The sequence below is a fragment of the Ptychodera flava genome, chromosome 16, assembly GCF_041260155.1.
Source record: "Ptychodera flava strain L36383 chromosome 16, AS_Pfla_20210202, whole genome shotgun sequence".
Classification (NCBI taxonomy): domain Eukaryota; kingdom Metazoa; phylum Hemichordata; class Enteropneusta; family Ptychoderidae; genus Ptychodera; species Ptychodera flava.
This window is the reverse complement of record NC_091943.1, coordinates 6544341-6688519: the sequence shown is the minus strand read 5'-3', so window position 1 is coordinate 6688519 and position 144179 is coordinate 6544341. Positions and strand designations below refer to the sequence as shown.

The following is a 144179-nucleotide window of genomic DNA, read 5'->3' as shown; positions in this document are numbered from 1 at the left end:
AATAACGTACATTTATTTAACTTTCCGACTTGCCGTAGTTGATACATATCGGTGTTGCTATTTTTTTACAAGAGCTGGCCAAGTTTGGCTGTTTTCATGTATTGCATGTTTTCGCAGCTTTCAGGTGTGGTTACATTGCCTTCTGTGACAGTTGTGGTACCTTTTGTCTATTTTCCATTTTAGTTCATTTTTTGTCAGATTGGCAATAACCGACTTTCTGCGGAAGTTGGTGATATCACGATAGGTGATGGTTTCTACAATGACAATGAATGTGTTTATTTCTTGAAAAAACCCAATCGCTTCCATCGCTGAGACTGTTGATTCCAGACAAAATCAGTTGAGAGAGACATTGCAGCTGGTCTAGAGAGAGAGATTGCAGCTGGTCTAGAGAGAGACAATGACAAAGGGGGCGCGCACAGACGGAAGGTCAAATAAGGCAACGATGGTGAATCATTTGGACATTGTATAATGAGAGAGAGAGAGAGAGAGAGAGAGAGAGAGAGAGAGAGAGAGAGAGAGAGAGAGAGAGAGGATTGGAACTAATTTGGGATACACTGATGGTGAAGTAATGTCGGTTTAATCTACAAATGTAAGCTCATCTGCTTTTCTTTTCAAGTTATACACTTTTTAATGAGTAATTTATAATATTGCAACATACAATTTTAGGGCACCTAACACTTTTGAGAAATTTGAAAAATATGAAAATCCAATTATCCTAAATTAGTTCAAATCGTGTTCCCAGTTCCCAGCATAACCACGCCGTCTTTGCCTTCTGCAAAAGGTGTCATCCAACGTAAACTTCACAAGGATTTCTTAAAAAGGAGCGTGTATGCTTTTGTGACTTCATCTCGTGAAAGATCATCAAGGCGATATATTTCAGTTGTTACTTTTATGAAAGAATTTTCGGAGTGAATTGTTTAGCGGCTTCCCGTCGAAATCCTTAAAGTTTCTTCAAGTATAGCCATCAAAGATTAACCGCCCTGTTTTGCGTTTAATGGCTTCTAAAGTCAGTCTTATGATATTCAGTTTTGTTCAAGTTGTCCTCATTATCATGAAATGTTTAACGAACACTCCTCAAAAGCTCGAACCCTTGAATATCGAAAATTTAAAGAGAAAAGAGAAGGTCCATTTGTTGATCGCAGAATACTTGATCACAATCAGCCAATCACAGTCCAGATTGCTTACACGCACTCGGCTAGTGCATTCGACAAAGGGAGCAATCCACAAAGTGCGGTGAATATACAGTTAATTAGAGCCTAAAAACGTATAAGTACACATCCAGGAAAGACTACGTAACATTTTATTCATTTCAGGGCTTTGCAGAGTTAAACTCTAAGTCACCGAAAAATGGCACCGCAAATGCGAATATAGAAAATCCAAATGGAGGAATTTAGGAAAACAATACGTGATTTGAACCAAGAAAAGGGTCTTTCATAGACACCGCTGCGATTCTGAATGTCGGTAATGTTTTCGAAAAGGTTTAAAATGGTTTTCCATTGAACGACTCACGCGCGGGGATTTCTCATAAAATGCAGAGAGCTTCGTTAAGTGCAGTATTTACCCTCTCCTGGTCTTTTCTTTTTCAGTTTCATTCGACTCCTTAAATTGCTAATCTAGTCTGTGATGTAATTATGCTTCGTGTTTGCAGGTTCACTCTGAGTAAATGGAAAAGACATTTTATGCTAGAGGGAATACCGCTAAAGTATTCACTGAGAAAACCCTGAAAACTTGCCGGGTCGGTGTATGGCACTTTACGTTACAGAAAGTCAAAATAGATTTTCCATTTTGAAGAGAGACCGGTATGTGATGGAGTTTAGGAGAGATACAATTATATCTTTGGCCTTCGTTTACGAGTCAAAATCCTTCAAATCTGTGATCTATAAAAGCTACAGTATTTTGTACTTGACGTGGTCTGGACATGTCACAGTGAAGACGGCTTGTCTCAAAAGTTTTCGCGATCACAGAGATCACTCGTTTTCAGTACTGTAGAAAACAGAATGTAAACATGACATGACTACGATTACAACCTAAATATCGCACGCGGAATAATCGAAATCGTGAGGATTAACGAAACTGATATTATAGAAAATCTCCCCAAACAAAAACGTCAATCTAAATACTTTAGCAAAGCAAATGAAGGTTGTTTCCATAATTAAATATTCATGTGTCAATCAATTAAACAAAGAGTGTCAATTGATCAAAAGACTTTTTATGAACGCACAAAATCGACCATTAGGTTTGTATAGGCTTCGAACAACCTACTAGGAAATATTGTCGAGACTTAGCCATCACGTTTTGTTAAATTTTTCAACAAGTTCAAAAGAATGACTCTGCCTCGGGCAATGACAAGGTTGCATCATATTTGGCAATGTTAATTTGAACGGGCGAAGTTCGCTCTTTGCAATCTTTTTTTTAGGGGGTAAGAGTGGGGGCGGTGTCACTGTTCCATTACACGAGGAGGCACGATGAAAAGATCGCCGACAAAATTACTATATTTTCGATGAAAATTACCATTTCAGTAACTCGGCCGCTCAGTAAAAGTGTAAATATAAATAAAAATCACACCTTCAAGCTGGTTCACTGATAGAGCAAACAAAAGAAACGATGGAATGATTATGATATTACCATACACACCTGCTTCAGTAACCAATGGAGTTTCATGGTACAGTAAGTTTTGGTATCGGAGGACGTAATGTGTCCAATGACATTGTTATTGGACGCTATTTGACCTTTGACGTCAAAGGAGTTTGAGAACAGTTCTGTTGCATATTTATGCAAATGTACAATCTTTATTAAATAGGTGTTTTCTTTTTCCCAAATAACAAGGTGCGGAGAATGGCAGTGATATGTACATTTATGACCTAATATCGAAAGTTATAACTGTCCATCGATTATGCTGCCAATTTCAGAGGTTATGGGAACTTTTTTTGTCATGATGGGGAGATCCCTATTAATATTTAAGAAACTAAGCAGGAATAAAGTATGAAAAATGTACTCGTTAACCTTTTGATAACCTAAATCATGGTGATCTGCGCATGCGTCAAAATCACTATTTCGAATCCCGTGTGAGATGAGACTTTTGTTACGAGACTCTGTGAAAAATCAGTTCCGACTTGAACAATAAGCGAAAACAAGATAAACAGTAAATAGACACATGTGGACGGATTGTAGTCAATGAAAACAGCAACACAAATATGCGTGTTATTTATTTCTACAGCGGAAAACTTCATTTCTAACCAACCGTTTACATGTTTTGTCATAAAAATTTCCCACTGTAAATAGGTATTCTTGGCATGAGTGGAAAACGACGGCTTTCACACACAGACTCGCCGTCAAGGCAGATTGTAATTTCCATAATTGCCCCACCTCGCCCAACAAAAGGGGCTTACAAGCGGCGACTCTCACAGCTCGATTTAAGTGGTTGAAACCATTGGAGCGATCGACAAAGGAGTGTTCGTAGGTAAGATAATCCGCTGAGTAAAAAGATCAGCTATGAAGTGAATGGCTAGGGCCATTGAGGACTGTGTTCCTAATTTCAAGTGCCAGCTCGCCATTGTGAAGATGAATAGCAAAACGAAATAAGTTATACGGACTTAGTTGTTAGAGACCTAGTTAATTTAATACACTTGCATGGCAAGCTAAGAGTTCATTATTAACTGGTTATGCTTCACAATCATACAGCAAATTGGTATTTATCAAGAATGACCGGTCATTTGTTTTGCTTGGCATTTGTGCTCGATTCGGCGTCCTCGTGCCTTAATATCAAAATTACCGACAAAATACGTCATCAATGGCATATCTGAATCAGCAGTTCGCTTCTTTTCAGCTGTCCCGGATGAAGGTTTTCAAAAGATTTAAACGCAGAAGTGAGAAAGCGTGATCACTTTTTTTCAAACGCGACGTACTATACACAATACTGTTTCTCGTTGGGGTGAATATGGGCAAGTGGCCGCCTTTGGATGTACCCTCACTAATTGAGACTTTCTTATGTAAACTACCAAAGCGGGATATAATAAATTTGTATACGGAACTTTAAAATAGCAAGCCAAGTGTGAGCGATATCATTGTCTTTGAGAATAAATAACCATGTTTTTGCTTTGGGGGAAATTAAACTTTTACGTACAGGTCTTGTTTGCCTAGCCTTTACATCGGGAAAGAAGTTAAAACCGAATCCTGTGTGTGACGACTAAGCTTTCAAAATCTACAGCACTCGTCTCTGTCATCGCCAGTTTGCCACTCTTAACGGCGGAATACCGGAGTGAATATTATATACATCATGTTTATCGAAACAACGTACTCAAGGTTTAAAATTATAGGGTTTTTATATCGATTTTCAATGTCATCATCTGTGGTAACTTTATGGAGAAAGCAAGACTCTTTACCTCTTTGCGAAATCAGATGAACATTTTATTTACTTTATCATTTTTAAATTATGAATCCAGCCCTATAGCAAAGTAAAGAACTGGAGGACTATGATTATATCCATTTTTAAAATTCCCTGAATTATTCTTCGTTACTTTTTGACAGATGCTACCGATCTAACCTTACAACGCTGCCGTATTCTTCAGATCTCGTCTCTTAAACTAATAAAACAGTATTTTCTCATTATGCATTGCGTAGGCGGCCGAGACGAGTTCCCGGCGCGGCCCGTCCTCTGCGTAGCTATATACACCACAACTGTATGAATAGTTTTGGTTGTCGCACCCTATCCGTTGAGTTTTGCGAAGTATGGCTGTGCCAGTGCAAGGTAACCCTCATGCTTTCAGTTTATAACCTGCCTGATAACTCCTCGAACATAATCAAAGATTGCATTTTGCGATGAAGCACCTGAACGCCTCAGCACGTGTTCAATGAAAGTTTTTAGGAACGTTGTTTGTTTGTGTGCTGTTTCAACAAGGGAGTTAGAAGCGAAACTCTTCTGTACCTCCATGTTTCTAACTATACCTATTGTCGTTGCCAAGGTGACATGGCATTTTGGTTGTATTTTGGTCCACAGTTGCTATTGCAACTACTTAAAATTGTGCAACAATGTTATTAATGGCGATGACGTCAGTGGTAGTAACATCCAGAGAACAAATAACACCGTTTGGCTTCCTTGCCGTTTGATCAACAGACGCAATCAACGTTTTGCATCATTCACAGCAGTTCCTGCATTGGTCGACCTAATAGCCAAGAGAGATATATGTCGATCAAGACACCGCTTTTGTCAGTGTCCCTTGGGTGTGTGTTACAATGGTGATACCAGACTGCTATCGTATTTTCCACCATTTTACTTCTGTCCATTTCTCAAATACAGCGTTAGATTCTAGCTCGTGTTTCAACACTTAAAACCGTATCTCCAATCCCGCACTTTAAGATCAAATCACACTATGACCGATTTCACAACACTGAAAATATGCGATCGAGTGGTTGGTTATCCCACGGTCGTAATGTCATCCCCAAGACGGCGAGAGGTTAATTTCTACGCCGGTACTCCACATACACACACATGCGACAAGTCGTTAACATTTTTCGCAGTCTGCTAATGAAGGTTTTAATCTGCTTACAAGGGAGTGAGTTACGACGTCTATTGTCCAGCAAAGTCCACTCCTTTAATCTAATTAATATGTTCGGTTTCAAGTCTTTTGTTCAGCCGCTTTTCTATAATAGCTGTTTGTTCATTTGGTGCAAGGTGAACGCGATGCCTGTATCAGTAGAAGAAACGAACACGAAATCGATCACATTGATCGACCTGTGTCTAGTGATTCCCTTTGAAGTTGCCGCATGTGTGAGGCGACACTTTGTAGCTATTTCCTGCAACCAACCGAATAAGCGCGAACGATTTGAAAGCGGGTTGACACGAACCAAGCAACACAAGCAGTCAGCGTTGGTCTGTCCTACCTTGGTCGCAGAAAGTGTCACTCTCACATCTTTAATCGACGAACAAACGGCTTACGTAAGGTTTTGATACAGTTCTTCCTCGAACTTCACCGAACGTTTTTCTTTTTATTCCTTGATCGTAAGATGAGTAATTAAATAATTCACCAAAAACAAATGTCCCTTAATAAAGTTAACCCAATCAACGAAATGTGTTGCTATGGTGCAGTAAGTCTGCAACATGCACGAGACGGACAACGGGAAAGTCCTGCATGTTTGGAGTATAAACACATAAGCAACCTCGTGTTGAAGACGTGGGCTTCTGTCTGCATTCAAGATTACGGAGAAAGGACAAAGAAATGTTAAACTTTGTTCAATCGCCATTTTATTCGGCGGATCGTATTCGCCAAGGGAGGGAAAGTTTGGTGAAGTCATGTGCATTTCATGAAAGTAGGTTTACTGTTGAAGTATACCTCCGTATATTTGATAAACTAAGACTGGTAGCATAATGAAATCAGCAGTGGGTAGTTATATAGCATGAGCTTCCAAAGACATACTGTCGGTTTCACCAGATACCATCCAATTGATTTCATCGTGCTACCGATCTTTTAGTTTATCTTACACTGAAGATCAAAAAGTCTAAACTTCGCGGTATGTAGTAATTTTTTAAGGCACAATAGCTCCAACATTTGATAACATTTTCATTATTTGTATTCTAGAGAAAGAGCGCGTTTTCTTCTACCCGAGGTGTGTGGAAATACGAGGTATTTGCCTAGTAAACACAACACATTGTGACTAGATATGACACTAAGCAGTGTTATTGTTGACAAATATATTCCGGTTGAAACTAAAATCAAGTCACCATTAATAAGTTTGGACATTTGCGAACAGACAGAGAGTGCTGAATAGTTGAGCACTGTGCATTTGGACACGATTTTAGGAGTAAAATAACAAAGTGTGTTTCGCAAACCGAACAAAAGAAAGGAAAGCGCGTCAAAGTTACAGCTTACGCAGCTTCTATGTCGTTTCTTCGGCTTCGGTAACGATCAAAGGCAGGTAGATGAGTTTTTATTTTCCAACGTCTAGACGGTGATAATTACAGTAATCTTGGATTCTCGTCTGATACGTATACTATATATATATGCGACGACAAAACAACTGAATCGATTCGAGTCTGGTCGGGCTATCGTCGTGACGATGCAAAGATTTATAATTGTGAACAACAGTGACATTGCTTTTTGTTACCATGTTTCTTTAGTGTCATCTTTAAAATTGAGTACTTCACGATAAACATGACTTTGCCAATGAATTGCCCGGCTACATGCAACATTAAATTCTTTCAAAGGCTCGGTGGAACTTTAATTCCCGAGCCTAAGTAGCGCTAACTGTCTTTGGTCTAAGACATGCGACCATCAGCTTTTTAAAGAACCTTTTTAAAAACGTCACAGCAAATTGAATGCCCTTTTATTAAAGAAGGGTCGTTTTTAACGATATCTAGTCTATATAGTGAAGATTTCAATGAAAAAAGTTGTGTTGGAGAAGATGGCCGTCATAAAATAACCCCTCAAGGTAATCAACACAATTAAAGTTTTCTTGTAAGAGTTCCGGAGATGTTAAACCGACCAAGTTTGTATGTACCATTTAGCGGACAATCGACGCGGATCAGAAGAAACAAAACCCCCATAAAAACGCCGAGAAAGGTTGTTGTTGTTACCTATCGCCGGTTTAATGCACCAAAACAGTCTTTTAATTGTTCGACTCTTAAGTCAGCGGAGAAAACAACCCGCGTTTCCTAACCCCCTAGGGTGACATAAAAAAGACAAAACAGGCTTTTCTGGACGCACTTGAACACATTTTTCGACGTATATGTGATAACTACCTTGTATTGGAGCCGTTGCCGAGCCATTGGCGATTGTTTGAGGTGCGGCGTTATGCCGCCTTGCAAAGGCAAATGCTCAGAGTTGTAAATCCCCAACTGTAGCCTTCGCCAAAGGCTCTTGCACTGTTGCAACTGTCGTTCACTGTAAACATGCCTTCAAGCGAACAAACAAATACGTTTGAAATCCATACACAGCTTAATGGTTATGATGTTATTTTATTTACAGTGTAGCATTCATATTACACTTCTCTCAAGGTGACAACGTCATTGACGCCAGATAATGTGGTCGAAAACATTAACCCTTTGAGCGCTGTAATTTTTTCCCGCCAAAATTTTAGTCCAACATTTTACCAATTTTACCAATTTATGAATTTTTCTGTACTTTTTTCATAATTTTGGGCCAAATGGACATCACCTTTAATTGGCTACAATTTTTTTTCTCAAAATTTTGGCAAAAGTCTGAGAAAAATTGACTGCGGTTTATTTTATAAAGGGGACAAAACAGACTTTGACGCTCAAAGGGTTAACATCATGAGAACATGGTCACTTGTGTTTTGTAAAAACGATAACACTTTCAGTGTCGATATGTCATCAAGTCGGAGATAAAAATTAACTTAAATACAGTCTTAAAAGTTTCGGTTCTTTTATCATCAGAAACGTGCATGTTGATATGTCTAAGGGAAGGCCTCTTGTCAAAAAACCGTGAGGAAATTCAGGGGTAGTTTGATTTGCCTTGTTTCACATGGGAATAGAAATTCACAAAAATTGTCACGCCAGTTGTCCATTGACTGTCTCTAATGCTTGACTTAAGTATAATGAAATATCTTTTAATAGCTCAACGGAAATGGAATCGTAAATGGTGCTTTTCTTGCCAAATTCGTGAAAATACTCGTAACATCGACGTAAAATGCACGTCACTCAAAACAAATAAACATGTACGAAGAAACAGGGTGTCACTTCTGAACCAAACTGGTAAAAAGCGTGGTCTAGTTGATGAAATAAAAACATCAGGATATCATAGGAAACTGTTCATAGCATCCGTATTTGTACATAGATCATGTTACAATACCGCTTTCAAGATAACCTTATTTGACGTCGATTGTCGCTTGGCTGTTTTCAGAGGTGGTGCGTTTTGCGGATGACCATCCTAGATGCGTCCGGTCCTGCAAGTGTCTTTGGGCGAGCTTTTTTCGCCAATGTGATCGTGCACGCGGAATATCTTTTTCTGAAAGACAATTTTAAATTAGTATTTAAAAGTTATTTTGTTGTGTCTCTCTCTCAACATTTACTGTTTTTCTAAAACAGTAAAATTATGGAATTTAGACTGGAATCAAATGGGGAATCCTTCAAGTTGATCTGTAGCTTCTACAGACAAGAATGAAGAACTTGCTTTTTTGTATAAAACGCACTTAGCTTTTCCATCAGCATAACAGTAACACACAGTTTACCTAATTTCGATGTTCAATTGCATTAATCGGGTTTGCAGACATATTTTGATTTTCAACGTATACACGATAAGGGTGCTTTTTCCCTCCGTTTAACTCCTGCATATTGTTTTTCCGAAGTTTGATGTTATCAATGTTCAGTGGCGGGAGGTTACTGAACCATGCATTTTAGTTTCACTTGGAATGTTGGACTGCAATATTATCGATTTTCGTCTAATTTGCATGTCTTACCTGTAGTCCATGCAACGGTGACGTCATCTGTTCTTGTACGGTGTCAACGGTTTTCCTTTAAAATTTATGTTGTTGTTGCTATAGTTCTGTGATAAGTACATAGTTGTCTTCTAGCTGTCTGGTAGGTGCGGTCCGCAGATATGAAAGTCTTGAGTAGTTGTTCATACCCAATACCCTGGTTGCTTGGTTTCAAGTGATCCGTTTCTTTCGTGTCCTCTAAAGCCAGTTCGATAGTCATGTTTGCATGATTTTCACTTACAGTTCCGCGTCAGTTCCGATTTTAGTATTTGTCAAGGAAACGAGACAGAACATTCGACAAAATCGACTGATTATTTCATCGACGAATGTCTCTTTAAACGACGAAAGGCATCTTGGGCAGACGTCATCTTCAGCGACAGTTTTCCATCTCATCGTTGCAGATATCGCCATGACGTCAGGCCTTGAAGTTGTCAAAAATAGGAAACCAACTCAAACGTAGTGGCAGCGTGTAGTAGTGGTCTACCTTCTTCCAAGTATTTCCGCTGAGGTTTATCGTTTAGTTTTTGAATTATCAAAAAATGTTGCACTATATTCAGTCAAGCTTTGTTGAGTAATGTCAGTTGAGTGGACAGGCAGTGCAAGTGAACGCCTGGCACTACGAACATCACTCATAACTAGTTTTTTGTTCCATGTTTATCTCCGCGATCTTTGATATTCAACAGGCATATGTGAGTCCCCCCTTTTCAGTTATTGATAATCGTGACTTTTTACAGAAAGTTTCAAGTAAAGATTTCCCATTTCTGCATAGTGATGAGTATATCCTCTTTTCTCAATGCGGTAGCGGCTGCCCCGGATGTAGAGGTCGAGGCGCTACCGGAAGGTGATTCAAATGTTGTTGGAGTCCGTGCAGAAACATTCTGGGAAACATCGGTCTCTGTCCGTGAAGATTGTACAAACTGTCCATGTTGGAAATTATGGTTTGGTTCGGGTGGTAGAAATACGGCGACGGCCTTGGCAGGATGCTGTGAAGCGGACTGAAGCTCCCAGTCTCAAGGAATTCAAAGCCCACTTGCATCTGTCGTTTCCACTTTGTCCTAAAGAATAGACGAACAGAATTTCGTTTCTTTAGAATTCATTAAAGTCTGCTGTGATATGCAAGGGAGGTCAACTGTTGTGCGCAATCTAGATTTAGCATTGTGCTGTTTAGCAGTCCGCAGTGAGGTCACGTATAGCACAACTTTTGAAAAGTGTGGAGTGTGAAGAGTTCACCTAATGACATAAAATGAAGATGTTTTTTGTTTTTCCTAAGAAATACAGAGTTGCCAAGAAGCTTTTGCTCCTGTGAGAGAGGGAAAATAATTATTAAAAAAACACGTATGAGGAAAAAGTAAGGGTAAGGCGTTATATGGTTTCTCCTCAGAGCTGACAAAGAGTTAAAAAGTAAAACCAGTCGAATATGAATGCTATTAAATTGAATTCGGTGCAGAGAGAGAGAGAGAGAGAGAGAGAGAGAGAGAGAGAGAGAGAGAGAGGAGAGAGAGAGAGAGAGAGAGGAGAGAGAGAGAGAGAGAGAGAAGAGAGAGAGAGAGAGAGAGAGAGAGAGAGAGAGAGAGAGAGAGAGAGAGAGAGAGAGTTCTTGTACGAATAAAAATGAGCGTTTTGTTGCTATCCAGTGCACCGCCGCATTTTATTTGTTTATTTATTTTCTAAACATTAACAAAACAACCAAACACGCCATCTAAGATTTTTTCAATATTTCTTTAGTTTCTGTATAAACCTTTCTGTGATAACATGGGCAGTTCACCAATCTTTCTATTTGTCAAAGAGTCTACCGATATTACTTTGATCTTCTTTTAAACAATTTATTTTTCACCGTGACTGTTAGGGGAAAAAAAGTCAGGATAAGTAAACATTCACAGAAATCGGGAAAAAACGCGTTCACAGTTGAAAAGGAAACGCTGATATTTGAAGCCTAAACCACAATTTAAGCAACGTAATGAACCTCAACTTTGCTCTAATGTAATAAACTTGAACACGAAAAAAATTCAGTGCGTGAAAGCTTATGTCACGTAACGGCTTGTGTACTTTTCCAATAAATTTTGAGTTTTTTTCAGTCACTCATTACTGTCGGAAAATAGGTATCGGCGGTCCGTAATTTTCTCGGGCCCGTTATGACTACAGCCGATCGCTCAAAAACCATTATGGCGTAATTACGTGTAACGAGTTAAATACACAAACAGAACTGGCGAATCAATGCCTGGATAGAACTTTCATTTAGTATAATAGCGTAGCGACACAAACAACTAGTGATTTAGGAAATTGTGCGGAGCAGTCTGTCGACACAAGGCAAATTAACGCAATTAGATATATTCGTTACATCTAGCGAGCTGAGGTCGTCTGCATTGGCGTCGCTAAGTAAAGTGCGTTTTGTTGGAAAAATCTCTATTGGCCGAGGCTGTTTGTCAGTAATCATCACGACTCCAACACCTCGGCAACTATCTAATCACACCGGGGAAAATTATACTGATAAAGAGAGCGTTTTTTTTCTTTTTTTCTGACAGATAAGTGTCTATTTCCTCTTTATTTTGCCTATGAATGATCGCATTATCTCTGAAACTGTCGTAACACTCGAGAGAAAATTAGTCGCCGACCTAAATGAAGTCGCCCGATAAAAGCGACTCTTCTAGTGATCGACACATTGCAATTACACAGAACAAAACGGTTTCACTCCGTTCCGCCAAATAATTTGATAGACAAACACAGTTTCTATGTTTGGAAAAATGTTTTAACTCGGCACAATTTAATTATAACGGCAACGGCAAAGTGGGCGCTCAGATATATACAGATTATGTCGTGTTGGATTCGGAATATTGATTAAGCTGCGGCCGGTGCGACTTCGTCAATGAGCCGACTGGGTCGGAAATAATTAATCTCGAAATACTACGATTGCTGTCGAAATTGTGCTCGAAAATTATAATTTAAGATATCGAGTGAAATTCATAAGAGAATTAATAATGTCCAGGATTTAGGGAAAATTAAGCCTGAAAGGCCGGGCAATTAAATAAATTTGAAACATTTTCTTTTATTGCTGAAAGTAGTGATTTCTTTAGGCATACCATTTCACGGAATCGCGTTTCAGACAGATTTGGCTTTTGTATTAAAAACGGAAATATAGTGTATTTTATGGTATTACGAAAAATAGGCATATATCAGTAACTTGTATATATCACATTTTTCTCGCAATTTTTGTTCTTATTATTTTCAACTCTACCTCCTGTTCTGGTACCACGTCTTGACTTGTGTGTCGGTAAGATTGAGGCTTGCTGCTAGATCCATTCGTTCCTGCACTGACAGGTACTTCTGTCTTTCGAAGCTTCTTTCCAGCGTGTTGAGTTGGTGGTCAGAGAAGGCCGTGCGAGCTTTGCGTGGTTTCTTGGCCTTCGACGTCGGACTGTCGTCGTGACTTGAACTGATTTCGTTATCTTTACCTGCAAGAGGAAACAACGGGTCAAAGGTTATGGTTTTTTTTTCTGTGCGATGCATCAATTTTAACATCCCTCGTGCAATGGTTGCATTTGTTTTCTCCAATGGAGTAATTTCTGTGCCATACGGATGTCCCTTTCTGACATTTTCTTTCATTTTTTTCGCCCATGTCCAACGAAATTACTGTCAAAAAAATCATGTGATATGCTTTGTTGTGAAAGAAATCGTCTGGGTTGTAAACTGCCTTGTAATTCAAATGGAAGAGTAAAAAATATTGACCAGGCACGCATTCTCTTTAAAAGTTGTTACCATAGATGTGTAACCCCTGTACTGTCACACACCGATCACAAATCTTATCATGCGAAAATAAAATATTTATGTCGCTCATGCTCTCTGCTCTCATTAATCGCATGTAAAACTCTTGGATGACATTTGAGATGTAGCCCAGTGATATAAAATTTAATTTCTGATGAGGTTCATGACTTAGATAAAATACTTATATACCATCCCTACTCCTCCATACATCTTTATCAGTATTTCGATCTCATGTCTCGAGTTAACGTGTTTAAGCCCATGCATACGTGTTGTAGTGAGTAGGACGATACTACAGTTAAAAATAGGTCGTTTCAGATTAATTTTGGAAATTTCTATTGCCAGTAGACAAGGGTCACTGAATAAGTATTATCAAAAAAGAAACCTTCATCTCTTGGTAACTGTAACATTTCCCATGAAGGTGATGTTAATTGGTCAGTGTGCAGAGAGAGACGTGGAAAGACAGTATCAAAACAGTGACATTTTGAGAGAGAGAGAGAGAGAGAGAGAGAGAGAGAGAGAGAGAGAGAGAGAGAGAGAGAGAGAGAGAGAGAGAGAGAGAGAGAGAGAGAGAGAGAGAGAGAGAGAGAGAGAGAGAGGATATTGAACTACGCATAAATCATAATCATCAACGACCTTTAGCTGCTAAAAGAAAAGAACCAGTTTAGCACTTGTTTCATCAATGACAATAATATTTGACACAACTAATGCTCACAAAAGCGAAACAAAAGTGCAGTTTCATGTGTGGCAAAGTTGACTCAACCAGCACTGCAAACCATATTGAGAATATGATTGACAAACAACAGTATGGGCACAATGTTGAAAGTAACCTGTCTAATATGTCGCGCTCGAGGTGAAGTGTGAAAGCACAACATATTGTGAAGGGAGTGTCACGGATTTCTGAGTTTTAAGCTGACATATTTCAGTGTTTAAAAAATTCATCAGGTTCGCATTTGTCAGTTCTACAGGGCGTTATGATTGCTATAAGCCATGTACATTCTGTTACTTTGAAATCTTCGGATCCTTGTGCCATCGCCAACAAGAAATTATAAAAACTCGGACACAACAGCGCATGCCAGAAGAGACTTCCCCAGATGATAGACTTTTGTGAAATTTGCGTTACAAGTTTAGCAACTAGCTTGGCCTATTGAGCGGTCAGGGAAATTCGGGCGGGTGAAAATCATTTCAACGAAGACTGTATGAAAACTCAATTGTCATACGTACGACTGTGACGCGCACTTACACACATTGTATTAGATGCTTTAATGGATTGAAACGTATGAATAAAATAATGACGCAACGTATTGTTTTCATCATTCCATTACATGATTTTATAAGTGAATTATGACAGGCACAGAGCATATCATCTACGTTTACTGGATGAACATTAATGAATCGTCGACTACAGAGGTCATAAGGTAACAGTACAACAACTCAGTTACAGTTTGTAGGGTTAAAATAATCAAATTCAGAATATAACAGGAAGGGCAGAACTCCAATAACAACATTTCGTTTAGATTCGTATGACTTATGTCCAAGTTTACTCAAAAAACAGGAAAATTTGAGTAATGTTTTTTACGAAGAGTCAAGGATCTCTGTAGGAGGTTGGACAATGTTATTCTGAGTCCTGACAGACCACAAAGCGTGGGTACTTCTCCTGTACTTTGATCGATCGAAACATTTGGGAAAATACGCTAAGGTAGAATGTCATAGATGTGTTATATTTGACTGACTTCAACTTGTTATCTTGAACGTATTGTACGCCAAAAATTTCCCTTCTCCAAATTAGCAGTTTTAAATCTGTTGCTACTAGCATTGGTTTGTCGGTAAGTCCGTCAATACAATACAGGGGCGTCATACTTCCAATCCAAAACTGTAAATTTCATCAAGTGGACAGCAAAAAATGTACAAAAATAATACTTGTCCAACTCTGCTAATTAATGCCATATAAGTAAGAATAAGGACGGTTCCCTGCGTGATTTATCAACTGAACGGGGTCCCCCTTCCTTTCCTGGACTAAAATTTGCTCTCTATAAAATCTAAATCAAAATTACACACCTATATTTATGTTTTCTGAAACCTTTTCCATGAATGGAGAAAACCTGAGAAAGTCTTTGATCAGAATTTTATAACAGTCTGAGTGTTCCACACTTTTTAGATTCTTGCAAATTCAAAATCATTTGCAGTTACAGCCCGACAAGGGAAACAGATCGTGGCGTGTGTACATGCTGATCCAAATAAAGCGTCATGATCATTGTGATATTTTCACATCCACAGATAATATCTCTGATCGAAACGACAATACTTGTTTGGAAAATTTAAGATCAAAAACAAGATCTTCCTTTTCATGAAAAGGGAGTCTCCCTTTTCATGAAAAGGGAGAATTTCTTCTCGTCGGGAGCGACGTCTAAGAATTGATCTTCAACTGTTACAGTATTGTGATGTTCGACATGAATTTGTATGTGTTTTCAATGTAAGAATCTTCAAACCAATACTTATGATTCTTTCGAGACAATTATTCTCATGCTGGACATGATAGCAAAATTTACTGATTTATTTATTTGTGCTCCGCTTACATTGTCGAATGATTCATGGGACGTGAAAAGTAAACGGTCATGCAACTGACTGTATCGTTTAAAATTGTGCTCCGTCAGGGATACTTTACCACTCAGCCACGACAGCTCAGAATCGAGTGTAAACAAAGTTGTTGTTTTTTGTAAGTTTAATTGTGTATTTGAAATTGATTACAAGTCACTAAACACAAGATTGGCCGTTATTTTGTGGTCTACCCGGATCCGTACGCACAATGTATATTTCATGGTCTTGTAGTCACAACTGTTGTGTCGTCAATTTCACGCTCGTTCTGTAATCACACGTTACATCGAGAAAATACTTTCACCCGGATTATCTTTTGAACACGAAAGAAAAATTATTTTTTCGTACATTTTTACCTCTTGTGGCCAATTCTTCGACCAATAAACACGGACGAGACATCGGTGCGTTTTGTACTAAATTAACGCGCCGTTTAGGTGAAATATTGTATGACCAACCCGCAATTGCCTTCCCGTGACCGTATGTTTCTAACACCACTATAAAAAAGACGCGAGGATTAAGTATCTTTTTATCTACCCACAGACATATTTCGTGTTTGTAATCGCAGTTGTTTTGATTTCACTAGAAACTTACAATTGTCAGGATGCAGCTCTGTCGGTTTTATTGTCGGTATGAAGGGACAAAATTTCAGTGATACGACGTTCGATGCAAAGCCATCTGCAATCGGCAGGATAGCGAGAATGACAGGCAGATAGCGAGAAAGATCGACCATTGTGATTACATCCGTTCAAACCTTTGCACGTACGTTAAAACAATTTCCACAATACAAGCTTTATTTTCCTCCCCAGACCAGGGTGGTTGCGTTAAGTGATGCTGTTGTGCACGTTTTAGCAAGTCTGGTGTTCAGCTGGTCGTGCTATATGTGGGCCAAGTATACCTGCCGAAGTCAAGTTACCCGTACTCGACTGGCCACGCAGTCGTGCCGAACAACTGACCTTTACCGTCAATATCTAATTCACCGACAACAAGAAGAAAGAATCGCACTTCGGTTCGTATTTTTCTTGCCTCCATTTTTACTCAGAGATGTAAAACAAGCTGACGAAAGATTCCGCCTGATGCTTTAATTTGAAATTAAGATGAGCTCAAATGCACCTGCGGCGTGAGGTTTTGTGACAGAGGGAGTTACCAGGTAATAGATCTTTCACAGGACGATTGATGGCTTACACGATTTCTTGATGTACGGTATTCAACAAGATTAAAGTGAACCGAAGATAGCCTATTATCCGCGGCAAAACAAGACAGTGTATTGACATTACTATTTACGATCTCAATTTTTGGCTTATTTGTTTAGAAAAACGAGGGGCCGTAAAAATGACAATGGCATTTCCCTTTTGGTATGACAATAGTCTCTGCCGGGATGGGACCGCAACAGGCAAGGTGCTGCCTCGGCATGGTTGAGTCAACGACGGGGAAAATGATCACGCTTCTGTGCTTGTTGGGGAAACCGCTTATGAGAGACGATTTAAACAACATGGTGTCGAGTTTAGAAACGGCAGGTGAGTGCCGACGTTTTTCACTGTGACCTCGAATACAAAGCTGTTCAACGGACAGACGGCGATGTAGATAAACGGTCAGCCGGTCCTTTTGATATCGTCATCGTAGAGCCAACAGCGAGAAAGACCTGCTGATTTGATGGACAAATCTTGTCCAAACTACCCCAGTGCAGTCTTGTGTCTGTGTACGAGAGCGCCACTAAATGTGGGTTATTGTTTGGTGATCGAAATGTCCGCTCACATTAAATATCTCACTCCAGCTTCTACACGTATTTAAACTGTGCTTCACACCCGTCCATTAAATGGGTTGTGTGTTTTCACAAAGCGGCAAGGCAGCACTGAGAGAAGGCATGTTTGGATGCGTGCGGAAATGCGCCTTTGATCAAAAACATTCTACGATTTTGTCCTTTAAAAAAATGGATACGTCGTCGAATTCTTCTTCATTGTGGTGACGAGGAAGGGAAAGAAAAAAACTTGCTTTACTTTCATTCAACAGCTTCATGTTCAGTGATGGCGCAAATTTCGATATGGGGACAGTAGAACGGAGTGACATGGTTAGCCAAACAGATAACAGAGATGGACGCGATTGTGAGGGCCAGCGACAACCCCGAAATCATAATAAATCAAAAATAGATATTGTGATTGTCTATTTTGGTGTTTCTACAGCCATTCTCATAAACGTTTTGTAAAATTTCGTTTTCCACCTTCACTGGAAGTATAATCGTTGGTGTAAAATGGCTGATTGTTTGATACAGTTCACAGACAACACACAGTCATGTCCCCGTCTGTAGAAGCATAGACACTCCGAAGTCCCGTTTTCATACTGTTAACGTTTTTATTGGATTGTAGCTCTAAGCGTTTGTATAACAGATTTTTATGCCTAAAAAAATCTTTCAGACGATTCAGTAAGACACTTATAATGATAATAATAACAATAACAATAAATATTTTAAAAACCACATCAAAGAAACCTGTTTTCTCAACGAGTTGACTTGGAATGTCGAGATATTGCATCTCTGTAAAAAAGACTCACCTTGTTCTGAATTATCATCGTCTTCTTCTTCGTCGTCATCTTCATCAATTATTCTTTTGTTGGTGTTCGTCGAATTGCCGTTTAAATATTCTTGTTCGACCATACTCGGTGATAAGGCGAGGCTCTGTCCTGTGTGGTCGAGTGTTTCGTTGTTCGCGTTCGGCAATATTTCTGGAATTGAGATTGGGTGGATCGAGCCATTACAGTTCTCAGATTCCGTTTGTTTGACGTCGCCGAGAATGTCTCTGATCAGAAACGACGACGCTGCTGTCCGCGGGGCCTCGGCCGGAATGTTTTGCCGTCGTAAAGCTTCAATGTTGTCGTGGATCTTGCCCTGATTAGAAGCCGCTCCCAGTGGATACCCGACCGTGACGTGATTCGGCCGAGTCGCGTCGCAGTACTCGTCGGACGCGGTGCTCAGCTCACTGTCTCTCTCGCTGTCACTTTCACCGTAAGCGTGGTGGCCGCCAGCTACCGGCGTTATCACTGTCTTCATCTCGTCTGCTTGGCTCGCGGACGACATCACTAAATATCGTGATTCTCGAGTGACCCGATCGCGTTCTACTTTGATTATTTTATCTCTCCTGTAAATTCGACCGCCCGTCAAACTGATCCACTTCGCACGTCAATAACAATTTGTAAATTCTTCGGTACCGATTCCTACGTACCGCCCGCTAGAAATGAGTCATGGACCTAAGTACTTAAAACACTGCGAGTCTCTGCATACCTGGAAATAATGGACAATAAAAATAGAAAAAAACATTAATTCGAACGATAACATATTACAGAAATGTATGTTGACCAGAGGTTAACCCCTGCTTAAAATGTCAGACATTTTAAAAATGGAAAATTGTAGTTCTAAGAAGTTTACAAACTCACAGGTGTTCATAAAAAGACAACGCCAATACTCTGCTATTGCCTCGCCGGCGGAAATTTGTTTACTGTATTTCACCCCAAGGTAAGTGAACACGACACAGCTATAAGAAAAATCTTTCCAATTACCAAATTCGTAAAAAGAGCCTCGTAAAATAGACATGAACAGACTCTAATCTGTACGTGGCAATTGACAGCTCAGCTTTTTGATAATGCACGGCTTATTTCACCTCAGCCAATCGGATTGCGTGTTTAATGACACGGAACGCCTTCTTCTCCATAAACCGGTTTTCCATTGAATAAGAGTGGTGGCGAAAAGAACAAATCAGCGGTGTGATCACGTGATCTTAAAGAACCGAGGACAAAGGAGAATTTCGCACTTCGATTGACAAATCGGGGGCCTCGATTTGATGTGTTGGCCTCCATGATGATTTTCGTAACTAGCCGATTACCATCAGAGGGTAAAGCACAATTTACTTCCACACCACGTCATGTTTTTGGCTCCAGGCAATGGTGAGGACCACACCTTCAGCTCCTTCCCGCGAAAATTCTACGATATCTTTCTCGATGTAAGGTGTTCGTTCTCTTTCATTTCAGGCGAATGAAGTCAAGTTGTGTAATCTGACGCCGTGATCAATTACAAACTGTGCAATTCAAATCGATTTCAGCACTTCAGTTTATGGTTAACGAAATGTGACTCAATCACATTGCGCTAAGAAATTAACACTACTGTATTCTTTGTCTCTTTGTTTGCTTTTCGTTGTTGGGGTAACTATTTTCTATGATGCATACTTGGTATCTAGGAGCAGGAATTAAAAAAAAATGAAAACGTTGCAGGTCAGAACACCAACATTTCTAACGGCCGTCGTGAACACTGGAGTTACTCTATCCTTGATTTACTGAAATCAAAATTTGCGTGATAACGCAACGACACGTTAATTCAAATTCCTACACAGAATAAAAAAATCACTTCTGAGACAGGTCGAAATTTAAAGATTGAACAATTTTCTTGTGTTTTAGTTTGGACTCTGATTGCAAACATTTAGAGATTTGGCAACTATTCTATCGCGAAATACAACCGAACATCGAAATCTTTGACCATATTGTCACCGGTGTGGACAAAAATAATCCATCTTGTGACGAAATCGCGCAACAATGTAACTTTCGATTGAAACGATCGCCGCTGACGTCATTTATGGGGCTGACTGGACTGTAAAATGACAAGAGAAAATACATAAAACCTCAAACTTGTAAAGAAGCCCTGTGAAGCGACTCAAACTCGTAATTAAACAAACTACACACTCAGTCGGCTTGCAACAACTCAACAAAAATAAAAGAGATGTGAGCAATTAGCATTTGAAACATGTTAATCGCAGTGAAAGTCACAAAAAATCTGGGTGGATAGAACATAACGCGTTATTTTGTATTGGTTAGCTCTTAAAGGAAGAGCGTCAGTGAGAGATAAGCAGGTGCAGACAGAGTGACATTAGCTGAAAGAAGGAATGCGACAATGAGCAGAGAGAAAGTAATAAGAGATGGAGGGGGATTTGGAGGGGGAGTTATGATCTGTCGAGCGGGAGGGACTGATAGACCCATACTGTTGGCAGATTGAGGAGAGTCATAAAGGCACATATACAGACAGAGACATGGAGAGACTGTATAGCGAACTAGAGGAAGGAGGGTGACAGAAAGATAGGCAGGCAGAAGACAGACAGACACAGAGAGAAAGCGACAGAGACTGAAGCGAAAATTTGCAAAGGCAAACAAAATCAAAGGCCATGGCACGTGAAGGGTTGAACGTGTGCCCTGTTTATAGTTGTGGGTGTGTGTAGCGACTTAAATCAAGACAACTTTTGATTTAATTCTGGTAAATATTAAAGGTTGAATTCTTGATTTTGGAATACTGCATGTGAGAGAGACCTGGAGCCATAGTCTGCCTTTATTACGGAAGTGTTCGATGTCTGTGACTGACTGTCGTCTTGGTGTACCACGCACCCACAGAGTTGGCAGTGAACAAACTCGCTCGATCAGACACCTGCTACTCCGAGACAACCACCCATAAACTGTGAAAGTATTTCTACGTGTTCCCGTTTTACACGTCCCATGGGATGTAAATTAGAGTTTTCTTTTTCTCTAAACAAAGACATGACGGTAATTTGTTGAGGGTATGCGGGTCCTTTACTACAGGGAGGGAAAATTGCACAAACTGCTATTTGAAAAAAAAAAGTTGACCGACTTTTATGGGTTATATTTTATGAGTATATCAAGTGAAACTCACACGTCCTCTAATCCTGCGTCCTATGAGTTATCCACACCTGCTGTGACCATAGACCATTGGCGAGGTACTTGTCTTCCAAAGTAAAACAACCTCCCTTTGCACACTTTTTGTGTCAGGTAGTTCCGAGGTCGTTTGTGCATCATACGTTTATCTGTTTGCGGTGTGTGTTTAACTGTCCAGCGTGTCGGGTTAGCGTTCCAATATTGGATTCCGCCTGTTTTAATAGGATTAAAGCGGTTTGTTTTCGAAGCTTCGCTGGGATACTTTCAAACAAAAGCAAACGCATGTATATTAAAACAAAGGCTTGACTAGATAATGAGACGAACCGTGATATAATCAGGCGACGCAGAGCCCGCCGACAAAACGGATCGGACAAAACTACATGCAAATCGAAGATTCTTCCTTAGATGAGTCAAGATAAGACACTTTGTAAGCTTTAGTTGCCAAATACCGTCATTACTTTGAGAAAGAGATCCTAATTTATGCAATTAAGTTCTCTATGTCCGTTAAGTAGACAGTCCTGATCAACAGCATGCAAGACTTATCGCTTGCCCTTTGAAAGCGTGGTGTCTTCCAATTCTTTCGTTGTCTCTGATGGTTGCCGTAATAACGCCAAGCGATTACCGCCTTGGCGGTCTCTCTGACTGTTGTCTGGCTTGGCGGGGTATGGTTCGCCTCGACACCAGCTTGGCGAGTGGATGTTGTGTTAAATCTTCATTGTTCTGGGATGAGACTCTCAAAACGGTTCTAAATAAACACGCAGAACGCTAGAATTCACAAACCGAGAAGGGTATGTGTGTGACCCGACATCGACCAGGATAGCATTACAGAAACCTGTAGTACATAAATACTTTTATCGACCCACAAAGAGGCAAACAAGAAAAAGGGACAACATGAAGGAAAGAAAACGAAAAAAAAAAAAAAACAAAACTCTTACAACATTTTTACCAACCACTCCTTTCTGCTATTGATTTCACAGTGTGTACAATTGTAAAAATCAAAATAGTTTTCGCATAGTCCAGATTCCGTCCACGGACACTCTTTCTTAAGGCGCGACTCGTGGTAACATAACATTATTAGATTTTTTACTAACATAATAAGAGGCGAAAAAACTTTTTTCATGAAAAGCATTCAAAGAAGCTCTAAAGACCTAACAATTTGCCAACCTGCTTACAACATGTATTCTTGGCGTTACCATTTCTTCATTGACACAAGACAGAGAGAGACGGCGACCAGACTGTAAAAGTCAAACCGACGAGACTTTATTGTAGTTTACGCAAAACTTCATGACTTCAGAATTTTGTCAGCGATTACAAAAGTGCACAATACACTGTCGAATAAGAAGATTTACGTTTGTTGTTACAGTAGAAAACGGACCAAATTTCGGATTATAGTCTTAAGGTCGCGTTCATTTAAATGAGACTTTGCCGCTGGGGTTTTTATTTTTTCTTTTGGCTTTCCATTGAATGTCTCTTTGGTTAGAAGATGGTTCCGCTCCCAGGAGGGTGGCCAGGAGGCAATATTGATTCCAAGTAATAATGAAATCTAGAATCTGCCGAGCCAAACTGTTTAATTGGATGTTGAGAGGAGCAGTTGTCCTGGCATTCTCGACAACAAAAACATGCCAATGTGAGAATTAGAGCTTATTTCAATATTGAATTATCCGCAGGTGTCAGCGTTGTCAGTCTTTTCATCTTGACTTCCCCTCTGCCATACTCTAACAATCATCTCGCAGGCGCGCCATGTTTTCCGTCTTAGGTTGCAGGAATTACCATTTTGCCACGGCTTAGAATGTTGAGTTGATGAGCATATTATCTGACTGTGTCTGGATGTGATCAACTTATGATCAGTATTAAATATTTCATGCACTTTACTCGGTCAGTAAAATAATTACCCAAAGAAATATTTCTTCCTTTCCATACGATGTTATCTGTCGGGCACAGACTTGGTGTCTCCCGCTTCAATCTTTTTATACAACGAAGAAATGTTTGTCTATCAGCTGTCTTGCGATTACAAGCTTCATTTGTATGTCCATTCCACTGGGGTAACACTATGAAAGTCCACATTCATCCCAAAGGCGGAAAAATGCCTCTGAGTTTCAATTTTAATCCAAAACCCCTTGTGTCGATACTGCCAGTCAGAGTACACCACTGTGTATACAGTGAAAAAAAAATTGGAAAGCTCTTATGAATAATTCAAATCTTACGGTCGCACTATTTTGTGTGGACAATTTATCGCATTTATGCATAATTATTTTCTCCACAACTCCGTGAAAACAACCCGCTGAGTCCGTGTTTCTGAATGTGTAATCTGAACAACTGGGCTCGATAACGTTCAATTATTCCCCGGGTCATAGAGCCTGCCTTTTATTACATTTTGAGGACGTTTAGACATGTTTTAGCGCTACAGATTTGTGCCGTTCCATCGATAAATGAAAACTCGTGGCACTTCAGTATGGCCAATGGAATGTTCGGCAGAGATTTTTTGTCGTCTGCAACTTAAAGAGAGGTAAAGGAATGAAATAGAAGTTGCCTGGAGACTATTTTACACTTTAACAGTTTAAGTGCAAAAGAGCCCCCCTCCCCTTTACATGGAGAGTTTCTGTTTCACCGTTACTAGTTGAGAGAACAAATAACGTATTCGATTTATGATGAATGTTCAAACAGGATGACGTCAGTGCTGTTACAGCATACAATTCAACATTAACAAGTTAGCAGAATATTGAAACTCCTGATATTAAAGGAAACAACGAAAATAAAAAAAAAAACACAAACAAAATTACCTTCTCAATTACAGATTTTACTCTCTCCCTTTTCATGTTCTGGGGGACACTTTACTTCGTCTGAGCTTGTTACCAAAGCAATGTTGATTTGTACAGAGTATCAGTCAAATACAAGTCGTAGGTGTACATTTAGTGAGCATTTTGTTCCTTACGTTTTGGCGGGAAAATGTAGTCGTCATTGTTAAAGTGCACGTGCCTTTTCAGCTACTCGCAAGGTATGCTAAATAATTCAAAACCATGATATGAAATTGTTCGCTATCTGCAAATAGCGCATGCGTTTTTTTGTTGATGTTGACATTCCGTATGTGCCATCCATGTTGGAAACAAATAGGAAACCTCCTTTTGATCATAGCTAGCTTTCTGATCCAATATCCTGACTTCATCATTGTTGCTACCTCGTATCAGAACTAGGAATGGAAATAAAAGCACGAAGTAAGTCGTAGGATTTACCCAAATATTATTCCACCCTTAAGTTCTCCCTTTCATTGTTTAATGAGAGATTTCGATTTCTACTGGTTTTTATTTTAATTAATTGACCCGAGAAATACAGAAATATTATTTATTGACCTTCCTTTCACTCTTGAACACACCGGAAAAGCCATACAGCACATTTCTCCGTCGCTTGCTCCGAACAATAACGTAGAATGGAAACCTACAATAATCAAGTCACTGATTGTGGCTTTCAAACTGACCTATGCCAGCCGTTAACATCGCGTATTTACCTTTCGCTGCTGTGACACTGTGCCTCGGTGGCCGAAAATAGTATACAACTGGGCAAGTTGAGTCCTTTTCAGTTGAATATACCTTTCTTACAAGCTGGAAATCTAATATTTAGTTTCTTTTTATTATCGTTTCTTATATCGTTGCTAGTGGTATTCATCAAAACAATAAATGCGGCCACGGCGAAAAAGTTTCAGATCGATGTTTGTCTTTCAAATCCGACGACATCGAAAACGAGCGTCGACTTTTTTAAACACACTACGTTTGAAATTGTCGTTGTCTGATGATTTGATCAAATCTGTCTGCTCCGAGATGTGTAGACATCATGTTCCTGTTTCATTGATGAGATCTCGAGCCGTTCTCGCGAAATCCGTGAGATTTCGTACATACTGGGGATTAGGCAGGAACACAAGAGACCATAGTTAAGTATCTGCTATTTGCCGATATTTGAAACAACGTGGCTTAACTTGGATTAAGCCCTGATCCAGGCACACTCATTTGGCCCGCTGGCCTGGGCTGAGTTTACTGATAAAGATTTTCTATAAAACCGCATTAGAGGCGAATCCCAAAGGCTTTGAGCTACCCTACACCAACAACTCTAGTATATTGATGCTCTTAGTTGAGAGAAGGGCTTCTCTTGCTACTTCATAGTCTTCACAATAACTGACATGCGGTGAAGCAATTTATCATCTTGGGAAAAGATATTTTTTCGCTAAAAATTGAAGTCAGGTGGCGGGTATTTGCATTTCCTCATCTGGCGATGCCCGTTATTTGTGTCTCATCGCTTTACAAATCATGCTATTAAACCGCCATTGTACGCACGGCGGCCGCCACAACATGGTGAACAGAGGTGCCCGGACGATCGCTTATCGGCATACGACGCTGTGTTAAACATGGTCTCGGTGACAGTTGGTGGCAATGGTTGGAGACTCGGATAAGGAGACCGCAAACCAAACTTGACTTGCCCTCTTTTTAGCTGTTGCCATTTGTTAGCCATTCCTGTTGGTCTTCGATTATTTAATCCCCCGATGACCTATGAAATCGCTGAGACGAGAATACTCTCATTCGAAGAAAAACATACTTATACTACATTCATGGGTTACAGACAATTCTAATTCTTAGGTGTTCACCCCCCGGCCGATTATTTCAAGTGAAGTTACATGCCGCGGTTAGAAAACTTTTTTTTCCTTCGCACAGTTGCATCAAACGACCGGGAACTGAGGATTACAAGCGGGTGTCAATATCAAAATGAAGAAGGCATCACGTATTTGACACAAAACATTGTTTAACTGAAAGAAAAAACAAAACACCGCTGACGTTCCATTGTTATTTACAAATTACTGAGAGGATTACGGGAATGACAAAAAGTTACGGCAAAGCATTGAATTGATCTCGACAAAGACTGTTGATCCAAATGCCCAAAATTAATGCAATAAAACGGCATCCAAGTGCACGCCTGGCATCGCAATCTGTGTAAATAGGTCAGATTTATTTTATTGCGAATTTGAGGAGACACGAGTTTTAAACAATGCCTTCCACGCCGGCTGTCATCGTACGGTGGGAATAAAAATCTAAAATAAAGAGTTTGAAACTAATATATACGTACGTATATAAATTGAGATAGTAAACACAAACACAACCGCGAAGGTTGTTATTTTAGGCATGAAACTTCCAGATCTTCCTCCGCAGATAAACAACAACAACAACAGCAGCAACAACAACAACAACAACCAGCGTAATTATGTTTACACTATCGTAAGAAAGCTGGAAATTTAGCTATTGGTGTACACTGTATTCCTGAAAACCAAATAACAACAGTACAAGTTGTAACAACAGCTCATATAGTCCCCCTTTGCTGGCACACTGAATTAACAGCACAGATAATGCAACATAGGTGTTTTCTCTACTATCTTAAACAACTCTGGGTCATATCGATACCAGTTGAAGTATTAAAGTTTACTCTGTCATATTTCAATTTTCAAAATTCGTAACATCTGTCACGCAGACGACGAAATTCGAAATGGATAAACGTATTTGTCTAGAATGTTGTTGAGAATATTGAATCATTGCGAACACCATACGCTCAAAATGCAAGCAAATAGACGGACGGACAGACACACAGACAGATAGATAGAATAGATAGTAGATAGATAGATAAATAGATAGAGGGATGGATAGATGGATAGATAAGCAGCTAGAGGAATTCCTGCTAATGGTACACATTGGATGAATAAATCAGCGTTTGAGCCTCGAAATGGTAAGGGACTAGATATAGGCTGGTACTAAACGAATTTACCTTTTGTTCCAGGTCGAATTTAATAATAACAAGTCATAGTGTAAAAAGTGACAGAGTAGAGTTTTAAACGAATCAGATATCAAGAACAGTTGGCGGTTTTAACGGATCAATGCAAATAAGCAAACAAACACAGAGGCAGAAATAACGGTATATATATATATATATATATATATATATATATATATATATATATATATATATATATATATATATATATATATAATTTACTGTCAAAGCTGGTTTAAAGGCGGTAAGGACGTAAAAGAGATGTGTGCGCAGAAAAACTCCTGGAAAATTATAATTTTGGCGTGCAAGTGGATTGCTGACAAAGTGCGTGTATTTCTGCGGTATTTCCGACACAGCGATTTCGTTAATGTGATGAAATGGGGAGATATAGGAGTCACGTACGTTTCGGTTGAAAGCGACACCGGGCGTAATAAACAGATGAATTCCGAGATAATCGTGTTCTCTATGTTGCAACATGTTCTGAGTACAGACCCTGGCCCTAGTCTGGTGTCAGCTAACGAGCTGAAACTAAGATAAGAGACTGTAATATGAGCGCATTATGATCGCATTGAGATCTGATTGATATTCTAGGACACGAGTGCGCAATCGCACTAGGCGGCGCTTATGCTTCTTCTGTTGGACTATCGCCCATGGCACTGCTAAAGATGAAACCAGTGACCTATTGTGTTTCCCATTTCGATAAAATTTTCTGTTTGAAGGGTAAACCCTTAAAATTATAAAAGGAGCAGGGATAATCGGTAAACTTTTGTCCTAAATATTTTATTACAGCGTTCTTGTTTGATTTAAAAAATGTGTTGTATGAAATAGTGGAGAGAGATACTAAAACATTCAACCTTCAGCATTTCTTATTTCTTCACTCATAAAAGTTGACTTTTCGAACTCAGTGATGAAATTGTGAACCATGGACGTCGTGTTCTTCTAGTGCCGACCATTAGTTGTTTCAAATACTTGATTCATCATGACTTGATTGCGTTTCGTCACGACTTCATGTAATGCCTAATGAAAAGTTTCGTACACTAGCAGTGCCTGTCAGTATCGCATTTCTGCTTGATCTTCTCCCTGCCTCGACGGGACTCACAAACGGTCTGGAGGATAACGCCAAATGCCGTTAAAGGTTGCACAAGTCACCGTACATTGGCAAACTCCGCTTAGTGATCGCCATATCTCCTTCTTTCGAATGTGAACAACACCGACTGGGGCTAATACCATTCTGTCATATCTCGTCAAAATCGCATCGCATCAACTGACGCACGCTGCCATCGCCAAGCGAGCGAAACTTTTCGATTATTATGGCAACTGCGGCGAGTTAAGTCAACCGGCGTCTCACTTAGGGCGATGGATGGCACCCGTTAGTCACCAAATACACTTCTGGTACTCCATTGTTAATGTTGATGACACAGTTATAAATCAAAGCAGCATTAATGATAATAGCGATGTACATTAATATTGCCCTTGGGTTCGGGGATAACACTTTTACCCATCGACGTCACTTCACACGTCATCACATATAATGATATCAATTAATGATAAATCGCAATATAGGAAAAACAAAACAAAAATGCAACTGCGAATAAGAAATCAGTTTCATCATCATCAATATTTTACCGTCTTTACATAAAATATCACTTACTAGTACTAGTAAATATAGTATCATTTGTCTCGAATGAGGCAAATTTAAGAATCTGTGTTCTGAATAAAAAGAGCACCCGTCGTACTTTATTCTATATCGTGAGAATATCATTATACAAGGGCGGTGATATGCATATTATGTATGTAATTAAATGCATTCGAGGTCTGTTAACTTTTGTCTTCTTTTCTCCCAAAGTATTTTCTTTCAATGTTACTTGACTTTTGCCTGAATAATTCGTTTTGATTGAATCTAGAAGAGTTTGAGGAAGAAGATAAGGATATCCATGGTCGACTCGAAGGGAAATTTGCGGAAAAACTGAACAGATTGCAAGTTTTGTAATTTAACTCATTGCGTCTAGCTTATTGGAAAAGATGTCTGTGCTTTTCTCTTTAAACTCTCCTTAATGTTCGGTGTTAAGAGCGCCCCTATAAATCAAAGCCAGTAATAGAATTGAGATCGTATTAGGTACATGTGTCTACCATTTTATTGTTTAAGTGAAAACACGGAACAGCGCAACCGTCGGAACCACGATCTGTTCAATTTCGACAGGCACTGTATGCAAACACGGACTGTCAGATACGGAGCACGTTAACGAGGGACCCACTTCGGCTTTCGAAGTACACGTGTCCATGAAGTGAACGGCCGTGTATTCTAATCGTCCGAACGATACGGAAACAGTTTTTTTTCTGTTTTCTAGGGCAGGTTCTTCGGCTTGGCGCCCGAGTTTAAATACCCTCTCATCTGGGCCACACCGAAATCGTACCTTTGCGAATGCAGATCGCAGTTTTGATCTGACAGCACATAGAACAATGACTGCTGAACATTTGATAACCTTTCCAACTCGCAGCAAGGAAACAGTACAATGCAACGACGACAATTTTAATCATGCTGTATTCTAAAAAAAATCGCTTTACCTGTTTAGTCAATTTCATGTTTAACTGTTAGTTTCCAAAGTTAACAACGGCATGCGCATGCCAAAAATGTGATATCATGCAATTATTAAGTGCACTTGTATAGGGGTAAGATTTCAAAATCGTGAATTTCCGGTGTTTTTAAAAAAGAGATGCGTTTTGTTACCCCTCATCCAACGTTGGCCGATTTTAAGACAATGTCAACTTTTTATTATTGACACGTTTGTAGACAAGTGAAAATCTGGCCTTAGTAGAAGAGAAATGTGATGAAATTATATTGATAATAGGTGATCTTTATTGCCTTGAATGGTGCATTGCGGTCGCGATGATGATGATGATGATGATGATGATGATGATGATGATCGTTGCCATGGTCATAATCATCGTCACTACGTGAATGAATGATTTAGCGTCGTAATCAGAGCATTTGCTCGTTGTCAAGGTAAACCATGCGGTATCGGTTACATAACCTTCAAACCTTTGTTGCTTTTCTCCAATGCGGACAATCACGTAACTATAGCGTTACTCAATCCCTTCTCTATGCCGAACGGTTTCTCAGTGCGCATGCCCAGTGCTCCAACGCGACGTCCCACAAAAGACACAGTCCAATCAAAAGAAACGTTCTTAGAGGAGTTACATGATTTCTTTTAATTTGAAAGAAAAATCTAAATCCTGTCTTCGACAAAGAACTGTTTTCATGATGTACGCGAGCGTAGAACATGATTATGCCATGCAAAATGAAATAATTTGACAATATCAGCTAGACGAGATTAGTCCATGGAGGACTCGTTTCTAGCCTTTCACTAATTTTAGTAAACACTGATTATAAACAAATTACTGTAGTTCTATTTATTTATTTGTTTGATTAGAGATCATACTTTATCTAGGTGAAATAAATTATTATTATTATTATTATAATTATTAAATTATTATTCCTAAAATTGGTGCCGAGGTCGTCCGGTTACGATGTTACCAATTCTCTAAATTTTTTTTTATCAGTCCATCATCCAACGGGCGTTTGCCCAATAACAGGATGAGGTGCGCATAAACCACTAATCCCAATGGAGCACTGAGGAGTAAAGTGCCTTGCTCAGGGGCACAACACCGAGCTACAGTCTCGAATTCACCGTCCACCGACAGTGAGTCCGTTACTCTGGACCCACCGGGTCGTGAACCTGGTCTCGAACTCACCGTGCCTCCAACAAAGTCATCATTCAATTTCATAACACCTTGACTTTCAATCTCACTGCTCAGTCTCCGTTAACGATACCATTTCCTTGGCAACTCAATGGAAATACTTTTACTCGGACACAAAGTCCTTTGCATGGATAAGCAATGCAACAGAGACGCGAAACTGTGTTTGCTCTGCATCCCTCACCTTTCTTGTGACGTCACGGTGTCAGTTAGGGCTCCGCTGTTCGGACAAAGGAACAAACCTCCTCAAACCTATCACAAATCTGAATGGATGACAGAAGTCATGAATTTAATCACGATCGTCTATTTCAAATTAGTGAGGTAGAATGCGCTGGGGGGACAGATATCCAAACTCTCAAACCTTTACATTTCATTTCTGGTTAACCACATGTAGGGGTTCATTTTGAAGCTCATGAAATTACTAAACTTTCCAGGGGCTTATTTTTGTGGAAGAGTTTACTCCCCCTCCCCTATAGAGTTAACACAGAGATGGCGGCCATTTTGAATTTAAAAAATCAGTAAATATCAGGAAATTTGTTTCTCAAGTACAACAATTTACATGGTGACCCGTGATTTTTATTCTTGATTTGTAAGAGAATGGTTGAAAGTTTCGTTGAGGGAAGCTTGAGCAAAAGTTTTAAGTAATTCAATTTTGAGGCGCGTAATAACAGGCCATCCATCATAAGGCATACTCTAGAAACAATCTTGAAATGCGATAAAAAATCAAAATCACAACTGATAGATCCATCTAGCTTGTACCAAGGTCAAGATATGTCCTACAAAAACAGCGTCCGAAAGTTGCGCAAAAAAGTGTCAAAGTTATTCAACTCTGACCCTGTTTGCCGCTGATGCCATGGTAATACGAGGATTTACCGTGTTGTGTCATAAGTTCAAAAAGCAGTTTTTAAAACTTGAATCAAGAAATCCCGACGAAAAGTTACCCTTACGTAACGGTGCAAGCACAATTGCATGTGGCAGATTTCTTTCATAGAAACCGCACTATAATAATTCTATCCCGCCATGCCCTTGCACGATGCATCATGGTAGGCTTGCCTCAATCCATATACATCTGTTACATTCTATATCTGTAAGTTTTTCTAGCTGTAGTGTAGTTCACTCTCTGTATGACTACCTTCCTGTATCTCTTTATTACTCTGTTTTGAATGAAAAGGAATAATGATAAAAAATCGAATCCAGCAATGAAATTAATAGTAGTGGTTGTATGGTTTGTTTACCAGATGAGGAAGGCGATTGAAGTTCAAGTCACTTTACGTGTTGATCCGATGAAGACTTTCTATACTTACAAAAATCGTGCATTGATTGGTCAAAATAAACATTGACAGACCGGATAAAGCGATACATCGGAGGAAACACGCAAATCGAGCAGGCCCTGAAGTGGACGGAATGTATTTCACTGGCAATTTAATTTAATACCAAGGCACGCATAGACAAGGATGGGTGCACAGACACTGAGAAGACGCTGTCTCTTGTGTGAAGGTAAAAGGCAGATCCAACAGCGATGCAAAATGCTGGAGAAATTAAGCGGACAGACAAATAGACGTAAATAAGGACACAAGGAGACAAACAGGGAGAAGAATTCAGACTGACCAGAATTCTTATTAACTCAGACATTCGCGAAATGCCAGACCGTGCTCGGTAAGTTACTGTACAAATTAAACAGTACTGTCAACCTCAACGCTGCAGTATTATTATTTCGTCGCTAAACAAGATAAGACGCTCTCCCACTTTTAAATACCCTTTAAAATATATTCTCACTAATAAAGCGTTCAAAAAAATCTCTCAAATACCATGATCACCACTGCCGTCCCTCCGATCTCCACATGGTAATTGAATTCAGTCCAACATATGTTATAATGTTCAGTGTTTTTCAATGCGTATACAATTTTGCTAACTTAAACTATACGAATGCAGAGCAAAGGTCACCATACCTTTGAAGAATCCGAGCTTGTTGAGTTACTGTGCATAGCAGAGCTCGGAAGAAGTAGAAATACCAGGCCAATAAAGCAACCACCGGTGGGTCAATCAATCGGCTGACCTTTGACCTCTTCAATTTACGATGAAGCATCAATCGTGTAGTTAAATTCAGTGATAAACGCACTAAAAGTGACATGTCTTTCTTTCGTTCGGTCGGAAATGTTTCGGAATTTAGTTTCTCAGAATTCTTTTGTTTTTATTGACTTCAATTCCATAATGAGTACAGAAGAGAAATCTTTGAACTGTCGGCAAAGTCTGTTTGGATTTAGTATACGACACTCTCCTTGGGTTATCGAGTGACTTAATTTAGGACTATGATTGGCAGCGTCGATCAAGAGCTCTGAATTCACCAAATTGACACCGCAATGCCTTTCTTCTATCCCTTTCTGACACTTTGCCCGCTTTCTTCGTGCGCCAGGTCGACTTCAAATCACCCAAATAAATGTTTCAGGCGGCTGTCGCCATGGAGATTCCATCTCCCATGGCAACCTCGGGTGGCCAGGCCCCCCAAAATCTCAGGGAATCGGCGGTTAGCGATTGCCAGTGCGCGCTGCAGTATAAAATACCATGGAAATCAAGCATGTGATGCGAGGTCTGTGAAATTAAGACTTGGCATTGATTGACAGTTGCCGATGGTGAACCCTTTAAGGCCCAAGTTTCTGAGAGGCAATTAGTGAATCATTGGTATGGTGACTTCTCCAGGGTGAAGTCACCAAGGTGTTGTGTATTCATGCTCAAATACGTAGGACTACACCACAGTGAGGTAAGTGGTACTCGACAACAAGAAACATGTCATGGCTTCCCAGCGTCTTGGTAGACTCTTTCTCTTTATTGCAAATGACATATCCCGTTCGAATGGCATCAACGACAGAACAACTCGTCAAGGTTCTGGCATCTCAAAGGCACAGGAAGCTCAGATCACTGTTAGTGGTTGATCAGAGCTTGCAAACAAATAGTGAAGGACGTAGGGACATGCTGTCAGAGACCATCCAACGTTCTGACCCCCACAAAGCTGTCATTCTTCTCAATTTACCTTTTTTCTTGATCGATAACCCACCGAAGTTTGGGTAGGAATTTCAAACATTTTCAGTCGTTAGATCCAAGCGGCAAGCCAATCAATCTCCACGTATATTCAGTTTTTTTATCATTAAAACGAATCAATTTGTGTTCCTTCGTTACATTAATAAAACATTTCTTAAAGCACCAAAGAAACTTGTTTTGACTCATGTCAATCCATGCAATACCAAACAGGTTTCGTTCGATACAAACTGTGAGGGAAAAGTCGCACATCACACATAGCTTGAAGATATCAAAAGCGATTTCAAAACCCCTCAAAATTCCGCGATATAACCTCTGGTGCCAGGAGTGTAAATGTGTCAGGCATGTTACAGTTTTGATGTAAGGATTACAAAGGTTGTGAAATCATGAAATGAGTTCTTGGCATTGAAAAAACTTGACGTCATCTGTGATGTCAATACTTAATTAGCTAGATCATGAAACAAGTTCTATAGTAGATATTAAGGAGATGTGGTATCAATATATGACAGGTCTGTTTCTCAGTAACAACGTATTGCCTGTCTTTGATTCACAACAATAATTTGGTGGCATTACCCGATTACACATGAAATGTGTCACTTTGGGTCAATCTTGACGGCTGTAACATGCTAGCATGGGTATGTTTACCCATTCCGGACACCTGGTACCACATCCAGGCAGTGGTTCAAGATGACCTGTTGTAATTGTCATTGCTATGTTTCTTGGACCCTGTAAATCATTTACCTTGAATGACACTCGTTACGGATCTTTTGACGTCATATTAATATATTTCTGACGGTTACACGAGACGAACTGATACTTTTATGGGTAGGAACATGAAGTGCAGCATAGAAAAGTTATTCACACCCCCTCTCACACTGCCTGCCACTCTTTATCTCTGTCTCTATATCTGTATATCTGTATTTTGTTTGTCTATCCCTCTGACCAAACTGCCGTCCCTGTGACGTCATTACTCTAATTGAAGCGAAGGGTGACAGAAATACGACACCATTAATTACAAATTCCTTCAAATTGCCAAATATTGAGTGACGGTGCAGCATTTGATGATCGCCATTACACGTATACGGAATTACTGTCATCCATTAATTGTACTGTTCGGGTTATTTTTTTAAAAAAGGAAGGTGAAAAGATAAGACGAATGTCCTGCCTACCGTTTAGCACATAAGTATCCTGGTGTCTGACGCTCGGGCGAGTCTTGATACGAAACGTTCGACAGCAGACCGCGATGTGGACACACTACCTGAGTCTCATCATGCGTGGGAAAGTTGCGTGTCACGATGTTGGTTGATTTTTTTTCACAACGTCGGTGCAAGATGGTCCCTACGCATGAACACAAAAGAAAGCAGTTTATTAGGGCACGAAGTATGAACGCACTCATAGCGTGGCCTTAGTTCAGGGTTTATCGGCAACATTTGCGATAATTTGAATGCGACGAATAAAATGAAAGTTTATTTGGTAAATAGCCACTTTGTTTACAGTGAAAATTGGATGAAAAGAGTGTAAACGGTTCAGTACACTGTACACAAAAAATGTGTTGTCGCTGCGGTTCATTTATTTTGTAATGGAAGGAAAATCGTGTATGCAAACATTTCGATACTTTAATCATTCCAAATTATGAAATTCAGCGAAGCGTTAAACTGCGGACTCTCATGTCGACGAAGCTACCATCACGTATATCTGTGTAACGCAGGGTCTTCCGGTGAGAAACAAAAACGCAAACAAACAAACACATAAACAACAACGACAAAAACTAACGTTGAAAATTCTTTTCCTCTTTCATTTATATCAAATATAACATGTTTTTCGAAAAAGCGTGCAGTCTAGAAATAAGGCTCATTAAAGTTCTCGAATGTGTGTCTGAAAAGTTGACGTCATTTGTTTTATCACCCTAAACAGTTTCAGATAATCGCAGCGTCACTTTAGAGAGGACGGCATTTGCTAGCCTATTGTGTCTTACTGTCTTGACAATTCTCGTCTTATAACACAATAAATCGTTTTCAGCATGGATATACACAATCTGTTGATAATGACTTTCTTATTAAAGTGATAAAATTTACTGTGAGGTTTGAGGAGAGATAGAGTTGTGATTAAAGAACCAGCTTTGCCAAATGTGTAAAAATTATTCAACAAAGTTTACTTTAACTACCTTGCAACTTTACCTCAAAAGAAGAAACCATGTTCGAGAGACTAAAAGGGGAACTATTTGCAAAACACAAATAATAACAAAACTAATTGTCGAGTAGAACGTTAGCTCTTCAGTCCTGAATCATCTTAATTATTTCTGTATTAGAAGTATCTCTGCGTTCTGGAGGTCAATCGATACAGTGAAGGTTGAGCTCACCGTACGTGTCACCGATACCTGGTGCATATAATATAAACAGTTTAATTAAAGTTACTTCTTGATTGTAAAAAAGACAAGAAAAGCAAACAAGCGAACAAATTAAAATCCATGATCTTGTGTGTCATGTTTATACGAACAAGTTTGAGACCTGTTAGTCGACAACTGACAGTGGTTGTAGTCACGGTGAGCATAGCATCGTATAGTCCCCTGCTCTTTTTACCAAGGGAACAAATTACAATGACGTCATCAGGTGGCCAGTTATTCTCCTCGTCATCGAACAAAGAAACAATTCGCCCTATCATGACCGGCAGTCCAAGGGCACATTAATATGAAAACACCTTAAATTTCTCAAAGAAAAATATTTGTTCTTGAATATCTGTTGGTATGTTCACCTATAGATGAATGTTTCGTGTACTAGTATTTTATAAACGGAACTATTTACTATTACATGTAAACTCTACATCTGCCGTTATGGCATTCAGACAATATTGTTGACCTTTTTGGTAAATTTTAAATGCCACTTTTTTCTTTCAACCGGATCTTTTCGTCAGAAAGACCGATCTCGATATCGTGAGAGATTAACAAGCGTTATTTGTGGATTTGGACAGATACTATGCGAGTAATTGTTGATTATAAACACGTAAAGATTGTAATTATGGAACCTATAGAAAAATAGACATTGAAAAGAGTAAAATCGAGGGCGAACAAGTGTCAACAATATGGATATGCTTGACATTCGAGTTCTATGGGAAGGGATCTGAAAGTTAAGCGACCGGTTTCAATACATTTTTAAAACCTTATTAATAGTGTATCAACATTGTGTTGCTAGCGGAGTGTGTTGTATTACGCGAAACGTCAGTTGCGTGCCGAGTTGGAACGTGCTATTAAAGCGGTCGAAAAAACAGTAATACAGCCCCGTATGGGAGGAATTACGAACACAAATGACAATATTCAAATAATCTATTTTCGCGGATTGCATCGGCAAAAGGATCCGTATGGAAAAGGGATTTAAAGAAATTGAAAATGCTATTAGAAATTTGCGTGCCTAAATTATTTCTAAGTATTCGGGCAGGCAACAAAAGGTGGCTTTTATGCCCTGGGCTAAATAGATACGAACCATTGCTTTGAAATTTGCAAACTGGTTAAGTCGAAGCCTCTCTCTTCCTACAATCGAACAAAACGCCTTGGCAGTTTAGTGGTAAATTAACATGTTTATGGAGTGAAATGAACAAGTAATGAACACTTAAACGACACTGTTCATCAGTTATTTTTTTTCCTCCATTGACGAAGAGGCCAATCAAAAAAGGGGGAGCTGACGGGCTATCACGGAGGTGGTATCGCGCTAGGTTGCACCTATCTATCTATCGACGGCAGTATACTCAGAGCGTGAAATTAAAAGTGAAAAACCACACAAAAACTTCCCAGCTTTGCTCAACAATTGCCCGTTAAAGCATCGCCAAGCGGAAATATTTCATTACCACAACGTGAAATACCTGACAAACTCCGGTGACTAGGTCGCTCCGTCAGACACGACTTATTTTGTAGAACTTCTAACCTGGCGCCCATTGCATCTTCTTTGATTGTAGAACGTAGAGAAACTTTCTATATTTCAATCTGAATATTTCAGTTTGAAGGCTTCATCAGCTAAAACACTATTTCAAGATGAAAGCACTATTTCAAGCTGGTGCATTAAATACAAGACCGCGTTTATCGATAATAACATATTGAAAAATTTGATTTATCCGTTTATCAGTGTTTGTCCCGAAGAAAATGTTTATTCAAAAATTACGAAGAAAAAACCTTCGAAGAGAAAATATTAACATAAAAACATTACTATTTAACGATTTCACAACACTGATCGGCTAGGATTTAGTTTTTCGCCCAACTTTAATTTGATTGTTTCGATCTGAGATCAGTGCTACTTATCCGTGTCAACTGGGATCGGATAATAATGGAGTTAAATATATATAAAATTACATCAAAGAGAATAAACCGGTGAAACTGTATAAACATCTACATATCTCCACGCTGTAGTCTATTAGCCTTAGTCTTCATGTTGTGAGGACGATGCGGATGGGCACAGTATATCGATACATTTAGTTTTCATCACGAAAATATGGAGCGACGATTAAGGGCAAAACTAAATTAACAAAATTTGCATCGCCATCTTGTTGTTTATGGGGCTTTTATGGTGTTTTTCCACAGACAAGAATTGTTAAAAAGCCGTCCGTGTCATCAGGTCACTGCTGTCACCACGATTGAGGGGATAAATGACCCGGATGTGAATATGGTGATGTCGAACTATTCATAGTTGTAACACTAACAAATAGAACTAACACCGCTGAGCGATTGCTAGTGTTATCTGTAAATATTTCAAAGAAATTATCATTCATCAGTTGTCGTGAAAATTGTTGGAAATAATTTATTTTGTTGTCTAGCTACGTAACGATCGATCATTTGTCCGTTTGGTGAGCCGTTTCCACACGGTGCATGCTATAGCATGGCAGTGCTCCTGGAGATTATTTTACATGGTTGCCCCTTATGAAGACTTCACATAAGATTTCATGAACAGCAAAATAAACTTACTTGTTTTTTTCCTGATCTTCAACCTCCGGAGAGAACATACGTTCAACGAAACAATTTGTAGGAGTTACTCGGTGCCCGATTTGGTAATCGATGAACCAGCTAATTAGGGTTCAGGTCCGTAAGTATAAACAACATTCGTATTTCGATGTGCTTTCGTTTGGCCTTTCCTTCGAAATGCAATGGAAAAGTCACCAGCGATGGAAATACCACTTTTCAAGTTAGAATGTAATTCAAAATGACCTCTTAACTCTGACCCATGCTGTCGATAGATGCATCGGTAACTTTATTTTCTAGAAAATTCAAGCACATGTTTTATGGCGAACCTATTATGCATCAAGTGGCTGACCGTCTATCGACCACTCTTTGGGCACCGCAAACCCATGGTATCTTATCAATTTTTACAAAAAGTTGACTTTCATGATCGTTTCAAGGTTGTAGACCGATCAGCTTATGGAGCCAATTTGTTTGTTTGTTTTCTGTTCTCCAAGAGATGTGTGTCGGATCCTGATTCGATTTCAAAGCGACGTTACCTTAATGTCCTGCGCATTTCCACGGCAACCACAATCCTAAACATGTCCATGATTTCCCTGTAATCACTTCATGGACAAATTCCTCCCCAAACTTAATTATCAAAAAGTGTTGTGTAACGCAAGACAGTTCAGGTATACTTTAAATTTTAACAATTTGAATCATGAAATAGTGACTCACTGAAGAAGAGTTGTTAAATTCTAGACTCAAAAATTGTCCGGTCATCATTATTAGGGTCCTATTTCACGAATTATGCGTGGCGTATAAACAATACTGGTAAATGTATCCGACTTACCAACAAATTATTACTTTAATAGTAAAAACCCCAAAACAGAAACCTGTGAGCTGTACACATATGTCACATTTGATGACGCCCTCATGAAAACACGGATTAGTGAGGACAAAAGAGTGTTGCTACGCTCGTATGGTATTTTTATGAACATCGAAATTTTCCATAAACGGTGATATTTTCCGGTATTTGATTGATTGAAATAACCATAATGCCTCAGATTTGGAGACTGTTTGACCGTTTTGACGGGGCGATCGCGGTATATAGCCATTAGAATACCATGTGGTTGGGTATCCAAACTAGTACGTGTGAACAAAAGAACAGACGACAGAGTACAAATCCGTGTAAATATATACCCCGTGTCGTGACACAGCTCGCAGCCCCTCAGTGCCTCGAAAGTACATTTTTGACTATTGGATCTTATTTACCTGAAGAGGTCGTCCACAGAAGCTGTTTTGGCATACGTTGAAAATTTTCAGGCCTTGTTGGAATCAGAATGTCTTTCGGGCGAGCGGACTAATTTCTTTACTCCCTTTGAGGCGAACCGAACATGTATTATTCCGCTGAAGTTTTTACTTAGGCTGAGGAGACTTGACGCGTTATTAATAATCGTTTGCTACTGTGTTTTGTGCCGTTTTGAATTCTAACCTTTTGTACTTTTTTTCAGTCGTTGAAGTAAGGATTTGTTTGAAATTTAAATGACAGAGAGTGCAAAATCTTTATCAGTCAGGGTGAGCTCCCCAGGGGTTGGCAACGTCAGACATGCAGCTACCCCAATTATACATTTCAACAGGAAGGAAACGTAGTTTCGGTGGACTTTTCACTGATGTGTCTACCTTGTCTGTCCTCGCCTCTGACTCCAAACGTGTCTTCAGAATCGTTTATATACAAGACGTGTATTTTTAATGTGCAAATGTTGTAACCAGCCGAGTAATGGCTTTTACCGACAACTAACCGCGTGCAGATTTCAGAATGCAGTGGCGATGAATCATGTATTGCATAAACATAGCATCACAAAGATGACAAAATCGAATATCGTTTAGATAACTGCCTGTCTCCGACCCAAGCCTTCGATCTGCGGCCTGTAAATTTCTTTCTTGCCGTAGACTTTTGTCAGTCGTGTAATAAATTCTACCAATTTTGAAAGTTAGAATAATCTTCAATTTAAATCATTTCATGATATCTTCTAACCTACTCTTTCTTTTGACTCTGATGTCCAGTTTGAATTGATATGAAATTATCAAGAACTACAGTCGTCACTCGACGTACAGATTTTTTTTTTCAAATGAAACAAGGAGGCCGTGTACGGATCGAAGGTTCTATTCCGAATTAACATATGGATTTAGCAGTTAAGACGATAACTTATCGAATACTTTCTACGCATCTCGTTTAATTTTGCAATTAGAATCGAAAAAATATATTCACCCAGTGAGATTTACCTGCTCAAATTGTACAATAGGATTTGAAGAATCAAACCTTTCATTTATCTTTGCGTAGGTAATATTTATTGTAGGATCAGCATTTTCACCTTGGCCGAAGAGATGACGAAACGCACGTAGACCATCTCGAGAAAATGTTCCCTCTCGAGTCCGTATGTGACACATGTCAGAAAGCGGCATGAAACAGCCTGGTAGTTCACTCTCGACTCGGACAAGACAAGACATATGCAGTCTCCATGAATCTGAACTATAGGTTTGATGTCAGTGACCTATCGCTAGCTTAGCGAAGGCTAGAGAGGGTTTCAGTTGAATATTTGCCATTTGCACCAAAGACGCATCACTGCAACGAAACAACGACATAAGCAAATTTGGCAACCGACCTTCCAACTGACCCATCAGTCGTCTTCCTCTGTTTGAATTTTAGACGGAAATGACAGTGAAAATTGTGAACGTGAAAATCACAAGCTAAATTTGTGGTGGTTGGCCGTAACATTGGCTATTTCTCAGGCACATATGTGACGATTACACTGTATCACCGACGGAACAGTTTGATATATTGGTCTCATAAAGCCTGAAATATTTTGCATTCAGTCGGCGTGGGCAGATGAAACGCGACAAACCACATAGAATAGCGGATTAAAGCTTCCACAGTATTGGTTATTTTCACTTTTGTACACAAAAATCAAGAGAGAAAGAAATAAACCGCACAAAGCCAGCTGTTTTCCCAATTCTTCTTTTTTTCACCCGACAACTAAACCCATTGATACTTCTATACAGACGGATTTGATTTCGACTAAAATTCCAACTCTTGAAGAAAGAATTTAAAAAAAATCAATTGAATAAAATTAAGTTCAATATTGTATGTAAGAAATTCTCAATTGAAACCTTCTTGATTTATGGTACACTTACTTCATATATAAAAGTGGTTTATTTTCCACGCATATTTCGCCATATCGTGACATTGACCAACTAAATACTTACGGACAACCGCGAACATCTGTTGGGCCGCAGGCGGCACATTTGCATAAGTAAACTCTGCCCATTCAGGCTCACGGACAAATCGCTGGAATTCCAATGAACGAAAGTGATTAATATTAACACTGTAATTGACAATAAAAATATAACATGTAAATATGTTAACGAACTACCATAGGATTCATAGTTCAATTAACGTAGTTACAGGCAATTTAGTCGTTTGACAAATGTTTGACTCTCTCCCGCGCAATTTCCACCAGAGGGAAGAGGTTGTCTATTTCAGCTAAGAAAATTAATGAGCCGACGGGAAAGTGTTTGATTTCATACTTAAAATAGGGCGATTTTTAATATCCTTTGAAGGCGCATAAACACACAGCATGACCATGCATCCGGCTGGCGTCCGCTGGATCAATGCCGAAATCGTATTTTCATTTCTTTGTGCGCGGTGTTATAATTGAGTGCCTAGTGTAGACGTGCTCGCCGAATAACGGCGCTGCAAATATCCAAATAGATGTCACTAAATGCAGTGAAAACAAATTTCCATGCAGGTCGGCGATAAATATTTATTTGTATGGTGAATGGCGAAATTGAGCCAGTCAATAATCCAACTTTAAATGTATTCACTCCGGTAGAATAGGCAAATCCCAACTCGCTTATCCGCTCCTTGTATTTACGTTCACAATGGAAAACTGGGCCTCGCCAAATTAGCCGTCCACGACTGAATAACTCCCGCGCCTTTTCGCCAGCCGATCTTTTATTTGGCGGATTAGGACACCTTATAATACCTTTTGTAAGGCCCTTCAAATGGTCGGGGACCACTTAAAACGATACTGGGCACTGCCGCTGCTTTCCCCTTGTTAGTCAGGATAGGGCGATTAAATGAATCAATTCTCTTGTGCTTGGCTGGCAACAGACACCGCTGCCGACGTGTACTGCAAACCATGGTTGCCATGACGACCGGGTGGGTCGCTTTTCAGCTCTTGCACTCGAGATGTAGAAGCGGAAAGGCGGCTCTGGGTATTGCGAGTGCTACTGTTACAGCAATTAACGCGTAACGAATCATTTCATGTGATAAATCGTCGCACTTGTTACGTTTGCCTCGGTTTATGCACAATATTTGTGATATTGTACTTCAAAAATTTTTAGTTTAAATGTCAAAAAGTCAAGCGTTCTTTCGCATTGAACACCTGGTGAATCCATTGAACCCAAACAATTTATCGTAACAAACCTTCAAATATTTGAAGTTAGCGATTAACAGAAACTTTCATACAGAAAAGGTAAAAAATGTTAACTTTAAAATACCTAAATACCTACCCTCCAGACATAAAGCAAAAAAACCCGACAAAACAAAACAAAATAAGAACAAAAACGTCCAATATTTCTTTGCTCTGGCTTTGCGCCAAAATTTAATTTATGAGAGTTTATATAAGTCCATTTGCTTTATTCCTAATTTATACGCAGGGTTTACGTCATGAGAACTTTGCATCCTGTCGTGTTTGCAATTCACATTGCGGTAACCTTAACCGGACAAAAACTCGAGTAATAGTTTTTTTGTGTGATTTCACCTACAATTTCCGTAATTCATGAGCGAGGGCTATAATTCCCAAACTTTTGAAAGAGTGTGTTGCCTCTAGACGAAACACTAACTCAAAAACCCCCAAAAGAAAATCGATCCATTACAGCAGCATGTTTTCTTATCTGCAAGAAAAACATGGCGTCGAAAAGGGCTTGGCTTTTCATCTTTGCCGTGTAGTTTTCAGATTTACCCCGAGTTTAATTGCTTCACTAATAAAGGCAACCGTCAAGAATGGACCCCGACGATTGGATCAATATCTTCTTTTTGCCGCACCTAAGCGGCGATCTTAAGTGTGCTTCACAGAGTTTCGATTTTTTTTTGCGGACTTAATTTTCGTGCGATTCCGTGCGGCACCCACTGCAGTGGGAAATTGCCCATACGTAGCTTGCAGAACTACATCTTGTTGAACGTATGTGCGATAATTATTAGGTAACAATGTCATACATATCGTGTGTGTCGATTTGTGTGTAAGACCCATGTGTATACACATATGTACGAATGTATGTATTGCATACTTATGTCTGCACGCATGCATGCATGTGCATGTTTATGTTAGTGTGTTTGTCTATCTGTCCATGTGTGTAAGATGTGTTTACGTACGCATATGTACGAACTTACATTAGTTTGTATGTATGTATGTATGTATGTATGTATGTATGTATGTATGTATGTATGTATGTATGTATGTATGTATGTATGTATGTATGTATGTATGTATGTATGTATGTATGTATGTATGTATGTGTGTGTGTGTGTGTATGTGTGTGTGTGTATGTCCATGTATCGTCCACATATCCCATCGCGTAAAGATCGGGATCTCAGCGTAAAATGATAAACGTGCATGCAAGGAAAGTCTGGAGTTAAACAATGTAATATCGACATGGAAACTATAAATTTTATTCCATTAATACCATCTGTGTTCAGGATGAACGACTTTTTCTAAAAACATTCAGTGAAAATTCGAGGAAAGACGGCAATTTTGACCACTATGCCCCCAAAGTTAGGAAATCATTGATGGCTGGCAAGCAACGCACACGCACATCTTGATATCAACTCTCAAGCGGTGAAACCGCTGTAAATATCTCGAGATATAGCAAAACAAGCCTCGTATTTTAAACTTATAATACTTACAGAACAATTAAATTCATTTTTATTTCTCGAAAATTGCTTAATCAGTACAGGAAGCAATGAGAGTGTTAAACGCTAGTCATGTTTAACCTTTATATAGACTTTCCCTGTGTAGATAATATTCACAATTGGACATCACACAATGCTTTGAAAACCTGTCTCTTGTTGGGAAGTATTGGCAAAATTAAGTTTTCAGTGTCAAAGTTTTGGAAAACAGAACATTCAATGGTTTCCAATTTTTGTTAAGGTAGAACGCACCTCGGGGACAGATATTCGGACTCTCAAACTTTTACAATTCTTTTCTGATATACCACTTGTGGGGTCATTTTAAAGCTCTTGGTATTAGAAAACTTTTCACCGGCTTAGTTATTCGAAATTCTAAAATTTTATTTTTCTCCTAGATTTAACGTAGGGATGGCGGCTATTTTAAATTTTAAGTATCAGTGAATCTTAGGTTATTTGTTTCTCTAGTACCAAAATTTGCACGGTGACCCCAGATTTTTATGCTTGATTTTGAAAGAGAATGGTAGAAAGATTCCTTAAGAAAAGTTTGAGCAAAAGTTTAAGTCTTTTACTTTCGAGGCGCATACTACCTTAACATGATGGCGGTCGTTTTCAATCCCGAATATCGGTACATGTGAAGCTACATTTCTCGTAAAAATCACGATGATTCCTTGGCTTTTCTTCTTGGTGACAACGAAAGAGAAAAGTTTAAAAATTCCTAACTTAAAAATGAGCCAAAACTAAATTAAATTTCCGAAGTGCGTGTCACCTTTGCATCCGATGAGTCTTTCATGATGTTTTCGTTAGGTGGTTTTTTAGTTTCTTTTATAATTGGAAAGAACTTTTCAAAACAAAATGTCGCAAGGAAATACTTCAGTTAAATTTTCAGTTGATACAAATGTCTTCTCAGGGTGGGCAAAAACATGAGGGTACCATGAACACGATTGGAACTAATTTGGGATACTTGGATGGTGAAGTAATGTCGGTTTTATCTGCAAATGTAAGCTCATCTGCTTTTCTTTTTAAGTTATACACTTGTTCTTATGAGTAATTTGCAATATTGCAACACTCAGCTATGGACCACCTAACACTTTTGAGAAATGTAAAAAATATGACGATCCAATTCTCCCAATTAGTTCCAGTTGTGTTCATGATTCCAAGTACGACTAGGTACGTAATGTACGTTGTGAATATGACGTGCCTTTTCGAATCCGGTTAAGAAATACGTGTTTGGCTTCTCTCAGTGTACTGCTGTTTCAGTTTAACCCAACGATCCAGGTCATTCGGGAGTGCCAGGCCAAATAAAAACGATTCTCTACAGAATGAAGTTCCCACGACTACATTTCATTTAGATCTACGTTCCTTTATTTCCCAAGGGACGAGTCGAGCAATTCAAAGTACAAATTCTTGCAAAACATTTTCTTTCGCCCTCGAAATACATCTTACACCAGAGTACTAGCTACGGTTTACAACTAAACAAAATATCATCAATGTAGAAAATGAAGCAGCTTTCATCTCTTTCATTTCAAAGATAATGTGGCTATACCTACAGCAGTTTCTGAAACGATAATGCCCTCTGATGGGAGCAACAAGTTAACACAATCGAATTATCTGTATGTGGGTATCTTGGCATTGGGATGTGAAATATTATTATGTATCAAAATGATTGCATTACCATTTTGATTCGAAAGAAAATATTTTTATTAGTAATCCTGCATTACCATGGACAGTGAATTTCGGTAAAAACGTGACTGCAGATTGTAAGCAAGTATACTTGTTGCACTCCGTTTTATTTACGACATGAAAAAACACACTCTCAACTTCCTGAGAAGACGTCACGTGATTTTAATTTAAAATTCACGAATTACCATTTTAATGTCCATCAGCCTTGCGGTTGTATGGGAGTTCTGTCATGACCAGAACATGAAGGCCTGTGTAATTGGACATTTGTAAAAACGACAGTTTTGAATTAATTTGGGCGTACTCACTCTGGTATCAAAGAAATCAATATTAACAAATTGTGTTGCCTTTGGTATAAATCGACAATTGCGCAACAAAACTTGAATATTCTAGCTTGGTCGGTAATATTATTTTATACTTAATTGTTTCAGATTAATGAGGCAGGATTTTGACCTTCAATTTGCCAGAAATTACCCTTGCTTCTTGTCCTCGTACAAAGTTTCTTTGCGATTTCAATGAAGCATGCCTGTCGTAGAAGAGCTTTCCACTTGAGATGAAAGGCTCTCAAATTGGCTGATTAATTTTCTCGTAAAATTTACGTGAAGTCTTAAACAGAGAACGATGCCGCAACTACCGATAGAATTTTCTGAGTAAATACAGCATGTTGTGGTGTTGTCAATTCCCAATGTGGTAAATCTTGTGGTAGGCCGTCTTGGATCCACATAAATTTTAATATTTTAATCGATAACAGTATCGTTGTTCTTCAACTTTCACCAAATGTTGACCGATCTCCATTACATGTTTTTCATTCCCAATGGTGAAACATTTCGCAATATTTAATGAAAAAGTCAAAATGAGACAAATTTCTAAATATCTCAGCGATAATCACTTGAAACCATTCGCTTGATTAATATTAATTTTATCATTATAACGGTCGCAAAATGTTCTCTAGTCTTTATAGTTTCATCAAAATTGTTACGCCTCCATGATATCACAGCAATAAGATTGTAAAATTATGCAAATTTACTCATAATTTAAATTTAAAATGGGTGTAACCTCGCGCGACTATTGTGACTTGGATACTTCGCAACTGAACAAAAATATTTGATTTTCAGCATGTATGATAATAACATTTTTTTTGCCCCTTTTAGCTTGGTCTTGATGATTTCCAACAAAAATCAGTGTAAGAGATAATAAAGACCTGTGGTGTTGTGGTGGACTTGATGTCATACAGAAAAGGAAAACTTTAAAAATGTTGAGTCAGGATAATTCTGCATGTATAACATTCACCCCATCATCTAAGACTGCTGAAGTTGTGAATGACAAATCGAGATGATGTATTGCCCAATGCAAGAGTTTTAACTCTTTTAAACAGAGTTAAAGAAAGTCATGAAGATTGTAAAGATATCGTAAAAAAATCCGGAAAAATGTAATGATTTGATTACCACTAATGGCCCAGTCTGCTTACCCATTCGTAAATCACTTTAACAATTTATAAAACAAAGGTGATTGAAAAGTGGAGAAACAAGGGAGTAACGCTGAGAAGCGAGATTGCAATAGATTTCGCGTGTCGTATATCAATTTAGGCGTGTAAATTTTTGATCGTTGCAGGACATGATATTAGGCCTATCCCAATACACATGATGGTTTTGAGCTCTTCAATACGTAGTAAACATTTTAGCCAGAGATTAGGAACGTCTTTGCAAGAGTAATTTTACACATTTTTACACATTTGTTGAAGTTAGAGCTTTCTTGTCGATCCTTCTATGATCCTATTCTAAACTTAAACTATCTGAATTTTAATTTTCCGTAAAACTATTTTTCCCCATCTATGGACTATATTTTTAGCTTTCTGCTTACCTTGTTGTTTGTTTTCTACACTAGTTCCGACGAACCAGTGATCTACTCAACTTTTTAATTAACCTCAGCAGGTCAAATATTGTCATGGTGATATCGGCTGATTTCTTGGACGATGGCGAAAGTGTACAAACCGTTGTACAAACCTCTCTCCTCCACATCTTTTTGTACCGCTCGAAGATAAAAAATAATTTTACAGACATAGAATAAGAAGTTACCAGGTTGGCCTTCAGTGATCTTGTGAGGCATCAGATTCTACAAACAGAACCTTAAAGTTCTATTCTTTTATGATACAATAAAAAACAGTGATCGATTAAATTGAAAATTTGAGAACTCGGGTGGCTTGTTGCATCGAGAAGCTTTGCGATAGGTAGAGAGAATCGCAAAATCGGGTGTGACAGACCTTTGCAAGTAGAAACTTACCCTCAAGTACCCTGCTAACGCTTTCATAAACATATGACACATGTCATCAAAGGGCACTACTGGTGTAAAACTTACTTACATCTATTGAAGCACTAATTTAACTGAATTTAATTTAATTTTACTAATTTAAAGTTACAAGTTTTACCAAACATATGTAAAGCGGGTCTACATCCACACGCAAAATGATCGATCAAACACGCTCAAATATTAGTAAGCAAAATAACACAACAGGTTAAAACACAGCAAAGTAAAATTAGACAGGTTGGCATAATTTCATTTGGAAACGTGTGACATTAGGTTGAATTGTGAACGCAGTTAACAGATACAATTCAACAAACTACTTTTTGTGTCATAAGTGAAAGTTATATTCGAAACAACAAACTCTTCAAGCAGGTTTCTTAAATCACCATATATATTTGATACGTATGATTTCAAAATTGTTTATTGTAAAGAAAGAAAAACACAGACGATAAACTCCCCCGTGGCAATTTGTATATTATTTAAGTTGAGTTAAGAGTTTTTAATCATGTAAGTTAATCGCTAAAAATGTTTCATGAGGTTTGTCGAAGCAACCTGCACTAAGTTTGCCCTCAAGCACGACACAAGTAAAATAAAAATGATTTTAGAAAAGCAAGACCTGTAGCGTGTAACCAAACTGATTTTGATGAAAAATAAACATGAATAAAACGCAAAACATCTTCCTTTACCGTTTGGCCGCATGTTTGGTAATATTGCCCATTTCACAACAATCACGCTAGGTACATTTCAATAGTATAAACTGCACCCGTATCTCATTAAATGGATGTGAAATCTAATCACGGTGCTACCAGTACAGGGTATACGATACTTTAAAGAGATCCGTATGGCCTTTGTTTTCTATTGGTAGCACAGTACTGAAATTTACGTTAGTCATGTGGACAATGTATTACATTTACAATAGGAAAATGATTAGATTTCAGCGGTTAATAATATATTTCCGAATTGTATCAAAGCCCAGCTTGCATGTAAATATTGTTTTCTTTTTCGAACGACGCCCGCTTCTCACGTCAAACATGGCAAGTCGCCGTGATGATGGCTATAGATAACGTGTGTGATGCATGGAGAGGACGAAACATTGGTGTGTTTTTATCGTACTTTATGTCTTTAAAAAATTCTGAGAATGAATAGAACGGACATTAATGTGAATGAGATGGTTTCTTTTGCAGAAATGTTTCCCTGCAATATATATATACTTTCCCTCAATCTAGATAGAGTGAAGAAATTAACGGTAGAACTTGAAAACAGAGAGAGGGAAAGGTAGATAGATGACTCTGCATGCAGTGGGTTGCTGCAATTTTAAATGCTAATAGTCTGATCTAAAGACCAATTGCGGACGAACTGAATATAACCGCAAATCTTGAATAATCAGTCTTAGGGTATGAACCAACCGAAAAACCGATACAGAGACATAATAACGTACATCAGAGAGGGAAGAACTTGTATACAAATAAAACTTATTGATTGATTGATTGAACGACCATGCCATCTTCTTTTCTTGCAGAGTCTTGAGTCACGTTGTACATTGAGAATACGATCAAGTTTGTGCGGCGTTCAAGTTTGGGTAAGTAACTTAGCCGTGCTGGGGGCATATGCCACGCTGACTACTAAGATCTTCAAGTAGCGTCGATCATTGCTATGAAGTGGACAGGACGACATCGAAAGAAACCGTTGCAGAGATTTTACGCTGATGATAAGTCATCCCGAGATTTAGCGCGAGACTGTCTATCTTTCACTCTTATCTCAGCGTTGCCAATTTTATAGCGTAGATGTCATCTGTAAAAATGTTCAAAAATTTACAATTTCAACATAGAAAAGCTCTTAGCGCCAACAATATTATGACAAGTATGTAAAATATTATTTTGAAAATAAAATTACAAGTACTAGTGAGTGTAGAACGAGTCAAAAACAAGAACCATTATCTATGACATATCTCATTCACCCTTTTGTAAGATCCTGCCGATTTTGTCTGAACACCTGTGAAGAGAAATCGATAGCAACAAAGAAATGGAACTTTACATCGTTAATTTTGAATAGTGTTGGTATGACTGCATCTCTCGGACTATCTTTCCAGTTCCCTTGCGATCGAAACGAAATGCGGAAGTTTTGCTTTTGAAGCAACGGGTACGCTCTGCAAAAGAACGACACAGTGATCACATGGTTTGACACCAGCATTGACAGACGCAAATTAAAATTGCACAGTTTTTCCAATTAATGTAATACAGTCTTGTAGTATAGAATTGATCGACGTCAAGTGGAAATTGAAAACTGGTAGCTGTTCGATAAACCGAGTCATTATGTTGTAAATAAAACCAGACCAATATCAAACCCAATATGGTATTGTTGGATTCCATTAATCTAGAAGGGATTTTTTATTCAATTTCATTTCAAACAGATTTACTGGGAACTGTCACTGTCAATATCTGTTTTCTGTTAATCATAGTCGTGTTACAGAAATCGATTCATATTTTACACATTTAGTTTTCGAATTTCTACCTTTTAGAATGGTTCAAACCTGAAATGGTGTTTTACACTTTTGGTAACGAGCTTTAACTTCGTATTACTAAAAGAGTCATCGGTTCGGGTTTACGCAATCGCAGTATTCACATCGATGGCTTGGCGACTCAGGTGGTCGAGTGCATGCACATCCCGTCGGTTGACATCACTCTTACCGATGGGAACATCCTAATAACTTGGTGTTTTCTTTTCAGGTTTTGAAAGCATTGACAAACAATGAAAAGCTAATCCGAAAACAGAGCCTTTAACTTAATCCTGTTCGACATATATGAGTACGCGTCCTTGTCGAAAATAACTCAGCCATTCCAGATTGAAAACAACATTAATCCAGCGACCGCTTCTTTCCCAAGTGATTCATCAATTATTTTGAAATACTGTCAGAAATTAACATTCACCGTCGCCGATTAAAGAATGCAACAGATAAACTTAAACCAAGGAAATTTTACGTCGAAGTGATTAAAGAATAAAGGTACCACTTAATATTTTGCGGCGTAGAAGCCAGCCGAAGAAAATGCGGGTTTCCAGCACATATGGTTCTGTGTTAGAGAAGCCCGTCTTGAAAACTATGCGGGTAATCGCTATTTACTTACAGACAGCCTGTGCTTTATGCTTCTACCTTTGTCTGTAAGTTTTCTGTCGGGTCTATTATTGAAAACATCGAGACAAGTCCGATAAATGATGGTATAGCTTGTTTTGAAAGTACGATACAGTAACAGTTGTATGCCCTACCACCCTTTGATTTGTAGCCAGCACCGCTTTTCGTTTAGGCAGCTCCCCTGTATTTGCACGTGTCACCCCTTTTTCTCACTGTTTAAACAGCTAGCGACTTTAATACCGAACAGAGGGTGAAACAAAACCTCGATATATATTTCCAACTGACGGTCAAGAGACACGCGTCAGTCAAAGCCGACAAGCGAATTCAGAAAAATAGTCAGAATGGTGCCAGCTAAAATTGATTTCCCTTGACCTGCTAAAGGACTGAGCAGAATGGTACACCGAATGAAGCGGCAACTGAAACGTGGCATTTGAAAGTTCCAATCATGCGCAGTATACATGTGTTTCTTTACTAGCTATAGTGTATACAGCTCTGTTTAATGTTGAGGCGTTCAAGGAAAATGATCAGATGCGTCCAACGTTTGTCGTACAGTACTATAACAGTCAGATTATTTCACAAAGGAGAAATAAATCATTATTAAAAATAACACTGAGTTAAATCCGCTAAACAAAAAATAATTCGAACACCTTAAAATTAAATCAACGGCTGACTGACTGACTGACTGACTGATTGACTGATTAACTGGCTGACTGGCTAACAAGCTGACTGACTCACTGACTGACTGACTGACTGACTGACTGACTAACTGGCTGACTGACCAAGGATGTACAGGGGTACATCCATGGACTGAGTAACTGTGAGTGGCTGGCTGGTGTAGTTGGTGACTGACTTGCCGACTGACTCAGTTACTGATGGCTGACTGCTCAACTCTCTGGCTGGCCGACTGACTGACTGACTGACTGATTGACTATCTTAGTGACTCGCTAACTGGCTGACTGACTGGCTAACTTTCTGGCTGGCTAACTGACTCGGTTACTGACTGACTGAGTCAGTACTGATTGGCCAACTAGTTGGCTGACTGACAGGCATACTAACCCAGTTACTGATCGACTAATTGATTGACTGACTCAGTGGCCAACTAACTGACTGACTGGGTATCAGCGTTGCCTCAGAGAAAAGTTGTCAGCTTCCTCACAAGACTGAAAGTTAACAGACGCACTGACACCGCTGGTAGTATTAACGGTAAAATTCTTGGTAGTACATAATTTTGCGAGGCGTTAGACGTACTTGTAATCGATTCGTTTGGGCTTTATCCAAACTCTTTCTTTATCGGTTGCCAATGGTTCCGCATGGCAACAAATCCGAGAAATGAAAGTGTTACCTTAAAAGTAAATTCTTTATTCTTTGCGTATGATGTTGTCTTGAGCCACCAAATCACACACATGTATAACATTCTTTGAGGGGATACAAGCTGAGCCTGAAGTTCGTAACATTTTCATTATATTTTGTTGTAGAAAACAAGATTAATTTTGTACATTTTCTTTTTCTTTCCCTTGAAGGATGTTCTTGCAAACACAAAGCATTGCGTACAATGTACAGTACAGCTGTCGACAAATAAATTCTTGTCCAGGCTAAAATTCACTTGTCGACAGTAAATTTGACGATACACACATGTAGTCTGTATTTTCGAGTTGAACACTAGTCATAACAGCGTGATTTTGCAAGGAGAACAAGAAACTGTATCTCTAACAGACAGAACAAAAGCAATAAAAAATACATGAAAATTACAGTTAATTGAGCGTTAAGACACTATCAAACCTGTAACGATCCAAGGCTCATAATTTGCGTTGATCCTAAAGGTTAACGTTGCCATGTTTTGAAGAACTGCTCTACGTCCATGTTCGCATAGGTCTCGCCGTGGATTACCTCGACAAAATGCAAATTCGGAAGGAGAGACCTCATTTTACACGATTGGAAAGATTTTTTTACTTGAAGACATCGAGATAAAAATGGGAAAAGTGTATAATTTAACCTTTTCATGCCTTTATATTTTAGGAGTTCTTTTATATTTTTTTTCAAGTTGATGAGTGAATATCACTTGTAACTCTTTCTTCGCTAGAGGTATTCGTACAAAAGTCAAATAATAATTTCGAATATCTGCAGCTGTCTGGGCAAACATAATTCCGCAAGTGCTACTAATTTTAAGTAGCTGTACTGACGGCAACATTTCCCGTTACTTCGTTCTTCCTACTCGATCGTTGTTCGGTGTTAATCACTGCAGAAAACTGTAATAACTGACAACCACCCTGAACCTTATTGATGTTCTTATTGAGGATAAAAATACAGTTTTTTTTAATCACGAGGAATTTATTTTTTAAACTCTTAACGACGGTCGACCATTTGAAAGTTGGAGGATTCTAAGAAAAGTGTTCTCAAAGATTACAGTTAGAATACATATGTGCTAAGACGTAATATAATACTTGAAAAACTTGTTCTTAGTGAGCGGAACACTGTCTTACTCATAAACTAGTTCCCAGAACATTATTAACGTTGATGCAAAGCTATCAGATAAAAATATAACATATTTCACTGACTTTCAATGAATCGACGAGCGCCTAATCCAGAGCTTGGCTTATCTTGGATAACACTCTTTTTGACGAGCACCCATAGACACAGAAATGAAATATTTAATACAGGGACTATTCAGAGTGAATCTTAACCTAATCCCCATTGCAAATACCTCGAGATACTCAACGACAAATGTCTTTTTATTGTCACTGATCACAGTCAAAACTACCGTATATGCGAAAACATGCTTATTCCTTTTATATTCCAAAAGCAGTTTTGCAGAAAAACAATTTTGACTAGACAGCGAACAGAAACCCTCGGTCTGAAAAAAGTCAGTCTCTGATGAGAGTGTTTTCAATGAGCGTCTTGGACGATACAAATGAAAGCGGCACCGGTTATTGGGTCAGATCGTTGAGTCACGCCTAAATGTAAGAGCTCAGTGGGAATAGGGATACGAACTGTCCACACAGCTGTTTGTTTGTGTTGAAAATCTCGCCACAAAATGATACCGATTCTCTTGTCAGGCTACAAAGGGTACAGAGAGTGCTGTACAATGGGTGTAATATCGGAGTAATTAAGTTGTTGGCCAACTGAACTCCCTATTTAGTAAGATACGCTATATATGAATGGGCGTTTTCAGCGACCGGCAAAGCTGACAGATTACGCCCCACAACCAAGACACAGGGATTTGTTTAATGAAAACACGGGCCAATATTCAGGGCCCCAAAACTTTGATTACCGGGTGGGAAGGGGAGATTAAGCAGTGTAAAATCACTTAAAGCGAAGAATGGCCGGTTGAGTTGAAAAACCGGTCCACGCCAATGTGTTGTATTGACACCAACGCAGGTTCAGATTAGAAGGGCAACTGAATTTTACACTGGGATGAATTTTCCCAGTGAACTCAACTCATGCGGAAATTTCGTCCAGGCCGTTCAAAAACGATTGGTCAGAGTTTTTGTGTGACTGGAACAGTGGTGTCTCAATGCTTCCACCACCAGTCTAGAATACCAACACAATTCTGAGGAAATTAAACAATCCATACAACGCTGGAATCAAGCCACAGACGAAGCAGTTAGTCTGTATAGAATATAAAAATATCTTGTTGGTTTTCCCTACATTCGGTATTTTCGCCTCTTTACTTACTTTACGATATGGCTTAAAAATCATCCGATTTCTGAAACGAAACGATCATCAAATTAACGATTGCAGCAATTGGCCTTCATCAAAATAGTTAACTTATTGCTATTTTCAGGCAAACTCTGTATTAGTTACCTAGTGACAAAGGTGACACTGACGCCTACTTGTTTACCGCAACCACCCTCCTCCTCCTCTTCCTCGCCCTAATCATCATCATCATCATCATCATCATCATCATCATCATCATCATCATCATCATCATCGTCATCATCATCATAATCATCATCATCATCATCATCATCATCATCATCATCATCATCATCATCATCATCATCATCAACATAACAACATCATCATCAACAACAACAACAACAACAACAACAACAACAACATGATCATCATCATCATCATCATCATCAATCATTCCCCTCTACCTCACCACCACCACCACCACCACTACCATCATCATCATCATCATCATCATCATCACAACCAGACTCATTCTTTAGTGACTTGTTTTTTCTAGGGATAACAGAGGAATTCTTGTGTACATTTTCAAAGTTACGCATCATATTAGAGAATCATTTTGCCTTTATTTGTCTCTAAAAATGCAATATATACTATGCTTGCTGTACAGAAAAGAGAATGTACAACAACAGCGAAATTGTTAACGGGAATTGCAGTCCTTTTTTCCACTCAAAATTGTTGATGCTGACTTTCCGGTCGCCTACGACAACCAGCGCTTGTTGCATTGCGGTTGACTCGCCAAGCGTAAAGCATTTGTCACACACATAAAGAAGTGAAGAAGTTCCCCGGATGATCTAGGAGGGACAACGATAACTGTGATTTCACAGTCAGCTGCTCTCGTCTCAGAGATATGCAACCAGGCTGGAATAGAGACATCATCAGGCATGTCAACGTCACCTTCATGTCTCGTCTTTCGTTTTCAATGTGATGTACACCTCTTCTGCTCGGCCCAAGCCTCGATGTGCTGCGTTGCGTTGAAATCAGTGACGAAACCCAGTGAACGAACTCTGTACTAGTATGTCGCTGATATTCCGATAGTTGAGGAATTTCTCCTCCAGCAACATTGGTGAACTAAACAGATGAAAGACGGGCTCATGACAATGTCAAAAGTTATAACGTTAAACTTCAATGTAATCAATCAGATCGCATATTTGAACGAATTTAACAAAGTTATAAAATAAACATAACGGTATTGTTCTCCTCGAACTGCCCTGAGCAATTCGGGAGTATTATTATCCCGAGAATGCCGCTGGTGGCGCTGTTCAAGAGGCTGGACACGTCTATCTGCAAACTGCGATAATACGAAATGGATATGCAGAACAGATGCTTGTCGTGATTTACAGTGCAAAACACGCAAACGATATAATGGCTCACTGTTGGTCCAAATTGTTCGCAATTTTACCATTCTCCCCTTAAATTGTCGCAATGGCAAGATCTTGGCTAAAACCTCATCAAATGTCGCCGTAACAAGGAAAAGAAAACTAACACCAGGGAGATGTGTACCTCATCCATTCGAAGTATAATTGTGCAGGTACCTATCACCTGTACAGTAAACAAGTCAGCTACAGTGTCAGCCACTATGAACTCTCCTCTATGGGAGAATAAAAGTCTAAAGATCACGGGAAAAAGAATTGTCTCGCTTAAAATATCACATTTGATCGACCAATTGGTTTACAAACGTATCAACCTCTTTTGATACTACATAATAACACGATAGTTCTTCAATTTTTAGTCTCGAGAGTTAAATCATTATTATTCATGACCGTTCAATCATCAAAAAATCTATCATTCACGTGGAAATATGAAGTTGACTCTCAGAAAATTTTCATAGAATAATCTTTCGAGATTCTTTTGAATAAAGTTTCGATAAAACACCGACAAGATTGAGGGCGTACATACTGCAGGAATTAAATTTTATAGTGCTATGATTTTACCGAGTTTATTGACAAATAATTTCGGACTTTGTAATTTGAATATCGCTTTCATGATCTGAACGATTGTCAATTGTTTATCGCTTCCGATATTTAGTTTAGTGAAAATAATGATGTCGGAAAAGGAGCATGTATGGTATCGTTTCTGAATTCCAAAATAATGTAGTACTTAGAAAAATGCTGCCCTCAACGGCTTTACCTTGCTACCATTCGTTCATGTCAAAAGGCACACGACTACTACGTGCTTCCTCCCAGTGCCAAAGGAAGAGTATACGCTCAGGTACCGTGGTTTTGACAACAGTTTTACCTCCATGTAGACTTTTTACAAAGGGAATTATGATAAAATGTAGATTGTTGAATCATGTTTTTTTCTTATCTCCAACACGATTTTTCCCCATCATTTTGTAGAAAGTGTCGAATTTAGACGCTAGAGCCACAATCTAGATTTATGACGCCAGACTGAATGGAAAATTGTAAGCTTACAGTTTGTGCTTTTTGCACCTACCTGTTATTCTCATCAGAGTGAGTGCCTCTCCAGTGATTCGTGCTTAAAAATTCTTTGAAATAGTACTACCACTTTCTTCCCTGAAGCATATGCAACCGCTAGAAGAAAAGCATTTTTGAAAATTATTGCAAGTGCATTTCCAAAAATAAACACTTGTCTGTTTAAATATTCTTTCAGGTACAGTTTAATGCCTAGGTGTTGGAATGCGAGCCTAGACGAAATGCCCTCTGTAGTTGATCTAAGGAATGAATTTGACCGTGTCCTTAAAGGTGACGAGGTATTTATGGCGTAAAGAACCTTGAGCAACAATTATGTCTGTATTGTTTCGTGCGTTTCAGTTTATTTTTATTCATGCTTACCCCGGTTTTTCAAACTTTTGTCTTTCATTCTTTTAATCAGCTTCCATTATGAGATTATTATGAAGCTTGTATTGATTCCCATCGGTCAAAATATCCACACTGACCTGAAAGGTAAAACTAATGACAGCAGTGTATGGTCAAAGACCTTTTGTTTATAAAGTTCCAAAAGGGGGAAACACGGCAATGATTTGTCTAAAGCGGCGTTCCTCTATGCCGTTAAGATGCAAACTTTTATTGCTATTTTTTCTTCTCGATATAATGATGACAGTCGTCTTATCATGAATTACAGTCTTAAGTATATGATTACAATTTGGCCTACACACAGAGATATAGGCGACAACTTCAAAGAGAATATTCCACAAATGTAATTTGTCTCACTTTCCCCATTTCTAACTTTGTACAAAAACTGTATTTTTATATTATTACAGAATTCCTTCGTCGACGCCAGGTGTGACGAATTCAATACCGAAGACTTAATGATAGTTAGATGGTGCATGTAATTTGTTTCAACCTGAAGACTCGATGAGGGCGCTATTGCAAGTTTTTTTCAAAAAGTAACGGCATGAGACATGACGCTTCATGTTGAAGGTTACCAGTAGGCAATCTGATTTAAATGAGAGTAAGAGATGGGGACTTTTCCACCTCGTGTTCTTTGCTGTCTCAGCCAATCAGAAAAGCAAAGAACAAGGGAATGTGAAAACGTCTCCGTCTCTACATCTTGTTTTAATCAGATTGCTATAAAGGTGTCAGTTGTGAATACATGTAACTTTCAATCAAAAGTACGAAAAGTGACTCGTAAAGGGCAACACCAATGGATACATGCATGCCAATTAAGCAAACAGACAGTTTCTGCACATGTACAGCGTAACACTGTCTGATTGTACAAGAGCTGTTATTTTTCCGAAAAGCAAACGTTTTCATGGGGTTTTTGAAGGCCACCAAAATGTTCGCTTTAATCTTAAACGCAACATTAACGAAAAGAGGTTGGTTAATGTTTACTTGTTTCGCGCCAGGTTAAATCGTTTTCTTAATGGAAAGCTTTACACTGCAACAAATGGACATGTGAAAGTTCTAGGTGTAAATATCGATGGCAAACTAGATTTTCATTCCACATCAATGTTTTATGCTAGAAAGCTTGTGCTCAGCTGAAGGTATTACAGAGATTTAGATGATTTCTCGATCAATCTTCTAGGTTAAAGATATTCCAGTGCTTTATTTTATCACAATACAATTATTGTTCGCTTGTGTTGAATTTTAGTGGAAGTGCCGTTATAGAAAATATTTAGCGTATACAATATAGGGCTTTTGAAATTTGCCAATAACGATTTTACAAAAGGCCTGTTTAGCGAAACTAGAATTATCAAGAAATCGCTCGATTATCATCGAAGCTTTTAGAACTTAGTAAATCGTCTCCTTGTTTCATGTGGAACTTAGTTAAACCCCAAAAATTAAGTATAATTTAAGCAACAAATTACAACTATCCATAAAAAACTCAAGAACAACAAGAGATGACTATAGGTTTCATCAAAATATGGTGCAAGGCTTTGGAACTCATTGCCCCAACATATGTAACAATGTTACTGGACTGATTTACTTGCCTTTTTGCGGTACTTTGAACGTGATTGGAACTAATTTGGGAGAATTGGATGCTCATATTGTTCAAATTTCTCAAAAGTGTTCGGGACCTTATAGCTGAATGTTGCAAGATTACCAGTTAGTCATGAAAACAAGTGTATTACTTGAAAAAAGAAAAACAGATCAGCTTACATTTCCAGATTAGTTACTTCACTATCCAATTATCCCAAATTAGTTCTCATCGTGTTTCTGTATAAATATACATTGTCTCAGATTATCTTTTTTTCTATAATTGTATTTTGATGATGTATTTATTTTGCCTTTTCAGTCAGCGATATTAGTCTCTGGTTACATATTAAAACTGACTTTAAATAAAACAATTTTGCCCTGTCTGAACTTTTTTCCAGTATGGATGGATCCTTTGTATAGAGGAGTTAGTTCTCAGTCATGCGGAGTGCTTTGGTTAGCCACGAAGATAGTCTGTAAAGAAAGTAGTACCTGATTTTGAGTTTTGTAACCTGGGCAATGCTTGTCTAACTTAAGCGTCAGATTTGAAAGATTGGTTAAAAATCAGTTTTAGCTCTCGATATGTTATTGAATGTCGTTGGAAACTTTGTGGAGCTAGTTAGTTCACTGTCATGCGGAGTACTTTGGTTATCCATAGTCCGCAAGGGAAGCTGTACCTGAGTTGGAGTTTTTCCGACATGCAGAAATTCTTGTTCAACTTGAGATTAACATGTGAAAGATACGTGATAAAAACCGTTTAATACTCCTATGGATGTGTCAGAAAATGTCGCTCTCAGCTGAGGAAGTTAATGCGAGTACTAGGCCGTGTGAGGGCGTTTTGGGTACATCCAAGAAAAAGGCCTGCAAGAGTGGACAAAAAGTACAAAAATGGCCAATTTTCCAGTTTTTTTCACTCGAAATTTAATAATAAATACTTGCTTTGCAGATTTAGATTATATTGAAGCATATAATTGACCTTATTTCCGACATACAGCCAACTACCGGGTTAATTTTCGGATGAAAAGCCTCCACAGGTAGGTAAGCTTTAATGCAGTCAAAAAACTAAGAGTTTTACATTCTTTGTAGAGGAAATTTAGCTACGAAACAAGCGGACATCTTCCCATTATTAATCATGAGCAACAACAGCAAAGCCTTGCATGCCTAAAACGCTTTTACTTACTAAGTGTACTTGTAAGGTTTTGACCCTGAGTGACCCCGTGTCAATCCAAAGTACAGAAAATTGTTTGTTTTGTTGCTTTGCTTTTGTGCCCAGTCTGAAACTTTTCAAATATGGGTTGATCCTTTGTATAGATGAGTTAGTTGACTGTCATGCGGAGTGTTTTCCGTACCCATGGAGATAGTCAGCAAAGAAAATAATACACGATTTTAAGTTTTCTATCCTGAGCAATGCTTGCCTAACTTAAACTTCAGATTCGAAAAATTGATGACAAATGAATTTTAGCTCCCAATATGTTATTCAGTGTCGTTGGAAACTTTGTGCCATGGAGATAAGTTAGTTCACCGTCATGTGAAGTACGTTGGTCATTCATAGTCCGCGATTAAAGTTGCACCTGAGTTTTTTGTTTTTCGACATGCACAAATTCTTGTTCAACTTGAGATTAAGATGTGAAGATACGTGATAAAAACCGTTTCATACTCCTACGGATGTGTAAAGTGAGGTGAAGAGTTAGTGTCAGAAAATATTGGCCCTCTAAAGGAAGCAGAGGCGAGTACACGGCCGTGTGAGAGTGTTTTTGAGTACCCCACCCCCCTGAATAAAGGTCCGCGTGAGCAGACAAAAAGTCCAAAAATCCGCCTGCAAGAAAAGTTGTACCTGAGTTTGAGTTTTCCGACATATTTAAACACTACGGTGCTCTATACCTCATATCATCTTATAGGGTACCTCCAGTGTGTAAACACTACGATATTCTACACCTGAAAAACAGGTATGAGGTACCTGTCTACCTTAAAAGCAAGTAAAGGGTACCTAAATTCTTTAAACATTACTTTACTGTATACATGTACTTAAAAAAACACGTATAGAGAACCTCATTTGTTTAGACACTACGGTACCCTATACCTGAAAAACGGTGGATGCGAGATCATGACAATTGGTGGCAGCCAATGGGATTGACGAGGTAGGCGAGTGCCAACGTCATTCTGAAAACGGACCCGAAGGAATTCAACTCTGAAGTAAGAGGCAAGTTTGCCGTGCACCTGTTGCAGATACAGTGCAGTGATTTGAGCGCGGGAAAGTCACAGAGCCAGTTGAGTCGACGGACTGACTTGTGGTTGTTACTGTAAGTAAACTGTTATGACTGAGAACCGAGTTCAGGCAACTTGTGAATATTCCTGTGTCTATAAACTGTGAACTGAGGTCGGAACTAACACAAATTGATAACTGTTGAAGACTGTCATAGACGGTACAGTTAAGAGAACTTTGCATGTGTAGTGATGGAGAGAGTCTGTCTGCAAGTTGAGCAACACAGAGAACTCTAGTATAACTACAGTTTAAACGCCAATTAAGAACTCGTCTGGTGATGAGAGTAAGTCATCAAGATAGACAGGAGAAAGCCAAAACAAAATAAACGTTGAGACACTTGTACGTCGTAAAAGTTTGCAAGTGTAAAGTGAAACTCCGAAGCGACCTTCACTTGAACGTCTACAGTGAGGGGCCCATTCAAGGTTGTGTGAGTACCAGCCTAGGATTACCTCGTATACGTTAGTGTGTGTAGTGGTGGAAATACCCGCATGGTGTGCCTCCCGCATATGAACCAAGCCAGTGGAGTTCAAACGAGTGGTGCATTTTGAAGTGAAGTCGAAGCTATTGGCATAGCTTTGCTACGGAGAAGACTGAACGAAACCTTACAGTGAAATTGACTGTGTTTACGGTGCATTGTGAACATAGATGTGTGGTATCGGACTTGATAAATTAACCACAGAGTAAAACAAATAACATTACGGTTATTGTGTTTTCAGTATTTGCATATCAGCTGTATGTATCAAGGTGGTTTTCAAGTCAAATATCAGAAAACCTGAATATACATTAATAGTATTACGGCTGTTTTCAGAGACACTGAACAGTTACTTGGTTGCATAGCAACAAGTGTACTACTATTGAACTGCAAGTATATTGTAACACATTGTGTGTATTAATTGCAAGTGAATTACTTCAGTTACAGTGTAATATTCAGTATTTTTTGAGAGAGCTTATTTGTCTGTACTTTCTTATCAGCATTCCAGTGCTGCAATACTAAAGCAGCTGTGTATGTATTTTGGGTATTGTTTACATTTTGTGTATTCAAAGAGTGTCCTTTCATTGATACCTTGTTGTGGTATATTATTAGTGTTAACTGTTTCACAGTTATTTTGGCTGAGTTGTGTACTGAGTAAGCTTAGGGGTGTACTGCAGTAAAGCCAAGATGAGTGACACTGAAAGACGTGAAGGTGACCACAGTGCAGCAGAGGCACTTGTACAGTTGGGGACACAAGAGCCAACCCAAGCTCCTAATCAAGACATATTGACGCTTGAAAGGGAACGGCGTGCACATGATTTGCGGATCAGAGAAATGGAAGAAAGACAGCAGAAGCAGAATCAAGAGTTTCAGAAACAGAATCAAGAGTTTCAGAAACAGAATCAAGAGTTTCAGCTTAAACTCCTGCAATTACAGACAGAGTTAGCTAATGCTAAGAAGTCAGAGTACAAGGGACCGAAAGTGCCAAAGTTCGAAGAGGGTGAAGATATTGATGCATACCTCAGAACTTTTGAGAAATTAGCCAAGGTACATGAATGGCCAGAGTCAACATGGGCGACTAGATTGGCTGGACTTTTGGCGGGAAAAGCACTTGATGCGTACTCAAAGTTACCCCCTGCAGAGAGTGAAGATTACAAGAAAGTTCGTAAAGCGATCTTGAAACGGTATGAACTTACCGGTGAAGCATATCGTTCAAAGTTTAGAACGATCAAGAAACAGAAAGATGATTCCTATGGTGAATGGAAAACTGTTCTTTCTGGATTTCTAGACAGATGGCTAGAAGCCGTAGATGTCAACAGTTTTGACAAACTGAAGGATCTGATGCTAGTTGAGCAACTGCTAGAGATGTCCCCACCTTATCTGCAAGTATGGTTGAGGGAAAAGAAACCGAAGAATTCTGAAGAATTAGTTGACATGGCTGATCATTATGTGGAGACTCACAAGAAGAGCGAGCGTACTAATGGACGTCCTCCAGACGTAAAGAAGCAACCCAGTCAAGCAAACGATAAAGCTGACTCCAAGCAAGGTAAACCAAGGAGTGTTCTCACATGTTACTCTTGTCACAAACCTGGACACAAAGCCAACAAATGCCCTAACAAGAAAGTCACCGAGGAAAGACAGAAGGCTTACAGATGTCGCGTCCAGCAGTTGGTGCCTAGTGGATGTCGTGATATGGCCAGAAACCGTGGAAACCGACACCGCTATCCTGGTAAGGTGAACAGTCAGCATGCCTGCATACTGAGAGACACAGGTTGTGACCAGACAATTGTCCATTCAGCTCTTGTACCTCCAGATACATATGTAGATGATCAGTATGTGAACATTGAATTCGCTGATGGTAGCAGTAGACTCCTTCCTTTGGCTGTCATTCATATACAGTGTCAGTGCTATGAAGGTCAGATTTTGGCTGCTGTGTTAGACACTTTACCAGAGGATGTACTTCTTGGTAATGACATTGAAGACACTGATGACAGTAGTTGGTGTAAGCCAGCGTTCTTCGTCACCCGAAGACAAGCACAGTTGAAGCAGCAACAGCTTCAAGAGGAACTGATCGATATTCACAGAACTGGTGTGCAGCCAAAGCCAGTTCATATAGATGATGTTGTACCACTGAGTAACCGACAGTGTACTGCTGATGATGAGTCAGTTGATATTGCAGTGGAACAGATGAATGATATCTCTGGTGTTGAACATGTTGTGCCTGAGGACAATAGGGAAGCCCACACAACAACTGGAGAGACTGAAGAACCCAGAGAGACTGAGTCAATGACTCGTGACACTGAGTCACTGACGGAGGTCTGTGATGAGCAACAGTTGAGTTCTGATGCTGACAGTGGTGGACCAACCCAAGAAGTGGTTGATGAAGACTTTCCTTGTGAAGAGGAAGTGATTGATGTCTTTGACATAGGGCCCACTAAATTGCGAGAGCTTCAGAAGAGTTGTTCTACTCTTAGCGGACTTCGCAAATTGGCAGTCGCAGCGAGCCAAGTTGCTAGTGAGGATATATGCTTCTATTGGAGAGATGGTTTCCTGTATAGGAAATGGACATCAAAAGTCAAGCCTGGGCGAACATTGAATCAGTTGGTAGTGCCAAGACAGTGTCGTGCAACACTACTTCGCCTTGCTCACGATATACCTCTTGCTGGACATCTTGGGGTAGAGAAGACGAAGACGCGCCTCCTTCAACACTACTACTGGCCAGGAATCTTTCCAGATGTAGCCAAGTATTGTCGTACTTGTGAAGCATGCCAGAAAGCTGCTACAAGAAAAGCTGGTATTAAAGCTAAACTCATTCCGATGCCTGTGTTGGAAGAACCATTTCAGCGTATAGCTATGGACATGATTGGTCCGTTACCTGTAACGTCACGAGGTAATCGTTTCGTGTTAACCATATGTGATTACGCTACGCGATATCCTGAAGCCATACCTGTACCTACATTAGAGGCAAAGAGGATAGCTGAGGAGTTGGTTACTGTGTTTAGCCGAGTTGGAATACCAAGAGAGATATTGTCAGACCAGGGTACTAATTTCCTGTCACACTTGATGGAAGATTTGTGTAAACTGTTACACATCAAGAAGTTGAAGACATCGCCATATCACCCAATGGCTAATGGTCTTGTGGAGAATTTTAACGGGACGTTGAAATCCATGTTGAAGAAGTTCGCAGCAACGAGCCCAGAGAGTTGGGACAGATACATTCCGTACTTGTTGTTCGCATATAGAGAAGTGCCGCAGCAATCTACTGGCTTCTCCCCATTTGAACTTCTCTATGGACGCCAGGTTAGAGGACCGTTGGCAATCATGAGAGAGTCCTGGACCGGAGAATTGCCTAGTGAAGAGAACTTAGCACAGTTTGTTGTTGAGACTCGTGACAGATTAGCGCAGATGACCGATCTGGCTACAGAAAACCTGTCCACCGCTCAGAAGAAGCAGAAAGAAGTATGGTATGACCGAACTGCGAGAGAAAGAGAGTTCCAGATAGGGGACCAGGTGCTGATTTTGTTGCCATCGTCCACCAACAAATTGCAAGCACAATGGCAGGGACCATACAAAGTAACCAAGAGGATTTCTACAGTTGACTATGAAGTAGAGCTGGGAAACAAGAGAAAGAAGAAGAAAGTGTATCATGTGAACATGTTGCGAAAGTGGTTTTCAAGAGAAGGGACTGCCTTTCTTGTGAGGAAAACCGATGAAGACTATGATGAGTCTGTGCCAGTGGAAATGGATATTTGCCATTTGATGTCTTCCGAGGAGACATGGAAAGATGTTGAGATATACAGTGGATTGACAGATGTACAGAGGGCAGAAGCAACAGCGTTGTTAGAAGAGTTCAGTGATTTGTTTACTGACTGTCCTGGACGCACACCACTCATAGAGCATAGTATTACTACAACCACAGAACAACCTGTTCGGCTCAGACCCTACAGACTTCCTGAGTCTTTGAAGGAAACGGTCAAGGTGGAACTGAGTAAGATGCTGAAGGCCGGTATAATACAGAAGTCACATAGTCCGTACGCTGCTCCTATTATTCTTGTGAAGAAAAAGGACCAATCATGGCGTTTCTGCGTTGACTATCGCGGACTGAACAAAGTGACGGAGTTTGACCCATTTCCCATGCCGCGTACAGATGAGATGATTGAGAAGTTAGGGATGGCCAACTATATAACCAGTATCGACCTAACTAAAGGGTATTGGCAGATACCTTTGGACAGAGATGCCAGAGCCAAGTCTGCATTCATCACACCATATGGCCAGTATGAATTCCTTGTGATGCCCTTTGGTATGCAAAACGCCCCCGCAACCTTTATGAGGTTGATGCAGATGGTACTTGATGGATGTCAAGAGTTCGCCAGTTCATACTTTGATGATGTTGATACTGCCGATCAAACATGGAATGAGCATATTGAGCACCTCAGACGGCTGTTTGTCAGAATCAGAGATGCGGGACTGACAATTCGACCAAGCAAATGTAAAGTTGGATTTCCAGAAGTTCCAGTGGTTGGACACATTGCAGGATGTGGCAAAGTGAAACCCCAGCCAGAGAAAATTAAAGCAGTACAGAGTTTTCCAAGACCAGTAACGAAAACTGATGTCAGAGCGTTCCTAGGCCTAGTTGGATACTACAGGCGTTTTATACCCAACTTTTCAAGTATTGCTTGCCCGTTGACAGAGTTAACCAAGAAAGGTGTACCTACACGAGTAAGCTGGACCACAGAGTGTGAAGAGGCTTTTACAGAGCTGAAGAAGTTACTGACTTCGTATCCTGTGTTGAGCAATCCTGACTTCAACAAGCCCTTCATCGTCCAGGTGGATGCGAGTAACAGAGGGATTGGCGCTGTACTTAGCCAAGTTGATGATGACAACGAAGAGCACCCTATTGCTTACTTAAGTCGCAAGCTCGCTCAGAGGGAAATTAACTATTCTACCATAGAGCGGGAATGTCTGAGTATTGTTTGGGCTATACAATCATTGAGACATTACCTGTTTGGTAAGCATTTTATTGTTCAAACCGATCATCATCCGTTGCGTTGGTTGTTACATATGAAAGATAAGAATCAGAGACTTTTGCGATGGAGTTTGATACTTCAAGAGTACTCATTTGACATTGTTCATCGTAAGGGTACTGCAAACAGTAATGCAGATGGTTTGTCTCGTGCATGGGCAAATTAAAGCCCTAAAAATCATTTGAGCCATAATGTGATATGCTCCAGACTTTTGCTATTGATGACACATTGAGTATTATTCTTTCCAGTGCTCTTATGCTTTTTCAGAAACTGGTTTCTGACTTCATAAGGGGGGAGGAATGTGATGATTTTTGGGACTACATTGTTTTGTGCCCATGTATACCATTCATATGTATGAGTAAACAGTGATCCTTTCACTGGCGTATGGATATGTAAGTGCTTACCATGTGCTTTTGGAGTTATGGCGTTTTGCAATAAAGGTGTTAGTGTTCAGTTGTAAAGAACAAGACCTCGTCGTGATTGAATTTGAGTATCGGTGGATGCGAGATCATGACAGACAGGTATAGCGTAACTTCATTGTTTAACACCACGGTCCCTATACCTGAAACCCACGTATATGGTAATCTGATACTCTTTACACGTTGGACACGTATAGGGTACCTCTGCCATTTAAACACTACGGTACTATATACTTAAAAACCATGTTGAAGTTACCTCCATAGTTTAAACACAAAGGTACTCTATACCTCATAGACGCGTTAAGGGTACGTCTTTAACGATTGTTTAAACACTACGGAGCTTTATACCTGAAAACCTCCATTGTTTAAATGCTACGGTACTCTATCTGCTCTATGCCTGTTAGACACGTATTCGGTACCTCCATTGTTTAATATTATGGTACCCTACATCTGAAACCACGTGAATGACACCTACATTGTTAAAAACTACGGTACCCTATACTTGAAAAGCACATATGGGGCACCTCTATTATTTGAACAATACGATAGTCTACACCTGTTCGCCACGTAATGGTACCTCCGACATTTAAACACTACGGTTGGGTATACCTGAAAACCCACGTATAGGGTACCTCCATTGATGAACACCACTACACGGCACCCTATACCTGATAGACATGTATAGGGTACTTCCATTGTTTAAACACTACGGTATCGTTTACCTGAAAACCATGTATAGGGACCCTCCATTGTGTAACACTACTGAACCCTATACCTGAAAACCACGTATAGGGTACATCTATTTTTAACACTATGGTACCCTGTACATGAAATCCTCTTAAAAAGTGCCTCCATTGTTTAACACTTCGGTACTCTATACCCATTAGGCACGGATAGGGCGCCTCCACTGTTTAGCATAAAGGTAACCTATTCCTGATAGACACGTATAGAGTACCTCCCTTGTTTAAAACTAAGGTATTCTATACCTGAAAACCACGCATATGGTACTACCATTGTTGAACACTACGGCACCCTATACCTGATAGACACGTAAGGGGTACTCCATTGTTTAAATACTGCCGTACTGTATACCTGAAAACCATGTATGGGGTCCCTCCATTGTTTACCACTACGGTACCGTATACCTGAAAACCATGTATAGGGTACCTCAATTATTAAAACACTATGGTAATCTATTCCTGAAAGACATAGATAGGTAACTTGAATTGTTTCAACACTACGGTATTTTACATCCGAAAACCATATATAGGGTACCTCTATGGTTCAAACACATCGTTAGTCTAAACCTGATAGACATATATAGGATACCTCGATTGTTTAAACACTACGGAGCTTTATACTCGAAAACCACGTACGGTACTCTATGCCTGTTAGACACGTATTCGGTACCTCCACTGTTTAGCACTACGGTACCCTTTATCTGCAAACCACATATACGGTACCTCAATTGTTTGAACACTACGGTACTCTATACTTGTAAGGCACGTACAGAGCACGCTTAACAATACGGTACCTGATAGATACGTATAGGCTACCTCCATTGATAAAACACTATGGTACTCTATACCTTATGGACACGTGTGCACGTAAAAGGCTACCCGCATTGTTAAAACTACGGTACATTATACCTGAAAACCTCTTTTATAGGTATCTCCAGTGTTTGAACACTACCGTAACGGTACTCTACACCTGAAAAAACACTTGTTACGGTACTCTATACTTGAAAACCATGTGTGGGGAACTTCCATGTTTTAAACAATACGACACCCATACTTGAAAAACAGGTATAGGGTACCTCCATTGTTTAAACAGCACGGTATTCTACCTAAAATACATGTATAGGCTACTCCCGTTGTTTAAACACTAGGGTACTCTATACGTGAAAACTTGAATAGGGTACCTGCATTATTCAAATCACTACGGCACGCTTTACCTGTAAACCACGTATAAAGTAACTATATTGTGTAAACACTGCGGTTTTCTATACCTGAAAACTATGTATAGGGAACCTATTTATGATGTTTTCCCTCTCAAGGAAGCAGAGGCGAGCACACGGCCGTGTGGGGGCGTTTTTGAATACCCCAGATAAAAACGTCCGCCGGAGCGGACAAAATATCCTAAAATGGCCGAATTTGCCCATTTTCTCTCGTAATTTGAGATTTCTGACACACAGCAATTTTTGTTCAACATTAGAATAATATGTGAAAGATACGTGATAAAAACAGTTTCATACTCCTACGGATGTGTGATGCTTTGCAGATTTAGACTAAATTCAAGCATTCAAGCTTCAATGCAGTTGAAAAAAAGGACTTTTACATTCTTTGTAGGAGACGTATTGCTATGGCACTATCGGGCATCTTCCACAAGTCATTCGGGACTAAAAACATCAGTTGACTGTCATGCTGAGTACTTTGGATACGCTGGAAGGTAGTCGGTAAATGAAGTACCTGATTTTGAGTTTTCTAACATGAGTTTCAGATTCGAATTGTTGGTGGCTAACCTCCAATGTCGGTGGAAACTTTGTGGAGATAAGTTAGTTCACTGTCATGTGGAGTACTTTGATTATCCATAGTCTGCAGCGAAAGTGGTACCTGAATTTGAGATTTCCAACATACAGCAAGTTTTGTTCAACATTAGAATAATAGGTGAAAGGTACGTGATAAAAACCTTTTCATACTCCTACGGATGTGTATTAAATGTGAGGCGAGGAGTTAGCGTTAAAAAATCTTGTCAACGTCAAGGAGGGAGAGGCGAGTACTCGGCCGTGTGAGGGCGTTTTTGGGTACCATCGGGAAAAAAGGTCCGCCGGAGCGGACAAAAGTCCAAAAATGGCCGAAATTTGCTGTTTTCACTCTCGAAATTCGAATAAAAACACTTGCTTTGCAGATTTAGACTAAATTCAAGCATATAATTGACTTTTTTCCGACATACAGCCACCTAGCAGGTCAATATTTTGATGAAAATCCTCCACAGATAAGTAAGCTTTCATGCAGTCAAAAACTTAAGTCTTTGATGAAGACATTTAGCCACGAAACAATCGGGCATCTTCCCAAAACTAATCGGGACCAACACCAGCAAAGCCTTGCATACGTACAGTAAAACTCTTTCACTACAGTGAACTTGTAAAGTAATGACCCTGGGTGATCTTATGTCAATCCAAAGTGCAAAAAATTGTTTGTTTTGTTGCTTTGTTTTTGTGCCTTTCTGAACCCCCTTTTCCAATACGGGTGGATCCTTTGTGTCGACGAGTTAGTTCACTGTCATGCGGAGTGCTATAACTACCATGGGAGGTAGTCCATAAAGTAGGTAGTATGTTGATTTTAAGTTTTCTAACCTGAGCAATGCTTGCATAACTAAGCTTTAGATTTGAAATGTTTGTGAGAAATCAGGTTCAGCTCCCAATATGTTATTCAATGTTGGTGGAAACTTTGTGGAGATTTAATAGTTAGTTAACTGTCATGTGGAGAACTTTGGTTATCCATGGTCCGCAAGGAAATTTGTACTAGAGTTTGAGTTTTCGGTCATGCAGAAATTCTTGTTTTACTTGAGGTAAACATATAAAAATACGTGATAAAACCATTTCATACTTCAACCGATGTATAAAGTGAGGTGAGGAGTTAATGTCAGAAAATGGTGTACCTCTCAAGCAACCAGAGGTGAGTATTCGGCCGTGTGAGGGCGTTTTGGGATGCCCCAAAGAATAAAATAAGGTCCGTCGGAGCTGCGAAAAAATCCCAAAATGGCCCAAATTATCCCTTTTTATCTCGAAATTAAAATAAATAAACTTGCTTTGCCAATTTCGATTATATTCAAGTATATAAAACACGATGGGAATTAATTTGGGATAATTGGATGTTGAAGTAATATCGATTTAATCAACAAAATGTAGTCTCATCTACTTTTCTTTTTACATTATACACTTGTTTTTAATGAGTAAGTTGTAATACTGCAACATTCAGCTACAGAGCACCTAACACTTTTGAGAAATTTGAAAAATATGAAAATCCAATTATCCAAAATTAGTTCCAATCGTGTTTTAATTGACCCTTTTGCCTACAAACAGCCACCTAGCAGATCAATTTTTGGAATAAAAACCTCCACACGCTGGTAAGCTTTAATGAAGTCCAAAAACTATGAGTATATATTCTTTGCAGAAGACATTAGCTATGAAATAATCAGGCATCTTCCAAAAACTAATCGAGCCCAACAACAGCAAAGTCTTGCATGCCTAAAACTCTTTTACTCCGGTGTATTTCAAAGTTATGGCCATGCATGACCTCATGTCAATCCGAAGTACAGAAAATCGTTTGCTTTGTGCCCTGTCTGAACTTTATCTGAAATCGGTGGATCCTTCATATAAATGAGTTAGTTCACTGTCATGTTGAGTACTTGAGTTACCCAGGAAGACAGTACTTGATACTGGAAGGCAGTGCTTGATTTTGAATTTTCTAACCAGAGCAATGCTTGCCTAACTTGAGCTTCAGCTTTGAAAGGTTGGTGAGAAATTAGTTTAAGCTCCCAATATGTTATTCAATGTCGGTGAAAACTTTGTGAAGAGAAGTCAGTCCACTGTTATGTGGCATAATTTAGGTACCCATAGCCTGCGAGGAAAGTCAGGAGTTTGAGTTTTCCGACATGCAGAAAATCTTGTTCAATTTGAGATTAACACGTGAAAGATACGTGATATAAACCGTTTCATACTCCTAAGGATTTGTAAAATGAGGTGAGGAGGTAGTGTCAGAAAATAGTGTTCCTCTCAAGGAAGCAGAGATGAGTACTCAGCCATTTGAAGGCGTTTTTGGTTACCCCAGGGTAAAACAAGCAACCTGGCAGCCAATATAGCTCTGCTGTGTTAGAATGACTATTTTTGACACGTGTTGATGAAGGTAGAAATTTATCTTTCGTAGCTCATTTCAGTGGCTAGAATAAAACTTGGCAAAAATAGCTACAAAACTACACAACCGAGTAGTTCATCATAATTTGATCATATCACTTTAAGATCATCCCGAAGAACATGTCACCAAAGCTATCAGACGAGTAGAGAATCAAATTTTTTGACCAGAAATGGCAAAAAGTGCCTTCAAAAACACAAAATTGCAGATTTCATCATACTTTCAATGTATTCAATTTATATTAAATAACCCCTTGGAACCTTTACACCAAATTTAGACGAGCAGTTTTGAAGACAAATTTTTTTTACCAAAAATGGTTAAAACAAGTCATCGTTGATGACACAGTCCCCACTTGTTAATGGGTATTTTGATTACAGGTCCTCAGAGAGGATAGAGTCCTCTTCATTAGGTCTGTGATAAAAATACTTTTGAATGAATTCGCTTGATACATGTCTGAGTTATGGTTCAAAATGGCCGCACAGTGGCCATATTGGATTGCATCACAAAACAAATTGATGTGCATAGCTATGACATAGGTCAATGTCCTTGTACCAACTTTGAATAAAATCGGTTGAGATATGCCTGAGTTATGGCTCTGTACATGAAAAAATCGTAATAAAATGGCCGCCTGGTGGCCATATTGGGTAGTATCACAAAACAGATTGAAGTGCATATGTATGACACAGGTCAATGTCCTTGTACCAACTTTGAATAAAATCGGTTGAGATATGCCTGAGTTATGGTTCTGTACATGAAAAAATCGTAATAAAATGGCCGCAAAGCGGCCATTTTGGATCGTATCACAAAACAAATTGCCGTGCACAGCTATGACATTTGTCAATAAGCTTGTACCAACTTTGAATAAAATCGGTTGAAACGTGCCTGAGTAATGGCTCTTTACATGAAAAAATCGTAAATAAAATGGCCGCCTGGCGGCCATATTGGATCGTATCACAAAACAAATTGACGTGCATATCTATGACATTGGTCAATGTCCTTGAACCAACTCTGAATAAAATCGGTCGAAACATGCCTGAGTAATGGCTCTGTACATGAAAAAATCGTAATAAAATGGCCGCCTGGCGGCCATATTGGATCGTATCACAAAAAAAATTGACGTGCATAGCTATGACATTGGTCGATGTCCTTGTACCAACTTAGAATAAAACCGGTTGGAACATGCCTGAGTTATAATAATAATAATAATAAACTTTATTTCGAGAACCAGCTCATATGACACACTAAAAAGACTAAAAAAGAGGGACTAAAACAAACCAACAGAGCGACAATTTAAAAGCAATCTCTGTACAATATTTTCCAAAAAGCACTATTAAGACGCACATACATAGACAACGCAGCAGCAATTAATGGATTTTCACTTTTTTCCAATCTTAAATAAAACCTGGAACGCAAGGTGCGTTGCTTGCTTTCAAAGGTCATGATATTATTATTTACAAAAGTACCCGTTATACTCAATTTTCGGTCAACCCTTAACAGGATTCTGAAAACGTTGTATGCAACTCGGACATCATTTATGCACTTTTTCGTGAAGAGACGCCATAAATGCGAACAATACATAGTACAATATGCTTGAAACAAAGTTATTTTGACTGAATAGGAACAGTTCGAAAATTGACGAACAAGAGAATTGGCATTGATATAAAATGACCTCATCTGACGCTTCATGTCGTCAATATCGTTACCCATACAATTCAAAATTACTCCAAGGTATGAATGCTTATCAACAAAAGACAAAATGGTATCATTAAGGTAAACACTGGGGATATGGACAATTTTAAGTCGATCTGGAATAACGGCAAGGCATTTCGATTTTTTCGGATTAAAAATAATATCGTGAATAACAGCATAACTAGAACACGTTTTCAAAAGGCTATTGAGACCTTTAACAGTTGGACAAATCAAAACAATATCGTCAGCATATAACAGATGGTTAATGCACATACCACCACCGTGGCAACCAACTTTTGTATTAGTGAGCAAATTACTCAGGTTATCAATATATACAGAAAAGAGACGGGGAGATAGAATACCACCCTGTCTAACACCATTGTGAACAGGGAAACGTTCTGATAAAACAGACCCCCATTAACACGAAATTCTTGATGTCTGTACCAAAAGTTAAAATTCTAACTATGAAAACAGGTAACCCTCTATCAATTAATTTTCGAAATAATGTCCAGTGGTTCACTCTATCGAACGCCTTAGTGGCGTCTAAAAAGCAAAGAAACACAGGGCTATTGTGCCGATTGTAAAAATCAACAATTTCTTTCAAGAGGAAAACACACATGTCAGTTGAGTGATTTTCTTTGAACCCGAATTGGTGATCAGACGTATCAAGCAACCTGTCACATTTGTTAAGAATCAAAATTTCATACACCTTGGAAATAACTGTAGCGATGGCAATTGGACGATAATTACTAGGGTCAGTCACATCACCATTTTTGTTTTTAACAAGAGGGATCAAAGTGGTATCAAGCATACGGGAAGGTAAATACCCATGAACATGTGAGGCAGTGAACAAGATAGAAAGGAGAACATTAAGACGACGATGTGCATATTTCAGATGCTCCGCCACTAAACCATTGGGTCCAGAAGCTTTGCCACTTGCTAGCCTAGAAATACACTCACTGATGGCAGTTGGAGAAGTAATCATTCATCATCAAAAGTAGTTATAGAAAAAGTATCTTTTACATAGGATTCATTACTACAGTTTGAAACAGACGATAGTAACTCTGCAAAATGATCACGCCACATATTCGCTATATCAGTATGCCCGTTGCAACCTCCAATAGAAGAAGACAAAGGTGCAGACTTATTTTTGCTACTGGATTTTTCCAAAATTGCTTGACATTTTTGTTTGAAAGATTGTCAGCCAGAGCATCCGCTCTCATCCTGGACTCGTTATCTCTGCACATTTTAAACATAAATTTGAACTTAGCACGAGTCTTTCTCATAAGATCGAAAATTGGACCGTACCGAGGGCTGCCACTTTCTCTCCACAAAAGGAAGGCGTCGCGGGCAATGGAATGATATTCTTTAACATGCTGATTCCAACCAGGGATAGATTTCTCTCTGCATTTAGAATAAGACTTACTGGAGATGGAGTGTGATGAAGCCAAAGATAAAGCATGCTCAATATCATCATAAAGCTTAGCAATAGACGAAATATGAACAGGGTCTTTACATGAAAAAATCGTAATAAAATGGCCGCCTGGCGGCCATATTGGATCGTATCACAAAACAAATTGACGTGCATATCTATGACATTGGTCGATGTCCTTGTATCAACTTTGAATAAAATCGGTTGGAACATGCCTGAGTTATGGCTCTGTACATGAAAAAATCGTAATAAAATGGCCGCCTGGCGGCCATATTGGATCGTATCACAAAACAAATTGACGTGCATCTGTATGACATATGAAGTAATCCTTGTACCAAGTTTGAATGAAATCACTCCAGGCATCTCAGAGATATCTGCGTGAACGGACGGACGCACGGACGGACGCACGGACGCACGGACATGACCAAACCTATAAGTCCCCCCGGACGGTGTCCGTGGGGACTAATTACCCAAAAACACAAAATTGCAGATTTCTTCGTAATTTCAATAAGTCACTTTTAGTTCATCTTTAGGAACCTCTACACAAAATATCAAAGCTATCAGATGAGTAGTTTTTGAGAAACACATTTTTGACCAAAAATGGCAAAATTGCCACAAATATACAAAATTGAAGATTTCATCATAGTTTCAAGATGTCACTTTTAGTTCATCTGTAGAAACCTGTGTACCAAATATCAAAGCTATCAGACAAGTAATTTTTGAGAAACATTTTTTAACCAAAAATGGCAAAATTGCCACAAAAATACAGAATTGCAGATTTTATCCTTATTTCAATACATCATAAATTGGATAACCCTAAGAACCTGTGCAAAAAATATCAATGCTACAAGACTAGTAGTTTTTTAAAAACAAATTTTTTGACCAAAAATGGCAAAAATTGCCCCAAAAATACAATTTCCAGATTTTGTCATCATTTGAATATATCACATTCAAATTTAATTCATCTATAGGAACCTGTATACAAAATATTAAAGCTCTCAGATTAGTACTTTTTGAAAAACACATTTTTTGACCAAAAATTGCCCAATAATTACAAAATTATAGATTCAATCATAATTTGAATATATCATATTTTGCTCATCCTATGAACCTGTACACAAAATATCAAAGCTGTCAAAATAGCGATTTAGTGAATTAAAATTTTTACCAAAAATGTCAAAAATTGCCTTAAAAATACAAATTTGCATATTTCTACACAATTTGAACAAATCTGAAACAGGTCATCCCTAGGGACCTGCATACCAAATATCAAACCTATTTGACCTGAAGAAGATTTTCAACAATTTTTTTGACCAAAAATGACCATAATTGCTTAAAAATACAAATATGCAATTTTCATCACAACTTGAACAAACCTGAGGTCACCCTAAGTAAACTGCATATCAAATTTCAAAGTCATCGGACATGCACTTTCAGAGAAGAGGTTTTTACCAAAAGCAGCGACAAATGCCCCCCCCCCCCTACAAATTTCACCACAATTTGAACAAAATTAGGTGAGGTCACCCAAAGTGAACTGCATATGAAATTTCAAAGCAATGGGACTTGAGATTTCAGAGGAGAAGGCAATTGTTGATGGACTACGAACAGACGATGATGATGGAAGATCAGCCAAATTTGATAAGCTCCACGTCACTGACAGTGGAGCTAAAAAGTCCGCTGGAGTGGACAAAATGCCAAAAATGGCTGAATTTTTTCCATTTTTTCTCTTGAAATTCAAACAAATACACTTACTTTTCAGGTTTGATTCTATTCAAGCATATAATTGAACTTTTATTCCGACGTGCCATCTAGCAGGTCATTTATACGATTAAAAGCCTCCATAGGTAAGTAAACTTTAAATATTCGAAAGGTTGGTGAGAAACCAGTTTTAGCTTCCAATATGTTATTCAATGTCAGTGGAAAATTTGTGGAAATAAGTTAATTCACTGTCATGTGGATTACTTTGGTTATCCACAGTCTGCAAGGAAATTTGTACCAGAGTTTGAGTTTTCTGACATGCAGACATTCTTGTTTAACGTTAAATTAGCATTTGAAAGATACATGCATGATAAAAACTTTTTCATACTCCTATGGAAGTGTAAAGTGAGGTGAGGAGTTAGTGTCAGAAAATGTTGTCCCTCTCAAGGAAAAAAGTTAAAAAAGACATGAAGTTGTTTTGAGCACATTCTGACTAATAAAAACCAAATATGAGCTAAAAAGTAAAAAAGTGATGGAATTACAGCTGATCAAAGATTTCCATGAAATATTTTCATGTACTTGATGATGACATCAACTATTTCAATCTACAGCCAGTACAAAATCCAAGTTTTCCATCACCTCTTTTGTCATCTGTTTTGATTGTTTTAAATCGGTACATGATATCCACTATATGTTCTTCCAGCTAGAAGTAGAAGTCCCATTTTATGTCGTGTTTTTTTGAGTATATCTAATGTCATGACAGGTCTGGCTTTCTGAACATAAACCGTTTAGACTTCTTTTTGTGTTTCCCTTTTCTCTTCCTCTTTGTGTTCAGCTCTGCCTGTGGATTGTCATTCACGTGCTCATCTTTAACAATGGCATCATTGGAACCTGATGGCCGTGTGTCATTCACTTTTTCAGCTTCAATTGCTGCTTTGCCGGAAACCAACGGTGTTGAATCACTCTCAGATTCTTCTCCGACCACAGAATGCTTTGAACCTGTTGATGGACTGTCAAGTGATGAAGTCTGTTCTTCAGACTCAGAGTCAGCGGAGTCACGTTCATAAAACTCTGTAGAATTTCCGGAAGGAGCCGTTCTTCTCCGTTTTCCTTCAGCTTCATCAACCAGAACTGGAAGAACATGGTCATGGAGCTCTGTCAGAATGTCTGTGAAAAGGGAACATAAACAGGAATCCAGTGTTGTGAGAGGTTTTCACTCACCTATGAATTGTGTGAGAGATATAGTGTTGCTTTGAACAAAAGACCATGAAATCTTGGCAGCAGGATTCTGTGTTGGAATACCGTAAAAACCCTATCAATTCAACCAGCAAAAATGATTATGATTCTAAATAGTTGAAAAATACAACATTCTGTGTTTGTCTTTTAAAAGATGATATCACTTTTTGTTAATGGTTAATTTTCATTCAAAAATAAAGACGTAAAAATACAAACAAAAGAAACACCAGGTCATCATCCAACCATCTATATAACTTGACAAATTACAGAATTGTCTGTGTCAGATCTAGAGTCAGAGTAAAAAGGATACTACACACAGTTAAAAGTGAAATCTTGCCATTTTTCAAAATGCCCTGACGTACTATGTCATACAACTCACCCTCCAGTGGTTTCAGTTGGATTCTTTGCACCCAGCGTGTTTTCAGAAGATACCATTTCCTCTGTAGATGCTGAGGAGTGGGACTACTAATGAATCATAAATAAATGACATGAATTAGAAAATATTTTATTATAATTTTTCATAATATACTACTGCTGGATAAAGTGAAGAAATTTGAGCGAGAAACAATACACTTAGTAACAACTTTGATTGTAACACACCTGATCAAAAATCTGTCATGATTGGTTGATCCACGGTCATGGCATATGTGCCATTTGGGCACTGATACATGCAAACTGTCACTTAACATTTAACAGTTTTGGAAACTGTTTACTGATTATTAACAGCTCAAACATCTGTTACTTATGTAAGTTTTAAAGTGCCATCTGCACATGTGTACATTTTAGAACATGTGAGACAAAAAGTAAATGACGGTGTCGTCTGTGACTGCCATGAGTGATAGCACAGAGGCATTGCTCTATTATTCAGTGAGAGAAGTTGATGAGTTGTGTTACAAAACACATTGACTAGCGTACTTATTGTCCCTTGAGGCTGATAGTCACTCAGAACAGTGTGTTTCCCTTGGCCTACATCATTATCAAACAAACTGTTTGAGGGAGACTCTCAGGCCCTTTGGGAAAAAATGCATGTAGTTTATACCCTCATTGCTAGTAAATATGGGTATACTGCAAACCACGAAATTTTAGCTTTGGTTGTTGTACTATTGCAATACTTGCAAAACGTAATCGTAAGTAAAGGGATCAAAGAGTGCAGGCAAAGTCTGCTACATTACTGTGCAAATTATAATTACGGTAGTATATATTGAAAATGACATTCCTTAGGCAAATACAGCATTCTGTGCTTTAAGAAGCGTATCACTCTTTTATATTAATGGGAGTTGGTGATGTGCATTTGAGTTGGGGAGTGCTTGTCGTATTTAGAGCACTGGTAATCCCTTGCTTGTATAGATTTCATACTCTCTTACCTTCTTCAACACTTTCCCTTTCTACAGTTACAAAAGGAGACGGGCAATTTTACACTTTATTAAAAGTTGAGGTTTCATGCTGTGAACCTGATGTCATTTCTGACTCCTTAAGTCTGTCAAACTAGTGAATACATGTACATCTTTTCTCAGAAGGGTGCATTATACATTAGATCTAGACGACTGACAGACGCTTGAAATTAGTTCCAGAGACATGTTGAAACAGCTGTCATGCATTTTCCTAAATGTGATAACCCCTGCCCAATGTTAACAAAAATATCTACATTATGGTAATTTATGCCTTGAAATTGAAAGACTTAATGTTTGGTCAAACTTTCAAGCCAATTTTCAGCCGTTCTCTTTCAAAGTTAAGAATAACAAGCGACCTAGCGGCCGATATAGCTCCGCAGTGTTTATGTAGAGAATAACTATTTTTGACACATGTTGATGAAGAAGGTGGAAATCTTTGATAGCTCAATGCAGTGGCCAGAAAAAAGTGGCTAAAATAGCTGCAAAAATACACAATTGAAGATTTCATCATACTTTGAATATATCACATTGGATCATCCCTAAGAACATGTCAACCAAAGCTATCTGATGAGTAGTTTTTGGAGAAAAATTGGGGGGGTGGGGGGGGTGTCACTGTGCAAATTTAGGTACTACAGAAACAAAATAACTCAATATTTAATATTTGAAATTCAAAATGGCTGCCATCTCTGTGTTATCTCTAAAGGTAAAACATAACATTCCTGATTTTCACAAAACTAAGCCGGTGAAAATTTTATTTAACATATAACCTTCAAGCTTCAAAATGAGCCCCAACAGGGGGGTAGGCCAAGATAATATTGCAAAAGTTTGAGTCAAACCAATTTGTCCCTTAACTGAAGTGCATACTACGGGTACCGGGTACTACCTTAAGACTTACTTGGGGAAATGCTGATGTAACTCTTCCCAGTCAATGTCTTTCTCAGCCCAGAGGTCTGGGATCTCATATAATCTGAAAGAGATGGGACCACAATAAAGAGTGCAACAACTGTTTGAAATCAATTGGAAATCAAATGAGGACAAAGACTGGCACTTATCAGTATACACATGATCTTACACTTGACACTTCAGAATTTTCTGTATTATGTTATATTATCCATTATTACTGTAAAAGAAATGTAAGTTTTTCTCATTTTCACTTCCTATGTACTGGTATCTTGCCAATATGTGAACAACATACATATATATGACGTGTGGATTTTCACAGACAATTGTTGTCTTTATATTAAAAAACGAGTTTATGGAAGATACATTTACATTTGATGAAGAGATTTGAAATCTGTGGCCATCCAGTTATTCTACTTTTCCACAATGTGATCTGATAAAAATTGTACATTTCAACAAAACATTTGTGCTACGCTGGTTTTGGATGCCTTGAAGCAATGTGGCCTTTGCAAGAAAACGCCATCAAATTTTCATCAGAATTTACTCACCTTGACCTCTTCACCCCTATTTCCCTGTTAACAAGGCCACAATCACATTTGATAACAGTGGGTTTGGGCCAAACCATTGTGGTCAAAGGGCCACATGTAAACTGTATGATGAAACAATACAACATCATAGCACTCACCTGTGTATTAATTTGATATTATCTTCAATATTCCAGTTATCTGTCACGTTGTTGTCAGACGCCCTCCAGATTACATAACTATTCCTAAATCAAAGATGATGCGATAACTGAAAGCTGTGTTGGCAGTATAAGGATGGTCATGATTATGATTTAATATTTGGTACTAAATATTGCATCATTGCAACAACTTCCCTTTCTGTTGGCTGAAAGCGTGAACACATTTTTGTCCGGTTTTCACCTTTGAAAATTATTACAGCTCAGATCCCCTGTCTTAACATTGATGGTAACAAAGTCCTTCTTTCGACATTCTCTGGAAATAATTTCCCTGAGGTTTTGTTGAATGTTTCTGATGATATTTGTTTTTGCATGTAAATAATGGATGATAGAACAGTGATGTTATTTGGAATGACCCTATTAAATGTGTTTAATACAGAAAGTAAACAGAAAACAACAATTGCCTAAAGAGTTGATTTTATATCTTTTTGTTTGAAGGCATCTGTTTGGATGAATATTTGTTACAGTGCGTTTCACCTGGGTACCGCAACTCAGCGTATGAGACGGACACGATCCACGTACAAAACAAATGATGAGCTTGGGTATCACAGACACATTTGAAAGTCACCGACTCATTGATTAATTACAGTAAAACAGCATGGGGCAGCTGCTCATCTAGACAGAGAGATACACTTGATTTACAATTTGTGGCTTTTTAGTTAGTTTCTGTTGAGAACTTCACCTCTTGAACTCTTGGCTAAAATTGTACAAGAAAAAGTTACACTGTAGATCAAATACAGTCAACTGTTTATCTCTCAGTCCAGACAGTGGCTGCCCCATGCTGGTTTACTGTAATTAATCAACAAGTTGGTGGCTTTCAAATGTGTCCGTGATACCCGAGCCAATCGTGTGTTTTGTATGTGGATTGTGTCAATCTCATACGCGGAGTTGCGGTACCTAAGTGAAAGAGACTGTATCTAATGATACAGATTAAAACAGGGTAACTATATTTGAAATACAAACCATTCCTGTCGGCACTGAGTGGCAGTTCTGGTCGGAATTTTCTTGGATATTTCCTTCCATGGAATGTTGCTGTGAATGCCCTGAAGGTCATCGACACAAAGCGCCTCCTTGACAGAAGTCTTCAACTGTTCAAGTTCTTCAGATGACCATGGGCCAGTCACTAAAAGGTGAGTAAAAAGGACATAGCTGGAAATATCACTTGCTGTCAGATTTGAAAGAACATCTGTAAGCACCTAAACATACTTTTAACATTTTGGTAAAAAGAAATATGAATGATTGAGGAACGTGAGCGTGTATCATTGGTAACAAGCCATTATAATTAGATTAGAAGACTAAAACAATACAACTCATTGTCACAGGTACTGCCCCGGATCTTGACCAGTGTTACACAGAATAACACAGGTAAAAAATCTGTATTAGCCCTGTTCCACTGGAACTTTTTTTAGTACGAACAGACTAATCTGTTCAAAACCATGCACACTCTACTGTTCCTACAGTAATTCTGCAGAAAATGGTGACACAACAATGTGATACTGCTGCAGTAAAATAAAATAATTGAAGGAATGACTGATGGAATTTTGTATGGTGAAAGCTTTAGTTATTCCAAATAACCCTATATGGTGTCCGGACCAGCTGACCCTATCCCCACAGTCCGCAAGTAGTGAACCTGTAGGCGATGTGATCAATTGACCGCTGAGCTTAGCACAGTTACTGGTTATGCAGCAGAGTTGTGACTATATGTAAGACTCATTCATAATGGTTGTCATACAATACATTCCTTCATCACATAACACTAAGCACAGTTACTTCGGGGCCACTGTAAACTTGATAACTACTGTTTGTTGGACTATGTCAACAATCAACAACACACATCTGACTGTTTACGTCAAGAGTTTGAAGTTTGAAAGCATCAATGAGTGGGGATATTTGATGCTGTAAGACGTAGAACCCCAAGACGTAGACACTGATATGTAGGCACTGACAGCGTGGTTTGGGTCGAAATTATACTGTTCCTCGAAAAACACTTGTATCCGATTATGTCAAACAAAGAAAACTTTCATTGGAGATATTTAAATATATTTTGAATAGGTGAATCTTATTGCGTCTTGCTTCCAGCATTAGATGAGGTAAATGTAATGAAATGTTTATCACAGATAGATCATTGTACATTTATTCAACAAAATTAACTATAAGGTGGTGGGTTTTGGTAAATATGTATGGCTGCAACTTCTTAAAAGTGTTCTTGTCTCTTATCTTAGATGAAGCTGATCATGGACACTGCTGAGCAGCGTTTTTTGAATATCATGAAAACTAATTTACAGAAATTATTATATACTGTAAAGAAATAAATAATCCCTGACATGAGTTCTGTTGCCTGTTGACAGTACCTCAAGCCTGCTTTGTAGGTTCAAACAAACATCATAACTGACTGCACTGTAAATTCTCTGCATGAACTGAGTAAATATACATGTATTACGATAGGTGATTGCTACGTGCATGATCTCGGCACAATAACTCTGGGGATTTTCCAATCACAGATGACCACTACTCCCATGCTCTGAATTATTGTGAACAAATCATTGTCAATGACATAGTCCCCACTTGTAAAAGGAGTATTAGTCTTGATGGGGCAGGGAAATGTGGTCATTAAAAAGTATCGCTGGAGTGTATAAGTTCACATCTATGGGCACATAGGTTTATGTCATTTTCCCCAATTTATAACAAGAGGCATGTCTAAGTTATGGTTCTAAATCGGGAAAAAAGATCAGACCTCTAGCTGTGTTGGCCAGCCAAGAAATACATATGTGCATAATAAATGAGGTACGAGATGTGAAATCTGAAGGTCTAATATCCTATCAAAATTGAAGCTTATAGAACTTGTGGTTACTGAGTTATGCATATATATGTATAATCAATGTCTAAGGTCATCAAGGTCACGTGACATTTTGAGAAAAAATTGTATTGCTAAGTTATCCCTATATACCAAAAATCAGACCTCTAGCTCTATTGGCTCGCTCAAAATTAGATATGCGCATAATTGATGAGGTACAATATGTGGCGTCATAAGGTGTCCCATCATACCATATATGAAAGGTTTGGCACTTGTGGTTACTGAGTTGTGGACAAATATGTATATTTGAGGTCAAAGGTCACCAAGGTCACATGACATTTTGAAAAAAAATTGTATTGCTAAGTTATCCCTATATACCAAAAATCAGACCTCTAGCTCTATTGGCTGGCTCAAAATTAGATATGTGCATAATTAATGAGGTACAATATGTGGCGTCATAAGCTGTCCCATCATACCATACAATAAGAAGGGTGTAGCACTTGTGGTTACTGAGCTATGGACAAATATGTATATTTGAGGTCCAAGATCACCGAGGTCACGTGACATTTTGTCAAAAAAATTGTATTGCAAAGTTATCCCTATATACCAAAAATCAGACCTTTACCGATTGGCTTGCTCAAAATTAGATATGTGCATAATGAATGAGGTACAATATGTGGCGTCATACGCTGTCCCATCATACCATACAATAAGAAGGGTGTAGCACTTGTGGTTACTGAGCTATGGACAAATATGTATATTTGAGGTCAAAGGTCACCAAGGTCATGTGACATTTTGTCAAAAAAATTGTATTGCTAAATCATCCCTATATACCAAAAATCAGACCTCTAGCTCGATTGGCTTGCTCAAAATTAGATATGTGCATAATTAATGAGGTACAATATGTGGCGTCATAAGCTGTCCCATCATACCATATATGAAGGGTGTAGCACTTGTGGTTACTGAGTTATGGACAAATATATATATTTGAGGTCAAAGGTCACCAAGGTCACGTGACATTTTGTCAAAATATCTGAGATATCTGCGTGAACGGATGGACTCACGGACGGACATGACCCAATCTATAAGCCCCCTGGACTTCATCCATGGGGACTAAAAACTGTGTCACTGCATCCTTTTTGCAATATGAATACGATGAGAAACTAAATTTTTATTTTTCTTGGCCTTATACATGGGAGTCTATGGACTGCCTTATACATGGGAGTCTATGGACTGCCTTATACATGGGAGTCTATGGTCTGCCTTATACATGGGAGTCTATGGAGAATGCCTTATACATAGGAGTCTATGGAGATGAAAACTAAAAAGTCCTCTAACACGGCCAAATTTGATCGCATTGTGAAACAAATTGACGTGCATCTGTATGGGGTAGGGTACTATCCTTGTGCAAAGTTTGAAAGAAATTGACCTGGGCATGTCTGAGATATCTGCGTGAACGGACGGACGCACGGACGGACGCACACACGGACGGACATGACCAAACCTATAAGTCCCCCCGGACGGTGTACGTGGGGAATAATTATGCCTAATATGCTCATGAAATAATATGCCAATATAATACAGGCAGTTCTTGACATTCCGTCAATTTGACTAATACATCACTGTGTTCATATTTGTGAGGCAACTTATATGAATCAAACTTATTTTTTAAAGTTTCTGTTGACGAACTTTTGACAAATAATATTCTTCAAAGGTTTCAACTTCCTTATGGTCAACAGTTGTTATGGCATACCTCTCCCTGGTTTTAAATCTCCAAATTTCTTTGACAAAGAGTTCCTGTTACGGTTCATCTTCACACCAATCCGAGCCCAGTTTCTTCCGTATTTCTCGTGCAATTTCATCAGTGATTCCATTTCTTCATCTGAGAATCTGTGAACAATGAATCAGGGATGGTGGTACGAACTCTTGTGTAGTTTGACTGTACACATGTCAATGGTGAATTTGCTTTCAAAAATCCTGTATTAAACTGGAAATCAGGTTCAAAGTATTCACAACACCTTATATGCCGCCTGATGAAAATGTGTGACATACTCAAAGTCATTGTCAACTTAACCCTTTGAGTGCTGCCGTTGAGTGCTGTAATTTTTCCCACCAAACTTTTAGTGCAACATTTGATCAATTTTTATTAATTTTCCTGTGTTTTTTTTAATAATTTTGGACCCAATGGATATCACATTTCATTGGCTACAGCTTTCTATCAAAATTTTCGCAAAAATCTGAAAAAAAATGACTGGGGGTATAGTTTATAAGGGCGACAAAAATTAACTTTGGCGCTCAAAGGGTTAATAGAAAAGTATGTGGATTCTGGAGCAGTAATATTACTCTTGAAACTACTGGAAATTCATTGAGTGATGATTTGAGTCAATAAACTATGACCTTGCTGATGACAGATAGGTTTGGCAGCCATCTTTGATTTTACATTCTCTGGTGTCTGTACATGAACCCATATGAATACTTCCATTGTGAAGGCACTCCATGAATATGACAGAGAATCGAAGTTGATTTTATTGGCGCCAAAGAAATCCCTTTTGTGTCTAAAACATGTTTGTGAATATGTGATGAGAAAATGCATGCATGGTTGGTACCTACACTGATGTCAGTACAATGGATGTGTGAAATCATCTGCACTTGGTAAGTATTTTCCGCTAAGATAGGACTTCTATCACATGACACATTCCAAGCTTGTATATTATAACTTACTTTCCACTGCGACTGTCACCAAAGAGTCTTGCAGCCCTATCACATATATACATTGGTGGTCTAAATATTCCCTTGCCTGCAAGGTAAAAGCAGAGTGTCCAAGTGTATCACAAAGAAAACTGATTATCATATTAACTTTACAATTCAAATTCAAATGCTACTAGTTCAAGTTCAAGTAACCAAGTCTCTCACTGTAATGTTGCACAAAGGTAGAATGCGCCTTGGGGACAGATATTCGGATTCGCAAACTTCTACAATTCTTTTCAGATCTACAACTTGTGGGGGTTCATTTTAAAGCTATTGATGTGAAAAAACTTTTCACTGTCTTAGTTTTTCAAAAATTGAAAGTTTGTATTTTTCCCCATAGAGTACATAACAGGGATGCGGCCATTTTGAATTTCAAATATCAATAAATCTTGGGTAATTTGTGTTTCTGGTACCGTAATTTGCATGGTGATCCCCGATTTTAATTCTTGATTTTGAAAGAGAATGGTTGAAATATTCTTAGAGGAAAGTTTGAGCAAAAGTTTAAGTTTTTCACTTTTGAGGCGCATACTGCCACAAAGGAAAGAGATACATGTCGCAATGTTACTTGAAAACTGTCACCATTCCTTGTTATCCTGACAACATGTTGAACAAAGTATATTTAAATGGAGAACACTACTATAATCACAGTATTTAAAGGGACAAAGTCACCCATTTTTTCCTGAGTTTTGTTTGATCCCAGTTTTAGACACGATACGTGAAACCATTGCAAAAATTAATTATAATGGTCATGACCATTAATTCATTTTCACTATAGTTTCATTTAATTTGTCTAAAACCGGGTTTGAATATATGCATGGTCACCCATTCATTCAGTATCTTTCACCATGTCAAACAATATAAGTAGTATCTCTTGTCAAGCAAAATTCAGGAAAAAACAGGCGACTTTGTCGCTTTAATACTGTCTTTTTAACAACAACATATCACACCCACATGTCTATCACAACTTATAAAATTCAAAAATGGCAAATGTAAGTTTCAACGGAGACAATGGGTATCATTGTTAAGCACCCTCAATGTCATTCTGCACAATATCACTTACATATAGCATATCGGAAATCTTTTTGGTTGATGTCCTTCCATGCTTCGTCTCGCACATCACCGTCTGCTGCAAACAGCTCTGCTAACTTATTAATACCATGTTCCTGACAATTATAACAAATATAGATTGAATGAACACATACTGTGTATTTTTCTGACTGAAGTGGCCACAACTATCATGGTGAATTCATTCAGGGTACATGAATGTAATAGAAAAGATAACCTTGGGAAAAAGACTGATACGACAAGTGGTAAAGTAAATAAAGATCTCCTGAGCTTGAGGACATAGGAACTTGTTTGACAAAAGTAAATAAGTTGATGTCTTACATGTATTGTCCTGGAGGATCAGAAATTTTAACATAGTGGGTATTTTGTCAATGGCAGTACCCCTGTATTTCTACAGGATCTTCCTTGTCATGTTACTGTGCTGTGCGTCCCATGGTACGGCATTGCGATCATATTAGGGGAACACACAAATAATACCAGATTTCCAAACTATTTACCTATCATTGCATACCTTCTTGAAAGCACTGATTGACCAGACCTAAAAACCACTACATACTTTAGTGAAACCACTGAGAGACCTGACAAATAACCCATAACAAACCATAGTGAACCCACTGATAGACCTGACAAAAAACCCACCACAAACCTTAGAGAAACCAATGATAGACCTGACAAAAAACCCACCACAAACCTTAGAGAAACCACTGATAGACCTGACTAAAACCCGTAACAAACCATAGTGAAACCACTGATAGACCTGACAAAAAACCCACCACAAACCTTAGAGAAACCACTGATAGACCTGACCAAAAACCCACTACAAACCTTAGAGAAACCACTGATAGACCTGACAAAAAACCCACCACAAACCTTAGTGAAACCACTGATAGACCTGACAAAAAACCCACCACAAACCTTAGAGAAACCACTGATAGACCTGACAAAAAACCCGTAACAAACCATAGTGAAACCACTGATAGACCTGACTAAAACCCATAACCAACCTTAGAGAAACCACTGATAGACCTGACCAAAAACCCACCACAAACCTTAGAGAAACCACTGATACCCTGACAAAAAACCCGTAACAAACCATAGTGAAACCATTGATAGACCTGACTAAAACCCATAACAAACCTTAGAGAAACCACTGATAGACCTGACCAAAAACCCACCACAAACCTTAGAGAAACCACTGATAGACCTGACTAAAAACCCGTAACAAACCATAGTGAAACCACAGATAGACCTGACAAAAAACCCACCACAAACCTTAGAGAAACCACTGATAGACCTGACAAAAAACCCATAACAAACCTTAGAGAAACCACTGATAGACCTGACTAAAACCCGTAACAAACCATAGTGAAACCACTGATAGACCTGACAAAAAACCCACCACAAACCTTAGAGAAACCACTGATAGACCTGACCAAAAACCCACTACAAACCTTAGTGAAACCACTGATAGACCTGACAAAAAACCCACCACAAACCTTAGTGAAACCACTGATAGACCTGACTAAAACCCGTAACAAACCATAGTGAAACCACAGATAGACCTGACAAAAAAAACCACCACAAACCTTAGTGAAACCACTGATAGACCTGACAAAAAACCCACCACAAACCTTAGAGAAACCACTGATAGACCTGACAAAAAACCCATAACAAACCTTAGAGAAACCACTGATAGACCTGACTAAAACCCGTAACAAACCATAGTGAAACCACTGATAGACCTGACAAAAAACCCACCACAAACCTTAGAGAAACCACTGATAGACCTGACAAAAAACCCACCACAAACCTTAGAGAAACCACTGATAGACCTGACTAAAAACCCGTAACAAACCATAGTGAAACCACTGATAGACCTGACAAAAACACCACCACAAACCTTAGTGAAACCACTGATAGACCTGACAAAAAACCCACCACAAACCTTAGAGAAACCACTGATAGACCTGACAAAAAACCCACCACAAACCTTAGAGAAACCACTGATAGACCTGACTAAAACCCGTAACAAACCATAGTGAAACCACTGATAGACCTGACAAAAAACCCACCACAAACCTTAGAGAAACCACTGATAGACCTGACAAAAAACCCACCACAAACCATAGTGAAACCACTGATAGACCTGACAAAAAACCCACCACAAACCTTAGTGAAACCACTGATAGACCTGACAAAAAACCCACCACAAACCTTAGAGAAACCACTGATAGACCTGACAAAAAACCCACCACAAACCTTAGAGAAACCACTGATAGACCTGACTAAAACCCGTAACAAACCATAGTGAAACCACTGATAGACCTGACAAAAAACCCACCACAAACCTTAGAGAAACCAATGATAGACCTGACTAAAACCCGTAACAAACCTTAGTGAAACCACTGATAGACCTGACTAAAAACCGTAACAAACCATAGTGAAACCACTGCTAGACCTGACTAAAACCCATAACAAACCTTAGAGAAACCACTGATAGACCTGACCAAAAACCCACTACAAACCTTAGAGAAACCACTGATAGACCTGACAAAAAACCCACCACAAACCTTAGAGAAACCACTGATAGACCTGACTAAAACCCGTAACAAACCATAGTGAAACCACTGATAGACCTGACAAAAAACCCACCACGAACCTTAGAGAAACCACTGATAGACCTGACAAAAAACCCACCACAAACCTTAGAGAAACCACTGATAGACCTGACAAAAAACCACCCACAAACCTTAGAGAAACCACTGATAGACCTGACCAAAAACCCACTACAAACCTTAGTGGAACCACTGACAGACCTGACCAAAAACCCACTACATACTTTAGTACCAGATATGAACTGAAAATGCTCACGTGTATGACTATATATTGCAGTTTCATGTAAATTTAAACATTTGCCACATGTTTGCAACTTCATTGAAAGTATTATGTTCAACATAATGAACAATATTCACCGCCGATTAATTCTAAAAGGTCATGAAGTATACAAATATGTAATTAGCTGAAATGAAAATATTAAAGTTCTTTGACTGCTGTCATTGTATAACCACTTTATATAGCAAGTGTAATTACGTTTGGCCAAGTCCTTCAAGCCATATATGCCGAACTGTGAAAGCTCATTAGATATGCAAATTATAAATCAGCTGACATGAAAAAGTGAAATGACTTTCAATATTGTTTTAACCTGGTATAATCATCAATGTACATGGTATGTTTTGCCAACTTTGATCAAGTGAATCTCAGAGGAAGATAATCGAAAATGCAAATTAGGAATTGGCTGAAGAAAAATTGCTTAATGACTTTCAATAATGCTGTATCATAGTATCTTTAATGTGTATAGCAAGTTTCATCAACTTTGGTCCAGTCAATTCAGATATATATCCCTAATTAGCAAAGTTCATTAAATATGTAAATTTGGAATTGGTTGAAGTAAAAATGCTTAACGATTTTTAATAATTGTTGTATCATAGTGTCTTCAATATATGTAGCAAGTTTTGTCAACTTTGGTCAAGTCAATTCAGATATCCCTGATTAGGAAAGTCCATTAAATATGCAAATTAGGAATTGGCTGAAGAGAAAATGCGTAATGGCTTTCAATAATATTGTATTATAGTGTCTTTAATGTACATACAAGTTTCATCAATTTTGATCCATTCAATTCAGATATATATCCCTAATTATGAAGTAAAAATGCTTAATGACTTTCAGGAATGTTGTATCATAGTAGCTTCAATACATGTAGCAAGTTTCATCAACAATTGTCCAGTCAATTCAAATACATATCCCTAATTTAGCAAAGTTCATTAAATATGCAAACTGGGAATTGGTGAAGTTAAAATGCTTAACGACTTTCAATAATGTTAAATCATAGTATCTTCAATATACATACCAAGTTTGGTCAATTTTGATCCAGTCAAATCAGATATATATCCCTGATTAGGAAAGTTCATCAAATATGCAAATTAGCAACTATCTTTCATGTCACCCCTTAATGCTTCCCACTGCTGATATATCTTGGTGTGATCAACATTTGTAGCAAATCTCATCAAATTGTGTGCAGTCGTTTTTAATGTATATCTGTTTTTTTCTAAAATCATTAATTATGCAAATGAGCAAAAAGTATGCAAGCCAGACCCAACAAAAACTAATCAGTTCTTGCCTTGCAAACTCAATCTATGTACCAGATTTGATTCTGATCTGATCAGCCGTTTTTGAGATATTGGACCAACAGACAGACAGACAAACAGACAGACACACAGACAGACAGACATCGCTGCGACATATGCTCACGTGTGTTAACACGTGAGTAAAAAACTACTGATAGACCAAAAACCAAGTACATACTTTAGTGAAACTACTGATAGACCTGACCTAAAACCCACTTCAAATTCAAGTATTACATGTGTACACATTGCAGTACCTGGCAGTACTCTTTCACATTATTAACAAGTAGCTGATCTTCTTCATAACTGAATCTTCCAAAATGGACAGGAATTCCTGCAGAAAAAAAATTACACTGAACATAAAATGGCATGCATGTGACAGTGCAGAAACTTGTTGTTTGAGAAAGTAGCCTGACTTAAACCATAATTTCATCCTGAATTCAATTGTGGAGTGAATCAATATCTCTGCGTTTAAAAAACCTTTGATTGCTGTAATTTTTCCCCAAAGAATTTCAGTGTAACATTCTACCAAATTTTTATGAATTTCTCTTTAATTATTTAATAATTTTGGACAAAATGGACACAACTTTTCATAGGCTACAATTTTTTTGACCAAAATTTTGGGAAAAATCAGGAAAAAATTGTCTCAATGTGAAAAAAGTTGTATTCTATAAAGGAGCAAAAATTGACTTCAGCACTCAAAGAGTTAATAGAGTAGTACCAGTATCATGTGATGGACACTTTTTGTAGACAAATGTAGAGAACTACCTCTAGGAGTCGATGAAAGCTGTATCTGGTTCACATAGGTGTTGTTCATGCATACTTATAAATGCTGTAATACACATTGCAACTAAATGTTTGATATTTTGACGATGACAATTAAATTACGGTAGAAAATATCAAATTGATGACTGAACTTTCATTACTATTTAATTAAAAGTTTCAAGAGAGTAAAAGAAATGTCATCTTTAAGACAGACGACAAATTTGGAATCTTCAGCTTTATTCACAAATTAAAACCATCTATTAGTACAGATAGCTCAGCTCGGCAAAGATGCAGTAAAACATGTCTGAACCAAACACCACAATGACTGGACAAGTTTAGTTTAGAGAGGAGTTGGCCTTATAGCTGTATAGTTTATATTGTTTTCATGGGAATGGGACTTGGATAGCTATTCAGTATAGATAGTGTTTTGGTTTAAACGGGGTTAATACTACAGGTTTTGCTATGGTTTTTTTATTTTTCAAAAAACATCTACTTTGGAAAATAGACCATAAGAATGATAAGGAAATTCTTTGTTCCAATGGAGCAGTGCCTGCTTCATAAGTTTAACACACTGGAGTGGCTATGCATAATCATATCTGACAGCAAGCCAGTCTTCCTTTTCCCGTCTTCAACATCAATGGAGGTTTAGGCTGGACACACTGGATATTTTTCGAAGATGTGAACACATCACAAACCATCACTTACCTTGTAGTCTCAGCTGATCAAGTTTTTCACCTTTAGCTGAAGACAGCCCAAGTGTTTTATGAACAATCTCTGCATTCTCTATGTCTTCCTCGGTCAAGGTACCGTCTTTGCTGGGTCGACTTGATATGCACTGGGTTGAAGTTCTATACGCAGACATTACACAAATAAAAACATTATAATTTTCCCCTGAATTGTGCAAAGTCTTCTCAATGGAGATCTGGATTTAGACTAACAGAAATCAGATACATAAAAAGATATTGTCCAAGATTCAGGTTTTGGATGAAGGAAAGAACAAGACAAGAGGTATCTACAAATGAAAATGGAAGGAATTAGCATTACATTTCTGGTTGTATTAAAATGAACATCATGCTATCGATATGATTGCCATGAAATTTCTTAGGTACAAAGGCAAACAAATTACTGACTTCATCAACATACTTTCTCATATAAGCCAACTTATTAGGACTATCTGCCTAACTGCCATGGACAGCTAAATTTTCAATTCCAGGCTGGGCAGGTGAAATTTCATGGTTTGCAGCTCAAAGGACAGGTATACGTAATTGCTAATTTTTGGTTCGTTGATAGTAGCAGTGATTTATACTGGTTATACTTGAGATCATTATCAGGGCAGGTATTATTACACCCATGCAGGCAACTTCTCAAATTACCTGCCAGAATGCCATGTTATTATTGGCCATGAATTCATAACACATTAATCACCCCTATTTTAACATGTAGAGGTCCATCTTTGCCATACATTAGTTATGATTGAGCCAGAACACTTTGGCAAAATAGGTGGTTAAGGACTGCAATTTGAAATTTGGATATTTTATCTGCTATCTTACATTATTTTTTTCTTGCTGGTGTAGTATAACATCTTGGCTTTTGCATAGACTTCTTCCTGACTGCGTTGGATTCCAACACCTTGCAATAAAGTAAGAATGATACATGAACACATTTTGGGTTTGACCTGACAACACCCATTTCAAGGGGAACACAGAAATAATACCAGATTTCCAAACTATTTACCTATCATTGCATACCTTCTTGAAACCACTGATTGACCAGACCTAAAAACCACTACATACATACAGAACATACCCATAGGTCAGCATTATGCCTAACCTCATGAATGACATATGAAAATGTTTTTTCAGGACAATGAAGCTTTAACATAAATGTCATAAATTATTGTTCAATCACAGCTGTCACTGAAGTGGTAACACAAAGTTTTGACGAAAAATTTTACAGAAAAGAATTCAGAAATATGAAAGCAAAAGTAAGTCCAAGTCTGACCACAAACTCTAGTAGTGTTGAATTCATTATGATAAGGTGTCTCTGAGTATTTCTATGGCGTTAGTGAAAGACAGATTTGCTAACACTGACATGATGTGATTTGAAATCACAAAGCTTGAAGAGCCAGTAGCTGTAAATTTTGATGACATTTTTCACTAATTTTGTTTTGTAAGTCAATTGCAAGGTCTTGTTCTAACATAGTCTAGACTCTAGATTTTCTCTAGGGCCTATGGTTCTACTCCCCAAAACATGTAAAAACATCAACTATTTACCTTTTCAATACAGCATCTATACCGATATGTGTTAAATGCACTGGTATTGTTTACATTAGAATTCTAGTCCCGACCAGAATTCACTTGTCAACAATAACAGCACAGTCTACACATGTACAGGCTGAGTTAGCAAGCAGAATACTGTGTATCTCAACATGGTTTGGGGAGTTGAACAAAAACTGAGATTGACATACACTGTACGAAACAAAAATAGTGGAAAAGAAAATAATCAAAAGTTACAGCTGCTGGTACTGTAGGGAAGTAAGGTTGTAACATAATATTTCTCACAGGGTTTACACAAACTCACTGATTCGTTCTTGAAAGAGAGTTTTAAAATCAGGACAGATTTGTAGAACTTTTTGCTGTTCTTCCTCTGACCGTTCATCAAAAGCAAAGATTCTACCGACTCTTATTTTCGTATCCTGTGAAGAAGAAATAAAACTCACTCAGAAAAACGTGCATTTCCATGTAAAAGATTTTTATGTGTATGGAGTTACAAAACAGCAATCAGTTTCTTGTACCCCTGTAATGTACAAGAAATTATCTGCACTGTTTATCCGGGCAAAACAATGTAGAATTGTTTTAATGAAAGCATTACTTACTTTATGCATGCAAAGTGCTATTAGCATATTTTGGATAGAACACTGATGCTCTTGAAACTCCTTCAATATTTGGGTATACATGTTTTACGCTGGTATGAACAGTGTCAGGGAAAACTTCAGAAAGTTGTTTTGGGAAACAAAAAAGAAAGCTTTTTGTAAATTACAAATTAGAGATTATCATTATAAATGATGGATCATAAAATCAGCATATCACTGAATCACTGCTGTCATTGACGGGTAGTATCTTACAATGCTATCACATTACCAGTACTTACATTGCAATACTTGGCCAAATTTTGTTGCAAAATTCTCTCTTCTTCTGTTGTCCATTCTTCCAATTTTGCTGTCAGCTCTGGTAAAGCAAAGCAAAGATGAAATAAAGAAATGTGCGTACAGTGTTTTTGTTAACAGTGGTTTGCTAGTAAATTTTACGAGGAATTCTCTTTCTTTTGACTAAGGGTCTCTTCAGAGTACCAAACTCCTGCAATCTTGATTTTTGAAAGATGCCCAGGTAGAAGAAATTTTATGAGTTCTTCACCATTTCCCCACATTCACCTACTTTGCTAAAAACATATTTTACATGTATATTGTTGTCCTTTATGTTCTAGAGAAAAATGCAGTCTAAGATTTGGGTACATTTTTGGCTTTCCTTTCGCCCTTGCCCATAAATTAATGTTAATGGTCAGCGTGTCGTCCGTTATTTCTATATTATATTACCATGCCCTGCCCGTTGCATTTTGATTGGTCGAGCTGAACCACATGACTGACCACAAATACACAGTAATGGTTTGTTTACATGCCCGTGAATATGAATAATAAGATTAACAACTCAAAGTGTCGTAACTTTACAGCTCAAACGTAAATCATAATCAATCACAAAATAAAATGGAGCACTTGTAGGTCAAGTTGAGATACTTTTTTCTGAAAACATCTCCGGATTTGCCAATTTTTACAGTGCGCGTGACAGTGCGTCGCGTATTGTTCAGTTTCTGGGGCCGAGTTGTCGTTCGCTCCGGAAATTTTCGCAAATTTTGACGGTTTTCTCGGGTTCGCTGATAATATAATGGAAATAACAGACTTTCCTCTCTGTGCTCTCGCTGTCGCTCGTAACGTTCGTAAATTACGAACAAAAATGAAAATTTACGAAAAAAAATACATGCCCGATCGGCCATTTACGAACAATTTTGTTATTTTTGAAGCCTGATTTTCGGTCAAGATTATGAATTCCGGGGAAATACTGTCATATCTCGTCTTTCAAAAACTACTCTGCCCCTATCATCGGCGCATCGACAACCGTAATAGCTTTGGACTTTGACCTGTGATAACATGAGCATGCGCGAAAAGGTTTCAAGATCCCCGGGTCGTGTACTCAGATACTGGTGTGCCATGCATTATACGGTAGTTTCGAGATACCCAAACACTCACATGCTGTCAACTTTCTGAATGGACGCGGGTGAAGCGGATCGAGGGAAGTGGGCAGTTACAAATGCTTCAGATAGATAGTATCTTCAGCTGGGAAAGAAAGTTGGGCATAAAAACGGCACCTGATATGAAAAAATTGGAAACAATGAAACCGCCGAGAAGAGATCAAGACAGTCAGCCTGAAAGACAGTCGAACTGCAGTCCGGACCGCGCATGGGTGAACGATGTACCGTACCGCAAAGTGTTTGTCCACAGGGGCTCGTAAGTGGCTATTGAAGTCAATATTACAGCGTTTTTCTTTCTTTTTCAATGTTACAAATAAACAAGCTGAATAGCACAAAACTTGTGTAGCTGTCTTTTGTGTAGCTTGTATTGACATGTATAGTGCGCCCTCAATGAGGAATGTGATCATATTTAAATACGACCTTTAGTTCCGTGACCTCTAGCCAATTCCTCTGGCCATGCCTACTGGCCATGCGTACAGACGTCGCTGTGTTTACTGTACTAATATAGCGAGGGCAGGGCAGGAAGTAGGCATGGCTAGAGCCGGGCCTAGAGGTCACGGAACTAAAGGTCACATTTACGAGGACGCACTATACATGCCAATACACGCTACACAAAAGACAGCTACACTAGTGTTGTGCTCTTCAGCTGGATTATTATTTGTAACATTGAAAAAGAAAGAAAAACGCTGTAATATTGACTTAAATAGGCACTTATGAGGCCCTGTGGTTTGTCTGTGCATGGAGGTGGAAACGAGCCGGAAATCTTAGTTGTCATAGATTTGTCATTTGACGATCTGCAGATTGAATTTTTTTCAGTGCACTTGCCAATTTTAATAGGTTTCCTTCAAAATATTTTACAAGAAACTGTCCCAGCAAATGTTTTGAATACTGATAGTTTTCATTGATGATCCAAAGACAATGCTGTGCACAGTCCCATGACGAAAACGTTTATCCAGACAAAAAATAAATGACGATCATCTGCAGCGTTTTAAAAGTATAACTGTCTCTAAGAAAACATTAGCAGGATCACCAGTCTCAGTTTGCGTACTCAAATTTGCTGTTATAATGAGACAAAATTTGTGCGAAACCACAGACTGCCAAATGTTCTGATCAGTGGTTGTTTTAAAAGAATTTTAGAGATGAACATGGCATAATGACTGCAGCTTCCAAGAGGCACCACCTAACACCCATGGATGACATGCATACTTTCAAAGTAACAGAGCTTTCCAAATACGAAAAACAGGGCAGAGATTTTCTAGCATCTAAAACTTGTGCAAACACTGATAATATTAATGACCACTTCATGTATTAATATATATAATCATCAAGCACTGACTACACACACAAAGGGAGTTACGATTTGTGTCTCAATATACTTGAAAAGTTATGTTGTGTAATAAAGATCGATTAATTGAATGACATTCATGGGCCGGTTGACCAAAATGACACACTTTATTAAAACAAGGAAGAAATTTCAATGTTACAAGCATTCATGACCCATGATGTACTGTGTTATTCAATGGATCTTTTGAAAATGCGTATCAAAATATGAGTGTTCATTGTCAAAAAAAACTAAAAAGGAATTTTTCACTTTCCTTTATCTATAATGAAATCATTCATCATTTCTATACCCTTAACATCATTTATTGAGTACCAGAAGTGCTTGTTGAAAATTGGCGGGCTCAGCATTACATAATTTGTGCTTACTAATTTATTTTGAACCAAATTCGTAAATTTACTAACAATTTTGAAAGGCCAGGGAGAGCACAGGCCTCTGACCATCGCGGGCTCGAGCAAAGCCAAATTAACGGGCTCGGCAAGCCTCGCCCGTTAATTTTTGGCTTTCCTCTCGCCCTTGCCCACAAATAAACGTTAATGGTCAGCGCGTCGCCCGTTATTTCTATAGTAGGTGTTGATCAAATTGGCAATAGATTATGCTGTTAAAATGTGAACAAAGACAACAAGAAGGACAACAACACAACCAAACACAAAAACAGCAACAATCATCATCATCATCATCATCATCATCATCATCAACATCAGTGAACTACACACCTGTAGAGGAGTAAGAGCGCACATGAGCATTTTCACATTGTTGTCCAAAAGACAGGCATTTTATGGTAAACATCAGAAACTGTCAATCAAACTTGAATTCATCTGTAATTTTACCATAATACTATAGGTCTAATAGCCACATTAGTACCACCTTTAAGGTAGAACGCACCTGGTGGACAGACATTCAGACTCTCAAACTTTTACAATTCTCTTCTGATATACCACATGTGGGGGTTCATTTTAAAGGGCTTGGTGAAAGAAAACTTTTCACCAGCTTAGTTTTTGGAAATTCGAAAATTTTTATTTTTCTCCATAGAGTTAACACAGGGATGGCGGCCATTTTGAATTTCGAAAATCGGTAAATCTTGGGTAATTTGTTTCTCTAGTACCAAAATTTGCACGGTGACCCCCTATTTTTATTCTTGATTTTGAAAGAGAACGATTGAAAGATTCATTGAGGAAAGTTAGAGCAAAAGTTTAAGTCTTTCACTTTTGAGGTGCATATTACCTTAATGCATGATTACTGTACCGTTTCTCCCATGCATTGCATATAGCTTTATTGAAAGTAGTGTTTCCTTAAAATGTTATGTTCACCTGTTGGCAGTTGAGAGTTAGAGCCTTCATTGCTTTCCTCAGGTCTTCCACCAAGATCCTCAATCACATCAAACTCTCTCTTTTTGCGGTGTTTTTTCTTCTTTTTATGGAATATTTCCATGGTAATGATATAGAATGACAACCCACAAATGGTACTTATCACTGTGGATTTTGCTGCACAGACTATGTGATGTTTGAAATGTTCTTGAACACCGCAAAACCCTTTCCAGATAGGTGACTTCTGCAAAGAAGGAAAAAACTTTATTGTGGAATCAAGACTGTGAAATTTGCAAGAAGTAACTTTTAGTAAAGTTGCCATCGATCTTGGAATATGATCTATGCGATATTCTGTGTTTTCTTTTCTCAGCAAACCAGCACCATATTATGGACTACACTCAGTGTGACAGTTTTGGGACAGGGTAGTGAAATTTGCCCAGAGCCGTTTCATAAATGACGAGCACTACAAAATCTCATTACCATACCTTTTGAAACTTTATTGTGTTTATCCTCCAACTGTTAACAGGACGGAAGTGGTATTTAGGGGGTTAAAGTTGCCAAATTGTTGACCCATGTTCAGTGCGTTGTAATCAGACTGCTATCGCAGTAATCGAACTTCGTATTTGGAATGTGATTATAGGGGCGAAATAGGTGACGCTGCTGTCCAAAAACAGGACAGCAGCGTCACCTGACTTGAAATGCTGTCACATGACTTGTAAAACGCTATCAATACAGAGCGAAGAGAGTACAACGAACAGCACATTGTCATTAAATGTCTGGAAACCGAGGTCGTCCGAAAACTGTCACTCGGCGGTGGTTAATTCGCATATCAATAAATACAATTGTTATGGTAATGAGTTTCTATTATTTACCAAAAATCAAAGAGCAGCGACCACCACTCTGGGGAGAACACTGAATTTTGCACGTTTTGCTGCAGTGCGATCCTTGAGCAGTGATCTGTCTAACACTAACAGGTTTAATAACGATGCCTAAAACATGATGATATGGGTGGGGTGGGGGGGGGGGAATCCAAACTTAACTGACTTAAAATGACAAACACAAACCTGGTCCTACTAATTACTGCCCGTCACTGCCCGTCAGGAAATTAGCCTTCCAATTACTGTAATCAGTCGATATTTCAATATCAAAGACCACTACTCTTTGTAAAAACAAACAAAATTATATTCTCAGATCCGAAAAACGTTGATTTTCGAACGAGTGGCAATGCTTTAACAGTGTGATCGTGCATGATGCATCACCACTGGCCATACATACATGTACACTCAGTGTGACAGTTTTCGGACAGGGTAGTGAATTTCGCCCAAAGCCGTTTCATAAATGACGACCAGTACGAAATCTTATTACCATACCTTTCGAGACTTTATTGTGTTTATCCTCAAACTGTTAACATGACGGAAGTGGTATTTAGGGGGTCAAAGTTGCAAAATGTTTGACCCCCTGTTGAGTGCGTAGTAATCAAACTGCTATCGCAGTAATCGGACGTCGTACTTGGAATGTGATTATAGGGGCTAAATATTGATATTTTGAAACTTAAAACCCTCGACTTTCAATTTTGATGTGTTTAGAAAACTGTTTGTAAAAATTTCGTGATAAATTAGTTACGTTCAATCCATGGACGACGCAACTATATTTCAACGTGTATGGTGCTTACATATCGGACGTGGGCTGTCTCTGTGTGTTGCTTTCGAAACCTTGTATTGTACAGTGTGTTAACTTTACCAAGTTTGTAGCCTGAACTAGCTTCTACCGAAAAAAAAAAACTATCCAAAACAAGACAGCAGTGTCACCTGACTTAATATGCGGTAACATGACTTACAAAACGCTATCAATACAAAGCGAAGTGAGTACAACGAACAGCATGTCATTAAACGTCTGAAAACTGAGGTCGTCCAAAAACTGTCACACTGAGTGTACTGCCCGTCGATGTCCGACCACTGTCCGTCATGAAATTTACCTTCCAATTACTGTAATCAGTTGATATCTCATATCAAAAACATTACTTACTATAGAACCAAACAAAATTGTCGTCCCACACCCAACAACGTTGATTTGCGAATGAGTGGCAACACTGATCGTATTCGATGTCCGAACACTGCCCATCATCACTGCCTGTCGAGTCGAGAACTTAGCGCTCCAATATTCACGTTAGTTCTGAGACAGAACTCGGGCATTTGGAGTAAAACAGACTCTTATTTTGTAGCTTTCTATTATATTAGTGGTCTTTGGTATTGATATATCGACTGATTACAGTAATTGGAAGGTTAATTTCCTGACGGGCAGTCGGTCGACGGGCAGTAATTAGTAGGACCGAACAGAAACCTTCAAATGGAATATATATATATATATAGACAGAGGTGAAACTGCCGAATGCTATATTTGTAATTAGGGACAATTGACAGTAATCAAGCTAGGAGACATTTCCTGGTCGTCGATGTTAAGTTCTTGATTGGTTCTCTTATTCGCAGATATCTGCTCGGCGAATTTCATTTTCGAATGCTGCGTACGCTTATTTACGTACGGCCTATACGGTACACTGTACCACAGGGACGCGTTATATTCCCAGCTGTGTCATGCGCACGCTGCAACCTCTTGCGAATTTGGTTACTATGAATAGTTGTACACACACTCCTACTCATAAGAAATCCAAGGGTGGACACCGAACAAGACCGTTTGGGAAAATCTACATTGTAACGGGTTATATGCCAACAAAACCAATAGTTATGGCCATTTCTTACGTCAAATAAATAATTTTTCCGGTAACATTACCAAATAGTGCGTTTGTCATTTGAAACGGAGTGTAATTTCGCTGCTTGAACGAAGGGAAAACTGCTCTGTATGCAAATTACAGGTCGCGATGTCACAATAGATTTCTCGAGTGCTGATTGGCTATGAAGTGCCGGCTTTCCTATGACGTAAGTATGTGCAAATACAAACATTGCAAACGACGTCTCAGTGTTTCAACCCGGAAGTGTGGATCTCGCACAGTTTTCGACTGTTTCATGGCATTAAAGTAAGACATATGCGTACAACTAATTAAACCTAGTGCCTGTCTAACAATATGCGAAGTGTGGAATATCTTTTGGGTCATTTTTTTCATATTTCAGTGATTTTTACTAAGGTTCGAGCGCGAGTCGTACGTGGTAACGTACAGACCGTACGCGTTCCGATGAACCACGCACCAGCTGTCCAATGACAGTTTCCGTTTGAAATGATTGACGTACAGAGCAGTTTTCTTTCAGGTGTCCGGTTTGTGTCCACCCTTGGTGTTTTATATAAGAACAGTGGCAAAGCACTTAATCTTGAAAATACTATTTTTACAATCAGACGGAAATATAAATATTCATTAATAATTGATATGTTATTGTGAACAAGCAAACACGGAAAAGAAATGTTGTAAAAGATCGAGTCATAATGTTCGAAAATGGGTACTCAAAGTACCAACATTCGTCATTCGAAAGATAACGCGTCCCTGTGCACTGTACAGTAGTGGTAAATGGCGACCCCATTGGCAAAGCGCGAGATAGGCTGGGTGAACGTTCGCGTTCGCGTCTGACGTAAACACAACCTTAGTCGCGCTTCGCTCTATGGGTAATCACATAGAGAGACAGGAGACACTACATAGGTTTTTGTGATCAGTTTATTGATTTCCATTTTCACAGATCACGGTTCGAGCGCCTGTGGTCCTGTTGACCTGCTCCAAACTGTCGTCCTGGTATGCAAGTTCTATAGAAAAGAATGTTGGCATTTGTAACTCTGAGAAGCACCACAGTCGCTTGAGAGTTATTCAGCTCTGGGACTATTCGCCCCATAGACGAGTATACAGAAGCGAGAAATACCCCAAGTCAGGAAATGAAATGGCTATTTCGTATAGGGATTGTGCCACCATGTCATCTTCGACGTTCGATTTTACCGTAAAAAGTAGCAAGTTCATCTATCATGTAACCGTCGACCGTTCCCTATCATTCTCAAAATTCATACCTGGTACTTGATTTGCTTCACAAACGCTCGTTTCGTGTGATTTTTGGCCGAATTCGACGGACACGTCGCTAAAACATAAGCGTGAGCAACATTCCGTTCACCTTACAGTGGACGTTGGGCACCTCCACTTTACTGACGTTAGCGCCGCGTACCCATGAGGGGTGACTGGAAGGTTGTTCATGCCTTATGTTTTGGCGACGTGTCTTCTGAACTGGGCCGAAAATCACACGAAAATTCATACCTGATACTTCATCTGCTTACAAAATGCTCATTTCCTGTGATTTTCGGCCGAGTTCGAGAGACACCTGGCCAAAACATAAGCGTGAGCAACATTCCAGTCATCCCTCATGGGTAGGCGGCGCCAACGTCAGTAAAGTGGAGGTACCCAAGAGGTGACCGGAATGTTGCTCACCCCCAGGTTTTGGCGAGGTGTCCGTCGAATTCGGCCGAAAATCACACGAAACAAGCGTTTTTGAATCAGATAAAGTATCAGGTATGAACTTTTAGAATGATAGGGAACTATCGACGGTTGCATGATAGATGAACTTGCTAATTTTCACAGTGAAATCGGACACGGAATGTTACATGGCGCGGTTTTTATAGCCATTCTGTTTCCTGACTTGGGGTATTTCTCGCTTCTGTATACTCGTCTATGGGGCGAATAGTCCCAGAGCTGAATAACTCTCAAGCGACTGTGGAAGCACAGGTGTTCATGATCATGTACTGCATGCCACTGCACTATAGATTCAGGGCTGCGACAATAAGAACAACATGGCGGAGAAGGGGACATGTCCGTTGCATCTCGTCCGCTGTTGTCAACATTGCAACGTCAAAAAGCTCACCGCGTAATTACTGCAACATGCATATCGCATTCCCACACACTGACACAGTGTAATTTAGGTGGGAAGGTCTTGTGAACATCAAATCAGCAATGCACAACTAAACAGATAGCTCAATTACCTTCCTTCCACTTACCTGTATCTTCTAACGTAAAGCGTTGCTATCAATTGTCTGGCATTAAAGTATAAAACACAGATATTCAACAGCGACAACTCACATGCTGCTGTATATTTCAAATTTCCGGTTTACGAAGGTCAAAGTTCAAAACATATGCAAGAGAAGCGCCCTCTGTAGCATTTCTGCTGTTTCTTATCTTTTGAGCAGTATGAAGCACACAGGGAATCTACTGGTATTATGTTTGAAGATTGTAAAACGTATCGCCCTGTCCGAGTTAGTAAAGGTAGCCACAATCTTGTAATGCACTTTGAAATCAATGAACCAAACAACAGAGAAAAACTGTCCAATCAAACAACATTGGTGACAATAGAAGTTAAAAATATATTAATAGCAATTTGCCAGATGTCCTATGTGATCTTGCAAGATTTCTGGAAAAAAGGGTTTTCAATAGACTTCAATGAAAAGAAAAATGCTGTGGCAATTGGTTTGAATGAAAAACTATACAAAACAATCAGTCAGCAATGGATACCCTTTCAGCTCATTTTGATTTGGCACTCTAGGCCTGCACTTTAATCGTGGCGGAGTGATCTACCTCTATTTTTCAATGTACCCTTTGGGTACAACATTGTGATATCTTGCTTTGTTTAACGGAACATCTTAAAGGTGTCATGTAAGTTTTCTCTGATACTTTTCATGTAATGTGAGCTTTGATCATGAAGTTAATTGTGAAAACGACATTTAGTGCAGATACACAAAAAAATGTCTCATGTTGTATACAGACTGTCTTTCCAGGAGTTCAAATTACATGTACACATTAGTAAAACAGAATCTGCTCATAATCAATCTTACAAGCTGTTGGACTTTTAAGTTAGTTAATAGGCTCCATCATCATCAGATTAGAGTGTACGGTCCAGTACAAAGAAAATTCTTCTGAAATTAGGTTTATTTTTCCAAACAACAAATTGTGTGTACAGCCTGGCAGTTTGCTCTTTAAAACACCAGCTAAATTTAACAGTGTTTTGGGTCTGTATTTGTGATCTGTGTTCCAGTGATCATGATTTCTGATCTGTATACACGAACAATACACACAACTTCTGTATGTGTTAAGGTAACACGTACTATGTTAAAATAATGATCCAATATTTGACAAAAGCCGCTTTTCCTAAACTTAAAAGTTGCAATTTGAAAACTATCTGGAGAACATGATTGAACAAGTAGAAGAATTTGGCCTCCAAAATTTACATATGCAAACTTTTTCTCATTTAGCCAAACATGAAGTCATCCCTGGTCATTGACAAACTAAATGATCTGACTGGTGGTTTCAGAAAAAAGAGGTTTTGATCATAAAATAATTATTAGACCTAAACACTTTATATATGCTAGTTTCGTCATAATTTAGGCAAAGCAGTATTAAGTCCGCCAAAAAAATTTACATCACAATTTTGAATGCTACGTGACTAGTTATTTTGAAGATATTTTCACCAAACGTGGAAACACTGGCCTAAAAAAAATTATATATTCAAAAAATCTGTCATAAAGGTACGGGAGAGCCAAACAGTTATTATGTGTGTACACATTAAAAGACATGAGAAACAATCAGTATGTATTAAAAACCATCCTCTTTATTGCTCCAAAAACCTACTTCATCAAGTTTTGCTTCAAAATCCAGTCTTATCAGATGAAAATCTTTCCGCCAGATGAGACTTTAAAGTACATTTAACAGTCACCATACTTGGATACTGCATTTAATGCTATGCCTTGGGGCAAACACACACCATTATTTGTCAATGATCGCTGACGTCTGAATGGACATGGTCTTTCAAATCACATTATTAAAAGTGTTGTCACATATTTGATTTAAAAACTTTCTAATTTTGATGAGGATGATAAGGAGAACCGACATGTAACTCCTAGACCCTTTAACATTTCATTGAAAACAAACTTGACTAAAAGGATGCAATTTTCACCATTCAACAGATCAATCCTGGGACCAGTAGAGTTGCAATGTTTATAACTTGCCTTTCCCACCACAAACGTCACGTACACTTTCAAGACATACCCCTTTCTCACTTATTGATTGACAAACACAAGCACACAAAGAAAAATATTGAGCACCCATTGGTGTAATATCATGGCACAAATGGAAAGTTTTTTTATATAAAACAGGAATATTTTGTGAAAGCATGATTATTATACAGATATGCTTGTCTCAATATTTTTGCTATTTACAAAAAATAATACATAATCCGTTAATATTTTACATAAGCTGTGCAGCAGGGTTGCATATTGGGACGGAAACATTAAATAGTTATAAACTTTTACAAACCTTTTGAAAACCATTGCAATCATTTGTTAGAATTTTAACACTGAATGAAAAATGGACGGATCCAGTCATTTCATTTTGAAGACACTCAACTTATTAAAAATAATTCAATTAAATTTGCAATTGATAAATGCTTGGTCAGTTCATTAAATATATACAAAATATATACATCATGCAAAGCTGGAAATAAAGCAATGGCAAAATCTGATGGTTACAGTGGTGCATCATTTAAAGATTCTGTGAACTGTATAAATATGAAGCTGTTTCTCTGTACAAGGATTGAGTTAAATAAGGAAATATTCAACAATAACTTGCGTGAAAATTGACACTGAACCACAGTGATCAAAAACTGAGCAAAGATTTTGTACAACAGTGATCAAACTACATGTATTAAAGTTTGCTATATTATTTTTCTGTAAGGGATAATACAGCAGTGGTTACTGCGGCATACCGATGACATATTGCATCATGAACGTTGGTAAAATTCTGGGAATACCTCAGGCAGGTGACAATCAAACTTTTGGTGCAACTCCCATTGTTTTCAACAAAATACGTTGGACAAATGTCTACGGAATGACAAAATGTATGCACTGACACTTTCATGATATCCTGGTAAAGTAAAATGTCTACAATCTCAGATATAAAAAAACAGTAAAATAGATAATGTAAGCAATTATATAGGAACTCAAAGTAATGCCCAACTTTACACAAAATAAAAAAAATCAACTTCAAATGCATTTTTTAATACAAATAGCTGAAGATCATCAAACTTTCTGGGTGCTGTACCTTATCTTGCTGATTGTTTCAACCGTGCAATGCTACAAGTCATAATTGCATTGGCATTCACATGACATCCTGGTACATTCAAATGAGTGGGCCAAAATACAAGTGCTAAACTTATTTAGAATATATGATGTACATATCTAGTAATACTTTATTTTAAGCAAGTTGAATTTGTAGAATTTTTCCTATGTGCCCGTGGTAGCTCCATAAATAAGAGAAATACAAGTTCATGTACGGTTTAACGATACTACACTGTAAGTATTATTTTGATATTTAGAAAACACACTTATATTTCACACAGAATTGATGGGCATTCACTGATATAAACCATATCAGACTTGTGCAATGTAGTCTGATTTACAAGTTCATTGAAAACTGAGCAAACGTTAGACTAAATTCACTCTGGAAACTACTTACTGTATCCCAAGCTTTGGAGAAAGGAAAGGAAATAAGTGTTGAGTACATGCTATGCACATTAAATTTAATCATCTCAAAAAACCTTTACGTACAGCATAAGGAATTGTTGGTATATCAGATAAGCTATCACAGTTCCAGTCGCGACGCAGCTCCGCGATTTGGCGGTTAATTTGAACGGCGCACTTTTTCTGCGCAGGTTGCCAGGATTGCTCATGGCGAATTGAGCTGTACGGTTGTATAAGTGGTATAAGTTAGGAATCGTTGGAATTCTCGAACATCTGTTAATCTGTCTGTCTAATTCAGGAAGTATGTATTGAAGGAAGACGTCGCCTTTGTGTGGACGATTGCATGATATTTGTACATACGACATCGACCTATTTTATATGTCTTCGAATGTAATACGTTGATTTCCAACTACTCGTTACGTACCGATTCTTTTCGAAATTGGCAAAACCGTCCTAGACAGCGATTTACCTAACCATTAACAGAAATGTCTTTTATCATCCTTGTGCTACGAAATTGTGGAATATGGGACCGGTACATCCATTAAGACTTGTAAAATTTTGCAGTAAAACTCTGCCTGTACGGTGACTGGTTTCACCTATAGAGCTGCAGGGCGTGTGGACGGAAATGTTGGGCGACAGTCTGATTTAGCGCCAGCGCTCCGTTTTCCATATCGGCGATTGTTCCTCTTTAGGCCCCTAAATTCCAAAATTTTCTTGCCAGACCGGGTTCGGACCTTATTTCGCACCTACTCGCCAAAGGATGTCCCGATGTTTGTTATTTTCGCTGATAAAACTCGTATTTCGATTGACATGTGGTAGTATCCGCCGTGTTCAGCTGTGTTGCCACGTCCATGCTTAATATTGTCTTTTTTATGAGCCACAAAGGTGAAAAAATCTTGTAATTGTTAGATTCAGATCATAAAGCAGATCATAAAGCAGCACGATTTCAAAAATAGTGTGCGACCTTCATCTGAGTTTGTTCAGCACAAATCCGAAGTAAGGTAAGATTTGATCTTGTGACCATTGAGGGCGCTTCTTGGCTGCATCGGTAGGTGAACTGAGTGCGGGAACTGTTTTGACGAATTGGCATAGCCGTCCTAGAAAAAGAATGCGGTAAGAAAGTGGATTATTTGGTCAAAACATAATCTGTTATGGGCTCAGTGCATTTTCGACTCTGGACACAAACGTTTTGCTGCTTTTTACGGTCGATGAATAGATTATATCGCATCGATACGATCGCGAGTTGTCTCCCATGCCTGCCGATTTTGGGGGGTTCTTGATAAGGTAACCATTGATTTGACCAATGTAGTTATTTACAATGTTCTGTTTTCGGACTGTGTTGATTTAGAACGCGAAATGAAATCATTTAAGGTGAAAAATTCCACGACAAACGAGGACATGTTGAGTGCGAAAATGGCCGCCATATATTTGAATTTAATGTATGCAGACCCCCCACGAACGGCAAATGGATTCTATTGTTCTCACGGAGCTGCGTCGCGACTGGTTCAGGGGTGAGCAAATCCACTGCTTCTACGTCCCAGACCACAACAGTTTCTGCTCCAACCTGTACGTTGCCATTCAATGGGCCTAACAGGTCAGTATAAAAGACTGATGTTCACATGTCATAAAGAATGTATTCTTGACTGCAAACAAGACTCTAAGGGTGCTTTACCTTCATTGATACTGATCTTGGACCAATATGCACTGGATAGGTTTGCTCACACCTGCACTGACATTGTAAGGCAGATACTATAATTGTATTTCATCAGACAATCACTGTGTGGAGAAATGAGACAGAGTGACTTTGTCCATGGGGCTTGTCTTTGACTTCCCATACAAAATCTTCTTATAAGATCCTTACATGAATCTTATAAAGATTCTTATAATATCTTATAAGAAGGTTCTATTAATGTAAACAAACTCAGCTTGAAGTGACAACACCTGGTCACATTCTGAAGTAGTTGCACATCTTCACAAACTATTGGCTATCAGACATACACACATGCATGCACACCCCAGAAAACAGACATAAACCATTTGTAGAACTGCTTCACCAAGTCTGATGCGAATTTCATTGTCTCTGATTTTTCACAGCATTTTCTCCAAGCAATTATACAGTTTCCTCATAGAGTTATCACTGTTTACAGTGGCATGTGAAGACCTCAACTGGCAACTGTCGTTGTTGGAATTGGTGGAAGAGGGTTTGTGTGTTTCAGTGAACTCAGGTGATCTCTGTACGACTTAGAGAGAAGATCAGACCCTTTCAAGCACTGACTCAGACTGTAATCATACTGCAGACAATCATCTGAAATTGAAAATGAATAAAGTGAATATTTTTAAAGTTTTCATCTTTTATCTGATTGAGTATTATCATTTTGTCTGTTTTGTCCATATTCTGAACTCATATTTTGACCAGTATACTTAACATTAGTTTTTGATGGTGATTCTTTAGTGACAAAGTTACATTCTATCCTGAAAACAGAAACATTGGAAAAAGGAAGTAATAGGGAAATATGACTGACTCATGTATTTCTTTGTTTTGATCATAAAAACAGTGAAAGCTGTATTTTTCAACTTTTGTTCACTTTCAGTCTGATGGCTAGCTATTTACAATGAAATTCTTTCAATGATTTAAGTATATGTGTCTTTTACTATTTAGTATACACTTGTAGTCTTATTTTTTGGGTTGAATTTCAAATATCTCACTTCAGTCCCTGCTACAATGACACAATTTTCAATGCAAAGTTGTAATCTTTAGAACACATTTATTTAAGCAATAATGTACTCCCTCTCCCACTCCATAATGGATGAAAGCAAACTTTGCACAACATAGTATATGAGGCAAAGCTGAGTACCTTACAGAGTGCAAACTCCGCTTGAGTCCATTATGGGCCAGGAGGGGGTATGTTAGTGTTATTATTTTATAGTTTTGGCAATGCCAATGAATTTGTAGAAGTAGAAAACACCTTGGGCAATAATACTCAATAATCAGATACATTATCAGTAGTAATCTAGGGGATGATGTCACAAAATTCACTGATATTGACAAATTTATATAACATATTGTACATCTTATAAAAGTATGTAAATGTGAGTGGCAATACTCACCATCGTGTGTCCACTTGTCCTGAGCAACATACATAACAGCTGGTACACAATACTGTGCTATCCCTAGATCACTGGGACTACAGCAATTGATCATCCAGACTGGTAACATCACACGGGTGTAGTGCTGACAGTGAAGGAACAGAAGATAATAATTTAGAAACTTAATGTAATAAACAATAAGGAATAAATAGCTCTTGCTCCTCATAAAATACAGATATTGCTTTATTTTTTTATTACTGCATTGATAATTCTTGTAAAAATGAACTCATGCCCGTGGTATAATTAAGCAGTAAAGCTCACTCAGTGGTGGTATAACAGGAGATTTTGACCAGTTCAGTTCATATATGCACTCACTATCTCTCGTGCATATATGTCATGAACTGGTCAAAATTGAGTGGTAAACCCATTGCTGCGGTGGTTCATTGCTATTATATCATAATATTAATTTGGAATTTGGTGTGAAACATCAAAAAGGGAATTTTTCTCTAGCTGAGAGCTTGTGCCTGCTTCAACTGTGCTACACTGCGAATATAGCAGGGTTATTTTTACGTTTCAACCAATCAGATAGCAGTATTTCTGCCATCACTATACTGGCATGATATAACTGTCAATCATGGCATAGTGGATATAATACTGGCTGTGTTTATAAGTAGAATAATAGTTATTACTTGTTATACCACCAGTTACTAGATATTTCAACAGGCTAAATTGAGCAGGTAAAGGATCCGAACTTGTAATCATATATACAATGTACCCTATACAGTGATAGTGCAAGAAAATTTTTCAAAAACTACGCATAAGCTTTCCAACAATGTCCATTTCTGGTAATAAGATATATTTAAATGACCTGGTAACTACTAAATAAAGCTGTTACCTCTGGGTATCCCATGAATCTATCCAGACTGCCAAGTTCACTGTGATTCAATAGATACACACAGCCTTCCACAGAACTCTCAGAATCACACTCTATGTTAGGGAATCCACCAGCTTCCATATCCGAACCTTTCTTGTTAAATTTCAGACGGAAGCCAAACAAGATCCCCCAGAGACGGTGGTCAATGTCACGTCCTATGTATGTAGTCATTCTGGAAGGAAAAGAATGTTTTACAATTGATGAAATACCTTACCGACACCTCTCTAATCAGAAAACCTCTTCATTAAGGACAGATTTATCAAAACAAAAGTTACACTTTGAATAGAATTTCACCTGTCTATCAAGGCCACCTCTGTATTAAGGTCACTTTTTCCATTCCTGAAGGTGTCCTTAATAGACCGATTTCACTGTACATCAGAAGACACACAATGTGTGTCTTCTGATGTACAGTACAGATCACATGTCATGTGATCTGATTACTCTTTTAAATTACCTTAAACTTACACTCAGTGTGGACAAAGGGTGTAAGTGGATAAGGGTTAACATCTATAGTGATATCAACTCAAATATGTTGGTCTTACAGTTATATAGATGGCTGTATTGTACACCTAAAACTAATAACCACAAAACTTAACTTTTAAAATTGCATTCAGTTGTAGCAGTTGCGATATCTAATTATACATTGGGAATGGACAGACAGGTGAATACAGCTGTACCATGCAATACTGTATGTGGACACATTCTCACAAATAATTCCCTTTCCTTCTCACCTGTTTGGGTTCATGTCAGCACCATAGGCAAAGTAATAGACTTTGCCGACAGGTGGAACAGCGTTGATACGGAAACTCAGAGGAGGGAACGGAGCCAATGGGAAAGAGATGTCAGTTTTATTCAATCTGAAAAAGAGAAGACGATCCCTTTCATTAAATTTCGTTATTTTGTATTTCATTGTTTACAGACATGTTAGGTGGAGGTACATGTGGGATCATCAAAGCTTGCTGCATGAAAGTTGAAATTGACAAAGAAGTTAATTCAGGGAGTATGATAAACTTAGATTGGTTAGATTTTAGTCAGGACAAAATCCTGGATGAGCAGTAGATGTGAACTTGTTACCATCTTGAATCATCTCCACATTAACTAGTATCCTATGTCAGTGTAAATCCATGATGAGGTCTGATTCCATTGGTTTCAATGGAATGTCTTGATCTATGTAAGGTTTAATAGAGTGAATAGGGTGAAAATAGCAGTGATATAAATCCTTTATGTTTATATTCTGAGATGAAGAAACTTTTTAATTGCACTTGAAAAAGAACAAAGAGGGAAAAAAGTAAAAACACAGGAATGGGTATGTAACACAACCCTTTCATGACTGAGATTTTGGTAGAAACATAATGGCGCAGTGTACCTTGCTTTTGATAATGTCTTGGTTGTGGCGACAACAGTCAACTTCTCTGGCGAGTCCCTGAAAATGAAAAAGTGATACATATCAACATAGATCAAATCAGAATATCAAGAGAATCAAATCCGTCTATATAATGCATTACTGTATGCATCCACTCAAGATTTAAAGAATCACCAATAACATGACACTTGTATGATTGGTGCTTATACTGCACAAATGAATCCATTTAGCTGGAACGAGGCAAATAAAATTATACTCTGTTTCTTCTCATCTATATCTGTATCTTGCAAAACTGATGAAATGACACCATTTTTTAAATATCATTTAAAAAAAAATATTTCATGGACCCTGGAGTTGGAGATCTACACTTGCATTGGTAATTGTGACATGTAGCACGATGACGGAATAAGTTCACTTTTAAAGTCCCAATAGCTGAAAATGCCTAATAAACCAATCTCAAAATATCCTGAGTTTTCCAAGAGTTTTCTTTGAATAAGATCCATTAAAGACTGAAAAAGTGTATAATGCTGTCATTAGTGATGAAAGTGGCACGTAAATTCAAACGGTTTGACATCATTTTAGATTTCCCGCCATTTTCAATGACAGAGAAAGTAAAGATTACAAAAAAATGTGTTGGTCATCCTGTGTTGTGCATTCAAGTAAATGCCATCATGCTTATTTCTGGTATGATCACGATGTGTATGTTCAGATAATATCGTTGTTTGTATTTTCCCCTGAGGGCGCTATTTTATGGATGCGGCACCCGTTTATTGTTCAGCCTATTAAAACGTGTAGGCATGGTCAAAATCGACGAAAAATGATAATTCAATACAGTTCCTTCAGTTAGCACATTTAAATGAACCAACTTTGGGATGGAAATAAAATCATGAAAATAATGCATAAAATTAGCAGCTATTGGGGCTTTAACTGTATAGTATGTACGTGTAATCCTGTATATATATATACACCACACTCAGCCAGTCATTTTTTACACAGTTTTTTAAAAAAACAAAAAAAGAAAGCTTACAATGTACATAGCTAGTCTAGATCAACATATACCACCTGCTTAGCAACAAGATCCACTCTTTTGTTACCTAACTCATGATTTTAAAGAAACATACTGAACAAAATATGCAGTCAACATTTCAATATATGGAACTGCATTCTATAATGTATGAGATCTGTATAAATATAGTGATTGTGTTTTCATTTCAGCTCATTCACGCCAAGATACAATGTACATGCTGTACATGTAGCTGCCCCTTTTAAATACTTTTGCCTGTGTACATGAAGTTGCCTGTGTTCATATAGAACTTCATCTTCATTGTCAAAACAAAATAGCCATACCAGTACATTAAACATTCTACCGAACCTAGGAAACCTTAACACGGAGTTGTTTTCAACAGATGTTTTCACAGAGCTGCATTGAAGATTTAAATAAAAACGCTGAGCTGTTGTTATCTACTTTGCAGTCTAAACCTGTCTGCAAACTGTAAATTACAAGACAATGAAAACCCAAAAGAGTTGGGTCTGGAAGGTGAATTATTACAATTAATTCCCTCTGACAAACTCTATAGTTTTACATCTCATAATTTGAAAGAACTGCATAATTACTAGCATCATTATAGGTATCAATTCACTTGTCAGGAATTCTGATGCAGGCAATATGTAACATGAGCTTTACATTGAGGCAGTACATGTATGTAGCATGAGTTATAATGTGTGACTTGACATCCAAAGTGCTGATGTGCTGAGTGTTGTCAATAGATGAGATAGAAATGGCTGAACATTCTCACCAGGCATTATGTACACATTTTTTTTGTTAACAGAACGTGACATCATTTGAACAACTGTATTATAGGCTTGTCCCACTGTTGATACATTTATTTCAGGGTCATTCATATGTGGGTCATTCATATTTCATCCCCTCAAACCATAGCTACATGTATCACAGACTGTTTGAATTGCTAAAATATTTTAATGTTGCACGAAATTTCCTCTCAAGTGTAGCAAACGCCACAACTCTTTACAGCCTGCAATTATACAGCAAGGAGATAAAATGCAGTGTGGTTTTATTCTTTTTACAGTTAATAGGAATCTTTTGTGATATGAAGATTTTAAGAATTTTCTTAGTTATAGTCAGCCCATCCTGGTGCATTTTGAAAATTGTCTCATTCAATTTCTGGAATAATATGATTACGTGAAAAATGACAAAAATCATGAAATGTTTTTGTGTACCGGTAGTGCGGTGAGATGTTGATCTGTAGAACACAAAAACATTTAAGAGCCATACATGGTTCATTAACTGCTATGCTGTTAGTGATCACAGGAAAATTTCAAAGTAGAAACAAGATTACATTGGCAAACTGTGGGAAATATCACGCTGGGTACTGATGGCAAGCAGGATATATTACACTGCCAACAGAAATTAACTACTTAAGTTAAACACACACAGCGCGATACACTCAGCGTGTAATTTATATTTCTCTCTCTGAGGGAATGAAGTTGTTTCATGAATCACATTATGAAATTCAAGTGTATGAAATTACATGAAAATATGTTGATATATCAGTTTATATCACGCTGTTAGGAATCAAAATGTTTGTCAGTTATTTATAATCATCTTACACTAATACAATGAGGGTATGAAACATATTTTTCATCCAAATTCTGTATTTTATGATTAATTTCTCCACCAGTATTGATTTTATGATAGGCAATTTACATTCTTCTCTTGTCTTAATTGATTTTTATATCAGATCATTTTTCCATTCATTGAGCCTAATCAATCAACAGCATGACCTCAAATGACCCATTACACCTAAAGCAGATACATGACACATCCACATAGCAATCCTGAATGAACGTGACCAGTCTAAGTATCCAAATATTAGCAAAACAATGTTTCAAATATTTCACATTAAAGAGTTAATTCAGATAACAAAACAGAGCTATATGAAGGTTCATGCTGTGTCAATGTCCTGTAAAATTTGTACCTTGGAAACCGTCTCCACATGCTGACAGCAAAGCATCAGTCTGCTACCGCCGCAGTGATGTGTGTCCTGCCGATGACTGTCCTCATTACAATCAGGAGAAATATATTTACCCTTCAAAGAACTGTCACTTACACAGCATAGCCCAACCTGTTTATCACACCAATGGATCAACACACCCCTACATACAGTACACCCGCCTGCTCAGTTTATGATGGTTGCCATGGTAACAAGATGAGACAGACTGGATGACTGGTTTTGTCCTTGACTTTTTTATTAGTCCACATGGATGTCTCATAGTACATGCCTGGCTGACAGCGTCTCAGAATACATGCCTGGCTGACAATGTAGTAGCTCAGGGCATAGAAACACTGCAAAAGTGTCAATCCTCACTTGCTTAATTGCTGCAGTTGTTCATCCATTAGTATTTTGCGGATTCTGTGTGGTTTATAATTGTGGTGCACTGCTGACTATCATCAAGGTAATGATGAAAAATGAGTTTCCATTAAATGATGATTGATTGTAAACTGCAGGGCACAGCTCATAATGCAAATTGTTCATGTGAATACTTTCAATGAATTGAGTGATTAGTTTCTATACATACACACTGTATGGTTTCCGGCCGACTTTTTTAGAATTTATCATGACATAAACATGTTACATGTTTACCTTGACATTTGGTCAGGTTTAAACGTTTACAGCATTTACACCAGATTGTTTGGCAAATGTTTGATTGCATTAGTACATGGAGACCTCGTACATATTCAATTTGTTCTGAAATTACCACAGGCGAACTAGGAGTGAGTAGTCTTAAAATATGATATTATTTTTGTAATTATTAAAAAAAATAAACTGTAAATATCAAATATTGCTATCATTTAAACCGAGTTAGTATTTCATCTGGGTTGAGCTTCCTTTCTGCAGAGTAGCACTCGATTAAGTCGCTGTATGTGAATGAGTTACGTATGACATACTGTAGATGGCTGGCTGGCCCAGCCAGAGTGTCAAATGTACTAGTAGTACTTTATATACTCCTCGTAGCTGGCCGGCCCAATATCATACATACTTCGTGTAAAATTACAAAGCTTTCCATTATCAGACATAGTGATAAACACTTGCACGATAACATTCTAATTTCACTTCCTGATAACAATAGGTTCAATCAAAATTATGACATTGTGTGGTATGATGACAGGAACAACATTGCCACATTTTCAGTGAAAAAACTTGACAGAAATCAACACGAATGCCATGAAAACAGGCAATTATAGACATAGTAGCAAGTATATGTCTACATATATTTGTGATGCACTTAGAATTATTGGACCCTTTTCTTGTATTATCACTAATTGGATTAGTTCATCAAGTATGACTGGTAGTGTCAATTCATCTGATAATTGAGAATTTTCTACGTGACGGCTTGTTTTCTATTGCTAAGATTTGTGAAAATTGATAGAAAACAATAATATGCTAAAATCTTTACTGATGTTTTATTTTTATGACATACTGAATGTAATTCTGTCAATTCTATACAATATTGGAAGTGAAATTACAAATTTTCTTTAAATTTTGGATTTTTATGTTCCGTGTGCATTTTCAAATAATCTGTTCTACGAATGTGTGTTAATTGTTATAGAAGCAATGCTGATGAAATTGAAAAGAAAAGGAATTATTTTTTTATGGATCAAAAATTAAATAGAATAACAAAGATTGTCAAGGTGTGAATTTTGATTGATAGGTGTAACATGTCAAAAATATGTCCCTTCACTTAAATGTGATATTTTCTGAAAGTCATTTTAATCCATCTATGCATGCTTTAAGACACAAACATACAAAGTTTTGATAATCTGGTCATGATGCATGACCAACATACTTCTTAATACAGCACAATGGTTTGAACCTGATTGGTACACAATATAGATTTTTGGACTGACAGGGTGTTGGTTACCCGACCAAATTAATGCTCTGGGCGTTTATCAACCTCCAGGTATGCCAGTGACAAATTTACCCATTTTTTTGAATAAACGCTCAGGGCCCATTAGGCGAAAAAAAAAAACTGTGCTGTTCCGATAACATGGTTTTGAAAAATAGGGTAGGTAGGTCGGCAGGAATTTTTTTTCCAAAATATTTTCATTTTTAAATATGCATTTTTCAGGGGTTGAGGGCGGCCAAACACTGGCCACAAGATTTCTAGAAAAATGTATCATACATATAAAAGGAAAAAACAATAAAAGACATCCTCGTTCAAGCCAAAATCAAATGCCAAGTAATGAACCCCTGATTTTATGGATTTTTTTTTCCTTTCTTTTTTTTTTACTTCTGTGTTCACGTAGCTCTAAAACGTTTAAGGTTGGCAGGTAAAAAATAGGATAGGAACGGCACAATTTTTTTTGTTTAGCCTTATCAGAAAACTCCGGCAGTCATGAATGTTAAATTTTTCCTTGCTTTCTCTGTTTCTGTCCTGGAGTCCATACCAAATAGGCAGTGGATGATGTAAAAACACAAAAAATGGATCAGTTACCATACAAAAAAACTAAAGCATACCATGGAATCATTGCATGCACTTTGTGATCATAATATCCCTCCAACAGTTAGATTCAAAGTCCTCCAGCATTTCTATAAATGCATGCACGGACAGTAATATAAACTGAAAATGACATTAAAAAATTAGCTAATTTCGTTGTGCGGCCATAATCCAATTCATACATTTACACAGCAATTACTGCATTGTATGTCTGAAAACCAACATGAATTTTCATTGTTTGATCAATGCAAAATCAATATAACTTGTCGTTCCCTCATTTACATTCTTTGTTTACATGTTCAATACTTAATTTGTCACATTTTAAATTGTACAACTGTTGCCCTGGTTAAGTAATATCCATGGCTTTTATTAAGTACTTGAATATTTTGACGTTACTTAGTCTCACAGGGAGAGCCTCTTTAATGACAGAAATGTCTGTTTAATAAATTAAATGGCTTATTAAAATGAAATGTTTTAGTACACAGGGATGGAAGTCAAAAAAAAATGCTTTCTACTGTTAATCGGTAATTTTTCTGTCATAGTTCCAGTTACAGATCCAAAATGGGATTTCTGACTTTAACTGTACAATCTAACAGTGTAAGTCATCAGAATGAACATATGTACTCTGTCAGACACTATTCTATTCTATTCTGATGTGGGCCTGACATTTGATTGTCACTGAATCTTGCTGCAATAACTTGTTTTCCCAAATTCTCTGTGAAAATACCAAGAATCACAATGGATAATAGGTCTGCGCCAAACCATGGCTCTGATGAAAGGGTTAGCCTTAGAATGTGAGCTGACTCTTCTATAACAGAGTATAAATACTACAATTATGACCTTGACTTTGCTCCAAAATTATGTGTTAGTATTTTTCAATCATACTGCGCAGTATTCCCTCACCCTTTGTTTTATATCTCTGTGGCATGAATAATATTTACAGGGATGAACACATTCAGTATCTGGTATTACTTTGCTTTCAATATTTGATGTTTCATCTTCACCATCACTTTGAAAAAGAACTCAAAATGACTACTTTTTACTGATTTTCACTGATTAACTCTGGTAAAGGTAGGTGTTACGTACCTTACAATTTTACATCTGACCTAAAAATATGGTACTCCATATTGCTCTTAAAAGACGGCAACTCAATAACTGCTTTCACTGGTATGAAACTAACATGGAAATACTTATATTACATGTATTGAACATTTGTTTGTCTGTGTTGATGTCCATGTACAAGGTAACCAGCATGATGTGAAGTAGTCTTTACATCAACTCAAGTAAGTCAGAGCAAGACAGAGACAATGGCTGTCTGAATCACTGAATGAGGAAATATCTTGATTGTAATTTGAAAATCCAGATTATGTACTTTAGATAAACATTTTTGCAATGGATTGGTCTGCAATTGTTGATAAAACTGAATAGTTGAGAAGTTCAGCAACACTCACCTGACATTTGCTCCAATGGTTTGTGATTCCATAATGTCCATCTTCTGGTGAAATTAAAACAGAACACAAAAACATTAAGTGGACTTACATAGTTTGTACTGCCTTTGTTGTTATTTTACTTTTCAGTTGATTTCTCTAACAATATATATTTGTATGTCAAGTGTGTTGGCATTGATAGTTCAACAAAAATACTCTTAACTGTACAAGGAGTGATAACAAAACCTAGGATTGGTCATTATTTAGTACCACAAATGCATTACATATTCAGCTCAACTTTCTTTCTATTTTGATTATGTGTACCGTATGTACAGGTATGTTCATGTAGCTCATTGCAACAGTTTTCATTTCTGACACAACTCATATTCATTTCAAAATTGAAAAGATATTTCTGCTGGATTGTGTACCCATATTCTTTAATAAAGAGGTTTGTGTACACATACATGTAGAAACCATGATATTTCATTTTTTTTTTGCCTGTGTCACATTAGTATTTGCAATTTGTAAAGAGAATCAAGTACCAAACATAAGACCAATGGGCATACCAACCCCAGTTCAGGGGGAAGTCTGACAGTTAAAGGTATACAGTCACCTGTAATCTAAATATGCCCATATAAGGTCAAAGGGGTGTTCCTTGGTATTCAAAATGCCCATGTGAGGGCGCTGTTTTTAAAAAGCAGCCACCCGCTTAAAATCTGTGATTGGTTAGATTTTCTCTTTCCATAGTAACTGTGGCAAAATTGGAACAGGTGACAGTATACCTTTAAAGTACTACCCTGCGTTAATTACCTTCAGACTGTCATCTGTCTTCAGGGACAACTCTGAAAATCCAGCATCAATTTGCATCTCCTCCTCTTCGTCCTTGTCTCCAGCCAATGACACAGCTTCACTGACATGCCCACTGTCACATACATCATCATGTGATGGTAGATTCTCATGTGATTGGTTGGAAGTTCTTGAAGACCGGGATGGCCTTGGAAGATCTCTGGAATACTGTTCAACAGAATACTCTGGGTTCACAGTGGAATCAAGCCATAGTCTTTGAGTCTCTGGAATGAAGTTTGGCACAGGTGATGTAAAGGAGAATTCATCATCTCCAGCATCACCTTGATGGAATGAATATGCTGCCTCTGGTGTTCCAAACATCTCCTTGTACTCAGCAACAATTTTCTCCAGTTCTGAGCTTGGGTCAAGTTCTGAAAACTCCTCTGGTCTTGTAGGAGTGGAATGCGTCTGATGCTTGGAACTGTGCTTCCTATCAGAGTGGAATTTTGCAGACTGTGGTCTTTGACGAGCTCTTGAGCTTGCAGTGGAAGACATTAGAGATGACTTTTTGCCTTTGACTGTTGGCAAGTAGGTGTGTCCGGTGTGACTATGTAAATATGCACTGCTTGGTCTGGGCCTTCCAACTTGAGTATTTCCACTTTCTGTTTTACTCACAGTGTCCAAAATTCTGTTTGAATCTCTCAGAGCCTTCTCAATTTTATCCAGCTCAATCATGTACATCTCATGTGTACTAACTTTCTGCTCATCATTTTGTTTTGGCGTCATTTCTTTCTTGCCATCTCTCTGTCTTTCAGCAGTCCGTTTTGACTTCATCAAAACCTTGCTGTTTGGACACACACACATTTCTGAGTCCAAACCACAAAAGTCGCAATATTCATCTGAGTCCGATGAAAGTTTCATAGCACCAGGTTTTTTCAAAGACGCTTCCTCCTCTTCATCTTGAGTTGAATCTTTACTTTCCTCATCAGTTTCTGCATCTTTTTTATCCCCATTATTGTCTCTCTTATCATTATTGCCATCTCTGTCATTCCCACTGTTTCCTCCTCCACCCTGTCCACCCCCACCCTGAGACCCATCACTGTTGCCATGGGAACCACCATCCCCGGCACCACCAGCATCACCACCACCACCACCACTGCCAGCCCCACCTGGATCATTCCCATCCTTTTTGTCCTCAGGATGCTTGTTGTCCTGGTTACCACTTTCATCAGCATCTTCTGGTTCCTGCTGTTTTTCTTTTTTAATTCCTTTCTCTTCAGTTTCCACATTTTCTGTTTCTGTGCTTTGCTCCCTCTGTCCACTATTCTGTACTTTTAATGCAGAGTTTTGGGTATCTAATGGTTTATCACCAGCGCTATTAGGAGTAGTTTGTACTGTACCATCCTTCCCTGTTTGTTCACTGATAATTTCTTGGGATGTTTCTACAACAGTTTTCTCAATCACAACTTTGACATCATTCTGACCAATCTCACCCATAACTTCTGGACTTTGAATTTTGTCAACCTCCTGGCTATCATTTGTGGCACTTCTGTCTGCAGGGGCTTGCGTTTTGTCGACGACAGAGATAGGTTCAGGGACACTAGTGTCTGCAGAGGCCTGTGTTTTGTCAACCTCCTGGCTAGGTTCAGTGACAGTATTGTCAGCAGTCACTTGTGTTTTGTCGACCTCTTGGCTGGGTTCAGTGACACTGCTTTCTGTAGTGACTTGTGTTTTGTCAACCTCCTGGCTAGATTCAGTGGCACTACTGTCTTCGGGAACTTCTGTTTTGTTAACCTCCTGAATAGGTTTTGCAGCACTAGTGTCTGCAGTGACTTCAGTCTCTGCCACCGGTTCTGTTTCTTTGTTGACTTGTGCTGCCTGTGGTGGCGCTGTTTCATCTGGCTTTTCCGCAGTGGTTTGACTGTCAGGCATAAAATCTGCTGTATTTCCCTGTTCTGGGCTTTTAGAATCTTCATTAGCCAGTTCAGTTTCTGTAACTCCCACTGTTTGTACTTCGTTATTGTCAGGAGATGCTATCTTCTCTACAGTCTCATCTCCTTGACTTTCATCTTTTTGAATTCTCTCAGCTTTATCACTCACACTATCTCCTTGGCTAGGACTTCTTTTACTGCTTTCACATTGACTGCTTGCTTCAGTCCGTTCCTCAATGTTTTCCAGAGTTGTCACTCTTCTTTCATCCTCAGGCGTTGCTACCTCTTTCACATCTCCATCCTGCTTAGTTTCAACGGTCTTGGCATCATCAGAGGCCAACAGCTGTTCGTTGACCTCTGCCTGTTTTTCTGTTGTATCTTTTCGTTCATCTGTAACTTCAACATTTGTCGGTTCAGATACCTGATCTTCAGAACTCACTATCTTGTCAGGCTCCTCAGCATCAGGTTGCTCGCTGACATCATGCTGTTGCTTGGCAACTATCATTTCATCCTTTCCATCTTGAATTCCATCAGCGGCATTGTCTTTAACTTGAACATCATCCACAGTTCCATCCTTCATTTCCTCCTCTTTAGCCACATCTGTCTCCTTTGAAACAGCTTCAGCATCATTTTCTGTTTCCTGGAGACCGTGCACAAGTTTGGTCTCCTCTCCACCATCTTGTGTTTCACTTGTGGCACCAGGGTCCTGTGTTTCACTGCTTTGCACAATCTCTGACTGACTCACATCACTGGTCAAACCATTTGGAGGGATGTTCTGGTTTTCTTCATCAGCTTCTGACTCCTCTAAAGGATACTCAGACAGTTTATTCACCCAAATTTGGGTTTCACCGTTCCTGGTTCGAATAAAAAAAAGTCATCGTTGATGACACAGTCCCCACTTGTTAATGGGTACTTTGATTACATGTCCTAAGAGGATAGAGTCCTCTTCATTAATTGAGACATGCCCAAGTTTTGGCTAAGGACAAGAAAAAATTGTAACAAAATGGCTGCCATGCAGCCATATTGGATCATATCAAGAAACAAATTGACATACATATGTATGACATAGGTTAATGTCCTTGTACCAACTTTGAATAAAATCGGTTAAGATATGCCTTAGAGTATTATGGCCCTCGACAGGAAAAAATCGTAATAAATGGCCGCAAGGCAGCCATATTGGATCGTATCACATAACAAATTGACATGCATATGTATGACATTAGTCAATCTCCTTGTACCAACTTTGAATAAAATCCGTTGAAACATGTCTGAGTTATTGCTCTGTACATGAAAATATCGTAATAAAATGGCTGCCTAGCGGCCATATTGGATCGTATCACATAACAAATTGACGTACATATGTAAGACATAGGTCAATGTCCTTGTACCAACTTTGAATAAAATCGGTTGAGATTTGCCTGAGTTATGCCTCTGCATATGAAAAAATCGTAATAAAATGGCCACACAGCAGCCATATTGGATTGTATCACAAAACAAATTGACATGCATAGCTATGACATTGGTCAATGTCCTTGTACCAACTTTGAATAAAATCGGTTGAAACATGTCTGAGTTATGGCTCTGTACATGAAAAATCATAATAAAATGGCCGCCTGGCGGCCATATTGGATCGTATCACAAAACAAAATGACGTGCATATCTATGACATAGGTCAATGTCCTTGTACCAACTTTGAATAAAATCGGTTGAAACATGTCTGAGTTATGGCTCTGTATATGAAAAAATCGTAATAAAATGGCCGCCTGGCGGCCATATTGGATCGTATCACAAAACAAATCGACATGCATATCTATGACATTGGTCAATGTCCTTGTACCAACTTTGAATAAAATCGGTTGAAACATGTCTGAGGTATGGCTCTGTACATGAAAAAATCGTAATAAAATGGCCGCCTGGCGGCCATATTGGATCGTATCACAAAACAAATCGACGTGCATCTGTATGACATATGAAGTAATCCTTGTACCAAGTTTGAATGAAATCGCTTCTTGCATCTCTGAGATATCTGCGTGAACGGACGGACGCACGCACGGACGCACACACGCACGGACGCACACACGCACGGACATGACCAAACCTATAAGTCCCCCCGGACGGTGTCCGTGGGGACTAAAAAAAAGTTGTAATTAGGCCAAGAAAATTAAAAAGTTTGTTTCTCATCCTAGACATATTGCAAAAATGATGCGGTGATGTAGGTTTTTTTTTTCTCAATTTTTTTCATTTTGAATCAACAAGAACACGCAAAAACAAGAAAACAACATAGGAATGCACGCAGAGATAAATGCACAGCAGTGCTGCTGTAGTATTTTTGTATAGCAACAGTTCTATGGTTTGACTTTTAGTGAAGCAATGCACAGTTTTGACAGCTTAATATAACAGTGACATATGTGTACAGTTCTGAATGGAATGTTAGTGTCAATTATTTTGTTTACAGGTTTGTTTTATACAACACTGTGTTATGCACTATCGTCGCTTATTTTTGTATTCATTTTTTCATTTCATTTCCTCATGAGCAGAAAAAAAGGTTGACGCAGCAGGTCTGAATTGACATGTGCGAGGATAAGAAACAAACATTTTATTTTTCTTGGCCTTATCAAAGGATTGCTCCCATGAGCAGTGGTCCCTAAATATTGGGAACAAAGTGATAAGTGGATGAAGATAGCAACTGATATAGATTTTATCAAAACTATGTCCTCCTTATATCATGTTGAATATCCACCTACAATGGTTTCTTTTGTGAACATTCACTGCAAGTTTAAATGTAACTTGATGATTAGATATGAAAATATCCTACTTAATTGAATACAATGTTTGCAAAGCTTTCTCTGATGCTTCAAACATTGCTGTTGTGATGTTAGGTACATTAAAGTGTTTGTAAATCTTATCATGACTAACCCTTTGAGTGCTGAAGTAATTTTAGTCACCTTGGTTCATAAAATATACCAGAGTCATTTTTCCAAGATTTTTGCCAAAATTTTGATAAAACTCCGTAGCCAATAACATATGATGTCCATTTGGTCCAAAATTATCGAGAAAAACACAGAAAAATTCATAAACATGAGTAATAAATTTTGCACTAAAATTTTGGTGGAAAAAATCACAGCATTCAAAGGGTAAAAAAGGGATGGGGTCGTTGCAACTGCGCTCGAAAGTCGTATTGGACCCATACAATCAATGTACGGTAAACACTGTATCCAAGGTATGTTGGCGATGAAAACATCTTTGTCATAAATGTACATTGTAAAATTTAAATGATGCAGCAATATTGACGTGATGCAGCTAGCTAGATATTAATAATGAAATATATTGTTTGTAAACACGAAAGTCACACAGGCCCAGTTCCAACGACCACTCCCTTAAATTTTTCAAGAAAAAAATTTGTTGCAATGGTAGTGTGACTCCATGGAACGTGACTGACAATCTGATGTTGATGTATTTAAAGTGATTTAGAAAATATGTAGAATCAATGTGATACTATAATGTGTCAAGAAGAGGGTCGTAAAGTAGCAAGAAATATTGAACTTACATAAAATCATGATCTCTCTCCACTAAATCTTGTTCTGAAGCAATGCTGGTCCTGTGAATTGACTCTTGAGTTTTCAGACGTTCGAATTTGATGTCTTTCATCTTCAGCTGTGCCAAGAGTTCCTTCTTCCTCTGAAGCATACGTACCTGACTTGCTGAGTGGTCCCTCTTCTGTGCAATGACTCCCCTACACTGGTAAATGGTAGGTCCCTCCTGTTTGAAATCTTGCAAGGGCTTGAGTCTGTGTTCAAACACAAATGGTTTCTCTTTGAAAAACTATTTCCACATTACATCCAATTTTCTTAACTATATAACTTGCAATAAAAACCCTAACCATTATATCTCTGAGTCTCATATTCTTGGACAGATGTTAAAATGAATTCTAAGATGGACATATGAGCAACATGAACTGTTAAACTTCAACATTTTTGGCAATATACATAATATCAGAATGTGCATTATGATTATATAGCTGATTTTCAAAGGTAAAATTGTGTATTGTTCTATGTACCTGAAATATTTTGCTGTTCAAAACTTGTTGATGAGTTCAGTCTGTACTGACACAGCTACTATGTGATGATGGCATTACTATCATGTACAAAGATAGCAAAATTTACAGCACTGGCGAGTCTGATTTTTACAGCACAATAAACCACCTGTTGAACGTGTCTCAGTTCGCTTTTCCAAATCAATTTGGACACTTGTGTATCCCAGAGGTTGAACTAGCGGTTAAATTTGTGGTAACATTACCTTAGAAACAACATCATGACAAGAAGCCTCTGTTTTCTAAACTTTGCTACAACTATTTGTACTGCGATTTGTACTCTGACCTCTAGTCTTACTTCCGGCAATGGCGTTAGTTACAAAAAACGCCCTCGCTGGTAAAATGATAAAACCTTTCATCTTTCTGACAACTAAATATGGCATGTAGGCACATTTGATGACCAGACTGAGGGTTTATTTGCTTGTGGTTGACATGGTGTTAATATGTTTATCCCCTTGTCTCGGAATGCCTTAGAAGGCATTCTACAATGAGATGTGTCATGTTTAGGTAACACAGCTGACTGTCAAAGCAACCTGTGAAAGAAGGTGTATTTGACTTTGATCTCAGACTGAGCGCTAACAACACAGGATTGTTCCACCACATCATACCTAGCTTTGAGAAGCCGTCCGCTCTTCTTGACAACCACTGGCGCACGCTGCCTGGCAAAAGTTCTGGAAACTTCCAGGATTCCAATGGCTGTCATTTCTTTCATTTCTTGACTGGGGGAGGGTGCTCTTTCCTTTAACAGCAAGAGACCAGTAAAAAAATATCAAAGAAAATCCATGTCCAGAAGATCCAGGAGAAGACTGTCTTGCCTGCCAATTAATTCAGTTAACTTTCACAATGCTTTCAGCCTGACATTCTGATCAATGCACTGTGCAGCTGGTGAAATGTATATTTTTCAGTCAGTGTACTATATATATGTGGTTTGGGAATCTCAAATGGGCCAGTCCTTCAATACTGTGACAGTGTGTACACGCGCATGTACAGTGAAAAATCATTTTGTCAGTGACAGCTTGTACACTGATCATTAATGCATCATACTGTACATGTCCTGTTTTATACATATACCTGGGTATTATTCAATTATTCAATGATACACAGTACATGCCAGAAGAAGTTTCCCTTTCAAGCATCAATGATGCGTAATTCTCATCAAAATGTGTCAGGTAAAGGATTATTGAAATTTATCCCCACACATAAAATCATACATTAAAAGTTCTATGCATGTAAATAAAATAAATAATATAATAAAAGTTTTCCATCCATAAAACCTAAACTGTTGAATTTTTAATATTTACCATTGATTCAATTTCCTCAGACACATTGGGTCCATGTTTGAATGGCTGCATGACTTGTGTATTGGGTTTCCGATTGGCTGGATCAGCGGCATACAATGGTGGTACAGGGTTCTCAGACACATACTGAACAGGTTTGGGCCAGTATCTGTTACCCAGGGACCAAAGAGTTGGAGGCCCTGCCAACGTTGAGGGTGATCTGAAAATATTTTGAATACAAGGCAAGCATTGGTTATTGATTTTCTACTTATTTGAATTTGTTTACCCCATGCCTTTGCAATAGTTTCATTCTAACTATGGAATTGAATATCACTGTGAGCCAAGTACAGAGGTGAAACAGTGGTATCATATACCCTGATCTACTTAATCAAGCTTTAGAGCTATGGTGACTGGAAACTGGACACCTAATCAGTAAATAACCCAGTGATATAGTTGTCCACACAGCAAATTCAGTTTGTAATTAGCCAAATATTTTCTTAACTTGAGACATACTTGTATAGTATTGTAAGTAATTTTTTCAATACTTTGTTGGGAATTCAAGAGTCTGTTCAAATGCATTTCCAAGTTTCATAACGTGAAACAGAACATGGTAGAAAAATATGGAAAATTCATTATTACCAAAGTCAAGTTTTGCACATTGAAAGGTCGAAAAAATGTACTGAGTCAATTAACTTGGACAGAGAGTTTGAAAGGAAATCCAAAGTTTCTGTATCAAAACAAAGTATTTTGAGAGAGCGGGACCATAAGCTAGCACCTTTTAACTTGGGAGTTCATACTCAATATATCATTCTAAGTTTATGAGCTAAAAATGATAGGAGTGCACATGTACATGAAATGCCAAATCAAATTGTACATATGCTGGGATTTTGTTTTGAAAGAGATAAATTTATTTCAACTGTTGCAAATGTAACATAACTATGATTCGCATTAAAATTACATATGCTGGGATGTTGTGCACCCTAAGATGCAGAGCGCCCTCAGTTTCTTTATGAAATTGTATCCTTTATTTTTAACTTTCAGTCATTATATACAAGCTATAGATGGAACTGCATTGTACCATTGAAATCTGGAACGAATGCTTTTGTGGATAAAAACAACATTAACGATAGCAAAGTACACATTCTCACAAAGATGACTAAATGTGATGATAGGGCAAACCATAAATGTGAAATTGTTCAAACCATCGATCAAGCCATCACTCAAGGCCAAACACAATGTATACCAACACAGCTCACAAGGCTGTTTTGTAGATCAGCAGACAGGCACAAAAAGTAGACACATACAAACACATACAACTGTACAATGCTTTGATTTCAGTGAACCACATGATGGGTGATTTGAACGTTGATGGTGACAGCTTGGTTTATAGAAAGTTTAACTATCACATTAATCCTTTGAGTGCCAAAGTCAATTTTTATCGCTTGTATCAAAATATACACCAGTATACTTTTATACAGTATACTTTTTTCTAAATTTTGCTAAAATTTTGCTAAAAATCTGAAGCCAATAAAATGTGATGTTCATTTGGTCCGAAACTGTGGAAAAAATTACAGAAAAATTCACAAAATTGGTAAAATTTTGCATACTATAATTTTGGCGGGAAAAATTGCAGCCCTCAAAGGGTTAAATGTGATGCGGTCATTCAACTCAGCTGCCACTCTACACCGTAAAGGTGTGGTTCCCACACTAGCTGAAGTAGCGGTGATATTATTCTCAAACTTGAGTGACATGTGAATTGAAAATGTGAACTGTCAATAAATTGAATGGAGGATATTACTGATATCATTCCTGTATAAAAACAAAGATCGCATGATTATAGTTTTCAGAAGATGTGACTCTTTTCAGTGTGATGTGCAGAATTCTAGAAATGTTTTCCACAAATCCTAACATGACTGAAAATAGCACATGATGGTAGCGTTTTAGACTGCATAATATACACATATTGAGTTGCCATGAGGGTAACAGCATATGTTTGTGGCCCAGGGGCCAGAGAGTCACTCATAGCAGTGTGTTTCACCAGGCCATCAGAGCCGTATGCACACACTGTGTATAAATATAACATGTAAATATGCAAATGACACAATTTCTGGTATGTACCATAAATTATGTCATCAAAGTATTTTATGTTATATCTACAAGCAGGCAGGGAGTAAAAATCTGACAACTGAAAACATAGCATTTTTACAGAACAACACACATACATGTAGTTACTCACACGAAACAAATATAACAAAATAATTTGAAAAGATATGGACTGTGAGTCTTTGATTTTCATGAAACCAAAATCTCAAGGACATTTTAGATTTGAGGTCAAGAACACTGGTTTTGAATGCTATACTGTATTTGGATTTGTATTTTTATGTGAGCTGCTCAAAATCTGATGTAAAGATTTAGTAAAAAGTGTGAGTGAGTGAATAATCTTCTTGGTATTTTGCCACATGTGGTTTTAGAGTGAAAGCAGTCGGGATGAAGGGGTGGGAAAAGGCATCATTTGTTTAGAGTGCAGTGACTGTAATATGAGAACAATCTCATAACCATGAAACTACAGAGTGAGCAATGCCACTTTTTTCAATTGGATTGACCATTTACTGTACAATGAACTGTAGAAGAGGTGTAATTTGAGGCACTGATAGAAACTATTCAATCAGTATCTAGCCAAATCTCTTGTTTAATTTGATACTTGGATGATTATTGGAAACATGATGAGCACTGCACTGTGGGATAGCCAAACCTGATGCAAATTTAGATGACAGATACACCATGTAAATGTATATGAATGTGTGTTTTGATCTCTTTCTTGAGAAACTTTTATGGTGAGCAAAATGGGACTTACACACATCTTACACTCTGTTTCTTTGTTGTAGATTTTTTATACATGTATGTACAGAGTAAATGCAAATTGATTGGCTTCAAGGGATAATTAGTTTACATGTATGTGTAGCGCCGTACCGTATATGAGTAATGGTCTGGGTTCAAGTTTGCAATAGTACGGAGACATGATGGAAATGTAATTGCAATGATGATATGAAAATGGAGTTTACTTTGTATTGATGGAGCTCCATCCATTGAAATGGTAACTGTTTGTGATCTGTTTGCGGGTAATACTGTAAGTTCAGAAAAGTCTTGGTTTGTACAAATTGTAAGTGCCAATGATCCACATGCAAATGAGTCAGAACAGAATGTATGGCAAGATGTGACCACATTGTACAGCATACTGTACATGGGATTCAGTATGAAATTGATTGTTTGCAACTGTCATACAATTAATTGTGAAAACAGCAGTTACAGAGTGTGAATGGAGAGAACAAAAATTTTCGTCAATCAATCAAAACTTTTCTCTTACATTTCAGTGAAACCCTGTGCAAAGTATGCACTAAATAATCAAATACGATGTCCATTTCAAATTTAAGATATACAATGTACCTGGTATAAAAAGAGGCACATAGCATCATGGGAAAGTACATTCCCGTGTACTAAACTTAACATGGACACATGCACACACAAAATTTCATGTGAAACAGTCATATAGACAGACACGCATACATAAAGTTGTGTCAAAAGTTTGAGATCCATGAATGCAATACCTGAAGGAATGCCGGCTGTGGTTGCTGCCATGTGGAAAAAAAGTAGAGGTGCACGTTAGAAATGGGGGTAAGGGTGTACATTTGTAAAGATGGAGGTGAGGGGGAGAGGGGGGGAGGGAGAACTGTTGAGAGGAATGAAGTGGAACTTATGACCATGATGCAATGTTTTAGCAAAATTATAGAGTTAGAATATAGATTAATTAAAGGAAGCACTGAATCTTGTAGTTGTACCATTAAAAAAATCACAAACTAAAACGTAAATTTCTGCAGAATAATGAAGGGAAAATAGTGTAAAGGAACATCAAAAAATTCAACAAGAGCTGAAAAAGCACATTTTTGCTTGTTTAATCAGTCAGAAAGAAGGGAAACGTAACAGGCACAGCAAACCAGGACTGGTTAATTAGTCATGCATTGATAGATTTAATTAGGGATATACTAACGAGGTTTGACTGGAGGCTCGACTTAAAGCCCTTAGCTTTCCCTTCTTTAATTCACCTTTCTTTTTCCTAGAGACATAACATTAATAGTAATTATTGAGAAGGGAAAAAGTTGGCTTTTTAACAGGGAAAGAGTAATGATACATGAATGGTTGTGACAATGGTAGTGGGTGCACTGTGTGTGTTGACTACAAAGCAAATTTTAAAAACAAAATCAAATTTCATGCATTATTTTGGAACAGAATAAAGTACCTGTGAAGTGCATCTTGATCAAGGTCAAGATAAATGTTGTGTGATGATGTTATGAATTGGGATTGACTCAAAGGAAGGGAAGTGGTGTGTCTGTATGAATGTGTACTGTAACTGTATGCCAATGTGTGTGGCTCCAAATGTTAATAATTACAAAAAGTTAATAATCACATCAAAAGTCAAATTTCACACATGGATTAGTTTATATCACCATAATTGTTAAAAAGGTGCTTATCAGACAATGTCATTTTAATTTTGAAGCAAAAACATTTATTTCATAAAAACTGTGATGATGAACTTGAACTTTCTCTGATTGCTAGAAATACAGCTTTGTTCTTGCCAAATAAATGAAAAGGTCTGACGACAAACAAAAGACTACTGTACATGTACAGTATTTGTTTTCAAATTTTTGCTTGTTCAGTTTTGTTAAATTCAAAATGTTACACACAACATTTTTGCAATGAGATCTTTGTAAATTCAGTAACTGGACACCATCACTTCAGTTTTCAAATCCAACATGGCTGTGGGCTTTCAGTCACTATGACAATTTTGGTACCGTTGTGATAAGTGCCTGTTTAATAATCACTTATGGCAGCTCAAATTTCATGAAAATTCAGTAATACCGGTATTCACTTAATTTCATAAGTTACTTTCATCTCAGTTTTATTGTTTGTTTTTTCAATTTTTAATAGCTCACACCGTCCTATACGATGATCGTTGGTACCATTAACACTCAAATTTTATGAAAACACTTCCGGTAGCAATGCACACATCCACACAAATTAAAATACATATCAGGGCATTAATGACCGGAATGCCAAATTACTGTTATATTGCAACCCCAGAGCATATAGCATCTGTCTTTTATTTGCAACCCATGCTAGCGCAGATAAAACATGCAACAACTCATGAATAAACTTTATTAGATTTTTACACACTTCATTCACGACAACTTTAAGCTTGGTTAAACCTTTGAAATGAGAACATGTTGATTAGAAACAGCATGTTTTCTACTTCAAATTTGCGGTATTCACTCAAACAATTGGTTTCCATGGGAGGGAGGGAGGACGGAGGGAGGGAGGGGGGATCTGTTCATAAATGTCAAATGCCTATCTATTGGTACAGTTTACCTGGTATATCTTGCCACTGTAATGTGGTCATGACATAATTACAACTGGAGTCTAAACTGACTACACGTTGCTAATCATCAGAGCTATTTATTGTTCATTGATTTTCGATTAAGTGAATCAGTCAGTTATTTTAAGTCCAGAACATGAATGAATTCGCAGATACATTTTTTTAAAACTAATATGAACAGCTGCAGAACGTGTACTAATGTGTTTAGGAAAACTTGCAAATATTTGGTAAGACCAGTGTATTGTCAGGTTTTCTTAATTTTTTACATTTTGATTATGGCATGTTTAACTAAAAGTTGCAGGAAATGATAAATTTGGAATCTTACCTAACCACAAAACAAACCATACAGATAGCCAGATAATTCCAAAGTACATATTTGACTCAATGAAAAAATTTTGTCATGCTCAAATTATTATTAGTGATACCAGTATATCATTTGTAACTTAACAACAGCTGTCAAATGCTCAGTTTTAATTTCAAATCTGCTGAATTTGGAAATTTTGGTACCTGTATTTTCACTCCTCAATGAATGGAAATTTCCCATTCTTGTGACCCAGAATGAATGACGGATCTGGTATTATATTAGATGATGTGAACCTACACTGTATGCTACAATCTGCAATGCTAATAAAAACATTGTCTTGAAGACTTATTTATCCAGGTCTGAAGTATCAATGTTTGTGAAGCTGGCTTTCCAGCCAACCATTTACTGGTAATTATGCTGTTTGCTTTATGGTTTTATTTTAATTTGTTTAAATCTAAGGTTTGACCAAGCTCTGCTCTCACCCATTTACTGACATTAATGGAATGACCTGCATGTATCCATTGGAATCTGATGCAGGAACATTCCAAGATTGCGGTAATTTAGGGTGGAAAAGTGCAAACACTCAAAAGCTTCAAATTTTGAGCTGGCATATTAAACTAATTTCTTTCGGATGTTAAAGTTCCATGCCAATCAATGATGATTTGTAAACACATTGCGATGAATCAGAATACCATAGGTGAGGTTTATGAATATTAATGACTCCATTTGCATGCTATTTGAATAAATTGAATTATTCGTACAAACAGCACACTTGTAAGTATTATTTTACTCAAACACTGACACTTGATCAATTGCAATGGCTGTTGTTGAAAAGTATAAAGTTCTTGCTATGGTGAGAAATTCAATCACTCAGTTTTGTCAGTGCCACAAATCACCAATACCTTGCCTGTAACTCCACATGCGTTTAGTATGCACACATTTTACCAGCTACATTTTTCACTTACTTGTAGACATTGTAGAATTCTATAGGTGTCATAAATCCCTGGACGGATGGGGTGGTGACAGGGCGGGGTGATCTAGGAGGTGAAATTGTACCTCTACCAAAACTGAAATAAGGATCTGCAGTCTGTGGCTTTTCAATTTGTTTTGGTTTTCTTGGAGTTCTTCTTGGCTTACCACTGGTTTTCACAGTCCTTTCATGATCTATAAATTTGTAAACAAAGAATTAAATGAAAATACAGTATTTATGATGTCAATGACTGACAAGAATATGTATAGGGATCCTGCTATAGACTTATATAATTTTAGCATTGTGACCGCAAAGTGGACATTTTTAAGTCACAATATTGCTGCTTGCCACTGCATTCATCTATTCACATGAGCATATATATTGGTTATTCTAAGTTGGCGGCTTATTAAAGTTGTCAATATTTATGTGAATTATGTCAGCATATTCTTTCTTTTCAAAAAGATACCGACACAATACAGTAAATTTATATGTGTATAATTGATAACAGAGAAAAAGGTCATTGTCTTGGTAAAAGAAAAACCATAGTCTCCCAATCAATATATTATAACAAATACGGTGTCATGACACATACAAATATTTACTCAACAAATTCTTAATACACTTAATCCTAGAAAGTGAACTACAGCACCTTGAAGCTGGTATATTTTGCTTCTGTTTGAAATTTAATAGTGTAACCTTAGTTTCCGTCTTTCAGCAGGGTTGCTGTCTTGTGTTACTTAATTGAATTGTTGTCTGATGTTAAAGTGGATAGCATTTTTTGAACGATACATTGCACTACTTCATTGATTAAACTTTTGACATTTTCTGTCATAAGATCAAACATTAAAGGGCTCATTTACTCCTGGATTTATCTTACAAGAAATCTGTTTACAAAATAATATTAAAAGCCCCTACACGACACAAAAACTTGTGTATCACTTTACATGTACAGTACCTTGTAAGACGGTTTTTTAGACCTAACCAAAGTTGATGCCAGTTTTCCTGATTTGCCCGGTACGTATTTCCTGAACAGGTACAGCATACAGTAGACAGTACCAGCTATAATATAGCTACTGACAGTCTATTAGAGTTTTGTGTTCATATTTTTCCTTTATATTTATAATGATAATGAACAAACTGATGTACATACTGGATAATATTGAGAAGTGGTTGTGGTGCCTTAAAGTGTGCACTACACGGCTACCACTTGTTTGACACATAAATGCATGATTATCACATGCATTTTGTACATGTAGATTCAAAATGACTTTCTAAAAATTCAGTATTATGTGGTTGTCATTTCAGGGGCTGAATAGGTCAAGTGGTTAATGGTTGGAGGTGTGGGATCATCAATATTTTGTGTGACTCGGCCTGGCAACCTCCTTGCTTTGACAATTTTTTTTCTGTAATACGACCACTCAAGCAGACCAATGTACGCCATTGCAAATGTAAGATGCCGAGAAATGTAGTGCCACTGACCCACTGGAATCACTGGATAAAAGCCCTAAAGACCACCAAATAGTAAATGGATTTTTCTTTCATATCAGTGCCAAAAAGTATTTAGCTGTGAATGCGGAGCATTACTGTTGCAGGCTACTGCTTGAGAGTAGGTCATGTTAGGGTCATTCTCACTGCAGTAACACTGCACAGTCACAGATGCTGGGTATTGAACCTCTCATTACATACATGTAATTACAAGAGACCCTTGGTGATAGATTGCTTGTACTTAAAAATTTCTAAGATTTCACATTGACTGATCAACGATTATTCGAAAAGATACTCAACCTAGAAGTCTCTGCTTGCACTTTCCTGTCCATTAGTAATATTGCTTTATCTGAAGCACCACTTCTGAAAGAACTTATTACAACTGGGGTCCCTACTTGGCTACACTTTATGAAAGGTTATTAGTGGCAGGTACAAGGTAGCTGAAAAGTGTGTTTAGCGTCATGGCAACTTGATGGACTTCAAAGAAAATGCATCCAACAAAACAGGAATGATGAAAGTAACATTTTATGAGTGATACTTAAACACTATCCTGCTCTAAGGTTGAAAAGTACCGATTAGTCAGTGATTTTAAACAAAGTTCTTCTTACATGTAACAATGGCTTTAAACCCTTCAACAATACCAATAGTCATTAATTGTCTCATAGATGAGTAGTTATACTAGAGGTAGTTGAAATAAAGAGATTGTAAGTGAATACAGTATATCCAATATCCAAGCATCAGACAATGACACAATGTCCAGAAGATTTGTTAGTATTCAAAGGACCTACCAGTACGTGAGTATTTTCAAAATGTGTCCATTTGCAACAACAGCAGCATGGCACAAATGCCAAATGCTGTATACTATTGATGCAGATATTTTTATTGAAGCTTTACACTGCCCTAGCATTAACAGAAAAATCTTGCATGTAGTGAGAATGTTGTTTTGTCACAGAACAAGCTTTATGATATTAAAATTATATTGTTAACATCATATCATCAGGTGCAGCAAGTATTTCCGCCAAGCCACCCTAACAAGTTGGTTCAATGCCATCCAATACAGTACTGTTCACTGAGAGTTGGAACCAAGCAAATCATGTAGGGATGAAAACATTGGGGGTTTCTCTTGTCATAAAAGTGTAGCATTGATAGTGTTTTCACAGAGGTAAACTCAAAAGTCAAATCCATACACAGATTTTGTATAGCGTAATCTAAGCTGCTGAAAATATTATTCATATGGTTTTTTTCTCAGCTTTGATAATATTCCCTGGATATTGAGAAAGATAGACAACATTTACTTTTCCTTCCAGAGTACACTAAGTGTAAATGTACATATTTACCTGTTGAAACTGTTGTTCCTGCTGGCAAGTTGTCAACACTCAGAAATGGAGTTGGCTATAGAGAGAAAATAAAGGAAAATACATCATCAGTAATTTCATTAAAATTCATCAGAATTTCTCTCTAAAGATTTAAGCCTGTCTTTTCATAATTAAAATAATCTTCAAAAGTCTGTAAATGTTTCCCTTTCCTCACATCACTTTTACTGCCTGCCCATACTTCAACGTAAACAATGTTATTCATTAAGATTTTTGTCCGATGTAATTTACAACATAATTACACCACAACACTACCGTATGGTACCCTATGCACCAGTGGTTCAACACATGGATTTTTTTATTATGTTATGAGTTTTAGAAAAATTGTATTTGTAGTCAAAATTTGGAATTTTTGTGACATATTTTGTGTATCACATTCCTGAAATTGTAGAGAACCCCTGAGCCCCAAAATGGCATCTTTTTTTCATCTCTGCAATTATCAATGGGCCAAAATAAGGAAAACTTTTAGTAGGAAACTTTTTTTTTATTATATATAGCAGTATTACAATTTAGTATCAGTAGTAACAAATTATTAAAGTAATATAACAATTGTTTTAGTTCAACTGGTCTACTGCTGACCAATAAACTGCCGTTTTCAATTTAATGTGAATAAGTTATTACAATGTGATGTCACTTTTATGGCTGTGTTTTTGTTTGCACAGTATTGCACGATTATAACTGTTTCAAATGTATACATTCAAGTACTCTGAATCAGAGAATGGTAGTTAAGTAGCTGATGATTTTACATTCTGTTAAGTTTCAACATTGAATATTATCATTAATGCAAAATTAAACAGGGAAACGGCCGCTGAGTGAAGTAATATCTGCATGTGCTATCAGTTGATCATAATTATAGACCTTTGTATTAATACCATTGTTAACAGTGTATACATGTCGAGATTTCTCTGCAGATTCTAACAATTTCCAACTAACTGCATCAATGTAGTCTAGACTGTTTAACATTCTGGATAAACTGCATCAGTGTTCATCTGAAATTACCGAAATATGATTTTTTTCAAAATACATGTCCATATTGGTTTTCTAAGTTATGATGAGTATTATGGTACAAAGCAATATGTATCCATTAAAGATAACGTGATTTGTTCAAATAAATTTGTTAAAAAGTCGATTTTTGTTGCATTTATATTATTCAACGCCAACAACTTCGTTCAGATCAAGACAATTTTTTTCAGATTTTTCCCAAACTTTTGGTCAAAAAGTGCAGCCCATAAAAATTTATACCCATTTACTCCAAAATCATTAAAAAATTACAGAAAAATTCATAAAAATTTATAGAATGTTGCCCTGATATTTTTGGGGAAAAATTACAGTGCTCAAAGGGCTAGTCTTTTCAAACAGAAACTGCAGGCGTAACATCTTCAAAACTCAAACTACCAGGAAGTATCAATGCTGTCAGTTATAAGATAGAAATATGTTTGGGGCTTCTTCAGTTGAGTTCAGCGTTTCTGAGATTCCATTCTCTGTTGCATAATTACTATTGCAAATGGCCAAATACAGCTCAAAGTATAATTATACTGCATATGGTGATGTGTTTTTAGCTTGTGGAAAATTGCTTGTATTGTCTTCTGTGGGCTTTGTGAGTTGTCTACTTTGTACATGATGCAATAGTCAAACCTGCTGCATAGTTTATACATGTAGCACATGCCAATCATCTTTAGAATTCTCTTCAAAGTCAACAATGTATAACTTGTCATCTTCATCTGATCTGATGAAAGTTTTTTCACTTTCATCAATGCATTGGGCTATGGAGCCAGAAGCCTTTTTCCTTTCTTCTTTCAAACCATCTCGTGAGAAAAGAAATTTGTGAAGAATAACAGGTTGGAAACCAAAGCATGTTGGGAACTGAATGCGCACTGTGTGGATCCTGATTTAAATCCAAAGTCAACTGTACAATTGCACAAAGAGGTCTGTTCAATTGCTAAAAGAGATCAAGCAACCCATTTATTGCTCAAAATACATGTGTATCTACCCAACAGCATTAGATTACTACTCTACCCACAGCTGTGTGAATCAAAATTCCACCAAGATATGTCATGCTGTGAACTTCTACACTGAATGAAAAGTTCCCGCGTTTCTCGACAAGTAATGGGAATCAATTATGATAGGAACCTGTTCACAAAAAATCAAATATCTTAAAACTTGGCTATATGAATTAAAATTCTGGCATTGCCTTATTTGTTAAATTTACTTGATGTGCAATTTTTATTCAACTCTGAATACACACCTGAGAACACTTTGTAGTGAAAATACTGATAAATGAAAATTATTGACAAAATTAATAAATATTGCTAGTTAGTAATAGCCGATCGAGGCTCCTCTCTCCAAGATAAATAGAGACTGACCAACTGACAGAAATAATATATGCTAGCAGACAAACACTTTACCACTGGTTTAATTAACATCGACAGTCATACTGGGAAGGTGTCCCTGGAGATTTACATGTACACACTCAATATGTGTAAGCTGCCCTGATGTGAGTGCTAGTTGTGATGATTAATGAAATAATATTTATTTATCGCAATTTCAAATCCATACATGGAGTGTGCTGATCGAGTGCCTGTGAAAGGTGTCATCGGTACAGTAAGACACACAAAACTGAACATTTATTCCACAAATGGTTGGCAACGCCTTCAAATATTTTTTATGGATTCACAACGGTGGCATGTTTACTTACGAGGAGCCTAAGAGACATCATGATGGTCTGTCAACGAGGAATTCTGGTATGAACTTAAATCACACATATCGCCAACAGAGTGAGATAGCAGTGTCGATTGGAAAATGTTTGTTTGTTTACATACTGATATTTCTCTTGTAATAAGAATGAACATCTGATAACCACCTACTCACCCTGTTCAAGGCAGATCAGAATTGGAGTACAGTTATACTCTCGCAAACTGTCGCTCGACTGTTTTAAGCTAAACACTATGTCACTCACCTCAAAAGATTTCCTCGGTCTCGCTCTTGATCGCAGAGAATTTCTGCTCTGAATTTGAAAACCCGGAGTTCTAAGTTTCGAAGTCTCTCTGGAAATCACTGGCGCCACAAAAACGTTCTCCGGGACACCATTTTGTCTCTTGTGTTCGACAGGTGACCTAATTTCAACATCAGCAGACAAGTCAGTAAGTTTTGAGTTTTCGCCATAAACTTTTTGACTCTGAGCCTGAGACTCGAGCGGAGATACAAACCGGTTATCGTGTTCCTCCTCCACATCGGGGTCTCGCCATCGAATGGTTGATGGTCTTGTGGTAGGTGATCTACTTTCTACCTTTTCCATTATCATCATCGGTTAAATTTCTCCTTGCATTATCCGATTTCCAAAAAGTCGAGTTTCAGTCTGTAAATCCACCCTCGGTCATAACATGACACTGTACGCCATTTTGACACTTTACTGCTGCTCTAAATGTTTATCAGTGCGCGAGGAAAATAAACCGTAGCGTTTATGAAATACATCAGTCACTGTTGTTTTAAGTGCAGACATATTATTCACATTATTTTAAGTTTCCAGTGTGAAAAACAACCATGAAATAAGGTGAATGCGAATAATAGCGTTGCCAACAAATAATTGCGGATTGATATTGTCAACCTGTTTATATAATAAGGCCTGTTGCTATTAGAAAGGTCAATGGGAGGTCAGTTGTCATTTCAAACATCGGCTGTATCTGGATAGAGGGCGCAGTGTATTATCAAACAGTGTGGTCGATCTGATGGCAATGGCAGGTCGTGTTGTATGCTATCATTTTGTTACAATAAATTAATGACTGGAAAAGTTAACAAAGAAAACTGAAAAAGAGTGTCCTATTTATACATAGGTCAGGGCACATTTCAATGAATTTATCCGCAGTAATATACATCTTGTCAGAAGACAGCATAAGTGATCACATGACCACTCAGCATTTTGTCACTATTTATATCATAGGGGATTCAATCTTTGATGATGACGACGATGATGATTAAATATTTAAAAATGAAGATAAATAAACATATATTTGGACTCAGTAAATTTGTTGTTGTTATTGTTGTTGTTATTGTTGTTGTCGTTGTTGATACTATTTGCAGAAAAGAACAAAGTATGCGCTGCAAATTTCAACACAGCCTAACTATACATGTGCGTCGCAAATTCAATACAGCCTAACTATACATGTGCGTTGCAAATTCAATACAGCCTAACTATACATGTGCGTTGCTGCGTTGCAAATTCAATACAGCCTAACTATACATGTGCGTTGCTGCCTAACTATACATGTGCGTTGCAAATTCAATACAGCCTAACATTGTTAGGCTGTATTGAATTTGCAACGCACATGTATAGTTAGGCAGCAACGCACATGTATAGTTAGGCTGTATTGAATATTTGCAACGCACATGTATAGTTAGGCTGTATTGAATTTGCGACGCACATGTATAGTTAGGCTGTGTTGAAATTTGCAGCGCATACTTTGTTCTTTTCTGCAAATAGTATCAACAACGACAACAACAATAACAACAACAATAACAACAACAAATTTACTGAGTCCAAATATATGTTTATTTATCTTCATTTTTAAATATTTAATCATCATCATCGTCATCATCGGAGATTGAATACCCTATGTTTATATGGTCACAAAACTGTCACTGTGAAACTGCATCTCTATTCAGAATCTACCAGTATAATATACATTGACAGCAATGGGTGGCAGGTGCAAATGACTTGATTAAACACAATATGCAACAGGCCACTTTCCTAACCCTTTGCTTAAATTCCAGGCACCATGAAAAATGCAAATTTAAGCTTTGATTTTGGCACCATATATTTAAAAAAACATTTGTTGAAACATATTTTTGTGAGAGTTTAGTGTATTATTTTGCTGCATGAGTAAAATGGTATCTAATAAATATTGCAAATGCTAAAAAAATG

At 38.0% G+C, this 144179-nt stretch overlaps 4 protein-coding genes and 1 long non-coding RNA gene across 12 annotated transcripts; 2 read left to right on the top strand and 3 right to left on the bottom strand.

Annotated features, from left to right (window-relative positions):
* Positions 1-7931: 7931 nt before the first annotated feature.
* On the bottom strand, positions 7932-35339 carry LOC139152648 (barH-like 2 homeobox protein). Of its 3 annotated transcripts, none has more exons than XM_070725910.1 (5): positions 35238-35339; positions 18325-19051; positions 12662-12878; positions 9412-10484; positions 7932-8960 (listed from the first exon to the last, which is right to left on the bottom strand). In XM_070725910.1, exons 2-4 carry the CDS (start codon positions 18845-18847, stop codon positions 10220-10222), a joined length of 1005 nt encoding a protein of 334 aa, XP_070582011.1. In that variant the 5' UTR covers positions 18848-19051; positions 35238-35339; the 3' UTR covers positions 7932-8960; positions 9412-10219. The 3 variants fall into 3 exon arrangements, with proteins under 3 accessions (XP_070582011.1, XP_070582012.1, XP_070582010.1); XM_070725911.1 differs by lacking the exon at positions 35238-35339 and adding an exon at positions 19327-19738; XM_070725909.1 differs by lacking the exon at positions 35238-35339 and adding an exon at positions 19204-19376.
* Positions 33531-60491, top strand: LOC139152649 (uncharacterized). Its single transcript, XR_011556677.1, has 4 exons — positions 33531-33793; positions 50452-50511; positions 58366-58465; positions 58976-60491. It is a non-coding gene; the product is annotated as an uncharacterized lncRNA (long non-coding RNA).
* A 3059-nt stretch (positions 60492-63550) lies between these two features.
* Positions 63551-68168, top strand: LOC139114914 (uncharacterized). Its single transcript, XM_070676839.1, has 2 exons — positions 63551-67871; positions 68155-68168. The coding sequence occupies exons 1-2, from the start codon at positions 63551-63553 to the stop codon at positions 68166-68168; spliced, it is 4335 nt and encodes a 1444-aa protein (XP_070532940.1).
* Positions 68169-78105: 9937 nt separating this feature from the next.
* On the bottom strand, positions 78106-105904 carry LOC139152647 (cyclin-D-binding Myb-like transcription factor 1). 2 transcript variants are annotated; one of them, XM_070725906.1, is made up of 15 exons: positions 105780-105904; positions 100809-101049; positions 97008-97084; positions 96438-96552; positions 95408-95486; positions 94563-94705; positions 93350-93426; positions 88907-89009; positions 87820-87895; positions 86852-86988; positions 83268-83427; positions 82251-82334; positions 81561-81632; positions 79654-79739; positions 78106-79205 (listed from the first exon to the last, which is right to left on the bottom strand). In XM_070725906.1, the coding sequence occupies exons 2-15, from the start codon at positions 100927-100929 to the stop codon at positions 78793-78795; spliced, it is 1743 nt and encodes a 580-aa protein (XP_070582007.1). In that variant the 5' UTR covers positions 100930-101049; positions 105780-105904; the 3' UTR covers positions 78106-78792. The 2 variants fall into 2 exon arrangements, with proteins under 2 accessions (XP_070582007.1, XP_070582009.1); XM_070725908.1 differs by having other exon boundaries at positions 105765-105876.
* Positions 105905-107363: 1459 nt separating this feature from the next.
* Positions 107364-142700, bottom strand: LOC139152645 (titin homolog). 5 transcript variants are annotated; one of them, XM_070725901.1, is made up of 15 exons: positions 142218-142700; positions 139226-139280; positions 136399-136597; positions 133747-133812; positions 133307-133330; positions 129726-129921; positions 129033-129163; positions 127882-128121; positions 122428-125188; positions 121642-121688; positions 114677-114733; positions 114042-114167; positions 113272-113482; positions 112398-112521; positions 107364-111594 (listed from the first exon to the last, which is right to left on the bottom strand). In XM_070725901.1, exons 1-15 carry the CDS (start codon positions 142563-142565, stop codon positions 111452-111454), a joined length of 4728 nt encoding a protein of 1575 aa, XP_070582002.1. In that variant the 5' UTR covers positions 142566-142700; the 3' UTR covers positions 107364-111451. The 5 variants fall into 5 exon arrangements, with proteins under 5 accessions (XP_070582002.1, XP_070582003.1, XP_070582004.1 ...); XM_070725902.1 differs by having other exon boundaries at positions 121642-121685; positions 142218-142699; XM_070725903.1 differs by lacking the exon at positions 133307-133330.
* Between the last annotated feature and the right edge of the window lie 1479 nt (positions 142701-144179).

Bases quoted from the DNA above. Each gene is read 5' to 3' on its own strand.
- LOC139152648 (XM_070725910.1), bottom strand. From the start codon at position 18,847: ATGTCGTCCGCGAGCCAAGCAGACGAGATGAAGACAGTGATAACGCCG. The intron at 12,879-18,324 runs GTGAGTCTTTTT...TTCCTCTTGCAG, and splicing joins CGATGATAATTCAGAACAAG to GTAAAGATAACGAAATCAGT. The intron at 10,485-12,661 runs GTAGAGTTGAAA...TCTATTCTTTAG, and splicing joins ACGTGGTACCAGAACAGGAG to GACAAAGTGGAAACGACAGA.
- LOC139114914 (XM_070676839.1), top strand. From the start codon at position 63,551: ATGAGTGACACTGAAAGACGTGAAGGTGACCACAGTGCAGCAGAGGCA.
- LOC139152647 (XM_070725906.1), bottom strand. From the start codon at position 100,929: ATGGAAATATTCCATAAAAAGAAGAAAAAACACCGCAAAAAGAGAGAG. The intron at 86,989-87,819 runs GTAAGTTATAAT...CATTGTTCACAG, and splicing joins GGTGACAGTCGCAGTGGAAA to ATTCTCAGATGAAGAAATGG. The intron at 82,335-83,267 runs GTTTGTATTTCA...TCTTTGATTTAG, and splicing joins ACTCAGTGCCGACAGGAATG to GAATAGTTATGTAATCTGGA.
- LOC139152645 (XM_070725901.1), bottom strand. From the start codon at position 142,565: ATGATGATAATGGAAAAGGTAGAAAGTAGATCACCTACCACAAGACCA. The intron at 133,813-136,398 runs GTAAGTGAAAAA...TTATGTCTCTAG, and splicing joins GAATTCTACAATGTCTACAA to GAAAAAGAAAGGTGAATTAA. The intron at 128,122-129,032 runs GTATGATGTGGT...GTTTGAACACAG, and splicing joins GGACGGCTTCTCAAAGCTAG to ACTCAAGCCCTTGCAAGATT.